The sequence below is a fragment of the Hydra vulgaris genome, chromosome 01 (assembly GCF_038396675.1).
Source record: "Hydra vulgaris chromosome 01, alternate assembly HydraT2T_AEP".
In the NCBI taxonomy this organism is placed as follows: Eukaryota; Metazoa; Cnidaria; class Hydrozoa; order Anthoathecata; family Hydridae; genus Hydra; species Hydra vulgaris.
In genome coordinates, this window is record NC_088920.1 from 37,762,501 (window position 1) to 37,877,500 (window position 115,000).

General features: G+C 27.8%; 4 protein-coding genes across 6 annotated transcripts in view; all 4 read left to right on the forward strand.

Annotated features, from left to right (window-relative positions):
• Positions 1 to 10,342: 10,342 nt before the first annotated feature.
• Positions 10,343 to 24,194, forward strand: LOC100197294 (ankyrin repeat and MYND domain-containing protein 1). Its single transcript, XM_065788086.1, has 12 exons — positions 10,343 to 10,433; positions 14,835 to 15,173; positions 17,082 to 17,228; positions 19,405 to 19,833; positions 20,655 to 21,007; positions 21,960 to 22,128; positions 22,254 to 22,541; positions 22,653 to 22,784; positions 22,928 to 23,035; positions 23,330 to 23,630; positions 23,726 to 23,956; positions 24,037 to 24,194. Exons 1-12 carry the CDS (start codon positions 10,431 to 10,433, stop codon positions 24,150 to 24,152), a joined length of 2,616 nt encoding a protein of 871 aa, XP_065644158.1. The 5' UTR covers positions 10,343 to 10,430; the 3' UTR covers positions 24,153 to 24,194.
• A 7,400-nt stretch (positions 24,195 to 31,594) lies between these two features.
• LOC100204450 (AP-1 complex subunit sigma-2) lies at positions 31,595 to 58,441 on the forward strand. The gene is made up of 6 exons (XM_065788089.1): positions 31,595 to 31,673; positions 31,786 to 31,964; positions 38,795 to 38,903; positions 48,429 to 48,464; positions 57,863 to 57,964; positions 58,116 to 58,441. The coding sequence occupies exons 1-6, from the start codon at positions 31,671 to 31,673 to the stop codon at positions 58,158 to 58,160; spliced, it is 474 nt and encodes a 157-aa protein (XP_065644161.1). The 5' UTR covers positions 31,595 to 31,670; the 3' UTR covers positions 58,161 to 58,441.
• Positions 58,442 to 59,821: 1,380 nt separating this feature from the next.
• Positions 59,822 to 73,045, forward strand: LOC100208012 (ATP-dependent RNA helicase DDX51). Its single transcript, XM_065788088.1, has 7 exons — positions 59,822 to 60,033; positions 60,496 to 61,463; positions 61,535 to 61,726; positions 61,829 to 62,028; positions 62,372 to 62,519; positions 72,479 to 72,729; positions 72,804 to 73,045. Exons 1-7 carry the CDS (start codon positions 59,995 to 59,997, stop codon positions 72,998 to 73,000), a joined length of 1,995 nt encoding a protein of 664 aa, XP_065644160.1. The 5' UTR covers positions 59,822 to 59,994; the 3' UTR covers positions 73,001 to 73,045.
• Positions 73,046 to 98,534: 25,489 nt separating this feature from the next.
• LOC100206897 (rho guanine nucleotide exchange factor 12) overlaps positions 98,535 to 115,000 on the forward strand; it is a 120,411-nt gene continuing 103,945 nt past the window's right edge. For 2 of the 3 annotated variants that reach the window (XM_065788090.1, XM_065788091.1), the window contains exons 1-4: positions 98,535 to 98,626; positions 111,346 to 111,447; positions 111,551 to 111,600; positions 113,593 to 113,650. In XM_065788090.1, coding sequence (XP_065644162.1) covers positions 98,605 to 98,626; positions 111,346 to 111,447; positions 111,551 to 111,600; positions 113,593 to 113,650 — 232 coding nt within the window. In that variant the 5' untranslated portion in view covers positions 98,535 to 98,604. Of the gene's footprint in view, positions 98,627 to 111,345; positions 111,448 to 111,550; positions 111,601 to 113,592; positions 113,651 to 114,331; positions 114,367 to 115,000 lie in introns of those variants that run through there. The other variant, XM_065788092.1, reaches the window with a different exon arrangement.

Below are 115,000 nucleotides of genomic sequence, written 5' to 3' on the forward strand. Positions count from 1 at the left end.
TGATAAATTAATCTTGCCTAGGAATAAATTGTTTTAAAAAATGGCAAGTATCGTTAGCATGTACATCATTAAGAAGATTTCATCCAAGTAATGATGTATTACACTATTTTTTGTTATATATATTTTTTGCAGTTTTTTTTTTTTTTTTTTGGTTTTTCAACTTTTGAAATATGTTTTAAATTAAGTAAATTCTCATGATTTAAAATTTACTTTATTTATCTTAAGTCAAGAGTTAAGAAGTAACTGGAATTCAAAACATTAATTGTCGTAAAAATAATTGTGTTTCCTGGTAACATTACAAAATAAGTTTTTACACATAATTGCTTTGATGTTATTCGATGTTTGAGATTCGCACAGCTAGAAAACTAATCCTGTCATTACCTGTAACAACAACAAAAGCTAAATAGATTTGCAGTGCTTATATGTTATACCTTTACTCCTTTTATATTAACATATAATAATTGCTTTTTTTCATTTTAGATTTATCTCACAATGCTTTTTATAGCATATACATAGAACAAATAAAAGCCCCACATCTTATAAAGTAGATAGGGTGTAGGACCTAAATGGGTATGAAAACTGACCCTCCATTTATGGAGGAGAGGCTCATTTAAAAGGAGAAATAGGCGACAAAACATTTAACTACATCTACAATTAGTATTTTTGTAATTTGTTAATCTACTTATTGTAGATGTCGTTAAATGCTTTTTTATATTTTATGTAATGTTTTATCTTTTTATATTTTGCTTTTGTTTTTTGAATATATATTCTTATTGCAAATAATATAAATTTGTTTGATTTAAAAAAATTGAAGCAAAAAGCGTATCAAGAACAAGTTTAGAAATGGTCCGTTTTGAACAGATTTCCATGACCCATATCATACGGGTCCGGACACTTAGTAAACATATATATATATATATATATATATATATATATATATATATATATATATATATATATATATATATATATATATATATATATATATATATATATATATATATATATATATATATATATATATATATATATATATACATATATATATAATATTTTACCATTGCTTTCTTAAAATCAAAATGAAACTTCTACCTGTGAACTGTTATAAATTTGTTTACAAAAAAGCTTCAGGAAATGTATAATGAACTGATTTAATACTCCAGCATTAGAAGCAATTTATTTATTCCCACTTTAGAAGTTTTATATATATATATATATATATATATATATATATATATATATATATATATATATATATATATATATATATATATATATATTAGATTCTTTGATAAAGAAAGAACTTAAATTCCTTATTAGAAAAATGAGAAATTTTTAGGTATAGAAACTGTGCTCCAAAAAAGAAAGATGCTAATTTAAGTAAAGAGTATAAAATGTTGGATTGTAATATCTAAAGGAAAAAATTCTCGAATGAATTATAAAAAGACTTACTTTAAAAAGCATAGTAAAATCCAAAATTGATATAAAAATATATTAACAATCATTTCGTGGTAAAATATTAAATAAAAGCTTTACAAAAGTATTTCACAAAATCAAGTTGAAATTGCTAACACTTTAAATAAATATTTTCATCAGCGGCTTCAATAACAAAATGCACTTGTTATTGAAGCCGATGATGCTCTACTATCTATCTCCTGATGAAAGCAATTATAGTAATGTTTTCAACAGGCTTCAGAGTCTTAAAGGAAGTAAAACCTTTGGACCTAAAGAACTTAATAAACACTCTACCGTGCTTAAGAGTTCTTCAGAAGCCTTAGCACTTCCTTTAACATTGTTCTTCAGAGAATCATTAGCTTCAAGCGAACTCCTTTAACTTCAACTTCAATTCAGATCTTAAATATAACTATAATTATAATCATAATATAACTTTTTTCAAAAAAGGTGACAAAAAAAAAGTGACAACGCAGTTGCAGCTAGTTATAGACCAGTTTCTCTTACTTCAGTGGTGTGCAAGATACCAGATATAGATAGGTATTATTCTAAACAAAATTGAAACTTATTTTTATAAAAATAATTTGCGTCAGGTATATTCAAACATTTTCTTTTATTTTATCTTAGAAAAAAATGCTTTATAAAATACTATATTTTATTTCATGCTGTATTTTTTTATAAAACAGCAGTGTTTTGCTCCAAATTATGCAAATATATTGCAAATTATGCAAATACCAGGAAAGCTTTTTATACGAACATAAATAATTCATGCAATTAATAAAAAAAAACACATTGCACATAAAATTCAAGAACTTGAGATGATTATAGACAAATATGGAATTTAAATGAAACACCTCGAAAACATAGCTGCAAATTTCAGTTTTACACAAGCAGAAAGAGCAAAGTTTAAGAAATACCATTAGAAATAGAATCACGGACGAATACCTTTTTATAAAGCATAACTTATAGAGGCTTTATCACCAAATAAAGTTTTTTTTATCATCAAAAAAGTTTTAGTCCTAATCTTTTCAACAAAGTTGTTTCACTAGCATTTTCTAGTTTTATTGAATAAATTAGAAAACAATTAGGTCGCTTGTAGAAGAAAAAATTTAACGATTTACTAGCATTAAAATGTTTTCTTGCAAAAGTAACAAACAGCATTGAAAATATTCAATCAAGGATGTTGTGCTTAACGATTTTAAAAACGCACTAACTTTAGTTAAGAACTTGAAATCACAGTTCAAAAATACAGTTCCTGATATATGTGGAATGTTAATCCTAAACACTGTTAGTTGGTTACCAAATAACACCAATTATTTGTTACTTACAATTTTTTATATTATCATCATTTGTTGATGATAATATAAAAAACTGTATAACTTTTATAGTATATCGTTGCGTTATGCTAGCTGCTCTAGGAGTCATCTTACTTACACTGTGACGCCAAATTGTTGAATAAAATGCAATGCCATAAAATCGGATTTTTTCTACGTGATATAAAGAATTAGTCGTCACGCGACTTTTAGATATTAAGTTTAGCGAGACATTTAAAATCATATTTGTCACGCGACATTTAGATATTAGTTATAGAACGACATTTATAATTAATTTAGTCATGCGATTTTTTAAAAAGAGGTATGGTGTTTAAATTTTTTTATTTGTTACGGGGCATCTAAAACCCTATAGTGTCGCATGTCACCAAGATTTTTCACACCACGTTTAAGGAAATTAAATGTAGCTTATTAATTTGTTATGACATGCGACATGATATTGTTTTAGGTGTCTCGTGACAGATAAATGTCACACCAAACTTAAATAAATAAAGAGACCAAAAAAAATTTATTTTATTGTTTTTAAAAAAACCATCACCATATATAAATATAAATAATAAACTTTGAATTGTCTTGGCGTTTTTAGTCTACACGACAAGTTTCATAGTTTCAAAATGTCTGTTGGTAACATTTTTTTACAAGACTTTGAACTTTTTTACCCAAAACTAAATCATATATAGTTAATAGACACCCAGGATGAAAGACTATCCAACTATCACATGCTGTGTTGTATCATAATTTGATTGTCCTAAATATTATGCACTCCAAAAGTTCAGTTAAATGTTATTCGATTATATTGATACGCAAGTTGTTTTATTGTTGTAGAGGCTAGTTGTCAAATAATAAACCTTTTAAAAGTCATAATTAAAAATCTGTTTTTTCAGTTCCACAAATAATTTTATCTTCTAAAACGTTGCTCACAGCTAATTTTATATTTTCTTTACCTATCAGTATTCTTTTCTGAGCACTTCCTCTCGTCTTATGTATTCTGGGCATATTGAATTCTTATAGAAAACAATAATTTTCAAGGAATGAATGTTTATGAAAGACCTATAATAAATTTATTTGTTCAATAATAATATGATACAAATTCTTGGAAACGGTAGATGTCATTAATAAAATGATGCAGAAAGTTTCTTGGAATATCAGTTCATGTGCTGAATCAATTATGGACGTTTTGAAGTTTTTTAAAAGCATTAGAAATGATAAATGTTTCGAAAATTATTTGAATATTTTTAATGAAATTTGTAAAGCAGTTGAAACAGAACCGAATTTCCCTGCTGAAATTATTGTACGTCGCCGACGTCACCGAAAACAATTTAGCTTAAAGGAGAAGAAGATATTCAATTTACTCCAAAAGAAAATTTTCAAATTAATTTTTATTATGTAATACTAGATACAGCTATTTTATCTCTTACCACCCGTTTTGAAACTTAGTCAAGTTTCGAACAATGTTTTGGATTTCTCTACAAATTTATTGATATGGAAGATGAAGAAATAAAAAAAAGTATTTTAAATCTCCATAATGAGTTTAAAGATGGTGAATCCTGTGATATCAATAGTGCAAAAAGAACTCCTATATATACAACTTGGAGACGTCTTTTCCAAATGTCGCCGCGAGTTTAAAACTTTTTCTAACAATTCCAGTTTCTGATGCTTCAGGAGAGCGAAGTTTCTCAAAACCGAAAATAATTAAATATTACTTGAGGACATCCATGACACAAGAGTAATGTTTCAATTATTGCTATAGAAAGTGACATTGCTGATTCGTTAAATATTCAAGAAGCGATTGAACAATTTGTTTCCATAAAATTGCGTCGGGGTAATTTTTAATTCTATTTTACTATGTAAATGTTAATGTTACATGTAATTTTGTAAATATAAATTAAAAATTAAATTTTGATTTTTTTTTCTTTGATATTTGTTATCTTAAAGGGCGGCCTTACATACTAGCCCGCAGCCGGCCAAATGCACATTGCTAAATACCAGGCACGGCCCTGATATTTATCAATATTATATCTTCTTTTTAGCTACTTGTATCAATATATATATATATATATATATATATATATATATATATATATATATATATATATATATATATATATATATATATATATATTTATATATATGTATATACATTATTTTTTATTTTTTCTGACAGATTTGTATTTTAAATATTTTCTTTTTTTGATTATTGGCGACTATTTATATTTATTAATACTATATATTCTTTATTCACTATACATATTTTTACATATTATACCTTCTTTTTTGACTAATTGAGGATATTTGTACTTCTTTTTTTACTTTATTGTCATTTTTAAATATTATATCTTCTTTTTTACTTTTTTTTATTTTTTAATTTCTACTTGATTTATTGATCATATTTCACTATAATTGTTATGATCTGTAGGGGCTCTATGAAAAGCTTAGATTAGTATTTGCCTTACATATCTTCTTTGAGCCCCTGTCTGTTTATTGTTTATACATTTGTAATTATGTTTTATTTTTTGTGAAAGGAAATTGTAGTTTATATAAACAGCAAAATCCATGTTTTTGAATTACATAATCATATAGGAAAATAGCAATAAATCATGGGTTTTGCGGGAAATAAAGCTTTGTATATTGCGGGAAATAAAGCTTTGTATATGGTTCAAGACAAAGTCCTGTAGAGGTTACATGAAACTTTCTCATTTGAAAATATTTCAAACACAATTAGAAGAAGTTAAGCCAAATTTGTTGCTAAAGTATTTTTGTAACAATTTATGGTTATTTTTGTAACACTTTTGTAATTTGTAACAATTTTGTAATATAAATGCTAAAGAAACAATGACATGACTAGCCATGCCTTTGTATTTTTGTTTTTCCATAGCATTTATATTGTATTTTGTGTTTCTGTAGCATTTATATTTAAAATTATTTCAGAGTTATTTTTAGATGCTTTTTGACATATTATTGAATTTTTTTCGATTTTTAGAGAGCATCAAAATATTGCAATTACAAATTAGAATAAAATTTTTTTTTTTCTAAAATTTTATTCTAATTTGTAATTGCAATTACAAATTAGAATAAAATTTTTTTCTTTCATTTTAGCCTGGAAAAATTGAATTTTAAAAAAAAGCCAAAAAGATTTTTTCTTTGTGGCTTTCTTGTAAGTAAAATAATTTTTAAGTTTTTGTTGTCAATTTCTTAAAGAACACAGTACAAGGTACATAGTGACCTAACTCATTTTGGAGTTAATATGACAATTAACCAATCAATATATTTCTGAAATAATTGATGAATTAAAAATCCACCTTGAAATCCTTGAAATGTACAAGGTATTTTTCATAAGGTGTTTACTTAAGGTTAGTAATCTTACAATTAGTAAGATTACTAACATTAAGTAACACCTTATGAAAATGATTAAAATAATAATGGTTATAATAATGAAAATAATATTTATAGTACTAATAGTATTTTATTTTAATAATAGTAATAATTATAATAAAGTAATTATAATAATTTAAATAAATCGGTATTATTTTCCATACAACAAACGTTTATACGTACAAAGTTACAGTTACAAACAGTAAGAATTTGACAAAGCGTAACAACTAACAATGACATAAAAACTAACAAAAACTGCTAAAAAAATTATAAAGATTTAGTAAATATATTAATCATAGTTTTTATAATATAATAACCAAAACATATTGCAAATATTATGACCAAACAAATAAATAAAATATAAACAGAAAAACACTGAGAAAATTAAAACAAAATTAAAGTTACTACAAGCATTACAAATAGAACAAAAAATTTCGTTAAGTACTTATGGCAAAAAAACAACACCATAAGATTAAAAAATAATAATAGATAAATAAAAAACTATAATATACGGTAGAATAAAACATATAATAAATGGGTAAAACGAAAATAAAAACAAATAATATATAACTGTATAAAAATTTATATATCACTATTAAAAAATAAATAATAACTAAAAAATAAAACAATAAATGGCTAACAAAATATAAAACTATATACGCTAAAAAACTGAAGATAAAGAATAAAATCATTGTTACAAGACTGCATAACAGCATAACTAAAAAATAAATCGTAAATAAATAATCCTAAGATACATATGAAAGAAAACTAAAAAAATATATGAGAGAAAACTAAAGAAATATATGAAAAAATAAAAAAATCGTGGTGTGCCGATCTTTTTTCGTTGCTTTTTTCCGATGTTTGAATAGTTTTTTTTTTTTGTCTTTTCCATTCTTTTTATTGACTTCATTAATTAATTTTCTTTTTTAACATCTATTTCCATTACTTTTTTACTATTTTCTTTCAGATATTTCTTCTTCTTTTCTTCTTTTAAACATTTATTTATTCTTTTTTGTTGATATCTTTTGTTTAATTTACAAATTTTTCGTTTCTTTTCCCGTTTTCTTTTTTCCTCTTTAAAAAAGTTATTTTTAATCGTTTGAAAAAAGCGTCCACCCATTTGCAATGCCATTGCAAGAGAAAACAAATATATAGGATATATATATATATATATATATATATATATATATATATATATATATATATATAAATATAGAGAAATATATTTAATAGTTTAAACATCAGGAGAATAAAATCTTCGCTTTGGTGGGATGAAGAATATTGTAATTTCTTGAAATGATCACAATTATAATACTCACAAAATCACAATATAAATACTTTTTGATTTGTTTGCAAAAATTGAACAAAATAGAGTTATAAAAATGTGTATTATTTAATTTTTAAAAGTTAATGTCTTAGATAAGTTTTTATATAATTATATTAAATTAAAACATATGATTGTAGTATATAAACTTATCCTTATGCAATAACAAATGTGCAAATAAATCCGCATTCTTGTCACGATCGAAAAATAATTCATGGTGCATTCAAAGGTTTTATCCAAAGAGTTTTTGCATTATGCAGTAAAGAACATATAAACCATGAATTAAAGTTTTTTACAGAAATGTTCCTAGAAAATAGTCATAATAAAAAAAATACTTCAAAATATTGTCAAAAAAACCAAAAACAATAAGCAAAAAAATCAACAAAACAACAACAATAAAATAACTAGAATTATATTTCTCTACCAAGTTACCAAGAGTACCAAAATTAAGTATTCAATTATTAAATATATTTAAAAATGCAGGGTATAATCCAGTTTTCGAATCTTCAAAAAACCTTCGACAATTAATAACTCAAAAAAACAAGCCTCGACTTCCCAACTACTCTTACCCTGGAGTCTACAAACTGGAGTGTTTGTGGGAAAAATTCTATGTAGGTGAAACAAAACTCAAGGTTTCAACACGTATTTGCCAACATCAAAAACATTCTTTTGAGGGAAAATGGAAAAACTTGGCCGTAGCAGGGCATTCCAGAAATTGACATGGCGCCTGTGGCTGGAATAAAAACAACATGGTTAAAGTAAATGCCGACTATTTTAGGAGAAAAGTGAGAGAGTCTTTGGAAATGCAGTATCACCAGTGTTCTCCAAATGAATGAGGTACGTCACATCGCCGTTTCGGAAACCTTATTTTTCTTATTTAAGACGCAAGAACACATTACAGTAGTCTCTCGTTTAATTACGCACCCAATTCGTTGCGCATCCCAGTTAATTGCGCGTTTAGGCCCAAAATATTTGTGCTTAAATTTTTTACTGAGTTTTTTGTTGAAAGTGTAATTAGATCAGAAAACGTAACTATTATTTTCCTGTGTTAAGTTAAAAACTAGTTTTTATCATAAGTATTTTGAGATAATGATTTTATCAGAATGTAAATAGATGAATAATTCGAATTCGAATCGAAGTAAATGATAAATCTTGTTTTAAACAGATAATAATAAGTTTTAACGATTTATCAGTCAAGTCTCATTGAAAAAACTTTAATAAAAATTAAATATAAAAGAAGGAGAATTTAAATCTTCTTGGCAATGGCTTGCAAACTTTCGTCGTTGTCGAGGCCTAAAATCGATGCATCTCTTTGGAGAAGGAGCTATAGTTGAAAAAGATGATCTTGTTCTTCTTCAGCAACTTGAGGACCTTTACTCAGTTATTAAAATGTACGTACCCGAAAATGTGTATATAATATGGACGAAACTGGACCTTTTTTTTTGCTTGCTGCCTAGATATTCTCTGTTAATGCCTACTGAAAGCTTAGTAACCACAAGAGGTAAAAAAAAATCTAAAGAAAGAGTAACTTTAGTTGTTTGCTCCAAAGCAACAGGATCTCACAAAATACCCTGTTCTATGATTGGAAAAGCTGCACGACCTGCTGTATAGTCGGTAGAACATGGCCTATACCGTATTTTTGTCAGAAAAATACATGGATGGATGACTTTATATGTTGGAAATGGTTCAATGAAGTCTTTTATCCTGAAGTTAAACGCAAAACTGGCTTGCCTGTTCTTTTATTATTAGACTATATTAAATCTTGTAAAAGTTGTTTTCTTCCCTCCAAATTGCACAAGTTGGAAGCAACCATGTAATATGGGGATTATTGCGGCTCTCAAGAAGCAATATAAATATCTATATCTCTCAGACATATTGTCATATTTGAAAGAAAGTCTTTTGTGCAAAAGAAAGTCTTTTGTGCAAAAGAGGTGCAGCATGAGTTGAATACGGGAAGCCCCACATCTTCTTGACGCTGCTAAGTATGTCGATTTAGCTTAGAAATCAATTCAACCTTCATCTCTCAAAAATTGCTTCGACAAGGCAGAATTATTTCAGATTTCCAGTCCCGTTAACACTAAACTATGCTCTGAGGAGGCTGACTTCGCATCTTTTAATATGCTCTTGCTGCTGAACGAAACTGAAGAAATAGGGAGTATGATCAGTTCGGAAGATATCAGCAATTTTGAATCAATTGACTGTGAAGATTCTCCAGTGTAATTTGAAGTAATCAAGGAAGATGTTGAAGATTGTTTGTCTCTTGAAGAAAATAATGATAATGCAGTTGCTATGGATAACAATTCTGATGAAAAAGAAGCTAATAATGATGAGATAGACAATGGTACAGACTTCTTAGGTATTGAATTTATACATTTATCTCTGATCGATATTGGCAAGCAATTAAAATGTCAAAAAGCTAAAGCAATTTTAAAAGACGACAACGTTAAGTTAATGAATAGCTACGAACAACTATCATCAAACATACGGTCAGTAATTGTGAAAATTATTTATTAATTTGTAAATTATTCATGACTTTTTCCGTCATGCATAATATATTTCTTAATAAAGATTTGTTTATATAGTTAATAATTTAGTTTGATAAATTTTTTCTTATCTTTTTCTTATTTGCGCACTCCTGGTTAATTGCGCACCGCAGTGCCTGTTTCGAGAGACTACTGTACATAGAAGTTTTATTATTTGCTTGTTTTTAACGGTCTTTTATATTATTTTAAAACGAGGGTATATATAACCCCTATAAATATTGTATTATATTATAAAGAATTTTATAAGAAAAAGTTTATATACTACAAACATGTTTTAATTTAAGTGTATTATTTAATAAAATCTCCGGCTGCATACAAACACTATCGTCGTTTATTTGCATCGCAACGATGCGATAAAAAAAACAGCACGAGAACTTGTAAACTAAAAATCTGATTTTTGCAGCAGTAATGGTAAATATTCCATAAGTAACAATATAAAAATCTCTTTAAATTTGGAATGGTTACAAAAATTTTATGATGAATGGTTTATAAACTTTTTGATTTATTTTATTTTCTTATATTTTAAAATCAAAAAGCTGTTTTTTTTTACAATCAAGCGCTAGCATCACTGAAAAATATTAGACGATCATTCTGTCATGTTTTATCTCCAATTTTTATAATCCAAATTCTACTACTTAATGTATGTATGTATGTATGTATGTATGTATGTATGTATGTATGTATGTATGTATGTATGTATGTATGTATGTATGTATGTATGTATGTATGTATGTATGTATGTATGTATGTATGTATGTATGTATGTATGTATGTATGTATGTATGTATGTATGTATGCAATGTATGTAATGTATGTAATGTATGTAATGTATGTAATGTATGTAATGTTTGTAATGTTTGTAATGTATGTAATGTATGTAATGTTTGTAATGCTTGTAATGTTTGTAATGTATGTAATGTATGTAATGTAAAATAGTTTTATTTTTCCATTTGATGCGCTCTTATCAATGGAGACTTTTAAAACATAAGGAATATTTATTTGGCACTACTTAACTTTCTCCTACCCCGTTCTTCCTGTTTTTATGATTGATTACGATAGAATTCATTATACTGATTCAGAATCATATAAAAACATAGGTCGGAAAACTTTAGGAAAGTACTCTAATTTGATATTAAAGTATAAAAAACTACATTAAAAAAGCTAATATTTGCCATTTTTTTCATAGTCGGGATGATTAAATTCTTTTTCAATAACAACTGTAAAAAAGCATGGTTTCTATCGACAATTTAATACAAAACGCATTTCTGATTTCAGATCTCCGACCCTAACCCTGACCCAAACCATGTACATTTAATTGCGCCAATTCTTACTTGTCAGTCGATGTATGTACATTTATTTATGCCAATCCTTATTTGTCAGTCAATGTATGTACATCTTAAAAAGTAAATTAAATTTAAATGTTTAAATTTTAATAACAGTAAAAAGTGGGTCGCATAGTTAAAAAAATAATTTGACAACAATGTTAAAATGTTTTTAAAAAAGACGGTAGAATATTAGCATTTTTAGTGTAATTTTATAATCTTTAGTCTCAAATTAAAGTACTTTCCTCAAGTTTTCAGACCTATGTATTTATATGATTCTGAATCAGTATAATGTATTTTATCATAATCAATCATAAAAACAGGAGGAGAAGGGAGTTGAGTAGCGCCTATTTATTTTGTATTGAAAAAAAAAAAAGATTGCTAGCCCATACCAAACCCTCAGTCGATTTAGCAGTGCACTCCCTTCCTATCTGCAAGATAGTTGATGTATGTACTAAAGCCAACAAATATTCCTTATGTTTAAAAAGTCTCCACTGACAAGAGCACAACAATCAAAAAAATAAAATTGTTTTAGGCTGCTTAATTGTAGCTTTACCTATAAGTTATTATATAGTATTATTAATATTATTAACCTTAATAATAACAATAATATTGTAATATAACAATCTTTTGTGTAAAAAATTTCTCATGAATTTTGTCTAGCAAACTATAGCAGTTCTAAAAAAAAATTGTAAATTCAAATAAAATACATCTACTAAAAGTAAAAAAAGTTTAAACATTAAAAAAGAAAACGTTTTTTTGACTATTTGAAAAAATTTTTTTGTGCAAAACAAATTCTTTAAATTTTCAGTTTCGGTCGCATTTTAAATCTTAAAAAAAGAGTGTTGAAAAATTATGACCCTGTAAAGTTTTTACCCTCTCCAAAATGAAGGGGTAATAAACTAAACACAGTTATAACTTTCGAACAATTGATAAAATTTAAAACCTTGATGAATTTAACTAAAGTATAAGATAGTGTAATGAAATAATTTATTAAGTGAAATGAAAAGTGAAGAGTGTTAAATGAAATAAAATATTAAGATTTCCCTCGCATTTGGGGGAGGTGGTTGAGATAAACCTTTTAGGTTATTTTTGTTCCTAGGCTTTAATTACCATGGTTTGTTGATGCAAAATGTTCTCATTCTATACAAGTATAAGTATACTTATATTTTAGGGTTTGTACAAAGCTTAATAATGTCATATCTAATTCTTGATCATGTTATCATGATCAAGTATGACAAAGAATCATTTTAGTAGCGTGTTGGTAAATTATTTTGATTTAGAGTGCTCAAAATTATATTTTCACATAAAAAATCAATTCCCCTCCCCCTAAAATCTTGATGTAAAATGTGTTCATCAAAAGAATTCTTATAGTTTTGTCAACTTTGTTCTGTCCCTTTGAGTTTTTGTTGAGCCCCTTTATTTGCCTCTTTTGCTAACTTTGTTCTGCCTTTTTGAGTTTAAATTAAAGAAACAGATACCCTTGTCATGGTTTTATAATTACATAATGATCATAAGCGTATCTTTCGTTCTTTGTGTTCTTTGTGAAACATTTTAAAACAATTTTAAAAGTATCAAACTCATTAGTTCAAATTTTAATTACAAAACTTTTTTCTTATAATCAGAGGCAATTTTACAGGGGGAATGGGGGTGGCACCCTGCAAAGAAGATTATTTTTTAAGTTATAATATATATTTTTAGTTATTTTTTCAAGGAACATTTCAGGCTGGTGAATTTTGATTTTAAGGCCTTTTTATTTTTTTTTTAAGGAGCCAGCTTAGTACTTTTTGGGGATTCACCCCCCTCATTTTATTTGTAGACTTGCCTCTACTTATAATAACTTTAAATTTAAATTATTTAAATTGGAATTATGTAACACAAAAACAATTTTCAAAGTATCGAACTCATTCATTTAAGTTTTAACTACAAAAGTCTTTTTGTATGACTACTAGCTCTTTCGCTTGGAGCTATTTCAGTGTCATTTTTAAACTTTCCAAATTAGAAAAAATGTTTCACAAAGAAAAAGAATATTTTTTAAATATGAAAATAAGAACAAACAAAACAAAATAATATTTATTAAATTAATAAATTGTTTCAATAAAAAAGTGATCTAAATATAAAGTTTTATAAGAGTTAAAAAAATTTTGTCGAATGTTCTTTTTAAAATTTTTTCTAAAAAAAGTTACGATGCTTGAATAAATAAATATCAAAAAAACAACCGTTGCTGATCACTGTTTTTCTGATATATTTATGTATGATACAAAACATGTATCATACATAGGATCAATCTCTGTGGAAACTATGAGGGTTATACTGCTGGGATTATTCTTTGACCTATGCTCAGTCAGAGTAAACACCATCCAAGACTAGTTAATGTTTTCTCTTTAAAAAAAGTCAGAAATTCAATATATAGTTTTAATATAAAATCCAGATCCATTAATTTTTAAGTTCAGTAATTTGTGGCTACCTCTATTAGCTGCAGAATCAAAATCAAGAAAATTAAAATTAGGACAGTGGTATAGTTAGGTAATATGTAGGTGAATAAAAAGTAAATTGATGTTAGTTAGATGCTCTGCTTTTGTACTTTATCGCAATCTTTCTATGGTCTTATTTACAACTGAAGTTAACAAGATTAGAAGATTACTGATTGGTTTTGAAAAGATTTAATAACTATATAAGATATTGAAAACTCAGGTTTTTATGAGACCTCTAAAGGACAAAAAGATGTAATTAGTTGATTCCAGATGGTTTTGAATTAGTTGATTCCAGGTGGTTTTGAATTTCTGCACAGTAGAGAAAGTAGCCTTTAAGTTTTTAGTTTGAACTCTGGCTTTTAGGTTCTGTTATGGGAGAACTTTTTGGAGTTCTTGGTTTAAACAATGATTAATATCTTTTTTTCTGTGACTTTTTTTATTGTTTAGGATTGTCCTTTGCTTTGAAATATATTTTTCGAACTGTAAAAATTTGATAATTTTCTTACAAGTTTAGATTATTTCGTGAATTGAGCTTTAATTTTATTTTTATAAAATTTAGTTATGATCATATTTTTTAAAAGACATTTTATACCTTAAAGTATTCTTGGTTTGACATTATTTAGTCATCTTTGGGACTGATTTGGATGGTTCAAAGCTGAATAAAGCTTTTATTTCAACAAAATCTAAGTAACAAATTTAGTAAATTAGTTTGTAATATGACTAATAACAACATAGTAATAATTATAAAACAATTAATAATGAAAAGAGTAATGATAATAATAATAATTGTAAAAGTTGCATATTAGTATTTACTAATAATAATTTGATGATTGATAAGGATGACGTCATATAGTTGATCAAATTATTGACATTGTTATATAGACATTATTATATTATATACTACATAGGTATTATTATTGTTAGAAGTATTTTGTAATTTTTTATGTTTCTCTTATAAAATAATTGCATATATATGATATATTGATATCTATTTCAAAATCATGGATTTATTTTAGTGCGAAAGTTTTTTTTTACAAAATGGTATTACAGAACATGATCTTTCTCAAAAAAAAGTATTTTTTGAAAATGATAATTCTATTCATGATAAAAGTTTATCTGATTTAAAGAAGGTATACTGCACTGGTGTTGTTTATTTTGGAAGTTTAAAACAGACAAAGCGTTTTGGTGAAGGTTTACTTAAGTGGCCTGATGGAGGATTTTACCAAGGAAATTATATAAATAATCAAAGACATGGCCCAGGAAAATACTTTTGGAGTGATGGTTCTCTGTATGAAGGTTATTTTGAAAATGATTTAAGACATGGTCATGGTAAACAAGTATGGATTAATGGAGAAGTATGTTTAATATTCATATTAATTTACACAACTGCACATCTAAAATACGTAATTTTTAAATTTGATACACGAGCAAACAGTAAATAATTAAAAACTATTTCTTTAATAATTATTTTTATTTTAATTAACTTTTAGTTATTTTTATTTATTATTTATCTAATTAAATATTTATTATTAACTTTTAAAATATATAAAACAGTATATCCAATATATCTTGCAGTAAAAAAATACATCCTGTTTTTTGTCAAATGAAATTATTTTTCTAAAAAATTATTTATAATGAGCTGTTATGTAAGATATTTTTATTTAGTAACTATTAGGTAAAAGTCTAAATTCTAAGTGTTCTGGTTGTGTTATGTGCTAAGTGTTCTGGTTGTGTTCTGTGCTAAGTGTTCTGGCTGTGTTCTGTGCTAAGTGTTCTGGCTAAGGCTGTGTTCTGCATGATTAGGTAGATTCCTTGAGATTGTTAAAAAAAGTGAAAATGAAGTTGATAATTCGTTTTGAAAAAATATTAGGTGTATAAAATAGTATTCATAAAATAGTAATTTCCTGCATAGCTTGCAGGAAATTACTATTTTATGAATGATTTACTTGAATAAAGTTGTTCAAAATACAGTAATTTCTTGCTTGTATCTTAGTTTTTTATAAATCCAAGTCAGGTTTATGTTAAAGTTTTTATAGCAAAAAAAAATCTTGGTTCAATTTTTTAAAATATTTTTTACTCTAATTTCAAAAAGTAAACATAGCTATCTCTTAGAAATACATATAATTATTATAGTTATTAATTTCATTACTATTTGATTTCCATGTTATGGACATCAAATTAACAGAATTAACAGAATGCATTTATCAATAGTTTTTAATTACTTTTGTAAAAAAGTAATAATATGATAAGCTATAATTAATTGTTGTTTATTTAAAATCAAAACAAATAAAACATCTGAAGTTTTTGATCTTAAAGCTAATTTATTTTAACAACCCTGATAGATTTTCTCCAACTTTTTAAACAAATAAGAATAAATAAATTTAGTTATTATTATTATTTTATTTTTTTTTCCCCAATACCATGAAGGCCACTACAGTGAAGGAGGCTACTTTAGTTGTGGTTACAACTTTCTCTAAACTCTATAGCTCCAAAACACAAATCTTGACAATGAAGGTGGCTGCAAAAACAAGTTTAGTGCAGTAATACCAGAGACTTGGTGGAGATCGAACTCAGAACTTCTAACTTATGAGGCGAGTGCTCTACTATTGCACTACTATGCCATATTAAATTGTTAGAATGTTTTCAAACGAGTTCTTTGATTGTGGCTTTAGTGTTACCTTTTTAAAGAAATTTCTATATAAAACCTCTTTTTGAATATAATATATATCAATGCTAAAACAGAAATAATAAAAAAGCATTTAATTGTGAACATTGCTGTTACTAATTAATCTTGTTGATTTTTAAACAAATCTATGAAGCTATAAGAGTTATAAAACTCTAAAAATAGGAGAATGTTTTCAACAATGTCAATAATTCTTTATTGGAAACTTATGTTCTTTTTTATCTATTATGTTATATTGACATCTTATTCCATGATGCTATGTTTTATTGGCACCTTATTCTTCATTTCTTATTGACAACTTATTTATATATTTTTTATTTCTTTTCATTATCTGGATCATCAAGATAAAAAGAAGTTGATATTGATAAAATTAAAAAAGATCAATATGTTAAAAAAAAATAATAATAATAAAATATCAAACTTAAAAAAAGTTGGAAAATTATATTAATATATTTCCAGTACTAAGAACAAGTTCTTTTTTAAACATAACACTAAATTATAACTATAGGGTTATAAAACTAAATATATTGCAAAATAACTAATATTTTTTGCTGCATTATTATACATATATTATTTTTAGACATATGTTGGACAGTTTTTCAGTGATACTTTTCATGGTCTTGGTGTATATACATGGTTAGATGGAACCTGTTATAATGGTTTATTTCAAAATAATTTAAGAAGTGGTTATGGAGAGTTAAGTCAATCTAATGGCAATAAATTTCAGGTAATTTATTTTATTTTGACACAATATGTCAGTCGAGATAATTCTAAAATTATATTAATTTTTTTTAATATAAGAGTAATTTTATTTTAGAACTTGATGATGATACAGTTGATTCCCAGTAAGTCAAACACCAATTAACTTGAACTTCTGTTATCTCGAACTGTTTTCTATAATCTCTTGAAAGCAAGAACAATTGTTTTACTTTGCTTAAGTTGAACATTTGTTTAGTCGAACTGTTTCCTCAGTCCCTTAGAGATTCAAGTTAAAGGGAATTTACTGTATTAGTTTTTTTTATTGAAAATATCAGTTATTTGTGAAAAAAATAGTGAAAAGCTTAAAATTTAATGAATAAATAATAATAGTCTACTAAGTTTATGTTACTAATTATAATAATCAATCTTTTGTTGTTTAAAAGTTATATAATATTAAATTTATTATAATAATAATATTAATATTATTATAAATAATATTATATAACTTTTAAACTTATTCAACTCCAGTTATTTAAATGGTCAAAACTTTTACACTTGCAAAAGTTTTTTGAATAAAAATTGAAATTTGTTGATAAATTTTGATTTTTGGATAAAACACGTTTTAAAGTTCAAGGGAAATAATAAGAGAAAAAAAAGCATAGTTCTTAGGTCATATCATAAGGCTTAGGTCTTAGGTCTTTAAGTAGCCTCCTTGTCAGTAGTGGCCTTCTCAGCCTTGAGGAGATGAATTAATAAAAATCAAAAAAAAAAAAGAAGGTGAGATATGAGACAAAGAGTCATATCATGAGACATATGAGACTTTGGTCATGTCATGAAGCTTTTTTATGGTTATTGGATTTATCTGACTAACATAGAAAATAGGAGATATGTAATATTGAGAAAAAATTAATGAGAGTTAAATCTTTGAGTGAATCTTGCCCAGGTTGTCAACAGTTTTATTTGTAGCAATTTGTAGCAGTTAAATGATTTCTTGCAATTGTTATAAGTTACAAAAGTTTATATAGCCATAAACATAGTGTTGAATTTTAACTTTGTTTGCACTTGCAGAAGTTAAATTTAATTTTTTTTTTTATATTTAATTTTTATTGATGTAAACGTCAGTAGGTTTGTTGCTAGATTCTAGTTGCTTCTTCTACTGCAATATATTTAACTAAACTTTGACATCATAGAAACTTTAAAATTGCTAGTTATATGTACATAGTTGTACGTGTATAAACTTCGACTGGACTCTTGAATGTGAATTGAATTATTAAATCTGAATTATAATGATTTGATCAAAAAATGTTATTGTTTTTCTAATACAACTTTCTAGTGTTTTAATTTACATTTAATTATGGGTTATGAAAGTTAAGGTTTTAATTCATTACAAAAATATTTATTTATATTAGGTAATTAGTAAACATTTTGTTTGTTGGCCACCAGATTTTATTCTTAGTGGATTTGTAATGGCTTGATAACAATGGCTTTATAACATCAGTATCTGGTAATTTAATGAAGTTTACAAATTTTAAACAGAATTTCACCACAGATTTTTTACATAATTAAAATGATTTTTTAAATAATTAGTATATTAACATATATATAGATATACTTAAAGGTAGCTTTAAATATATCTACATGAAATTTTTTACTGCCCAATGTAAAAATTTTTCGCACCATGTTTGTCTTTACATTGATTCATAATGCAGTCAACAGTCCACAAAATCCAGATTGTCATTTGTCAATGCCAATGCAAAAGCCAGTCTAACTTTGCTTTACTACAGCATAGTACTAAGATGTATTTATTTAGATATTTAGAAATTTTCAACTTTTATTTTTTGTTAGACAACTTGTACTGCATACATTTTTATAATGTAAGGTAAATAAAGAAAAAAATATGAAAATAATTTACATATTTAGTAAATTGATTTATTCTTTTCAATATTATGAGAACAGGGGTCGAAATAAGTGCCAGACATTGTTGCCAGACCTTCTTTGAAACCCATTTAAGGGGGACAACCAACCTTAGTTAATTTTTTCTGACAAAATGAACAATGGTTGGTTGCCCCCTTTCAGTGGGTTTTGGAAATGGTCCAAGGGGCACCAATATTTGACCGCAATAGTTTAGTGATAATGTTAATAAAGTTAAATGTTAACAATAATGTTTTATTATTTTACATTTATATTTTGTATGCTTGTATTAGGGTATTTTTTCAAATGACAAACCATTTGGTCCAGGTATTTACACATACAAACAAAGTGGAAGACAAGACATTGGGATTTGGAGCGGCGGAAAGCTTATTAAGCTGCGTTTTCTTTTGAATGACTTGTTTAATTATGATAAAAAATTTTTCGTCAATAATATATCAAAATATAATAAAGTTCAAACAAGTTTGTGTGAAAATCAAATTGGTTTACGTGAAAAGTTTCAAATTCCAGTTTCATTTCCGTATGAGGAAATTTTGAATGGTGATAAAAAGCTCTGTAAAGGTCCCATGGAAAAGTTGTTGGAAGATTTTTTCCATTGTGCTTTTTTTGGCAATCTTTTAATAATGAAACACATATTTGAGAGTGGGCTTGTTCATCCAGATGCAAGTGATTTTAAAGGTCATACAGCATTAATTGTAGCCTCAGTAAGTTTTTTAAATTTCAAACTTGTTTAATTTGTTTAGTGTTATTCACTTTGTATATTCAATAAAAAATGTATACACTAATTATTTCAAAAATAGAACAGTTTTGATTATAAAAAAAAAAAAATCTATTTAAAAGTTTAAATACTAGTTAAAACTCATTTCAAGATGAACAGAAAAATTCTCTACCACTGTATTGCGATCAATTAGAGTTATATCAAAACCTTAACGCTATTTATATTTACAATTAAAATGTTAACTTTTTTAAAATATTTTTGTTCATGTGTTCATTTTATCTTCATTTTCAGACATTTTATAATGATTATGGTTGTCAACATATGCAATCTTTATTTTAAATAATTCGACTACGAAAATTAGCACTTAGAATTAAGTTTATCTAGAGGTCCGAATAAAAATAGTTATTCATGTATCTGAATCAATGAGTCAATAAGTAGTGTTTAATAAAAATTCTTTATTTATGTATTTTTATTCATTTATGTATTTAATGAGTCAACCAATAGTATTTATCCAATTTAATGTGGCAGTTGTGTAGTGATAGAGATTTTGCTTTGTAAGCAAAAGAGTTCAAACCCCACCTCATCCTGCAACAAACTCCATGACATCCTACAATGCTCAAACAGTACTACCAAACTCGACTTATTTCTTTGTTCAAAAAAGTTCTATTTTATTGAACATGAATAAACATAATTTGTCAGTTAAAACTAAAGTAAATGATATTTTATTAATTATAAATTAATTATAATTAATATATTATAATTAATATATTAACTGTATTATATTAATATTTATTTTATTAATTTTAGATAAATTGCCAGTTAGATGTGCTAAACTACCTGTTAGATGTTGGTGCCAATATTAATAAGTTAACAGATGAAAAAGTTTCTCCATTATCTGCTTGCCTTAATTTGCTGTATTCGCCCCAGAACTTTCTTGATAACATTGCTGAAAACATGCCTAAAGAAAATTTATTCAATGCTGTGTGGGTAGAAAAAAAAAATGGATTTATAGTGTGTCGAAATGAAAAAAAAATGATAATGTCTGTCTATGAATCACAACATGTTTATTTTAAAAATAAGCATAAAAATGTTGATGTGATGCCATTTCTAGTGATCATGCATGAAAGTAAAATAGTTTCAAAATGTATTCTCCAAGAAAGGTTATTCAAATAATTATATAAGTTATAAATTATCTTTTAACTTTAGAATCCAAAAATGTTAAATTATATTAAAATAATTATTTGCAGGGAACTAACATTGAATTTTTTAAAAATTTGAATAAAAAAATACGAGAAAGCCATTAAATGTCAGAGTTTTTCTTGAGGCCAAAAATAGCAAGGCCAAGGCAAAATGTTTCAAGCTTTAGGACAAGTGTTTCAAGACTAAGTCCAAGAAGGCAAATATTTCAAGGCCAAAGTTATTTGATTTTATATATCTTTAAAAATGAAATAAAATTTTTGTGGCCAAATAAACTAGTTTTGAGTTATCACCCAACCATATGGTCTATTCTTGATTTTAGGATCAGAGTTTTTACTTTAGTGTGCAATTACTAATTGAGCAAATAAGTTATTTAATCAATATGTAAAAAAAGGCAAATGAAATTATGAAATAATATTTATGAAACATGCAAAAAAGTTTTGAACTCATTAGAAAAAGGTGGATGGCCAAGGCCTTAATTTTTGGCCTTAAGGCAATATCAAGGCCAAGATTTAACAACTCAGGTAAGTGTTACATGATCATAACTTATGTGATAGGGCTAATATATGTTACATGATCATAACTAAGCTTCAGCGAAGTTCGTTTAACTTCATCTTTTGAAATTAAACAAAGTCGAATAGAGCCAAGCTAAGTTTTAGAAGCATAAACTACATTAAAATTAATTGACAGATTTTTAAAAATCTTGTTATTCAAATTTTATGACCATTTAACATAAAATTTTTTTAACATTTAACATATTTATTGCATATTAGATGTTATCAAATATAAAATATTTTTTTTACGAAAATATTTGGTTTTAATTTTTGTTGGTGTCTAGAGACATTGTACTTTCATCCGTTTTTTAAAATGGTGAAAGTATTCAATTGCATTTTTACACTAAAATATTTTGTTTAGAAAACCATTCCTGGAAAAAACAATAAAACTATTGCTTAAAAGAGGGTCTGATCCTAACATATCAACAGTTCCTATGCCATCTTTATTTTTTGCTGTAAAATCTGCTGACATGTTAGCTGTGGAATCATTATTAGCTAAAAATGTGGATACTTCTACTAAAATTGAGAAGGTTTTAGTAAACTTTTTTTTATAATTGCTCCGTAGTATTAATCGTGTTAATTTAAAATAGCATGAGCTATTTATTAATTTTATTTTCAAAACAAATCATAAATTGTTTGGTAATTTAAAAAAAAGGATTTATGTGTTTTACACATTGCTGTTGCTCTTCCAACAAAAAGTGTTGAAATTACAAGTTTACTGTTGCAACATGGTGCTGATCCTAATGCAAGAGACAATTACTTTGATGAAGAGCATGGTAAAGAAGATGGTCGCACAGCTTTGCACATTGTTTGTTGTCGAGAAGATGATTACAAGACTGCTCAACAAGTTGCGGAGATGCTATTGCAGCATGGAGCTAATCCGAACCTTTTATGTTGTGGAAGTTCACCTTTATCTTTAGCTATCGGAAGTGGCAATGACTTAGTAAGTATATTTTTATATTTGTATTCAAATAATTTGAAGCATTAAATACTTAAAACTCATTAAACGATTTTTTTTTAATATATTGAGCTTCATTGCTAGCATCTATTTTAGATTGTTGAAACCTTACTTAAAAAAAACGCGAACCCAAGTCTCAAACTAGGAAAAATATTGGGCTCTGCGTTGTGTGTTGCTGCCTCATTTCAAGCAGAACGTCGTAGAACGCACCTTCAAAGAATTCACTTGGTATCAATATTTAATACAAAATTTTTATTTACTTTTTTTTTTTTTTTAAATTGTGAAAAAATTGTTCTAAAAAATTGATCTGAAAGCTTTATTAATTGTGTTTGCTTAGAAATAGTTTGTATTTTTTTAGTCTTTTCTTTTAGATAGAAAAATTGATTGCACATGGGGCAGATATGTTAGCTCCAGTTTATGTATCAGATAAACACCTTTATGGAACAGTCATAGATTACGCCTACTGTATCTTTAAACAGGTTTGTACACAATTTTGTGAAGTTAGATATGCTTGTTTCACTTAACTAAAAAACCTTAAAAATTAACCTTATAAAAATTAATTATTAAAAGACCTGAAGTATTCTAAAGAAAAGTATAAATGGTTTTCTCTTTGTTTTGTTAATTTCTGTCCATTTGTTTTATCTTATGTTTAATTTTTTGTACGTTTTTATTGATTTTTGGTCAATTATTCTTTGATTTGTTAGGATCTTTTTTACGTTTATTGATTGTTATGTTTTATGGCTTGTTTTTATTTAATTTTATTGTATGGTTAGGATCGTTGTATTGCTTTTACACCATATCATGCGTTATCTTTGATCGAAAGAGAAATTTGCAAAGCGAGAAAATACGTGTTAGTTTGTCTAAGTAATTTTTTTCGTGAAGCAATCTTAAAGAAAGAAAAAGAATTTAATGAGAGTTTTAAACCGAATATATTAAAAATAGATGCGGAAACAAATAAAGTCTTTTTCCCAATTTTAGTTAAACGGGAAGTTAAAATAAAGGAAGATTTCTTTTCAAATGAATTAATAAAAGAGGTGGAAATAAACGACGAAATAAATATCAGAAAAAAACAATGTAAATTCAAACAATATAAATTATGCTATGTTTAGAATATTGTTTATTTTTCGATTGCTTGCATTTCATGTTTTTTTAAATACATTTATTCACAGGTTGGGATAGCAATAGCATAAATGTTACGGATATAGGCCAACAAAAGTTTTTCCGTGTCTCTAATTTGATGGGTGAAAACAATGAACTCATTGGCTTGCGTTATATTCTTGTTGAATTATGCCTAGCCGATATTAATAACATTAACATGTCAATGTTTTCTACAAAAAATGTAACAATTATTGACCGGAGAAAAAGATTTTATTACTGCTATGAATGTGGAAGATCGACAGGTTTGATATTGTTTTTTACATTTGCTTGATTTATTAAAGTGTTAATAGTTTTTTTTTAATTTTATTTTTTTTAATTTTAGGTATTGAACTGTTCCCTTGCAAGCGTTGCAAGCAAATTTTTTATTGCTCTAGTTTATGTAAAGTTCAAGGTTGGAAAAATAGGCATCAAAAAGAATGTTTGATTAAGTTTTTGTAATATGACAATTTGCGTGTTTTTAGAAAATTATTTTTTTGTTAAGGGGTCTTAAAGTACGTACGCAGGTTTGGGTGGAGGGGATTTTCTCACTCTTGTACGTACAAATACGAACAAGGGTGAATTAAAATAGCGAGTAAGTACGTGGTTTGACTACCTCTTCTTTTTTATCTCTCCTAAAAATGGGTTTCGTTTTTTTTAGCAAAACCATTGAGTTTAAAAATCAATATTATGTTATGTAAAAGTGAAATGCCGACCTAACTAAAAGTTTTTTTTTTTAATGTTTTGAAAAACTATGCGTTGGGGAAGGAAGGGGGTTGATTTAAAAAAAAAAAGCGTACGTACGCAGTGGGGGGGGGGGGGGGGGATGTTGTACAGGTGCGTACAAGGGGGAGGGGGTGTCCAAAAACAATTGTTTTACTGCGTACGTACTTTATGGATGCCTCTAACAGTAGTTGTTTCATTCGATTTATACCATAGTCATAAAATACATAGCCTGGCCAGTCGAAGAGGGCTTTTGTTTATCTTATTGTTAGCGTTTTTTTAGAACCCAGCATACCAATATGTGCATACTTTTTGTAAACAAAGTAAACCATTAAAAAACGCATTTAAAAAAAAAGGCGCATTAAAAAGAACATTTACAAGAAGATTGTTGATTTATCCTTGTTTTTTGCAAATACCTTGTCTGAATTGTAACATTTGGCTCTGGAACTTCGCGAAGAAATATAAATGTTTTTCTATTTGACCTTCTTCCAATGTTGTTTTTAACAAGGAATCGGGAAGAAAAGTTTTACAAATTATAAATAAAGGTATATCTTTTGTTATAATATGTAAAACTACTATATCATATCGTAGCTGATAAAAACCTAAGGTTCCAAATCAAGAAACAAGTTATCGTTTGTTAGCGAAAAGCATTATAAAGCAAAAAAACTTCAACACTGTCCTTCAATAAATCTTCCAATTAAGAGCTTTTCAATGCCAAATCATTTATGCAGACCATAGTAGTTTCTCGTATTCCTAAAGCTCAACTCAAAGAAATCAATTTTTTTTTTCTAAAGCAGATCAATGTTAATATTTAAATATTAATATTTATATAGAATAAAAAGGTGTAATTGGGGTACCAATTACAGGTGCCCTTTTAATCTCTAAAAGTTTCCAGGGAGGCTAAAAAGCGGCCTATTAGGTCGAATTTTGTGAAGGACAAGTATAGAAAAAAAAAGTCGTAATATTTCAAAATTTTTTGAAAAAATAAGATAAACCTCAACAACTTGAAGCAATTCTGCCATCGATTGACAGCTTATTTTTATTTGAACTTGAACGTATCTTATATAAAAGTATAGAATTTACCCAAAATATTCAACTAAATTTTTTTTCTTTTTCTATTTTCTAAACATGATTAGCAAGTTTATATCCTACTAGAAGTAAGGATCTGATAAAAATCCTTTCTGACTTGCAACTTTATAAAATTTTGAATAAAAAAAATTCAGCGTCACTATTAAAGTTTTTCATAACTTTTTTTTATTAACACAAATGATGGCTTCGTATCATCTTTTGAGAACATTTTCTTTGAAAGCTCATCTCTGTCTATATCAGAGATGAGCTTTTAAAGTAGATATTTTCAAAAGATGATACAAAGCCATCATTGTATTATCATCATGTATATCAGTGATATATGAAGGGCAGCAGAGATCGTTTACTGCACTAAGGTTGTTTTTTTAACAAAATTTATGAACTTATCTGTAGAACACTTTTGCTTAACATCAGTTTATGCATTTATTTTCTATGTTAAAAAGTCACTATAATTTAAATATTAATACATAATGTAAATGTTAATAAAGATTCATTAGCGATTATTAATTCCCCAAAATATTCTTTGCAACAACTCGTCTCCTTACCTACTTGTCAAAATCTTATCGTGTATATACGATAAGTTTATGACAATTGTGCTAAACTCTCATTGGAGAAAGACTTGGTAAATATCACTAGCATATAAAGTTGAAAACCTATTTTGGGATGGTTGTAAACATCGTATATTCATAACTTTTGAACGTCAAGTAATTTTTTAATAATATTTGAAATCTGCTAATGAACTTTGAGCTAATTTTAGATAAGTTAAAACAATTATTTACTTAAATAAGTGCATGTTTTTTAAAAAAATATACAAAATAACATTTTAGGTGCAAAACTGTTTTTATTATATTCGTTTTAGATGTCAATAAATGATTTTTTTTTTTTTAACATTATCTTCCCAATACACCTTTTTCCGTTTAATTTAACCAAATTTAACTTTATTTTTTCATTTTTTTAATTTTCCTTTTGCCATTTTATTTTAATTTGGAACACAAGACTTACAACTTCCAAAACAAATTCGTGCCAAATTTAAATGTAAATTGACAAACTAAATTAAAAAGTGCCAAATTGAAATGAAAAAATGACAAATCAAAATGAAAATTGGCCAGGTTAAACGCACAAAGATGTAAAAATAAAACTATAATTTTACTCCACCATTAAAAAACAACCGCGGTTTTTCCGCCATTCGGCTAACACACAAATATGTTATTTTTTCTCATAGACATTTGAAATAAGATACTGCGTATGTCTTTTAAAATATTAAAATCTTAAAAGTTTTTGGAAAAAATTATTGGTTAGTGCATTATTGGTTAGTTTTTGTTTTCATAAAGCTTCGGTACAAATAATTTAAAAGAATCATTTTTATTATTTTTACTTGCAACATCTATATTCTGTGAGATGTCTCCCCTAAAACAGTTCTCAACAGTATTTGCAGATACAGCGTCTGATAATCTAATATACGCATGACAAAAGAATTGATCATTGGGGTTGTTTTACTAGCATCAAAAAAGTCAATTTTACGCCTAACAAACTTTGCGTAATAAAAAGCTAATGATTCCCAAGTCTATTGTTAAGTTTTGGCGGTTGTGTTAAGTGGTAAAAGTACTAGTTCAATGGTTTTGAACATTGTTGTCAACATTTATGTTACCAACATTAGGACTAGCTAAGTAGTTATCTGTGATTGGCTTATTAAAAGTTACTTTTATGAGCAACTTTTCTAATATCAACATGGAAATTTGCGTCACGCCTTCAAAATACCATATATGATTTATTTTGGATATTGTACTGATAAGACCAGCTTTTAAAGTTTGTGAAAAAAAACAAAAGGCACAAAAACTTCGCTGTTTTTTGTCTTTTTAATAACCAACATGGATAGGTTTTAACTAGCGCCATTATCTCCTGTTAGGCTTGTTAAATAAACTTTCCTAAAGATTCTTTTTACACATTGTTTACCTTTTAGATGAAAGTATTTTATTAGAAGTTGTTAAAAAAACTAAACTTATTGGTATTGTAAATATTCCTCTGCTCATACTTTGAAAGGACTGTGGGTCAATGTTTCTGCTCTAACTTGTTGTCAACTCCTTTGTGGACTACCTTTCCTCGCTAAAAATAGTTTAAAAAAGCATCATTGCGTCTGTTTTTCCAACAATCTAGACGTCCTTTTGAAACAGTTATGTTAAGTTCTTTTCCAAAACCTAAAGTTTTCTTTCTGATGATATGTCCACGAACTGGTAAATTTTGTTGACGTGCGTTTATAAATTATTTATACACAGCTTTATCAACGAAATCATGTTTTCCTACATTTAAATTTTGTCTCTTTGTTCCATATTGACCGTACTTGGTAATTTGATACTCCTAATGCTTTATCTAGTAAGTTAGAGTGTTTTTAGGAATACCAAAATTATTTGTACTTTTCTATAAATTGTAAAAAGTGCTATAGAAATACAAAAGGATCCTAATGCTAAACAGAATAAATTTTAAAAAACAAATAGATCTGTTTATGAATAAATGTATAAATATAATTTGATAACAGATCAATTATAGAGTTGAAACTAAATCTAATTTTTAATTTGAAGTTTTATGATGCCTCTTACAAATTTATGCATTTATGCATAAACTAGCAGACAGGACCCGTAAAAAACAGTTTTTTGTAAGTCTGTTCCACACCGACCTTTTTCATATATATATATTTTTACCTTTTTTAGGCACTTTAAAAATTATTTGCCTTTCATTTGTTAAAATATATAATATCTTTATATAAGCAGGGCTGCCGTAGCTTTCATGACGCCCGGCGTATAGCAGCAATTACGCGTCCCAATAAGCATGCCTATTTTTAAATTAAAAGCATGCACAACTATACAAGTTAATGAATGTGTTTTCATTTCTAAAACCATTACTTTACATCCATACTTTTATAAAATGCGCCTGGATTGAATAACACTTAAGTAACACATTCAACATTCACTGATTAGGATTAATAAGCAGATTCTTTGAAATATTGAAAACACTCTTTTCTTGACAAAAATTATTATTATAGTTATTATTATTATCATCATTTTTGCTGTTATTGTTGTTGTTGTTGTTGTTGTTGTTGCTGTTGTTGTTGTTGTGGTTGTTATTGTTGTTGTTGTTATTGTTATTGTTGTTGTTGATGATGATGATGATGATGATGTTGTTGTTGTTGATATTATTGCTGTTGTTGTTGCTGTTGTTGTTGTGGTTGTTATTGTTGTTGTTGTTATTGTTATTGTTATTGTTTTTTTTGATGATGATGATGATGATGATGTTGTTGTTGTTGATATTATTGCTGTTGTTGATATTATTGCTGTTGTTGTTGTTGTTGTTGTTGTTGTTGTTGTTGTTGTTGTTGTTGTTGTTGTTGTTGTTGTTGTTGATGTTTTGGACAAAATATATCATTTTGTCTGAATACTCAAACCTGCACGTGTTTAACTGTTAAAAACAAACAAACAAAAAGTATTTACATAGTAAGGAGTAGATAAATAAAGAACGTATATGACTTATGTATGTTTTATTTTTTATAAAAAAAACATAAATAATATATAAATTTTTAATTTATATTTTTAACTAACTGTTAAAAGTTTTGTACTTGTCTCCATTTTGAAATGACAGGTTCAGTTATAACAAACGGTGCCTCTTATCAGGGCCGGATCACCGACGGGGCAGATAACGCATTTGCACAAGGCCTTCGAAAAAAAGTGGGCCTAAGAAATTCGACCAATAATTATTTAAAATCAAAAGAAATTAAAAAAAATAATAATTAAACTGAATACCTAATTCAACAAAGTAAAATATTTTCTTCTTAATTTTCTTCGAGTATTAAACGATTTTTCGTCTGAATTTCTTTTTTAAACGAAAAAAAAGCTTGGGAAGTCAGACGTGAAAACTTTGGTTTTTTTGCTAAGGTTTTTTCTAAGATTGTTTTATCAAATGCTTTGCAACTAAGAAGTACGGAAAAACAAACATTTAGTTTTATATATTTAACACAAATTAAAAAAAAACTTGTATTAGTTTTTTATAAAGAAAGAATTTGAGGTAGAGACGTCCCTGGTATTAACCTACAATATTTAAAAATTTATTTTGCACCACTTCTATGAAAAAGCTGATCTAGTCCTACGAAATAGCTAATCCGGCGAAATATAAAATCCTTCACTCATCTAATCCAAATTTCAAATAAAATAAGGTATTTGTCGTTTTATACGCTTAACTGTAATCTTGAGGGATTTTTAGATAATCAAATAATTAGCATATACATATATATATATATATATATATATATATATATATATATATATATATATATATATATATATATATATATATATATATATATATATATAAAAGAAATGCCGGTTCGCGGCATTTCTTAGTATGTGCAAAAAAAATTTATCGCTCTTATTCAAAATTATTCTTCAAAAAAGGCCAGAGAAAAACAATTGGCTTAAATGAATGAAATTCTCATCCTATAGTGTTGATTGGACAAATGTTACCCTAACTGCAGTTTATTTTAGTTAATTAATCGTATCAACTATTTAAAATGATCTATTTAACTAAGGTGAATAAGTTGTTATATTTATACAAATTAAAAATAGAAAGTGAAAATATAAAAATACCTTTTTGAATCTCAATAAAGAAACAGTCACTCTAATTAAAGAGCAGATTCTTATTCCATTTTGAAAAATAAAAAGTTAAACTCATATTAACTTCTGGTATTTACAATTAAATTCATCCACTGTTGAATACTTTTTTATACGCATAAGGAATAAAAACTTAATTTAATTTTTAAATTTGAAATAAAAGTATTGAAAATTCGCCACTTTATAGAAACTCAAATTAAACAATTGTTGTTGCTTTTGGAAGTGGCACTCTTCTGACTTTCATTTGAGCAAATTCAAGCCTCAGTTCCCTCATATTTAACAACTTAGTTGTTTTGCTCTCAATAGAAATAATTGAAAGTTCATTTCGTTTTTCTTGACTGATGTTTGATTGTAAATAGTTTTTGATCAACTTTAGTTTGGAAAAGATCTTACACTTTGACAGACAGTGACTGTCAAGGCAAACTGTTAGCAAGATTGTTAATGCGATACAACTATTGGGGAATATTTTTTCGAGATCATGTGTGAATTTAATTTTATTTATGGTAGAATATCTAGTTCAGTCATCAATTCTTCACCAGAACTATTATTTTTGTCTTCGTCGGTTAAAATTTCTGCTTTGGTATTGTCTCATGTTAACCAATCTTGTTGTTTAACTAACTTATATCTGACTAAATTCAAATTTTAAATAATAATTACAAAAAAATTTAATAATAAAAGATTTTCTAAAGACTAAAAACAAATATGTTACAAAATACAAAAATATTTCAACAACCCCTTCTCCCTCGCCATAAATTCCTGGATCCGTCACTGATATATATATATATATATATATATATATATATATATATATATATATATATATATATATATATATATATATATATATATATATATATATATATATATATATATATATATATATATATATATATATATATATATATATATATATATATTCTTGAAAAGCTTTTACTTGCAAAGCAACTAAAAAAAAAATATTTTCCTGGTATAATCAAGTTTTTATTCAGGCCAAAAAATTATTTTTATTATTAAGTAGTCAAATATTTGAATGACGCGGACACGAGGAAGTGGTCATAGGCGAAAAGTACGTAAATGTAAAGCAATGTTCCACCGTTCATATCTACTATTCTTAATAAATTAAAATTCTGTATTAATTAAAAAAAACTTAAACACACTTAAAATCGTTTTTTTATTCTACTTTTGGTTACTATTTTTGATAGGAAAATTTTCCAATTATTTTAACATTTAGATAACCTATAATTTATCACGTGCTACTATTATTCTTGCTATTAATAATAATAATATTAATAATAATAATAGTATTAATAATATTAATATGCTATTATATTAGTAATAGTATTAATATGCTATTAATAATAATAATAGTATTATTGTTTTTATTTTAGTTATTATAATTGTTAATATTAATATCATCTACTTTTTTTCTGAATTTATTATTTATTTTAGCAATTGTTTTTTTTAATATTAAAAACAGAAGTTTTTCTCAAAGAACTACATATAACCAACTTTTAAAATGGTAAGTTAATTAATTAATTTTAACATATTATTACTTTGCTATGTTTTATAACTAACATTTTTTGTCCTTACAATAGCGTCATAAAATATCTATATGTTCATTATTTTTCTAGTGGCAATTTATTTTGCTCTTCAGTAGACAAGGCAAGGTTCGTTTGCAAAAATGGTATAATACTTTTACTGTAAAAGAAAAGAAAAAGATAGTTCGAGATCTTCTCACAACAATTTTAGCTAGAAAGCCTAAGATGTGCAGTTTTTTGGAATACAAGGATATGAAGATTTGCTATAAGCGGTATGAAAAATGTATTAATACTAGTTGTAATTGTAGTAAGATTTATATTTTTTTATTCTTACTTTTTTTTAGTAGTAGTTTTTATTAGTAATTTTTATAGCAAGTACTTAAGTTGTACATATGAAAAAACTATTAGATGCATTGAATCAAGCCATCATAAAGCTAGATGTGCAGGCGATGATTTAATCCAGCTTTAAATAATCCATGGAGAACTGAAAAAATATTTTTTTTGTCTTATGGAAAAGTTCCATTTGCTTGAGTCATTTCTAATTTATGTTGCATTGAATTGTTGTTGAAAATAATGTTTAATTAAAGGTAAATCTTTAAAAGCCCTAAAGTGACAATTTTTACATAAGTTGAATTCTTGGAATGGCTTTGATAGCATAGTAATAAAGTTGAAGAATCTATTACTTTGCTAAGAAAGAACATTAGAAAAACAAGCCCAAATATGACAGCAGTATTCCATACAGGGATAAATAAGAGATTTGTAGGGAATAGAATCAGGTGTAAGATAATGAAGAGCACAATAAAGAAAAGCAAACTTAGCATATGCTAACTTTGCAATTGATTGTATATATTGTTTCTATGAGAATTCAGTATTGAATTATAGTTCAATAACACACAAAGAAGAGAGTTCAGTGTGAGGATTTCCATTCATTCATAAAGGAGTGACAATAATTTTGTGATGTTTTGCAGTAAACAACTGAGTTTTGTTGTTTTTGAGTTAAAATTCACACGCTACTGCAAACCTCAAGTTGTTACTGAAAGTGAAATCGAATTCAAGATGTCTGTTCTAAATGGTCGAAAACAGAACACTGATAAAGTTAAGTTATCAGCAAATATAGCCACTTTAGATTTAAGATTGTCAGGAAGATCATTAATGTAGATAAGAAACAATATAGGACCAAAGACAGAACTTTGAAGTTTCCAAAAAATTGCTGGAAACTTAGAAGAGTGTTAGCATTTGAGGGTGACACTAATACTGTGGTTAGAAAAAAATGATTTGATTGCCTCATAAATTTTTCCAGATATAACATAAGAAGTAAGCTTGTCGAAAAGACAAGCACGCCAAACTTTGTTGAAAGCTTTACATATGTCAAGAGCAATAGCTCTTGACATATGTAAAGTCTTGCCACCTACTTCTAATATAAAATAAAATCTTCTAATCACAGCAGTTAGCAAGTCAGCAAGAACAAGGAGATCAAAATCCATATTCGTTGTCAGAGAGTAAGTTATTACACTCATAATAGGATGTTAGAAATATGTTGATTAAACTCAAAGACCTTGCTATTAACATAGAGAAGACTGATTGGTCGATACTTGGAAAGGTCAGAGTGTTCTCCAGAGCTTTTAAAAATTGCAACCCCAGTCGCCATTTTGCAGGCATAAAAACAAGATTTAGTTGAGTGCTTTTTAATTAAATGTTTTAAAAGAATTGAAAAGAGTTTTAGAAAACACTTTGTAAGACCATGATAGTAATGTTTTCTTTTGACCACAAGCCGTAGAAGTGTTTAATTGGGAAACTGAAAGCAGAAACACATAAAAGAATGGTCCGAGGATTCGAACATGATTTCTTGATAAATAGGTAGATTGATATAAGTATACTCACAAGCTAAATAGGAGTCAAATGATAGTAGGTATCAATACTGAAGTTCAAAGAGGAAACAGTCAAATTTGAATTAGTCTCACAATAAGCAAGCAAGTCTGGTGAGTTTTGCAAGAGATAAGATTTATCTATGGAAAGTTACTTTGAAGACCAAAAATATTTGTGAAAGATATATTGAAACAGCCTGATGGTGGTGATGGTTTTTTATGTTTAATATTGTTGGTTATTTTAGGCATGGTTTAAGTTAAAGAGAACTTGACTCATTCATAAAAAGTACATGAAATTGCAACCAATGGGCTATGCAGTTGTTTCAGTCTTGCTAATTAACCCAAAGTTGTAACTTAAGTCTTTTTACGCAACCTCGACACTGTACACCAGAAGCACTAACAGGGACACCATCAATGCACAACATGGTACTGTTAAAAGACTGATATTTTACAGTTGTTGATGGGATCAGCCTTTCTGAGAGTTACCACAGTTCGGAAAACTTTACTACAAGCTGGCCTTAGAACCATTAAACTGAGTTTTAGTGCTGTACCCTCATTAAGAGATAATAGGAAGACTTGTATAGCCACTATTGATGAAGCACAAGTAAAAATTTATGAATAGAGTCTAGAAGGTCTAGCATTTATCATTCAAGACAAGAAACAATGTAATACAGGTTTAAAATACCAAGAGTATATGATTTTAAAAAGAATGAAGGAATTAGAGTGAAAGTCAGAAGAAGTCGAGTTGGAAAAATAGCATAGAGAAAGCAGACAGATATTGCACTAGATGTTCGAACGTGCAATATTAATTTCAATATGTTAATTTTAACATTATTGAAAGTTTTGAAATTTGTAATAATTTACTGTTTATAGTATGTATATTATAGTAATGTATAGTGCATTGTTATTAAAAATGATGTTTTGGGTGGGCTGGCATAGATGTATTTACAATACATTGCTTCCAGTTTAGAATATTGAATGCTGGATCTTCTTGACTTGAGCATGGGTTTTGCTTATATCTCTGTTTTTATGACAAGGCAACTCATTCTATTATCTCCTAATAATGGTACAGCTCTAAAACTCAATATTATGGTTCTGAAGCTGGCTGGTAGTTAGGTTTCCCGAACTCTGTGGTAGCTCTTAGCAAGACTGATTCCATCAACAGCTGAAAAATATCAAAGTATTAACAGTGCCATGTTGCGCATGAATGGTTTCCCTGTTTATACTTTTAGTGTGCATTGTCGAGGCCATATTTGGAGCCCTTTGTTATGGCCTAAAGTTTATTAATAATAATGAGGTAATTGCTTGGGCTATTAAACAGTGTACTGAGTACTATTTATGCTTTGAGTTAAGTTCTTTAACAAATTTAAAAATGAATAAAGTACCAAAAACTATAAAACACGAAAAACTATCATCACCACCAAGTCTAAATCTATCAGTCACTAATATTCGTGGTCTTTGAAGTAACTTTTTTTCTGTTTTGACTCATCTCTTGCAAAGTTCATCAGACCTACTTGCTCTTTGTGAGACTAATTTGAGTTCAGCTGTCTCATCTTATGATCTTAGTGTCAATGGTTATTTTCCTTTAATTCGTAAAGACTCCAATAGTTGCATGCTTGGCCTGGGCATTTACATTCGTAAAAATTTACCCATTTGTTGGGAAACTAGGTTTGAATTCACAGACTATTCTTTTATGTGCTTTTGTTTAGCACCACTTCACTCTATTGCATTTCTTTTTGTTTTATACCCCACTCCTTCATCTCAAGACACTTTTTTTGATATTATTTTTTATCAAAATGACCAAGCCTTTATCCTCTCTTTATCCTTCAGCCAATATCGTTGTTGTTGGTGATTTTAATGCTCATCACACTAAGTGGCTATAGTGTCAGTGACTTGACAGGCATTAATGTACAAAACTTTTGCCTTTCTCAATCTCTAACTCAACTCTTTCTCAATCTCTAACTCTAGTCAATTTTCTAACTCGCTATCCTTACAATCCAAATTTTCTCTTTTTGTATTATATAAACTGCTAGATTTATTTTGTATTATTTACCTTCTCTACTCAACTTATGTCTTGTTTCTGATCCTAGTCAGTGCTCAGTTTCTCCACATTCACCCTTAGGTGCTTCTGATCACAGTTTGATCTCTCTAAAACTATTATGTCATTCTTCGTCATCATTATCAGACTCTCCGTATCATTGTAACTCTAAAAAACTATCTTGACGCTGACTGGGACTCTATCTGTGATTTTCTTCGTAATGGCCCTTGACTAGAAATCTTTCGTCTTCCTGCTTCCTGCGCTTTTTTTGTAACTTCTTGGACTCAGGCTGGCATATAATCTTTTATGCATTTTCGACAATTCCAAGTCAAGCCTCGTTATTCTCTCATTGTGCTGCTGCAATTTCCAATCAAAACCATACTTCCATATATATCAGCAAAGCAATTCTCCGGAAAACAAATGTTTACTGTTGCTTGAAAAATTGTTAAAAGGTTTTGTTTAATGCCACAGCCCACTATTCTTAGGTCATGAAATCTTGTTTTTCATCTCAAAAATTAGGTTCTCGTAACTTCTGGAGAATCTTTAACATTATAGTAAAGGCAAATCTGTTGTTCCACCTCTCTTGTATGGTTCAGATTTTGTCACCTCACCTGAAGACAAAGCTGAATTGTTTACCAAGAACTTCTCATCAATATTTTTTCTTGATTCCACTAGTCCTGTTCTACCTGGTATAACTGACAAACAGTTTGATCCATTGCTTGACGTTCGTATCACTCCAGCTTCTGTATTTAAATTGATTTTCTGCTTAGACTCTTCTACAGCTTGCTGTCTAAACAACATACCTGTTATAGTCTTGCAGAAGTGTTCTCTGGAGCTGTTGTTTATACTTTCAAAACTATTTAACTAGTGCTTATCAGAGTTTTGTTTTCCAGCCTGCTGGGAAGCAGCATCTGTTATCCCTATTTTCAAAAGTTCTGGAGAGCTATCTGACTCATCTAAATACCATCTCATTAGTCTTCTTCCTATCATAAGCAAGGTTTTTGAGTCTTTAACAAACACTTAATCTCTTATCTTAAATCTAATAACTTACTTTCTGATCGTCAATATGGATTTCAATCTTCTCATTTTACAGCTGATTTGCTAATAGTAGTAACTGATAGGTTTTATCGTGCATTAAATAGATGTGAAGAGGTTGAGGTAGAGATCTCTCTATATTTCTAAAACATTTGATAAAGTTTAACATGTTGATCTTCTCCACAAGCTTTGTTCTTATGGTGTATAAGGTAACATCATAAGGATTATTGAATCCTTCCTTATCAATCGTAGTATAAAAGTTGTCCTTGATGGACAGCACTCTTCTTCATATTCTGTAACTTCAGGGGCTCCTCAAGATTTTATCCTTGGGCCTATACTCTTTTTAATTTACATTAGCCACAGGGTTCATGGCACTCAGGGAAAACCTGGAAAACCAAGGAAAAGTTTTTAAAATTTAGAAAATCAAGGAATACCTGGAAAAGTCAGGGAATTTTTCTTGAAAATCTTTAATATCAAGGAAAACTCAGGGAATATTTTTTATTTTAATATTTAGATTGAAGTTACTTTGCAGTATACAGTTTTTGAATCTTTTTTAATATTGAAAGTTGCTCACTACAGTGGTTTTATAACATTTATAATATATAGAAGCTATATGTTTAGATAAATGGATTACTGTAGTAACTATATGTTTTGGGAACAAGGATTCAGTTGTGAAAGTAATATATCCTTCAAAATAAACAGGGAAAAATTTATACTTTCCACCGCACAAACTCAGGGAAAAAATACTTATAAAATATAGAAAAATCAGGGAATTATCAGGGAAAACTCAGGGAAAATGGATTTTAAAAACTGCCATGAACACTGAGTCATCTTCAAGAAATTCTCACATCTAAGGTGGCATTGTTAGCTGATGATACTACCATTTATTCTTGACAGGGGTCTCACTTCTGCTACAGCATGGGTCTCACAGTGGCTGTTTAACTTTAACTCATATAAAACTCAATTTTTTTCTGCTGACCGTTATCGCAATAATCTAGTTCTTCCTATATTTATGAATGTTAATGTATTCGATGAATCATCTACCCTTTATCTTCTTGGATTTACTCTTACTTCCGATCTTTCTTGGAAATCTTATATCAAATTGATTGAATTTCTCGGAAACCATATATCAAATTGAATGTTAGCATCTGCTAAGGTTACATCTCTTTATCAATGCTTGCCAATTTCTTACTCCGTATTTTTTTCTTTATCTCTGTAAATCTCAAATCTGTTCTTTTATGGAATACTGATGCTATATCTGGGGTGGATCTTCGAATGATGTCTTTTTTCTTTTAGACAAGGTGCAAAAATGCATTGTAAACAAACCTGTTCTTACAGCCAATCTCCAACCATTATCACATTGTTTTAATGTTGCTTCTCTTTTTCTTTTCTATAAATACTATAATGGGCATTGCTCTAAAGAGCTAGCGTCTCTTGTGCCATCTACTAAAATTCATTCTCTTGCTACTCGTCGTTTAATTAAGTCTCATGCTTTTACTGTGACTGTTCCTAAGTGCTCCAAAAATTATTATTCGTCTAGTTTTTTTCCTTGAACATTTGTTATTTTTTCACTTACATTCACATCTTGTTTTCCTGATTCATATAATATGCAATCTTTTAAGGCATCTGTAAATCACTATCTTGCTCTATAAACTTCATCTATTTTCTTTCAGTAACTTCCAACTCTAATAGTGGTTGCTTGCAGCCTTGTTGAATGAAGTGAAGATGTAGAAAGTAAAAAAAAAGCTGTACTAATGTCACTTTTCAGCCATTTGTTACATTGCAAAAAAGTTATATCTCATTTTAAAAGATTACACTACGTTTTACTACACTACATCAAATATCCAGAATCCTATCACTTATTTATAGCTTCAAAAGTTCAAATTTTTCAATGATCTTTCTACTTTTCCAATTCTAAAAAATGCAATTTAAAAAAGGAAAGCTTTATTTAAATATAAATATTTTAATTTAAATATATGTCAAATTTTTATTATTTTGTGTAAATATTCAACTCATGCTCCAGTTATTATAGTATACTTGTGGGAGCATAATGAACTATTTGTAAAATATTTTTATGATATAGTAGGTTGTTAGTTATGCTTGTCCTAAAGTGGTACTGAAATTTGGCAACCTAAAATAATTTTTATTTGTTTTGTTTTTCAAGTTATGCAAGTTTATACTTTGTGGTTGGTATAGAAAGTGGTGATAACGAGCTAATTTCTTTAGAAATGATTCATAGATATGTTGAGCTACTTGATAAATATTTTGGAAATGTAAGCTTTATATATATTTTAATTTTTTTTAATTTTACTTTTTAATTATTTGATTTAATTACTTTTTAATTATTTACCTAATTATGCTTTTTTTTATTTTTTTATTAATTTGATATGACTTTGATTTGACAAGTGTTTTCACTTGTCAAAGAAAATTTGGGAAAAGAAAGCTTAACTAAAAAATTAACTAAATCTGTGCAAACACAAATTACAGAACAATAAAGACCAAGTTACTTATTTTTTATAGCTTTTTGTTTTTTCACATAAGATAGACAACGTAATTAAAAAAAATATTTTTTAAATAAAAATTATATTTGAATTAAATATGCAAATAAAAAACTTGTTTGTTTCTTTTAAGTATTTTAGATCTGTGAAAATTTATTAATAGTCTTTATCCTAACTCAATTGCACAACTGTTTTTGAAAAATAAAAAAAAGGCCAGTTAAAACAAAAGTGTTAAATAATAGTGACAGCTTAAATGTTCTTAAATAGGTTGACTATTAAAAAAAATGTGAAGGAGTTTGATAGTGTAAGTTACTGTTTTACTGATACTATAAAATATTGTAAGATTTAAATAACGGTTCAGAAATAGAATAAATATCGAAAAAATATATTGTTAGAAAAAACCCTGTAAAACAAAGAAAATATCCTCAACAGTAAAAAAAGAGAAAATATAGAATATCATTGACAATTGCACATAAGATTTATATTAGCAATAATAACTTTGAATTTATTGTAAAATAATTTGTAAAATGCCAAAGAGATGTTAACTCAAAAAAATTAACAAGTACTATGTTATTATTTATTTATTATACCAATATAGTAAAATAGTTGAAACTTGATTATTAGTTCAATCATGCATCCCTTTACTAGATGCATGTCCAGATGGACCTACTTTAATTTGCTTAAAAACCTATTCTTTTTGTTTAGGAGCACTTAATTGAAATTAAGTGTTCTAAAACAAAAAGAAATGCAAATTTTAGTATTGTTGAGATAGAAACACTTTATATTGCTTCATTACTTAACAGCGAATACCTGCAGGATAATTATTTCTTTATAACTATTTCTTATTATTGTAAATGTGAATGTAATTTTTTAGATGTTGATAAGATATAAAAAAGTTAAAATGAATTTGAAGAAATATCTTTTTTCATACAACATACACCAATAATAAATATTACATTTTATATATTTTTACTTTTTCATAAAGATTATTTTATAAAAACACTGTTTCATAAAGTTACAAAATTAACAGCTTAGACTCAAAATTTGATTCATGCATAACAAGGGGTATTTCACTTCTTATTGGCTTGTTTTTCCTAATTCTTTGTATGGCATATGATAATTTGACTACTAATATCTTGAAACAGTAAATTTTTTTACTTTAATTTAAATTATATATATTAAATTATATATATTAAATAAAATATTTTGTTACTTTAATTTAAAAGCATAAAGAGTTATTTAATGATTTTTTTTACCTAAGATCATGGGTTATAGTTTATTATCATGGATTATAGTTTAAAATAGGAAAATTTAAATTAGGAAAGGATTCTTCACCTAATTTTTTAGGATTGTGCTCAATATTATTTACATTGAGCTTTTTATCATTCTTTAGGTTTTGCTTTTTGGGTTGAGGAAATAGAAATAGAGCAATATTAGTCTTTTCCATTTCTATTATAAAATTGTTCTATTTATTATTGATTATTTCTAGTTATTATTGGTATTAAATTATATTATATATTATTTATTAAGTTATATTATATAAATATTATTGTAAAATAACCTCCTCTACCTATTTTCATCTCTTTTACTAATGTGTGTATAGCGAAAGTGGGGGCATAACCACATATGGAAGCATAATAGATTTTCAACATTTTTCTTATAGAAAATATTATCTAACAACCATGCATTGGTAAAACAATTTCTGTTATTTCACTACTGTCAAAAAGAGTGTCTGTTGCGTTTCTGAGAAGTTATGCATAAAGTTGTTTAATTTAATATAAGTATTATATATACATATTTTTTCAGGACCTTTTTTTGTGGATTAAGTAATATTTGGCTTTTAGTATTATATTTATGCATTATCAGTGTTATTTCATCAAGTAAAAACCATTTACATAACCTAATAAACAAGCAATAAAACTATATTTTTTCCAAAAAACTTTCCTATGGAGTAAGAACCGCATAGACGCATAGGAGGCACAACCGCTAGGGCACTAAAAACTAAACATGGCTCTAAAAACTTAAAAAAAAAAAAGCCAAAACAGTTGATAAGACTATAGAAACAAAGAATGCTTCAACTGTGCAAAGTTTAATTATTCCGAATGAGAAAACAAAGATTGTAGAAACAAAGAATGTCTGTACAGCATGAAAATTTGCAATAAAATTAGCAGATAGACAGAGCTGTGACACTTGTTAAGAAAATGTACCATACAAATGTTTTTTTTCTCTAGTTGTAACATTAGTCTGATAAAATTTTCAAAAAAATATTTTTTTTTTTTCTTTATTGTAGAAATCGAAAACTTTATATAAAATACATGTTGTTTTTATTTTCATATAACAATAATCCAGCATTACAGGACTGTTATGCCCTCACTTCCCCATCTTTATAGTATACAGCGTTTTCAGAAAAAGAAGAAAAAAAAGCAAAAAAACAAAGAAAAGTTATGCCAAACCCTCAGCCAATAAAGCGGCACTACTTAGCAGCAGCAGGCTATAAGGTAATTGATGTAAGTACAAAAGATTTTCAGTATGACATCAGAGTTGTTATCTAAACACACATTCATAGTTCAATTCAAAGTTTGTTTCAGAGTTATAGAATTGAGAGAGGGTTGTAACCACAACTAAAGTAGCTTCATCGACCGTAGTGGACTTCTGGACCTTGAGGAGGTGAATTAACATAAAAAATATATATACACATATCCTATAATATATAATTATTGAACTTAATTCTGCTACCGTTACTTATTTGTGTGTTTACTTATTTGTGTAATGGCGAGCAAGAGTCGCAGCACTTTTTTAGTAAGAAAATGTGAATGAAAGTGTATGCAAATATCTAACTTATGTAAACTTCAAGTTATGGAATGTTAAAAATTATATCAAGTTTTATAGTTTTACTTTTACTTGAAAATTGCGTTGCGGCAATATTTCCTTAATTTTAATTTATAGCATTTATTTGCTGTTTTATAAAGTTTTATAAAGTCTTTTGTTTATTAAATAGTGTTAAAATTTATAACTAACTTTGCCTTAGTGGTCAAAGAGGTAAATTGCAGTGGTTCAAATTTTTTTTGGCTAGTATGTTTAGTTTTTTTTTTTCAAATCTTTTCCAATTTTTAATTTTCTATAGATATTATATACATAACATATATAAAGATATTATATACTAAAACAAACGAAATGGAGAGAATTTTTAAAAAAACTTCTAAAAATATCAAAATTTCTAAAAATATCAAAACACCAGAACAAATTTCTTGTGCATATGTCATAGAGATACCTTTGTTGTTAATGTGCTTAGGTAAATGTTCAAGCCTTACTTTCTTATAGGAGAAAAGATTTAACATTCAAACTTTTGTTTTTTGCAAAATTAATTATCAAGCCGAGAGTCCTAATAAGCTATGGATAGTCTATGGATTATCTATAATTATCAAGCCAAAAGTCCTAATAAGCTATGAATGGTCTCAAAAATTGAATGAAAACTTAATAGATACTGAATAAAGAAAAATATTTATAAGGTTGGGGTCAAATAAACTTACCAAGACTCCTATTTTAAGGGTCCAGACAGCTAGTGTCTGTAAATATATCAAGCTTGGACAGGAATGGTGTGCGATCGAACGATATTGCTGACGACACAAATTATTTTATTTTTTGACTTCTTGACCATGGCTGTTTAGTTGTTTAGTTGACTTTTAAACATTTTAGAAATGCGCTGAAAAAAAAAACGCTACCTAAACTTAAACTAGGTTTAAAAAAAAAAAATTATTATTAAAAAAAAAACAATTCCTTACGACAAAGAAAAAATATAAACTCTAAAATAAAACTTAAAAAACTCAAACTCAAAGCGAAAAATACTTTTTGTTACGTTTTTAATTGCGTTTAAAATTAATTGCTTTAAAACTTATCCTTCAAAGTGTTTTAAAGTTACGCAAAATTCTAATGATTGTTTAATGAATGAACAAATTTTATTTAAATCATTAAAAAGTGTTTTATATATATATATATATTTTAAAATTGTATAAATATTTATTTTTTCCAAAAAATTGCACAAAAAAAAATTGTTTAAAAAAATATCATATCTACCGTATATACTCGCGTATAATTGGATCCGCGTATAAGTTGAAGTGGGAATTTAGGGTGAAAATTTGGTCCAAAATTGAAAACCCGCGTATAAGTCGAAGTGGGAATTCAGAGTGAAAGTTTTGTCCAAAATTGAAAACTAGCGTATTCAAAATAAAAATTTGCGGTAAAAATATTATTTAAAACATTTATTGTAAATATAAGGACATAAACACAATTAAAGAATTATGTAAATTGAAAACATTTTGTATTAGTACAGACATAGGTAAACATATTAAAATTGAAATTATCTGATCAATCATCGAAAAGTTCATTGTAGATTTCCTCTGAAACATCTCCAATGTGATCATCTGTGTGATCATTATCTTCCGAGTAAGCTTCAACATCTGCCAGATCCTCAGCCTCATCATTGAACAAAGCATCGTCTTCAGTTCCATCCATAGCATTGCTGATGCCACATTTCAGGAATGAATGTTTGATTATTTCTTCGGGGATTGATTTCCAAGCCTCATCAACCCAAGCTGCAACAAGTGTAATGTCTGGTTTTTGCAAGTTGCCTCCTTTTGTTAGAGTTGCTGAACCGGAACTCATCCACTCAGTCCACATCTTGCGAAGTCGATCTTTAAAGGGTTTGTTGAGACAGACATCCAATGGCTGGAGAACAGATGTAAGGCCTCCTAGAATTACAGCAAGCTCAGTCTTAAGAGCGACTGCAGTTTTCTTATAACCATCTGTAAGATGAGCCCTAAACATGTCCCAAACCAACAATGATCTCTTGCTCTGCATGGGTCCAGGTCTTTTGTTCCAGACATTGCTTATCCAGGATTGTGTGCTTTGCTCATCCATCCAACCTTTAGGATGTGCTTGAACAATGACTCCAGATGGGAATCTGGCACCTTTAGGTAGAGTTTTTCCTTTGAAAATGATGACAGGGTTTAATTTTGCTCTATCTGCCATGCAAGCCAACACAACAGTGAAATGAGTTCTTTCATGTCCAGTTGTTTTGATCATAATTGTTTTTGAGCCAATCATGTCCACTGTTTGGTTTCCTGGCAAATCAAATGTCATTGGAGTCTCATCCATATTTCCGATTTGTGAAAGGTCATAGTCATGTTGTTTCCGTAGATTAATGACAAAAGAATTAAATGAATAAACTTTATCTTTTAAAACAGCAAGAGGTTTCTGTGCAATCTTTGTTCTTTGCCTTAGTGTTAATGAGTTTCGATTCATAAATCTACTACACCATCCTGCTGATGCTTTAAATGTGGTAATGTTTGATTTTTTTTGGTATTTTTCACTTTTTTTTAACTTAAGGGCGGGAAAACGAATGGACCCTCTTGTGACTATGTATCCATTTTGTCGCAGGTCCAAAACCCATTCATTAATCTCATTTTCTAATTCAGGAAACGATGGAATATCTCCTCTTTTTGCACGTTTGGTTTTTGGCATTTCAGAAAGATTTTTTTTATTTTTTCGCCAGTCACGCACAAACTTCTCATCAATGTTATTTTCTCTGCCAGCATTTGAGTTATCATTGATCTCAGCAAGTTCAACAACTTTAAGTTTAAATCCAGCTTCGTAGGAATTCCCACTTCGTTTCATTTTTTGATGCACTTCAGTTTATTATTTGATACGAATTAAAAATATTCAAATAAATTAAAACACTATTTGAATATTCTACATGGTTGGGTGGTTGTAAATTAATGATTTTAATTTGAGCATATTTGTAGTGTAATTAATAAAACACATTTTAATTTAATAATTTAATAAAAAACATTCTTCAAAACATTCTAAAAAACATTCTAAAAAACATTCATTCAAAAGTAGAGATGGGCCGATTCCGATTCCAATTCTCCCGATTCCACCAATTCTCAAGGAATCGTAAGAATCACGATTCTCAACTTTTTAACAATTCCGATTCTTTTTTAAAAGACTTTTTAACGACTTCACTTCTTTTATTATTACTCCCTTGATAATTTAAGTTAATATATACACTTGTTGCCGTTGAGATTTTTTGTTTGTTTAATTTACGTTAAATCTTCACAGTCGCATTTAATATCATCGTTGAAGTTAAGTAACTGTGAAGGAAAACCTTAACAACAGTAAACGTTGAAAATAAAAGTAAAAGTTTATACTCTAAATTTCAATTGATTTATTTTTTTCAATTTTAATCAATTTACCGACGGTAAGTATTATCATAAAAATCTTATTTGCTTGTTTTATTATAATAATTATTATTGTTAGTATTATTATTTTGTATTATTATAAATGCTGTTTTAATTTCAGAATATAAACATATATATATATATATATATATAGTGTCATTATCATGCCAAAACGTAAAAAAAGCGAGGTATGGGACTATTTTGTGATCAATTCAAATGACACTAACTTTGCAATATGCAACTTTTGCAAAACTGTTATATCCAGGGGTGGTGGCAGAGTTTGTCAGTCATACACAACATCGAACATGCTAAAGCATTTAAAAACCTTTCATAAATCTGAAATCAAAAATCAGAAACATGATAAAGCTAGTGTTATCGATTTTAATATATGCGAGGATAGCTCTACCGCAGGACCATCTTGTAAATCCAGTCCTAACCCTGCTTTTGAAACTCCTATGCCAAGGGAACCTCGATCTACTACACTCGCATCCGCATTCATAAGTCTCAACTCTAAGTCTGAGGATGCGGAGATCAATACTAGAAGCTCTTTTTCCACAATTAGTTCTATAAAAATGAAGCCTAGATCTTCATCTACTAAAGAACCAACAATTCACCAAGTGTTTGCAAAGATGAGGCCTCTCACATCTACAGATCCGAAGGCAATAAAAATTACAAGGCTTATTGCTGAAATGATATGCACAGATAACCAACCTGTTATAATAGTAGAACATCCCAGTTTCAAGAGGTTACTACAGTTCTTGGAGCCAAGGTATACGATACCAAGCAAAAAATACTTCTCAACTATTGAAATTCCTAGCATTTATCAGAAGGTATCAAATAAAAATTCAGTTCTTGGCAAAAAAAGCTAATCATGTTAGTATAACTACCGACATGTGAAGCTCAACAGCCAATGTTGATTACATGAGCCTAACAGCACATTTCCTCACAGAAGATATGAAACAAATTCACATTTGTCTTGACGTGGTACCTTTTCCTTATGAGTCCCACACCGCAACCAATCTTGTTAACTTTATGAATGAATCACTTGAGTGTTGGGGAATACTTAAAAAACTCAATGTAGTTGTAAGAGATAATGCCAGAAATATTGTTTCTGTTATGCAAGTCGGGAAGTTTACAAATATTCCTTGTTTTGCCCATACACTTCAGTTGGTTGTGAAAGACGGCTGCCTCGACAATGAACGCATATCTTTACTAACTGCTACCTGTAGAAGAATAGTAGGACACTTTAAACATTCGGTTAAGTCATACAAACTTTTGAGACAATCTTAGGAGATTCTGGGACTGCCTAAACACAGCATTATTCAAGATGAGCCAACAAGAGACTGCGAGAACGAACCTATATATGCTTTTGCAACAATACTAGATCCCAGATTTAAAAACAAGATTTTTAGGAGCAGGACGATGGCTGAGAAAGCTGTTACTTTATTAATTGGCGAGTTAAATGCATTGGACATAGACGAGGGTCATGAAATTAAAGCTGCTGAAAATCAAGAACCTACCACACCTGCTCCAGGTGCTGTCTGCGCATTGCACAATGTCAGACGAAGTAGCAGTGTACTTGAAAGAACCTCTACTTGCAAGTCAAGAGGGCGTCTTTGAAAACTGGAGGAAATCCAAATTTTTTAACATGAAAAAACTAGCACAGAAATATTTAGGGACGCCTCTATGTACAGTGTTTTCGGAGCGGTTGTTTAGTACTACGGGTCTTCTCTGCAACCGGAAAAGAAGCCGGTTAACTCCGGAACATGTGCAAATGCTTGTGTTTTTGAACAAGAACCTCCCGTTTCTTAACTATCAGTACTAATGGTACTAATATCATATGTAAAAGCTGATTGAAAAGACAACATTCTGTGTATCTGATCACTTTTACCATTACTTATGATTATATTATTTGTTTCTTAATAATAATAAGTTCCATACAAACATGTTTAATATGTTACTTGTTTAGTTGCTATTATTTCACAGGGCCGACGACACGGTTTTCAAAATAAAGGGGGAACACTCCCTTATTTTGAAAAAAAAAGTCTATAGGTAAATTTTTTTAAAAAGGGGCATGCATGACACCTTGGTGTCTTTGGTCCTGTTTCACCTGTACCAATATAACTAATTTTGGTGTTTTCACTTTTAAAATCTGCATAAGTATTAAATCAACATGATATAACGGTTAAATTATTAATTTAACTACCAGTTTTAATTAAAATAATAAGAATCGCAAAAAAATCGGAATCGGTAAAGAATCGGAATCGCAACAGAGAATCCGAATTTGAATCGGTATTTTTCGGAATCGGCCCAGCTCTATTCAAAAGCATATTTGTAATGTAATTAATAAAATACATTTTAATGTAATAATTTAATAAAAAACATTCTTAATACAAAATCAATATTAAATGAAACATTTTTTAATAAAAAAAAAAGAAATACGAAAGAAAATTTCTTGGAATAAATTTGTTTTTTTTCTGACTCGCATATAAGTCGAATTGCTGTTTTAGAGTAAATATTTCGTCCAAAATTTCTCGACTTATACGCGAGTATATACGGTATTTAAAATAGTAATTTTTAATCATTTTATGCTCTGATTAGTTAGTCAAGTTAAAAAAAAAAGTTTTTAACAACTTTTTGTAAAAAGAAATAAATAAAATAAAAAGAATTAAAGATCAATGATAAAGATTGTTCATAAAGTAATAATTTTTTTATAGCATCTAAATTGTTAAAACATCTAAACCGCCGTGGTCATATTGAAAAGAAAAAAAATTATAAGCGTGGTCAGTTACAGCATGCAACCGCACGCCATTATATAATATATATATGTATATATATATATATATACATATATATATAATATATATATATATATATATATATATATATATATATATATATATATATATATATATATATATATATAAAATATATATAACCACATAATGCAAATTAATAGATTAAAATGTTTTCATTATTTTTTTTTTTTTTAAAAAAACATTTTGAGGTTATATATATTTTAAAATGTTTTGATTTAATAAAAATTTTTTTTTTGCGTTTTTAGGTTTGTGAGTTGGACATTATTTTCAATTTTGAAAAGGTACATTTATATTGTATGTGTATCTATTACTGCATATATAAATATGCCTACTGTTGGAAGTTTTTGTCATCATGTATATTATTTACTAATAATTAATAATATTCACAATAAAATTCAGACATATTTTTAGATGAGCAAGAAATTATAAAATAATTTTTTTTATATATAGATACGGATCTAACTACCTCTATCTCATTGTCACTTTTTAGAATTTTTTTTTTGATGATGGTAAATCTCAAAATGTCTCATACATTAAGATGGTCAATAAATTTCTTTTTCATTTATGTCAATCATTAGCTTAGTTAAAAAAAACCTTATTTTTTTATTAAATTTTTTCATCGCATAGTTTATCATAAATCACAAAAAATTCACATAAATGGCAAAATAACTGTCAGCTGTGCAAAGATTTTCTAATATTGTCAAAAAAATATATGTATAACCAAACATAATGTAATTTTCTATCATGTGTATTCAGTTGATCACAGATCATGATGCAACACCATCAACAATGAATTGAGGTAAGTTGTTAGGAACTACCAATAGGTTATGTCAGAATGTCGTCAGCATATTTTTGGAGAATGATTTTAGGTAGGAGATTAATGTTGGAAGTAAAGAGAATGAACAGGATTGGACCAAGAACATCACCCTGAGGTACGCTGGCTTGAATATATTTCCAGTCAGTGGTGAGATTTGTTTTAGTTCTTTGGCAATGGTTAGATATGTAAGCTGCAATCCAGGAAGTGAGCCAGCTAGGTAGAATATTCATTAACTTTAGCAGTAATTCATGATGACTGACAAGATCAAATGCTTTTGCAATAGTTAATTCATTATTATCTTTAGCATAACTCTAGTCCTCTATAATTTGAATAATAGTATCCATTGTACTATGTCCTGAATTAAAAGCGAACTGCTTGTTTAAGACCCATATGTGCTTGATGTGATGGACAATACTATTAGTAATAAATTGTTCAAATTACCTTGCATAATGCAGATATGATGGCAATTTGACAGTAATCATTAGATGAGAGTGTTAAATATTTTAGGAACTGGTGTTATGTTTGCTGATTTCCATTGGTCAGCTAGGTAACTGTTCTCTATGAGGCTGTTAAATAGTCTACCAAGTGATGGGGCAATTTTAAAATGAGCAGATTCGAGTAAAAACAGAGAAAGATCATTAGGTCCTATCTTTAGTTTGCTGAGTTGGTTGAAAATACTATTGAGAGTAAAAATGGGGATAATAGATGAGAGTTTAGGTTATTTCTTACCAATTCAAATACTTTGTAAATCATTTAATTGGTTTGCTAATGTCTCAGTGATAGAGGTTGTGATTTGTTCTTTATCTGCTAGCCTGATTTCTTGCTTTTCCAGAAAGGAATTACCTGTTATTGATTTGTTTACTTTTGGTAATTAGCTGGGTTGCCACTCAACCTGGGAAACCTGGAAATAGCATGAATCCCAGGGAAATCCTGGAAAACTTAAGGAATTTTTTTTTTTTAATCAGGGAATACTTAAGTAAATTTTTTTCCCCATTCTTGTAAAATAGTTATTTATCAAATTATTTACAATAGTTTAAACTAGTTAAAATTCATAATGTATATTATTAGTAATTTTTTATAAGATGGTACAATTTATTTTAAATTTGGTGTGGTTTAATCTCACAACGATGTTTGAGACTGTTGCCACACTTTTCAAAAATAAAATAAAAAAAATTATCTCAAAATAACTTCATAAGAACATTGAAATAAAAAATCTAGAAAGTGACATATTTTCTGATAACCCCTTCCTTTCCCTTGTGCTTTTTTTCCCTTTTTGTCTTGACCACAACCCTATTTGCGTGATGTCCTTTACGGATGGACCCTAAATAAGATAATATAAAAATGTATTATATTCAATTTTATAATTTGTAATTATTTCATCTATAAATATATAATATGGTTGTAAGAAGAATGCATTTTTTTAGAGTTATAATAATAAATAAAATGAATCAAACATTTTTTTCAAATGATTGGCTTACTCACCCAGAGTATAAAGAATGGCTTGTAAAGAATAATGACAAATTTGATAGATGTAGCAGTTGCTGCAAAACCTTAAACTTGTCAAATATGGGAGTTCAAGCAGTTAAGTGTCATAATGTTACACCAACAATACCCCTGGCAGTAGATCAAAAAACTTTAGAACTTGTTGTTGCTTCTAATGAAACAAGATCTGAAATTAAATGGGCTCTTGCAACTGTTATGTATGGATTGTCAAACAATACTTTTGCTAATATGAGCCAATTATTTACTAGTATGTTTAAAGATAGTAAAGTTGCAAAAAGGACTTACATTAGGAAGAACAAAAATAGGGTATATGATTAATTTTGGGTTAGCACCATATTTTAAATCATTATTTCTTGAAACCATCAAATTTTAATAAAGAAATAAAATATCTGGACTTATTAAAAATGATCTAATTATCTATGGATGGGCCTAATACAAATTGGAAGTTTTTTAAAGAACTTTCTATATACCGAATTGAGTGTGAATTAATTTCTTTATTTGACATTGGGAGTTGTAGTTTGCATTCAATACATGGAGCTTTTAAGATCGGTTCTGAGTCTACATCATGGAATTTAAAAAGTATTGTTAAGGGAGAATATCAAATATTGCATGATACTCCTGCTAGAAGAGATGACTATAGCAGTGTCACTGGGTCAAATCGCTATCCATTAAGTTTCTGTTCAACTAGATGGATTGAAAATTAATTAGATTTTGAGAAAAATTATCAAAGTCCAAACAGCCTTCCTCAAAAAGTTTTTTTAATGTTCAAAAAGCGTAGAATGACTTCTTGACTGTTTCAAAATTATAATTTTTCAGTTATGTTGCCAGCTTGTTCAAAACCTACTTGACGCTCTATCAGACCGATCAACCGATGGTTCCATACATGTACAATGATCTTAGGGAATTGATAACAAATATTTAAACTTTATTCATTAAACCATCAGTAATTCAAAGTTGCCCGGAGAAAAAAATGAACCTTTGAACAAACAGTGTCATCCAAGGCTTTAGGTAAACAAGTGTTATTGTTCTTAGGGGTTTGGAAATTTTTTGTTAAACTCTATTAGACCAGTTTTTGTTAAACTTTGTTGAAGTCTGCTGAAGTTGTTACCTTACAATGGCATCATTTCTGTTCAAATCAAACACGAGAATGAATTTTAGTAGATGGCACAAGATGCGCTAGCTCTTTAGAGCAGTGCCGATTATAGTATTTGTAGAAAAGAGAAAGAGAAGCAACATTATGACAATGTGATCATGGTTGGAGGTTGGCTGCAAGAGCAGGTCCAACTATGTTTACAATGTGTTTTTGCACCATGTCTAAAAGAGAAAGGCCATCACTAGAAGATCCACCCCAGATATGGCAATAGTATTCCATACAAGGCCGGATTTGAGATAAATATATCTATAACTCATTCATTCATTTTTTGCAATTCTTCAGCAAAAACTTATGAGAATAAATAGATTTAAAGAAAAAAATGTTCATTTGTTAAATACAGCAAAACTATTATATATTATTATTAAAATAAGAGATTAAATGTTTTTATAAAACTAAATAAAAATAATTAATTAAATTAATGTAATTAAAAATAAAACTTCAATCATTTACGAAAAAAAGGTTTCACCACCATTAAAATGAAGTAATCTAAATATATATATATATATATATATATATATATATATATATATATATATATATATATATATATATATCAGTGTGGAAAATAATGGCCAGTCTAAATGACTAAATTTGTTATTTAGTCAACTGGTCATGGTTGACCAGTTGAAAAAAAAGTTTTGACAAATAATCAGGTTGTAATTTTGATTAATTTGGAAAATACATAATAATAGTTTTGATAACTAAAATTTCATAAAATCATTTAAGTTTGGAAAAAGCATAAAAAATAGTTTTATGACAAATGATATGCTTCTAGAATTTGCTTTGTTGACAAGTATTATAAATGATGTAAACTGTATTTATTAGTTTTTTGCTTCACTTTTTTAGATTACTTCATTTTAATGGTGGTGAAATCTTTTTTTCGTAAATGATTGAAGTTTTATTTTTAATTACATTAATTTAATTAATTATTTTTATTTAGTTTTATAAAAACATTTAATCTCTTATTTTAATAATAATATATAATAGTTTTGCTGTATTTAACAAATGAACATTTTTTTCTTTAAATCTATTTATTCTCATAAGTTTTTGCTGAAGAATTGCAAAAAATGAATGAATGAGTTATAGATATATTTATAGTTAATAATTTTGCATTTGCACTTTTTTTTCATTGAGATTTATATATAAAATTATTAAAAGAATAATTATGTTTTGTAAAAATCTTGTTTTATATATTATTAGTAATTTTTAAAGTAGTGTTTTATAAAACGATTATCTCCTTAGTATTAAGTATTCAGTTTAAATACCTGAGATATAAATAATGAGAGTTATTTGCATAACTAATATTAGCAGTTTTTAAATGCGCTAGTGGTGTAGTGGTTTTTATGCGGTAGTGGTGTAGTGGTAAAGCGCTCGCTTCATAAGCGAGAGGTTCCGAGTTCAATCCCCACCACGTCCCTGGTAGTACCGCGCTTAACTTGTTTCTCCCCGCAGCGGTCTTGTTCCTCAAGGTTCGTGTTTCGGAGTTATAGAGTTGAGAGAGGGTTATAACCACTATTAAGTAGCCTCCTCATCTGTAGTGGCCTTCTCAGCCTTGAGGAGGTGAATAAGGAAAAAGAAAAAAAAAAAATTTATTTTGATAAGGTTATCACTAAAGATTAACTTTTATAACCTTTATAACTTTAATCTTCAATTAACTTTTGTTGATTCTATTAATTAGCTAACTTTTGTTCATTCTATTAAACAATATGTTCTTAATTTTGTTGTAAAAATTTCAAAAACGTGATGAGCGGAGGTATAAAATGAACATTTTTCTTTTTTAAAGTAGTTAATTTTTAAGTTTGTTTTTATTTTCTTATTTTTTGGCATACTCACCCAGAGTATGAAGAACATTTTTCTTTTTAAAAGTAGTTAATTTTAAAGTTTGTTTTTATTTTATTTTTTTGAAGTTGATGTATGTCACTAAGAACATTTTCTCTTCTAACTTATTTACTTCTACTTTATTTTTTTATTTTATTTTTTACTCAATCTTTTCATTTATTTTTCTTGTAGCTTTTACCACCATTTGCAAAGTCATTGCAATAAATGCACTGCAATAAATGCACTGGGGTGTCTCTGCAATGATGTGGCCAGTCTATTTGAGGCTATTACATATACTGAGGTACTACATTTAACCTGAGTAAATGGAGTCTATTTGTGTCTGAATAGCTCAGTTTGTTAGAGCATCAAACAAAATTTTAAAACCTGGATTGTTGTGCAACATTAGCTCGAATCCAGTCATCGTCAGCTTAGTGCTTGAATAGTTCTTACGCAAAAATGTTGGTCAATGACGGGCACAACTTTGGATTAGTCTTTATGACTATTTCTGTTCCTATTTAAAGCCAATAATATCTTTGGATATAAGAGAATTGTATAGCAAAATATAGAAATTCAAATAAATAAATAAAAGTATATATAGGGATAGTTTAACCCTGGAGCCTCAAGGTTGTGTTGCTTCACAATGGAAACGACTAGTTCTAGGCAAGAGTATAATAAAGTGGAAGCCGCTAATAGAACCTCAGAAATTGCTTATGCTACCACTACACATTAAGTTGTGTCTCATCAATTTGTCATTGCTCTTAACAAAGAGTCAGCAGATATTGCAAACAATGTTATAATGTGCAATTAGACTAATATTTTTGCATTAAACTTTGAAATGTGTATTTTCAAATTAATTACAATAAAAAATACAATCTTTGTAAAGTAAATTTTTTTTGAATTCCTCAACACTAAATATAAATATCTTAGTTTTAGACAACATCTACTACTCATTTAAAACATAAAGAGAAACCTAAATGGTTAAGTCAAAGGAATTCGACGCGCAAAGAAGTTCATTAAAATAATGGCAATTTAAAGTATGTGCGTATTTAAAGTTGGCAAAACATATTGCGAGGCAAAATTTTCACAACTTCCAGGGCAATAATTTTACTATGAGAACAAAGATAAACCTGTCGATGATCAATTTAAATTTTTCAATCAATTTAAATTATTCAATAAAGCTAAGACAAGAATTAATTACACTTTTCTTTTTTTTTTTTTCTTTTGAATTGGACAAGAATTAATTACACTTTTCTTTTTTTTTTTTTCTTTTGAATTGGGTATTCATATCAATCCCTTGACATAGTAAAATGAATACTCAGACGCATCTTGTAATGGGGTAAAATAATTTTTTATACTATTTTGTTTTTATACTCTTTTTAAAAAAAACATTGCAATAAATAATTTTTTAAATAATTTTAAAATATCAATTGGGCATTTGCTTATTGAAGATGGGCTTGAGTTCCAAATGGTTGAAGTGCGGGGAAAAAAATTAGATGAGTAAAAGTTTTTGGAGCATGCAGGGACAGATGCAATAAAAGAATGAGACTTTGCTGAATGATAAGTCAAGCAAGAATGAGTTTTAGTTGATGGAACTAGAGATTATAGCTCCTTTAAACAGTGACCATGATAGTATTTGTAGAAAAGAGAAAGAGATGCAACTTTACAACAATGGGACAATGGAAAAAAGAAGCTCAAGTTTAGCAAACAAAGCGGGTCTAACCCGTCTGTTTACAATGCGTTTTTGGACTTTGTCTGGAAGAGATAAGGCATCATTAGAAGAACCAGCCCAAATATGACAACAGTATTCCATACAGGGACGAATAAGAGATTTTTAGATGTAGAGAATGCAATCAGGAGTAAGAAAAGGGCAAGCTAGATAAAGAGAAGCAACTTAACAGATGCCAGTTTAGTATTTGATTGTATATATGGTTTTCATTAGAGGTCAGTAGTGAATTATAATCCAAGAAGAGGATGCAGTGAGAGGGTTGTCATTTATTAATATAGGAATGTCAACAGTATTGCAATAGTTGTTTGCAGTAAATAGTTGAATTTTGTTGGAGTTAAAATTCACAAGCCATTGAAGCCCCAATCTGTTACAGAAGTGAGATTATTTTTCAAGATTGGCTGCCTGTTCTAAGCGATCGAAAAGAGAAGACTTTTTATCAAGTTACTGGAGGTTTTTGTCAATTTACTTAAAAGTTACTGGAAATGAAGAAGAGTGTTAGTCTTTGAGGATGACTTTAATGAAGCGGCATTTGATTTCTTATATTCCATGCTGATATATATATGTGTGTGTGTGTCTGTATGTAGATATATATATATATATATATATATATATATATATATATATATATATATATATATATATATATATATATAATATATATATATAGTTCTATAGTTTGTTGGCTTTAGGAAGAGCGGAAGGAAAAAAGTGATTCTTACGCCAACACATACGTCACTTTTAATTCCTTTTGACTTTCGTCCAACATTTCCGTGTTGGACGAAAGTAAAAACCATTAATTTAATTACAAATTAATCGTTTTTTAAAAAAACCACAAAAACGCAAATTTAATTGACCAGAATGTTTTTATAACATTTTGAATGTTTTTAACAATATAAACAATGTTTTTATTTTTATTTTTTTTATTAAAATGTTTTTATTTTTATTTTTTTTAATAAAATGTTTTTATTTTTATTTTTTTTACTGTAAATCATGCGCGGAGTGTTGCTACATCGACTATCTTATAGCCTGACTCGCAAGGGAGTGCTGCTACATCGACTGACAAATAGCCTGACTCGCAAGGGAGTGCTGCTACATCGACTGACAAATAGCCTGACTCGCAAGGGAGTGCTGCTACATCGACTGACAAATAGCCTGACTCGCAAGGGAGTGCTGCTACATCGACTGACAAATAGCCTGACCCGCAAGGGAGTGCTGCTACATCGACTGAGGGTTTGGTTAGGGCAGGCAGTCTATCATTATTAAAAAAAAAAAATTCCGGTCTTGCATTTTAATTTTTACTTTTTGTCAACAAAATATCGAAAAAACTTTCGGACAACATCTAAGGGTTCTATATATATACATATATATATATATACATATATATATATAGACATATATATATATATATATATATATATATATATATATATATATATATATATATATATATATATATATATATATATATATATATATATATATGTATATGTATATATATATATATATGTATATATGTATATATATATATATATATATATATGTATATATATATATATATATGTATATATGTATATATATATATATATATATATATATATATATATATATATATATATATATATATATATATACAGTACTGTGAATAAGTTTTAGACCACTTTAATAATTAGACCTATTTACAATTTTTTTCCTACGTAATTCTTTTAAAACGATGTGTCATAACACCTATATCCAAAACAGGATATTCGAAGAATGCTGTTACAGAAATCAGAAAAACTGGCTCCCTTGAAGATAGAAAGAAAAGTGGTAGACCTCCTAAGTTAACAAAAAATGACAATAAATATTTAAAAACCCTATCTTTAAAAAATACAAAAAAAGCATCAACCAAGCTGGCAAAAGACATTAACACAGCAACTGGGGAAAATGGCAGCTCTTTTATTCAACAGCACTTATTTAAATCGGGATTAAGAGGGTGTGTTTCAATTTGAAAACCATTATTACGGTGTGGCAATAAAGAAAAACGACTTAAATATGCAAAACAACACCAAGATTGGGTCTAGGAAATGTTTAATTGGGTTCTGTACACCGATGAGTCCACATTCGAAATTTTTGGAATGAAAGGAGGCTAATATGTTTGAAGAAGAATTGAAGTAGCCTATCAGCCCAAGTGTTTAAACCCTACTATTAAACACAGAGGAGGCTCTTTACATGTTTGGGACTGTTTATCTTTATCTGGAGTAGGTGATTTGATCAAAATAGGGGAGGGTAACTCACCAGGGAGCGTTATGTGGATATCCTAAGGCACCATGCTGTATCATCCGGAATGAGACTAATAGGTCATAATTTCTGTAGCAGGACAATGATCTAAAACATTTTTATATATACATACAGTACTGTGAATAAGTTTTAGACCACTTACATTTTTGAAAAAATGTAAGTGGTTCAAAACTTATTTACAGTACTGTATGTATATATATATATATATATATATATATATATATATATATATATATATATATATATATATATATATATATATATATATATATATATATATATATATTGGAGAGTTATAATTAAATTAATTCAAATCAAATATATTTTTTGATTTGTTATAAATCCAAGAACACATACAAATAGATCATAATGTATAAATCTTTAGGCTTACTACATGCTTGACGAACTTATATTGGGAGGAGAAATACAGGAAACAAGCAAGAAGAGAGTGTTAAGTGCTATTCAATTTCAAGATTCTTTACAAGAGGTTTTACCATTTTTCTTTTTTACAATTCTATAGATCTAATTAAATTTTTACTATATGTTTGTTTTTATTTATACATAAATAAAAATAAAGTTATAGTAAAAATTTAACTTTTTTAAAACATTTCATTACAGTTTTAAATATCTTTTTTCAGGATAGTGAGATTAAGCAAGCACTGGAGCAAATAGGTTTAATGTAGTATGCAAATAATTTAAAGAATGGTTAATAAGTATCTAATCAAATAGCTCATAAGATTTGTTATTTATTAGGATTTACTTAAAATATTATTAGAATGTTCTTATATTAAATAAATTGTACATAAATAAATAGATTAATACAAATGATATAAACTTATAATTGTTCACAAAATTTTATTTTTTTGACATTTAAATTCAACTATTTTGTAGATTGAAGCAAATGTAGTATATTCTTTAATAATTTTTCTCTTTGTAAACTTGTTTCAATAATGATGAAAATTCAGTGTGTTTTTTATTTTGTATTCAAATTAACTTCTTAAACTCTAAGGAGTTTGAACATTTTAAACTCAAAGTTAAGTTTTTTTTAACTGTGGAAGTTCCAGTTTTTCATATTTCTTTTGCACAAAACTTAACACCTCCTTAAATTTGCACATCTTTAGTCATTTTTAATTCTGTTCGCAGTCAAGGGATAAATATCTCAAAATAAGTTATGTGATGCTGTCAATTCTGTTTGCAATCAAGAGATAAATACCTTAAAATAAAATTATGTGATGTTGTCAATTCTGTTTGCAGTCAAGGGGTAAATATCTCAAATCAAAATTATGTTATGCTTAATTAATCAAGTTTTAAGTTTTTTTTAGGTTATTTTTTGTAAACTTTATTGCTTGGTTAAGCGAGAATAAATTGTGAAATAATTGGTTAAGTTAGAATAAAGGGTTATTTAGTTATTTTTAAGTTTTGTTTTTTTTTCTGTTTGTTTTCAATTCAGCACAAAAATTAATATTAGAATACCAACAAAGAAATTTTTATAAAAGTTATGATGATATAAAAAAAAGTTATGCAATCTAATGCAAAAAATAATACTGGAGACCTTAGTGCATAAAAACAAAAAGTTTCATTTTAATTTAAAGTTTTTGTGTTTTTTTAGTATTTATAAAAAAAAAAATCAAGATGTTATTTTTATGTTTCTTTTCAGCAATAAGATAAAAATAAAGATTTATTACTGTGTATGTTATATGTTGTGTCATTTATATCTTCTTTTCTAGTAGATTTATTACTGCGTATGTTATATGTTGTGTATATTATATGTTGTGTAAAGATGAAACATTTGTTTTGAATTATTCTTTTAATTTTTTAAGCTACAGTAGCAACTGCTATAATATTTTTATCATGCGAGTAGTTAAGTTTTTATTATAAAGTCTTTGTTTGGTTCATTATTTTTCATTCGTGTAAGCCACTTTAACATTATTTAATAATTTAGAACTTAATAAAATATGGAATTTACTTTTTTTTTAAAATTTTTTTTTATATTAGTATTCTAAAACAAATTTGCTACCTGTTTGATACTTTTTTAACTTTTAGAATTTTTTAGTTCATATATATAGGTATACCCTCAAATTTTTACCCAATAATATTTTTTTATATTTATTGTATAAAGAATTGTTTTTTGTTTTTTAAAGACTTTTTCCAGATTCTGATTTTCAGTTGTTTTTTTTGTGGATCCTTGTAAATATGGTTAACTTAATCAAAGAGCTGCCATGCAAAATTATTTTATAAGATGATAAACTTATCATTGATAACTTTGGTGTATGAAAAATTCTTTATTGATGATTTTAAAAATGTTATACTCTTAATTTGTTATTTAATTGTCATAACTAAATTTAGCAAAGTCCTTCTCAATCATTAGGATCAATATTTTCAAGAAGATACATTCTGTATTTTAATTTTTTGTCATATTTTGTATTTTAATTTATTCAATTGAAATGAAGTCTATAAATGAAATAAAGCTCGAAATGAAATGAAGCCAACTTGTTAAACTAAAAAAATTTCAATCAAATGGATCTATTTAAGATTAAAAGATATGGTGCAGAAGAGGTATCATTTTTTCCCACTATTTTATTAATGTATTTATATTATCAAGAGTTTTGTATTATTTGAGATAAATTTATAGTTTTAATTAAATTTTTTATTAAGTTTGTCAACGTAAATAAAAATGGCATTTTTTAATTCAATGATCTCAAGAAAAATTTATTTAAACTGTACTTGATCAACCATTAATGTGGCGCAGTGGTTAGAGTTCTGTTGTCTCTAGCCCAATAAGGGTTATTGATAAGGAAAGAGTGTGAACTTAAATTAAGTGCTCCTCTGTGGTGCTCTGTAATAAAATTGATAGATCTTCTTGAAGCACCTTAATAGCTTATTTATTAAAAAAATAATGCTACCTGTAAATACAAGTCTATGTTTTCAGATTTGAATACTTTTTAAGTTTTATTTCATATTGCAATTTCATAATTCATATAAAACACATAATAAAAATATAAAGAATGTAAATTTTAGAACTGCTCTCCTGATGAACAGTTAGCTGCATTGAAAGCAAAAATTGAGGAACGTAGAAAAAGATTATCTAATGTTTGTAACAAACAAGAAAAAATTAAGTTAAAGTATAAAAAAGAAAATATAGAAGAATCGAATGTTCAGAATGCAGAAAACAAAAGTAACAATAATAGTCTTGATAACATCTCCTTAATAAAAAAGAAAAGAAAAAAAAGAAACAGTTTGGAGGAAGAAAAAATCTTAATTTCCCAAAAAAATGATATTTTGAAAGACAATTTTATGTGCGGAGAAGATAATGGGGTGCAAGAAGAAACCACTCTTAACCTAGATTCCATTCAAGTTGATATCTCTTCTATTGAAGAAGATGATTTTGTTCAGTTAAATGAAAAAAATGTTAGTTCTATAGAAGGAAATGATGAAAAAAAAAATCCTGATTCTGAACATATGGGAATATCAGATCAAAGTATCTTTCCAGTACTTGGAAAGCAAAAGCATGTAAAGTTAGTTCCTCTCAAGAGAGCATTACCACGATGGCTTGCAGAACCTGTAAGTATATCTGCTAACATTGATAAAGAAAACAAATCTATAGTCGATTCACTTGATTATATAACAAAAAACACTATAAATAATTTAAAAAGTTCAGGTATTGAACACTTATTTCCAGTACAAACAGCAGTTATTACTTACATGCATTCACAATCTAAAATGCTGAACTTTCCACCAAGAGATATTTGTGTTGAGGCACCTACAGGGAGCGGTAAAACTCTTAGTTATGTTTTGCCAGTGATTGAGAGTCTAACACAATACATAGTAAAAGAATTGTATTGCCTGGTTGTTTTGCCTTCAAAAGATTTAGCCATTCAAGTTAAGCAAGTTTTTTCATCTTACTTAAAGGGAACAAACATTAAAGTTGGGTTGATTTGTGGCGTAAAAACATTAGAAAAAGAACGATCAAAACTTGTCTGTAAAGGGTAATGTGTTTATTTATCTAATAAAATATAAAATAAAGTTTCTCGTTTGAAAAATTGATGTTATTTTTCAGCCCTCAAGGTTATATGAACATGGTTGAAATCCTAGTTGCCACGCCTGGTCGATTAGTTGACCATTTAAAAACTACATCTGGGTTTTCATTGAAACATCTTAGGTTTTTAGTAATTGATGAAGCAGACAGACTACTGAGTCAAGATTACAGTGGATGGTTAGAGCTTGTGCTTGAAAGTGCGCAATCGTTGAGGTTTTTTTTATTATCATTACTTATTACTTGTTATTATTTCATTTTTGTAGCACAGCAACTTATAAAAAGTTGTGAATGTTTTTTACATTTTAAATAATCTAGCTATCGAAAATTTCCCCATCCTTTAACAGTGCGAACATTCCAGAAAAACATTATTCCGCTTCAAAAATTACTTTTTTCTGCAACACTCACTCAAAATCCAGAGAAACTAGCACCTTTACGATTATACAACCCTATATTATTTATTTCAAAATGTGATAATCAAAAGAATAAAAAAGATGGATCTACAGAAAACAAATCAGGTATTTAAATGAATTAATAAGTTAGTATGAATCTATTTTTCATTGACATTATTTTTCTTTAATTATATTATGTTTTTTTATAATTTTTTTTTATTTTGTTTTTTTTGTTTTCGTGTTTATTTAAATGCAATCATTTTTGTTGTAATTGTTTTAGTGTTTTTTTTTCTTATGTATTGTTTTTTCTGCCATTATGTTTTAGTGTCATACTTTTCTAGTGATTATTTTCTAAAATTTTTTGTAATGTTTTTGGTTGCTTTATTTTATTGCAATAAATTTGTTTCTTTATTTTATTGCAATAAACAGCTTTTATAAAGTTTTATAAATTGATTTTGGTAATTAATAGAATTCCGTTTTATTGTACCTGAACAACTTGTTGAAAAAATGGTTATCGTAAAAGAAGAACTAAAGCCTTTAGTGATAGTTCATTTAATGCTGAAATTAAAATATAAGCGTATACTTTGTTTTACAAAGTCTATTGAAGCTACTCACAGGTAGTTATTTATAAATTTATCTTTCATTCTTTTATCATTATTTATCGTTTTCGCCAAGCCAATTTGAATTTAAATAGAATTTATATGAATGACTATATTTTAGAGTGAAGTCAAAGATCTTTTTCAAATATTTTATTTTAACTGTATATTTTTCAACAGGATGTTTGTAGAAAGTAGTTTTAATTTTAAAGGGTAAAAATAATAATAATAATAATAGTAATATTATCAAAGATCTTTATATATATATATATATATATATATATATATATATATATATATATATATATATATATATATATATATATATATATATATATATATATATATATATATATATTGTACTAGAGTCACTTTTTATATTTCGGGAATTGGCGTCTCTGATGTCATGTGAGTCCATCTGATGGTTCCATCGTAAAGTTTGACATTTTTGACAATATACGTACTCAGAACATTTTGTCATACGGATGCTATTTGTTTATTTTATATTTAGTTAAAAATTTCGTCAAAAAATGGAACTGAATCGTGGACATTTTCGTGCGATGATTTTTTATGACTTTTGACGTGGATTATCACAACAAGAGGGTGTCAATCAACTTAATTTGATTTTTGGCAATGAAGCTCCATCAAAAAACACTGTGTATCGCTGGTATAGTGAATTCAATTGTGGTCGTAGTTCGCTGTCTGACAAGTTTCGTGAAGGTCGTCCAAAATCGACTGTAGTGTCAGAAAATATCGATGCTGTGCACGAAATGGTTAAGCAAGATCATCATGTAACCTATTGCGAGATTGTGGCATCCCTAAGCATTAGTTCCACCAGCATATATGCAATTTTACATAAACACTTAGCTGTGCGAAAGTTATGTTCGCGTTGGAACCCACATAATTTGCTCAAAAAAAGGCTTGTGTCGATTGGTGCAAAAATATGCTTAAAAATACAATCGCAGTGCTTCAAAAGACGTTTATAAAATCGTGACAGGTGATGAATCATGGATATATTCGTATGAGCCTAAAAGTAAGCAGCTGTCGACTGTATGGGTGTTCCAAGATGAACCAAATCCAACAAAAGTTGTTCGCGTAGGAAGCACTTTAAAGAAAATGGTGGCTTGTTTCTTTGGAAAAACTGGTCATATTGCAACAGTGCCTCTAGAGGATCGTAGAACAGTAAGTTCTGAGTGGTACACAACCATCAGTTTGCCAGAAATCTTCGGTGAAATAAGGAAAACAAACAAGAGACGTCGGATTGTTCTTTATCATGACAATTCAAGCTCTCACACATCGGCTCAAACAAGAGACTATTTGAGTACTCAAAACATTGAATTGATGGGTCATCCGCCATACAGCCCTGATTTTGCACCCAATGATTACTTTTTGTTCCCATCCGTGAAGAATAAACTGTGTGGTCAGCGATTTTCATTGCCCAAGGAAGCTATTGAAGCGTTCAAAAATCATGTTTTGGAGATTTCGGAATGGAATAAATGCTTTGAAAATTGGTTTAAGCGTATGGAAAAGTGTATCGATCATCGTGGCGAGTACTTTGAAAAACAATAAAAATATATTCGCAGCTTAGCTATTTTTTTTGTTCCTATTCCCGAAAAATTCGTTGGTGGTTTTTTTAACTTCAATTAACACTAGGTACCTTAACTGTAACTTACCTATTTTTTCAGTAGTATGACCTGTAATGGCATCTCCTTCCAATTCACAATCCAAAGGTACAAGGAAGTCCCTTGCAATATTTGGTTTGGGTGAAGCTATTTCGCCTGAAGATGTAGTGATCACTGGTGCCCGCCTTCCATGCAGACATCAAGTACGCCGTTGCATGATGTACCACATAAATGTTCCAAATAAAATCACTAATGTAAACCATTCTCAATGGGAAGCAGCAAGACTAGTATTAAACTAACTAGTGGTATTTTATGGCAAAGCAAATATTCCAATGATTTCAGAACTCAAAGCTTGTGAATGCATCATACAGCTGCTAAACTCAGGACAATACCAATAGAACGCAGGTCAAATGCATCAATTGTAAGAAGGATAAATGCTATGGAAGCTTCACTATGTGAATTTTTTCCACTCTGGCCAGCTGATGTAAAAAAGCATATTGCGAATGCTGAAGATATGGCATTTCTCCACTCCATGAAAACTAACAGAACTGCAACTTTTGGATCAAAAGAGAGCATATTAGATAAAAAGATTCAACGAAGTAATGTGCGAAAGCAATTGGCACAACGAAGAGCTGTTAAAGAGAAGCAAAGAGCAGATGAAGAAGAAGAAATAACAACTCGAAGCCTATTAGATGCAGATATTATCGATGAAGGTGAATGTGACATGAATTTTGAGACTCCGAAGACAAGTAAAATATGCCATTACCGTTCCTCACACACTGGGACATCTGCATTTATTCCTCGTGATATATTGAAACGTCCCAGACTTGTTGCTTTAGCAACACGCTTGAATATGTCTGCAGCTCAACAAGCAACATTTACAGCAGCTTTGATTGAAGAGTCACAAGGCAACAGTTCTAATGTGTCTACTTCTTATGCTACTGCAGACAGATCCCGGAGAAATGTTGTTCAGCAATTGGCAGAAGACTATAAAGAACAATGGGTTGCACCAGGCTTGGCAACTCTTCATTGGGACTCAAAATTGATGACTACTTTAACTGATAAGAACGCGTCTGAAGAACGGCTTTGTGAAGTGGTTGGAAATGCAGAAAATTAGCTACTCTAACAACAAAATAGCTAATCTAACACTTGATCTGTTAAATTCCTGGCATTGTACAGAGTCAATTGTCTACATGACATTTGACACAACCGCCTCAAACACAGGCCACGTTTCTGCAGCATGTGTGACAATGCAACAAAGACTTGGTAAAGCCTTGCCATGGTCTGGCTGTCGCCATTATATTGGGGAAGTTGTGCTTTCACATGTATTTGAAAATCTTAAAATTGAGATTTCCGAATCACCTGATGTAGTTCTTTTTTAAAATTCCGAAAGAACTTTAGTCTTATAGGCAAAACATTTAAGAAATCGTCTCTAACATGCTTGGACTCAACGAAGCCTTACATTCAAGAAGCCAAAACTTTTCTTTCCTCATGCAGCTCTGAAGTCCTGAGGGCTACTCAAGCTGAGCTTAAACTGAGACGTGATGATTACAAGGAGTTTATTTATCTATGCACACTCTTCTTCCTCAGACACAGAGAATACAGAAGACAGTGTTATCACCTTTAACAGATCGGGTGCATTACACAAGGCAAGGTGGATGGCCAAACTAATCTATTCTATCAAAATATGCCTGTTGCAACAGCATATTAACGATCTTTCTCGAGGGAGTATTACAACCGCCCACCAAGTGCAAAAAATATATGATTTTATTGTATTTGTGACACATGTCTACAGCACATGGTGGATGACGTGCTCATCAGCTGCAGATGCTCCTTGGAACAATCTTCAGCTCTTTCGCAAACTTTTGCAATATGAAGCAGTAAATGCTAATATTGCAAAGAGTGCCATACATGCATTTCAGCGCCATTTGTGGTATCTAACTGCAGAAATGGTACCTCCTTCTCTATTTAGCCGTTTTACACCATGTGCTAAGAAACGACTGCTGGCCGACCGGTTGCTTGAAAACCAGCCGCACCTGTTACATACCCAAGAAGACGATATGGGACAGGTTTTGGAAAGCCACAGTTCCCTTCTAAAGAAGATATCATATTATCAACTAAAGTGGCAGATTTTGTTCTATTAGATTCATGGTTTATGTTTTACGCGCTAAAACTGCAGCCAAGCTTCTTAAAAGAAGATGTTTCTCGCGGGCCTGAATCTTAGCTGTGACGTTTTAATAGCTGCCAAGAATGAAGCAGTGTACCAAAACTAGTGTTCGGCACAAATTCAAATAGTTTAATCAAATATGCGTCAAATGTTTGAAATGGCCAAATTCAAATCTTCCTATTTTGAATTTAGATCAAATTCAAATCTTTCCAAGATTTGATGTATATTTGAACTAGTGTTCGGCACAAATTCAAATAGTTTGATCAAATATGCGTCAAATGTTTGAAATGGCCAAATTCAAATCTTCCTATTTTGAATTTAGATCAAATTCAAATCTTTCCAAGATTTGATGTATATTTGAACGTTATTTAACTTATTTCATTTATTAATTTTAGTTATCTGAATCTATAAATTTTATTCATATTGCAGCATTTGTTACTATTTCTCACACATTACAGCTTCTTTTATTCTTTTTAATCCAACCAAGACTTCAAGCACTGGCAAGCTTGAATGGTATCTGCAGAGAGAAGATTTCTTTTGTCAGTAATAAGATTTTTTCCTAATGAGAAGAGCCTTTCTGATGATACAGATGTAGCAGGAATGGCCTGGTAATCTCTGGCCATTCTGGATAGGTTTGGATATTTGTCAGATCGAGATTTCCACCAAAGTAATATGTTGCTATTATTGCCGCCATCTATCTTACTTGTATCATTACAATAGTTTTCAAACTCATTACATGGGTTTGATGAAACACGCGATTTGAACGGGGTATATTTTGAAACGTTTTGAATGCTTGTAGCAGTTGTACCATTGCTTGGGGCATAATTGATTTGATATTCACAATTGACTGTGTCCATAATCTTTGTATACGACTCGCTGTTTGCGCCCTTATCATTTTTGTAATATTCAATACCAAATCTTGGGTCCAGGACAGTGCAGATAGTAAAGCAGTCACTAGTCAAATTATAATATTTTGAAATTTTTGCGAGCGCTGCAACTGTAGAGCGGTGTAGATTATCTTCAGGGTTGATTTTTGTGGTCATCCATTCAGTAATGTGATCCAAAAGAATATTGAAGAGAGGAACCACCAAAGACAATGTGGAATATGAATCACCACTAATGAGCTGGGTAAATTCCTTGAATGGTTCAAGATACAAAACAATTGTTTCAAACCTGTTCCAAACATCTGCTGAAATTGATAGACAACAGTCTGGATTGTTTGCAGTTGAGTCAAAATCGCAAAAATACGCAATGAAACCAACTTTTAATTCCATTGCTCGTTTAAGCATATCAGCTGTTGAGTTCCATCTTGTAGGGACATCAAGTATTGGTTTTAAGGTGCAATTTGATTGCTGGAAACCTTTGAACCTAGAATATGATTGAGGACTGGATCGGATTTTTTTAATTCCTGTTCTAAGTTTTACAAGATCATCTTTCAAAACATCCAAACCTGCTTGCGCGCCCAAATTCAGCACATGAGCAAAACACCGGATATGCTCAAAGGTGGTTTTAATTTCGTACTTGGAATTTAAAATATCCATAAATGAATTATTATTGGAAGCATTATCTAAGGTAATGCCCATTCCTTTGCTTGTAAGACCGAATTCAATCAAAACTGACAAGAATGCATTAGATAAATTTGAACCTGAATGGGAATCAGGCAAGGATTTGAAATCAAGAGTTTTGGCATGTAGGTTCCAGTCTTTGTCAATGTAATGAGCCGTTATGCCCATAAAAGCAATGTTTTGGGTGATGTCCAGCAGTCAGTGGTGAATGAAACCTTTGAGTCAAGATTCAAAAAAAGGGTCTTTAGCAATTGTTTTTTGGTGTTGTAAGTGTCCATTATCTGGCGTTTTAATTGGCGCGCACTCATGATTGACAAATTTGGTTTCAGTAGAGTGAGTAGTTTACGAAAGTGGCTGGACTCTACCTCATTAAATGATTGATCATTCTTGACAATCCAGCTAACTAAGTATTCATTGAATAGATCTGGAGAATAAACGATTGGTGTCATTATCATGTCATCTAAACGTCGTTGCTTTGGTTCTCTGTCCCCAAGTAATTTGCTTTTGTGTTGAGAATTTAAATGGTTCATTAGATTTGTTGTCCCACCTTTATTGTAAGCATACTTGTTCTTGTGCTTTGGACAATGCTGGCATATGGCCTTGGTTTTGTCATGCTCATCAACTGTGAAATGATCCCATACAATTGATTGTGAACGTTTGGTGGTTTTTGTAACGGAAAAAGATTCGGGTTCTGGATTATCCGACATAATTAGGAATGTAATATATATTTCTGAAATAGATACATTTCAAGGTTGTTTACAAATAGTAAATATACTAATATTAAGTAAACACCTAATGAAAATGATTAAAATAATAATGGTTTAAATAATAAAAATAATATTAATAATAATGATAACAATAATAATAATTATATATAAGTCACTTGTCTTTATAAATACAATAGCTACATAAACAAAGTTAGACAGTTACAAACAGTTAAAACTGATAAAACGTAAAAGTAAACAATGACATATAGCAACTATTATAATGAAAAACAAGGAAAAATAATTAATGAAAATAAGAATAACGAATATTAAAATAAATTTGAATTTGAATACACGACGGAAAATACAAACAATAGACAAACATACAAGACAATATACAAAAACGCACAGAAAATTAATAAAATTAAAAAAAAAAATTCTTTGCTTTCAAGCAAGCCATTATTATATTTTTTTATTATTTTCTTTTTTCGAATGATTGTTTCTTTCAATGAATGTTTTTCGATTCGTTATTGTTTTACTTTTTCCATTTTTATTGTGGTTAAATTGTATTTGCAATTTTTTCTTTTGATTTTTACATATATTTTTTCTACGTTTTTTCTTTTAATCTTGTACTTTGTTTACATTTCTTTTCTTTTTTTCTTTCTCTATGCTCTTTACTTTCTCTTTAATATTAACAAACTTTAATTAAAAACTCTTTTTTTTTTTTCCGTTATTGAAAGGCGACCGCCATTCCGGAAACCACTGCAAAGACCCCGGAATAAAGTGATATATATGTTTGCGGGCCTGTAAAATTTGGCGTTTTTTTTTTCAAACGCAAAAATTGAGAACAAAGTGAATATTTGAAAATCAAATCCAAATCCTCCAGATATTTGTCAAATCAAATTCAAATCTATCCCCTCAAAGAACAGTTCAAATTCAAATCTTTAAAGGTTTGACGTATATTTGATTTTGCCGAACACTAACCAAAACAAATTGCAAGTGATCAAAAAGGATTGTCAACGGCAACCAAATTTAAGAAAATCAAGCTAAAGTTTATATAAGCAACTAACTATGCACTGTAAACTGTTACTACTGTATTTTTAACTTTACTGACAGTAAATAAGCACTGAATAACTTAATAAAAATTAATAATATAATGTTTTCCAGCTGTTTTTCTTGTTATAATTGTCGCATAATACATTATTCGCTATGTAAATTTATATTCAAAACTTTGCATCAATGGAGGACCCCATATTGACTTACAAACCTGAAATTTCACACAATAGCTTAAAACAATATTTGGAAAAAAATTAATTTAGGTACAGTCAAAATTTTTAATGTTTACAAAAACATGGGGCGTTTGATGTACCCTAATATATATATATATATATATATATATATATATATATATATATATATATATATATATATATATATGTATGCGTATATATATATATCTATATATATATATATATATATATATATATATATATATATATATATATATATATATATATATATATATATATATATATATATATATAAATTAGTAAAAAACACTTATCTAACTTTTTTCTTCTACTTGAAGTTTTACCATTGCTGGATCATCAGGAAGAGTTACTAAATCTCAAAAAAAATTCAATTTATAGAAAAAAATATTTTACAGGAAGTTATAAATTATTATAAAAAAATTTTTAATTACTATATTTTTTTTTGTTAACGAGAAGTTACAGAAAGTAATTATTAAATAATTTTCTTTGGAATGGAGATAGTTTAATCTGGTCATTTGTTTTTATAATTTTTTAAGAGGTATTTATTTTCGTGCCTACATTTATAAATTAATTCAGATTTTTTATTTAATAAACTTTCTTGATTTAAATGAGTAATTATTTCAAATTTTTCTTGCTAACATAGCATACATTTTTTGGAAATGTTATTATAGGCAGGGGCAGATTTTAGAATAGACCATTGTAAATTAAAATTTGAATGACATCAGAGCTATTAAATAAAAGATTAAATAAAAATAACTACGTAATTTTTACTACTAAAAGTTTTATGCGTTTTGCAAAATATATATATATATATATAATTCCGTAATTCCGTGGGCTGTATATATATTTTTATATGCATATATATATATATAAATTGATTTTGGTAATTAATAGAATTCCGTTTTATTGTACATATATATATATATATATATATATATATATATATATATATATATATATATATATATACATATATATACATAATGCATATATATACATATATGCGTTTTGCAAAATAAATATATATATATAATATATATATATATATATATATATAATTCCGTAATTCCGTGGGCTGTATATATATTTTTATATGCATATATATATATATATGTATATATATATAATATAAAAAAATTGATTTTGGTAATTAATAGAATTCCGTTTTATTGTACATATATATATATATATATATATATATATATATATATATATATATATATATATATATACATATATATACATAATGCATATATATACATATATGCGTTTTGCAAAATATATATATATATATAATATATATATATATAACTCCGTAATTCCGTGGGCTGTATATATATTTTTATATGCATATATATATATATATATATATATGCATATAATATGTATATATATATATATATATATATATAAATTTATTTTGGTAATTAATAGAATTCCGTTTTATTGTACATATATATATATATATATATATATATATATATATATATATATATATATATATATATATATATATATATATATACATATATACATATATATACATAATGCATATATATACATATATGCGTTTTGCAAAATATATATATATATATAATATATATATATATATATATATATATATATATATATATATATATATATATATATATATATATATATATATATATATAATTCCGTAATTCCGTGGGCTGTATATATATTTTTATATGCATATATATATATATATATATATATATATATATATATATATATATATATATAAATTGATTTTGGTAATTAATAGAATTCCGTTTTATTGTACATATATATATATATATATATATATATATATATATATATATATATATATATATATATATATATATATATATATATTCAATTTCAATGTATTAACCCCTTTTATCTTTTTTTTTTTTAGTTTTTTCCTTCTTGTAGTTTTGTTCTTGTAGTTGATACCGTTTTTTAGTGTCTGGGATAGCTTACTTATGAAATAAATTTATTTGAAAGTAGTTAAAAAAATAATGTACCAACTTGTTGCTTTTCACGTAAGGGGGCTAAAATCTTACTGTATTTTTGTTCGCAGGCTTCAATTATTGAAGTATTTTGCAAAGCATCCTTGTTAGATCTCAGTATAAACATAGAACTTTCGCCGTCCCTGCCTGTTTGTGCTTTTCAATTTGGTTTTAATTTCAATTCCTTTTTAATACATATATATTTTTCATCATAAATGTTTACATAAACATTTCTCCACATTGCCAGACATAAAAAGTTTTGACTCGCTTTTTTAGTCTAGTGTGACAAAAATAGGTTCTCGAGGGATTTTTACAATCAAGAAGTGATAAAAATGAAAATTTTTTGAAGTCTAATTTAATAAATGTCTAGTACCTCTTCTACAATTATTATAAATGCCCTTAAAAGTAAAGAATGATTTTTTTTAAATCATAAACTAAAGCAAAATTTATTGACAAATTTTAAATTTTATCCAAAAATCTTGTTACTTTTAAATGCTATGTGTTTCAAATGTGGCATTTACTTTTTTCCTCTGCCTTTCACTTTTCCTTTATTATTTTAAAATAAATAAAAAAATTTATCAGAAATGGATCAATTTTTGTGATATTTTGATAAATATGGTGTTTTTTTTTTGCTAGGCTACACTTACTTTTACAGTCTATTGGCGGATTTACTGTTGCAGAATTTTCTTCAAATCTTACAGAAACTCAACGCAAAGGTATTATTAGAGATTTTAAAAACGGCTCTATAGATGCACTTATTTCGTCTGACGCTATGGCACGTGGTATGGACATAGACAATGTTAACATGGTAGTAAATTATGACTCTCCAGCAAACTCAAAAACATATGTTCATCGGGTTGGGAGAACAGCAAGGGCTGGGAACAGAGGTTCTTATTTTGTGTATAGTTTTTTGATTTTTTTTTTTTGATTTTTTTTTTTAATATTTTTTACTTTTATAAAGGTGAAGCATTGACTATTTTGACTAAAAAAGAGGTTTATCACTTTAAAAAGATGTCGAATGAATTATCGGGTGTGGTTTTGAAAATGAAAATTAAAGATGAAGATTTGCTTATATATGAACATCAATATCAAAAGGCTCTTTCATCGTTGCAAGAAAAAATTTCATCTGAAAAAAGAGTGAATCTTGGACGTTTTTAAAAAAATTAACTTCCTTTTATTAGATATGAAACCTGCTATTTTTCAGTCACCTTTTCTTTTGCTTACTTTCTCTATTAAAAAGTTCCCACCAAGTTCCTGGTAGTAACGCGATCAACTTGTTTCTTCGCGATCTTGTTTGTCAAGGTTTGTGTTTCGAAGTTATAGTTAGTTTTTTAACGAATTTAGTCGGTTAGTCGGGTAAATTTTGGTTTTGATGACCTTTTTATTTTATTTTTAAGAAGCCAGTCGGTCCATTTTTTTTTTTTTTTTGTGACTTTTATTTTTTATTTCTAAGAGGTCTTAGAAATAAAAAATTTGAGGCCTTTTACAACCTCTAATTTCTAAGAGGTCGTTAAAGGCGTCTTATTTCTAAGAGGTCGTAAAAGGCGTCTCTGAGGTGCGGATAGCATTCCATTTCTCCTCAGAGTGCACTTTTTTTTTTAATTTTAATATTTTTTTATTGATAAAAAAATATGTTGGCATTTTATTCAGTTTATATATATTAAAAATCAATATAAAAATAATATTGTAAATTTATGTATATATATATATATATATATATATATATATATATATATATATATATATATATATATATATCTCAAAACGTGGACATTTTATATTGGTGCAATATTGTTAACAACATTTAACTAACGAGGTAAGTATTGTACCAATGTTACACCTATTTTGCTTGCAACTTGAGAACTTGATTAAAACTCTTCCTCTTATTTATAATAATATTGTGACGTAACAATAACAATGCTACATAATAATTCGCTTTGTTAAATACCTTAACTTATTGTAAAGATTAAAAACTAAAAAATAAAAATACTTTTTCATGTAAATTTAATAGTTCAATGAATTTTGTCCAGACCTGTCAATCTTTAATCACTGATCTATTAGATTAAAATTTTATTTTCCACTTTTTAGCACAAAAAAGATTGTTTTTTACCAAATGCTTTTGCTATTTTTACTTTTTGATACTTGAAGCTAATTCGAGACATAAAGCAAATTTCAAAATTAACTTTGCTTATGCTTATATCAAATGAAAATTCTTTGCAAAAACAGCATAAGTTATAATAATAGCATGATTTAAAAACTATGAACAATGTAAAGAGTGATTTTTTTGCTGGTATCTTTTTGGCAACACTGGTTTTGACAAATCACGCGTGCATCGTGTCTTGTGTCATTGTCAAACTTGTTCAGTTTGGTCTATAATTTAACCATGAATTGACTTACGAACGAACAATGCTTGCAAATTATTGGATTTTATTATCAAAATTCATGCTCGGTTAAGAGAGTGCATCGCCCACTTCTTCCAATTTATGGGCAGTTTGGTCGGCCTACTGAGGGAGCTATTCTGAAACTTGCGACTAAATATGGAACCCAGTTTACATTATTAGACATTAAACCATCAACACGCATGCGTACAGTGAGGAAGAAATTATTGCAGCTGTATCCGCCAGTGTTAGTGATGACCGTGAAATGTCGATTCGCCACCATTGGCAGCAATTGGGCCTCTGTTACTCCACTACGTGGAAAATTTTTCGAAAGGATTTGAGTGTAAAATCTTATAAGATGCAGTTGGTACAAGAATTGAAACAGCACAACCTCCCACAACGTTTAACATTTGGTGAATAGGCGCTGGCAAAGTTGGAGGAAGACCCACATTTTTATCGAAAAATTGTATTCAGCGACAAAGCTCATTTCTCGTTAAATGGATACGTTAACAAGCAAAATTGCCGCATCCGTAGTGAAGACCAGCCAGAAGTATTGAAAGAGCTACCAATGCATCCCGAAAAAGTCACTGTTTGGTGTGGATTATGGGTCTGTGGCATTATCGGGCCGTACTTCTTCAAAGACGACAATTGCCGGAACGTTACTGTGAATGGCGAGTGCTACCGCGCGATGACTACAAACTTTGTTTTGCCCAAAATGGAAGAGCTGAACTTGGCTGACATGTGGTTTCAACATGACATTGCCACACAAAATAAAGGTCCAATTGAGAGGCGAGTTCGGTGAACAGTTTATCTCACGTTAGGGGCCCGTCAATTGGCCGCCCAGATTGTGTGATTTAACGCCTTTGGATTATTTCTTGTGGGGCCATGTTAAGGCTAATGTCTACAAGAATAAACCAGCAACGATTGACGCACTGGAAGCAAATATTGAAGCATTTATTCGTGAGATACCGGTCGATATGTTGGAGAGAGTTTGCCAAAATTTGACCTTACGCAAGGGCCATCTAAAGCGGAGCCGTGGCCAACATTAACATAAAATAATCTTTAAACATTAAATCATATCCAGACCGTTCTATCGACTCAAATAAAGATTTCATCAATTTTTTCAAATTTTCTGTTTTTTTTTGAAAATCAAATCTTATACCTCTTAAAAAATCACCCTTTACAATGAAAAATTTAATATCTCAAAAATATATGTATATCAGTAGAAAGAATATGGTTTTGTAACTTTGTTTTAAAAGCGGAAAACGAGATTGACAAAAATAAAAACTAGGTATAACAATTAATTTTCATAGATAAGGTGCTCGATAGTTGATGAAAAAATGATTAAACTTTGTTTGACAAAAGGGTTCAATTATTTCGTAAAGTATATTTAACTATAAATTTTTGAGAAAAGTAACCTTTAAAAACAAATAATAGTGATCATTTTTACTTAGAAACATAATATATTATAGACATTGAGATAGTACTTTCATATCTTTAAATAACTTTTTTGAATGTGAAACCGACTTTCAAAATATTATCGTATTGCGTGTTTCTGGCGATGGTAAAGGTGTTGTAACTTACTTTTAAAGGTACTTACCAGGTAATATGGACATAGTTTATACATGCAGCTGTGTTTATATATGTCGCTATAAATTTTTTGAAGTTTATGTTGATCTATAAAGTTTTTGAAGTTTAGATATGTAGCTATGAATAAATGAGTCATATCATCCATCATTTAAAAAAATAAAAATTTCAACAATCCCGCAAAAGAAAACATGATTGGATTTCACAAGATTGAGAGGAAGGTAAAACGTTTTGCTTGATCTGCATCAAAAGTGTTTTACTGAAAATGCTTTTACAGCGTCAAAAGAAAAAGCATCGTGCATGGATATCAAACTTTAAAGACTTGTACATATATATCAAATTTTTTAATTTGAAAAAAAAGCTTTGCAAGTTTATGCTTTTTAAGAGTGATCTGAACTTCACGGGACATCCGTTAGTAGTATTGCTTCAGCTACATTGGAACCGACAATTATTCAGTAGTTAATAACAAATGAAAGAAATGATAGACGTCGTGATTTAAAATAATAGATTTTTTTTTTTTAATTCGCCTCCCCAAGGCTGATAAGGCCACTACAGTTGAGGAGGCTGCTTGTTGTTATAACCCTCTCTCAACTCTATAACTTCGAAATCCAATGCGCGTTTTAATCTAAAACATTTTTAACTCTTCTTTATTTGGCAGTTCCTCAATTTCAAGTTCAAGAAAAAGTTTTCATTATATAAATTTACTGTACTTGGCTAGCTTCATAAGAAAAGATCTTGATTGATCCATCAAGTTAAAGATAAAAGAAACTAATTTAAATTTTTTACAAAAGATGTCAAAGCAAAATCCATTGCAGATGATGAAGTTTTTTAATATAAAAAATAGCTGATTATTATTCACAAATAAATAATTTAATTTAGAGAAAAATACAAATAATTTTCCTTTATTAGTTAATAAAATATTCAAGTTTTTTTTTGCCCAATAACTTATGCATTGTCCATTACTAAAACAAGGTTTGGTTTAATTGTCCTGAAAAGCAAAACTGTTGCCAATTTCACAAACAAAATCCTCCATCACTTTGCTTTACATAAATTATTAGTAGTGTGAAGGGTTTACATCCTACAGTTTTAAGACCAATGAAATAGTAGATATGTCCGTCAAAGAAAAATTTTAGATTTGCATTCGGCACCTGGGAAGACAGGATGCAAAATTATATCTCGCACCACTGCGTCAAAGCGATTGCACAAACGCATCTGATTGATGAACCTTTGTATATTGCTGGGGAGAAGTCAATTGGTGAAAGACAAAAAAGCAGGTTTTTTAGAATTTCAAGACATGCCCGGGTTTAAGACAACTTCAACGAGTAGAGAATTGAGAGTTTCCAGAGGGATTCAGACCTAACAGGAACCTTCGTAAATGGATGAAGTATTCATTCTTGCAAGGTTGCTATAGAACAGAGAAAAAGAAACTGTTAGTAAGATTCTTGATGGTAATTTCAAGTACACACCACAGGAAGAGATTAGAACAGAGTAGGAGGAAGTACAACGTGTGTATGTTGACCGGCTAGAACTCAGCTTGATACCAGGTAAGAACTCAGCTGGATACCACAAGGATAGTGCAAATGGACGAAAGATTCAACTTAGTAAGCTATGGTTGCATTACAATCAGGGAGGTACAAGACGCAATCAGCGCAAACAAGAAGGATGCCTCAGGGGGTCCGGACGCCTTGCTTCTAAAGGGCGTGAAAAAGACGAGCAAACGCTAATTGTGTATCATCTTTAGTATGTAGTACTTGCATGGAATCCCTGTAGAGGAAAATCGGTGCCATACAATACTCTTGCATAAGGGTGGCGAGAAGCATCTAACGTTGAACTACCGACCTTGACAATTGGCAATATGTTGAATAAGATATACGCTAAGATCTGGGACAGACGGATCAGAAAAAACCTGCAACTTTATGTAAGACAGAAAACATTCGTCCCTCGTCGAAATTCGTCGAAAGATTAGAAGCAACTGGCTGCGGTCTTGATCTAGAGCGCCACGTAATTTCTTCCATGGCTTTTGCTGATGACTACGTGTTATTGGCGAAGGACTCGGTTAAGATGAATGTGTTAATGAACGTGTGTAATACATTCTTTGAGAAGAAGAGTTTAGTTGTAAACCCTGCGAAATTTCAGTTATTTGCGTTTTCTCTGTAAAAGGCAAACAGTCCATAAAAGTTCTTACGAGGACGCATAGATGGTGGTAAATTAATACCCAGGATGTTGAAATCTCATCTATCACATACGAAAGTGTTGGAAAGTATCTTGGGGTAATGGTTGACCCAGCTGCTAAGATTGCTCTTCCGATTAAGTAATGGAAGCTTTGGCTAACCAGACTAAGTGAGTGTAAGCTCAAACCTGATCAAAAAGTAAAAGTGCTGAAAGAGATAGTTTATGCCCGAGCAAACTATGTTCTCCGGATGTCCGGGTGAAGAATCTGTGAGCTCCGTAAGTGGTCAAAATTTGTGAGGGAATGAGTGAAATCCATCATTCACTTTCTCGCCTGGTGCAATAGTGAATAGATGCATTCGAGCAAAGGCCTAGGAATTCCTGATGTAGTGTCAGGAATCTTCATACAACGGATGAGAGCTGCGGAAAAAATGGCTAAGTCAACGGATGGAGTAGTCCAAGTTGTCGGGACCCGCATTGTGCAGTCAAATAGAGTTTTGTGGAAAAGGGCCGGATTAGCAGACATAGAACTAGATGCCGCCAGAAAGTACTGTGAGGTTAAGAGAGTGAAAAAAAATTAGCAATCAAACCAATGGAGGCGCCCTTAAGACTATACCAGAGTCCTCGGTGAACCAGCACTAGTTATTGGAAAAGAATAAAAGACCTGGAAATAAAATTATATTTGGCAATGGTAAAAGTGATTCCAACAAAAATCAATCTGTCAAGAGGCATACCTGACCAAGCTATCGAAAAATGTTGGTACTGTGATTTAACAGTGGAAACTGATGCTCACATCTTGGCTGGATGCAGTAGCGTAGCAACAAACAATAAGCCTCCCCGCAAAATTTTAGTCCGAGCCCCTAAATTACTTTTTTACTCCCCCTTCCCTTCACTTTTCTTGACTAAAATTATACATAAAACAAAAACCTCATTTTTAAATACAATTTTGATTTAATTAAATAGAAACCAGTATGTTACACTATGCAAGTCTAGTAAGTAGAAAATCTAATGAAATTTTTTTTCTTGACTTTATTGCTGAAAATTGGTCTATAACACCCTTTAATTTAATTTAGCTATTTCTGCTTCAGTAGCTATTAGGTCTAGTGCAGACAAAATAATTTGCGCCATTGTTGTCCTTAAATGCGTTTAAATGCTGCTATTATATTATCAAATGAGCAACTTATATCATTACATGTTATAGTGGACACGGGTAAAATGCAATAATGCGGAAATTTTCAATGCGTAAAATACAGGAAAAAGTGCGGAAAATTTCTCTTAACCCTAGGCTCATCGCTGCCCCTACCAAAACAGTTAGTCAATGATAGTAGATTCAATATTTTTAGCCTTTTGCCGTGATGAAGATGACTTTAGCCATTTTGTTGCCTTGCGACGAAATGTCAAGAGCAATGCCCTTACCTCTCCACCTTCATCTAATGCGCGATAAAACCTATCGGTTATTACTGTTTACAAATCAGCTGTAGAAAGAGAAGATCGAAATCCATATTGATGATCAGAAAGTTATTAGATGCAAGATGAGAGATTAAGTGTTTGCTAATTAAAGATTAAAAACCTTTTTTATAATAGAAAGAAGACTAATGGGACGGTAGTTAGACGAATCGGATTGCTCTCCAGAGTTTTTGAAAACAGGGATAACAGATGCTGCTTTCCAGCAGGCTGGAAAACAAGACTCTGATAAGCACTTGTATGGTTTTGAGAGTATAGACGACAGCTCCGGAGGACGCTTCTGCAAGACTATAACAGATATGTTTTCCGGGTCACAAGCTGTATTAAAGTCTAAGCAGGGAATCGCTTTACATATAGAAGCTTGAGTAATACAAATGTCAAGCAATGGATCAAGCTGTTTGACGGCTATATCAGATTGAACGTAACTAGTGGAATCAAGAGATGATATTGATGAAAAGTTCAAACAATTTAGCTTTGTCTTTAGGTGAGGTGATAAAGTCTAAATCATATAAGAGAGGTAGAATTACAGATTTGCTTTTATTATTGGCACTATTAAAGATTCTACAGAAGTCACGAGTGCCTGTTTTTTGTGATGAAATACAAAATTTCATGACCTGAGAATAGCGGGCTTTGACGTTAGACAAAAACATTTTACAATAGCTTCTAGCAATAATAAAAAGACATCTGTTTTCTGGAGAATTGTTTTGCTGATAAATATGGAAGTAACGGTTTCGATTGGCAATTGCAGCAGCACAATGTGAGGAAAACCGTGGAGAAGAGTGAGACTTAACCTGGAATCGTCGAGAGGGAACAAAAGATTCCATTACAGCCTGAATCCACAAAGTTATGTAAGAAGCACATTTTTCAACAGGAAGACGAAAGATTTGTACGTAAGGGCAACCACAAAGAAATTACGGAAAGAGTCCCAGTCAGCTTTAAGGTAGTTGTAAGAGGTACAATAATAGGGGGATTCAGGTGATGAAAAAGAATAAGGTATTAGTTTCAAAAAGATTAAACTGTGATCAGAAGCACCTAAAGGTGAATGTGGAGAAACTGAGCACTGACTAGGATCAGAAACAAGACATAAGTCGAGTAGAGAAAGCAAATGATTTGGGTTGTCTGGAAAGCGAATTGCAAAGTTGACTATTTGAGTTAGGGATTGAGAAAGGCAAAAGTTATGGGCCTTAATGTCTGCAGAATCAATGACACTAGAGCCAAGCCATTCAGTGTGATGAGCATTAAAGTCACCAACTACAACAATATTGGCTGATGGATAAAGAGAGAGGGCTTGGTCAATATCACCAGAAATAACATCAAAAAGAGTGCAGTATTGAGGTGAAGGAGAGCGATATAGAACAAAGAGAAAGGCAATGGAGTGAAGTGGTGCTAAACGAAAGCACATGAAAGAATAGTCTGTGGATTCAAACCTAGTTTCACGATAAATGGGTGAATTCTTACGAATGTAAATGCCCAGGCCAAGCATATGATAATTGGAGTCTTTACAAATTAAAGGAAGATAACCATCAACACTAAGATCACAAGATGAGACAGCTGAACTCAAACTAGTCTCACAAAAAGCAAGTAGGTCTGGTGAACTTTGCAAGAGATAAGACTCAACAGAAGAAAAGTTACTTCAAAGACCACGAATATTAGTCAAAGATAGGTGTAGAGAACTTGGTTATTACAATGGTTTATTGTGTTTTATAGTTTTTGGTACTTTACTCATTTTTAAATTTGATAAAGAACTTGACTCAAAGCATAGATAGTACTCAGTGCACTGTTTAATAGCCCAAGCAATTACCTCCTTACTATTAATAAACTCTAAGCCATAACAAAGGACTCCAAATTTGGCCTTGACAATGCACACCAAAAGTACAAACAGGAACACTACCCATGCGCAACATGGCACTGTTAATACTTTGATATTTTTCAGGTGTTGATGGAATCAGTTTCGCTGAGAGCTTCGGAAGTTCGGGAAACCTAACTACCAGCTGGCATCAGAACCATAATATTGAGTTTTAAGAGCTATACTCTCATTAGGAGATAATAGAATGAGTTGGCTAGTCATAATAAACAAAGACACAAGCAAAACCCATGCATTGAGTCAAGAAGATCCAGCATTCAACATTCTAAACTGGAAACAATGTATTAAAAATGCATCTATGCCAGCGTAATAGATGAAGAAGGGGTGCGGGGCTGGTCAACAGATAGAATCTGTTTACCCCTTAAGTCTTTGCCTCGGAGGCCTTCTACAAGACAGTAGCCGGATGTATTTAACATCTGCCCAAGATGAGTATTTTTATCGAGACACCATCTCTATACTTTACTCAACCAAGAGCCCCAAGGCAGTGGGTGTTTTAAGTCGGAGTTAACATTTCCTAGCCTTTGCCTAAAAAGGCATATCCTGCAAGGCAGCAGGATATGAAGCAGATTGTACTGGGTTACATGTTACCAGTAGCAGGATAACCTGACCTGACATGGCAGCCTTGTTGAAAGCGAAGATGTTAAAAAAAAAAATTTACATAAATTTGCATCAAATATCTAAGAAAGCGATTTCAATGGATCTGTTTTCTAATAAACTAGGTTTTCTAAGTTATGCGTCTTAGGGATGGTCCATAAGTTAAGGCAACGCCAAATTTATTTTTAAAAAAGTGTTTAAAAAAGCGGAGATCTTAAGCGCTTTTTTGGAGCAATTTTCATAAAACTAAGCAATTTTGATTATAAATTTAACTTAAAGCTCTGCGAGGGAAAACTTTTGATCTTTTTTGTTTTGTTTATGAGTGAAATTTTGCTTGCTTATTTATGGGTGATCCTTCAGCATCTTTTAAGTTAGTTCTACAATGGTATTTCATTTTAAAGTATTAACAACAATTTCTTTTTTTTTCTTTTTATTTAAATCATTTTTGTAAATGTGGGCAAAAAAAAAAAAAAAATTAATAATAATAATAATAATAATAATTAATAAAAAAATTAATAATAATAATAATAATAAAAAAAATAATAATTCTCTTATTTGAAATTTCCGATAAATAAACATTGTTTTCTTTTAAAAAAAAGCGTTTAAAAAAGTAAATAGAATTGCGCTTTCCCTTTTTTTTTTGTGCGCTTAAACCTATGTAATTTAGAGACCAGATTTAAAATTTAATTTTATAATAGCTAGTAAAAAAGAAGTTTTGCTTCTTTTTTACAGTCTCCTAGATTTTAAACTAGAAATTATTTTTTTGTTTTTAATTATATGTTATTTTCCACCTTTTTTATGTTTGCAAACACTGGTTAAAAATATAAAATACAACTTGTTTAATGTTTCCATTATTAAATATTTAATCTTCAGAGGGGTGGCACCAAAAGGAATAAAAAGCAAATATGCCAGAACTTTTTTCCTAAAGAACACTTTTTTATAGATATAGAGAACTTTATTTAGTTTGACCTTTCACCTGTTAGTCTAGAGGAAGTGACACCAACCTCAACGATGCCACTGGATACATCAACTATGAAGCTAAATATATACACATTTTTAAATATTTTTTTCAGTTGCCCCAAGAAATCCTTACGGTCTTATCACAGAGCACCGCGGATGAGCATTTGAAAGGAAGTTCACGCCTCATTCCTTACCGATGTTATAAAACTTGCCCAGAGGTGGCGTTGAACAACGAATCTCTGTCAAATCACAAGTTTCTGACGCAAGCGCGCAAACCACTGCGCTACGGCTGCTCAGTTTAAATACAAAAGCTGAACTTAAGTAACTTTTTAATTGAGCTTGATTCTAGATAAATTAAATATTTTTGAATAAAATTGTTACAAACTAAATTTATCAGTATAACCTTATAGAGAAAATTCCGGTTATTCGATCCTTCGCGAGGAATAAAAGTTTATTTCGAATAACTGAAAATCCACTTAAAAGTGACTTATTTTAAATTAAAATCAATTAAGAAAACAAAGTAGACAATTAGAATAAGATTGTGCAGAAGTCTTTATCTTGTAAAATATCAAAATCAAAACAGTATATATGTATATATATATATATATATATATATATATATATATATATATATATATATATATATATATATATATATATATATATATATATATATATATATATATATATATATATATATATATATATATATAGTAATAATTTTCAAACACTTTTCAAAATTTTCAAAATACTTTTCAAAATTTATTACAAAAAAACACATTCAAAGCATCTCTTTGGAACGATTCAAAAAAGAATCTAAGAGTCTCTTATTACAAAATGACTTTGATTTAAAATATCTCTAATAAAATAAATACATAAATAATACAAACTATCTAAAAAAATAGTTATTGACACTACTTCTCTTTTGTTGCAGTTTTATTTTTATTTAATTTTTTTGTTAAAAAATTTTAATACTTTTATATTGTTGTTAATCCTTGATATATTGCGTTATATTTCAACACTAATATTTATATTATATTAATATTTATATTGTATCTAACGTGTGTAAAATTCTTATTATGTACTTAGCTACTTTTTATTTTTGTATATAAACTGACGATTTTTTCAATGTAAATGGGGCTTGATGATAAGACAGTTTATGTCTTCTGCTCGCTCCAGCTCTCTTATTTATTAACACGATTTATTTCATTGTAAATTTCAATATACGGTAAATAATAATAATAACAATAATAACAATAGTAATAACAATGATGTGGTCATTGATCAAATTATGGTAAGTGCAAAATTGGTCATTTTGAGATAAGTATGCAGTTTTGTTATACTTCGTTAGATCTTTCATTTGGTCAAACTATGATTGCTGTTGTTTTAAAAAATGTTCCTGCAAATTGTTCCAAAGCAATTTTCGATTTATTTGTATAATAATAATTACAATAATAGTTATAATAATAATAATAACTATCATTATTATTATTATTATAATTGTATATGATTATAAAAGTAAATCGAAAATTTCTTTTTTTTTTTAATTTCATTTAGGTGCCCCAAGAAGACCTATAAGGTCTTTTATAAGTCCAAGACCTTTTATAGTTGTACTTTTTTATCTTTCTCTGATCTATTTATTTCTTAAATATTTAACGTAGTAGTTTGCATTATTGTAATGAATTTTGTATTGAATTTTTATGACAACAGTTTGCATACCTTTTTGAAATAATTTATTAAAACAATATCTGTGTAAATGTTATAAAAATTAACACAACATCGATAAAATCAACATTAAATATCTTTTATAAGAATTAGTTTGACAACAAATTGAATATCATGTTATCCCAAACAATTAACGTACCCTTTATCATAAATACTTTTAAGTTGAATGAGTTAATTTAAGAAGTAAAGTTTATCTTTGGTAGTTTTCAAAGATACTTTAAATTCCACTGTGTTTAAACCTACATCTTTAACTCGGATACCTCCCTAGTAAACGTTTTTAAAGTTTACTAAGGAGGTATCAGAGGTAATACCAGCCTTGAACGTCCATAACGGTCCTAGGACGTTTATTGCCGACCTTGAACGTTCATAATCGTCCTTTGACGTTGAAAACCTCAGTTTTATTATTTATTTATTTTTTGAAAATGTTGAAATAAACTTTGAATATCTAATATCAAAATGTGTTTTCCTTGTTTTTCCTATTGCTTATCATTGTTATCATTGAAATGACACTTGCTTGGTGCAGCACTTTTTTTTCTTAAGCTTTTTTTATATAACGGAGGTATAAATATTAGATTGTTATATAACGGAGAAGTATTATTATCAGTTATTAGAAGTGGCACTTTTTTAAGTGTTTGTTTTTATGTCGTTGCACTTTTTAAAGTGTTTATTGTCATTTATAACATGATAAATGTGGGCCTTAAAAATAAATTTCAACCTTGACATATGGAAGAAATCGTTTTACAGTATTTGCGTAAAACTCTTTTTAAAACCTTTTTTTCTCTACGATTTATAAAAATATTTAAATCACTTTTGCACAGAGCGCAAATCTCTTTGAAATAGTATCTAACAGTAGCTAGACGTGAACAAACAAAACACTTTATTTGTTAGTTAGAAGTAAATAAAAACATTTACATTATTTGTTTGTAGTCAAAAATGTTCGGCAAATTCTTCCGCTAATTGAATTGAATCGGTGAAAGGAGAACAGTACTAATCCAACATTTTCATTTCGAGATAATCAATGTTTAAGTTTTAAAAAGTTATAGTAAAATAGTACTAGTCCATCTTTCTTTCATGATAAAAAATAATGAAAGAAAGATGGACTAGTCTTACTTTTGTAGTACATAGAGAGATCAACATAAGTTAAATGAAATTATGAAAAAAGTGCAAATCACAAAAAATGGACTAGTACTGTTCTTCTTCTCATCAATTCAATTGTTCTACCATATTTTATTGTTTTTTACATAGAAATTAGAATGGTGAAAGAGGTGGAGGAAATACAACTGCCATGCATCAGTCGAGAACCAGGAGGCCCATTTTTTGTGTTTCCGAGAAAATTGAGTTTTAGATTATAGTATTAAGAATTTCTGCCAGAAAGTCTTACCGATTATTTAAATAATGGTTCATCAATAACTATTTGTGGTTGCTATAGCAAACGAGATTTGCTCTATAAAAGGCTTTATAAAAAAGTAATTGATCTAATCAAACTTTGATTTGTTTTAATCAATGTTATCCAACTTTAACTGATGTTAATAAATGAGTTTGGGTTAAAACAGCCACTTCAAGTAAGTTTTACTCTGGTTTTCAATCTAAAGTGCAATATTTTTGGTTTTTCAATTACTTTTTATTAAGACTGGAGTATGTAGTTGTGTTGTCAGAAAATAAAAACACAGAAATAAGATAATTATTAAAATAGATGAGAAACAACACACGAAACCTTGTGGTACCCAGTGATTACTATAAATAAAGTAGAGAAATGTCTACCAAGAGTGAATTTAACACTGCAATTTTAAATAAATAATCCAATAATTTTAAAATCTCTCTTAGATACCATATGAAAAGAGCCTGATAAACCATATGAAGTAAACTTATGGAGAAGACTAGCGTGCCAAATTTCATTCAAATTCTTTGATATACCAAAAACAATAGCCGTTGTTTCACTGCTTTTGTTCAATGTACAATAGAACTGTTCTGTTATTACTGTCGACAAGTCACCAGTAGAGTGAAAATTGAAAACATTATTGTCAGAGATCAAGTTTATACTCAAGATAAGATAATATAAACTTTTTAGTTAGGCCTTGCTTATAGTAATACGAAGGCTTCTTAGGTTAGAAGGGTCAAAACTCTTCAGAGTTTAAAAAAATTAAAATCACAATGCCATTGATAAAAGGCTCTCTGTCCTCCAGATCATGGCCCGAAATTAAGGCGTAAACCTTCTTTAGTTTATTTGTTTTTCTCCTAACAAGGAAAAAACTATGGGGTAGAATAAGATGTGAGTTAAAATTGAAAAAAAACAACAACAGAATATTTGATTCAATGTATATCCGAATTATTTAGGAGGCACAATTTTCAGCTGTCAACGTGGTAGAAAGTTGGCAATGGAAACTTGGCAGAGAGAAAAAAAGCATTATCACAAAGAAAATCATGAAAGAAATTTTGATAAAAAGTACGATTACGGGGTAAATTGTTTTTGTGAAACTCCGCGGTATACATGGTACCATTGGGCTGGCTAACACCTTGATATATATATATATATATATATATATATATATATATATATATATATATATATATATATATATATATATATATATATATATATATATATATATATATATATATATATATATATATACATATACATATATATATATATACATATATATATATATATATATATATATATATATATATATATATATATATATATATATATATATATATATATATATATATATAACACAGGAGCAGATCCAGCATTTTTGGATGTTTAAGATTGCTGACTTCCAGACATGGAGCTAACATCAAACATTTATATGTTTATACATGTCAAATAAGGATGCTTTGCAAAAAATTGTGATTATTGGAGAAAAGCCCTAAAATTTTGGCCTGCTTCTGCTCCAAACGTGAGAGCAAAAAGTTGATAAAATATTTTATGTACAATTCTTTAATGAATTTATATTCACTGATAAATTTTAAATTTACAGTTTGAATCTAAGAGACTATGACAAAACATGCAATAATCTCTTACATTCAAAAGTTATGATCTTATAAAATTGATCAATTATAAGATCTTATAAAATGATCTTATAAAAGAGCAGCCGTGGCGCAATGGTAGCGCACTTGCCTCAGAAACAAAGTAAACGTGGTTCAAACCTCACTTCTGGGCAAGTATTGCGACAACGGTTAGGAAGGAGGCGTGAACTTCTAATTAAATGCTCATACGCGGTGCTCTGTGAAAAGACCGTACAGCCTTCTTGGCGCACCTAAAGAAAATTAAAAAAAAAAAATTTGTAAACTCCTGAAATTGAGGGGGGTCCAAACTTTATGTAGGTATAATTTGAAAAAAATGCTAGATCCGTCCCTGATATATATATATATATATATATATATATATATATATATATATATATATATATATATATATATATATATATATAAATATATATATATATATATATATATATATATATATAAATATATATATATATAAATATATATATATATATATATATATATATATATATATATATATATGTATATATATATAGATATGTATATATATATACATATATATATATATATATATATATATATATATATATATATATATATATATATATATATATATATATATATATATATATATATATATATATATATATATATGTATATATATATACAAGGCCGTCCCGAAGAGGTCTCTCATAAAGGGGGGGGGGGGTCATATGTGTTTTTTGCCAACCAGAGACCTAAAAAATAAAAAGATTCTCAATATTTAACATTTGACAACTATACTTCAAAACTTGCCAACTGAAATACTAAATGTACAAATGTGCCAACTCAAATACATATATAACTGGTGGGGGTGGGATACCTTAAGTTTTAACTGTATAAATACTTACTAGTATTTTTAAAACATAGTCAAAAAGAATTATGCTAAAGTCAGAAACCAAATTGAGAGTTTTAATTTAGGAGGCTGCGTCATATTGGATGCAATCTGTTGTTTTAGATGATTTCAGAAAATTGCCTCAGAAAATTTCAGAAATTTTTAATTTTCTTGCTTTTTTTCTGTTACTGAGCCATCCTTCATACCTATTATTTGCCATCTTTTGCTTCGCCTAATGGTTTCTGACCAGGGCCGTTTTTGGAGCGTCGTAGGCTCTAGGCACTTTGCATAAAAATGTAGCTGTAGGCCTTTCTTTCAATTTAAATGTCATGTACACGTTATTAAATTTACATTATTTTTTAATTTTTGTACGTAGTCGTTAATGGGCCTACAGTGGCTGTTTGTTTAATTATTCTCTATCTGTATACATGTTATGCCTTAAAGAAATTAAATTGTAACCATTTCATTGATTGTATTTCTCTCACTATCATTACTTTAGTTATGATCATGAAAAGCCATTAAAAATTCAGCAATCCATGGTTTGTTATTTGTTTTAAACGTTTGTTTAAATTTATCAATAGTTTACATTTATTTAAAAATAAAATTCTCAGAATTCCACGTATAATTTTAAAAAGTACGATTTTATTTGGTAGGTATTTTATTTGTTATGATTACGTTTTTGTAAATTATTAATAAGTTTTGTTAAATGTAATGTTTTATGGAATATATTTAAATGTTTTCCCCCTCTTTAAATGGGTTAACATATTTTATTTTATTTTTATGTTTTATGTCTATTCTATACTGAATATTTATTATGATTTTCAGAAATTCAAGTCATGTCCGATGGCGATGGGTACAAGAGAAAGCACGAGTCTGGCTATATTAAACGGCAGAAAAGACAAAGGAAAGAGGATGCATTAAAAAAAATGAAAGGTTCTTTGCTAAAATATGTTAATAAAGTAGATGCTACTTCTGGCAATGACACTTCAATAAACTCTTTCGTTTCTTCAACAAGTTCAAGAAATAGTTATACCAGAGCCAGAACCAATGCTGACTGACACTGTGGAACAATGCGGTTGTGCTATGAGTTTTACAAGTGAACCAGTTATTCAAGCAGATGCGGAACCAACAGTAGCAGATTTAGGATTGGGAATAAGGAATAGTAAGGAATCGATTTCAAATGATCCTGCTGAATGGGAAATAAGTGCTGATCTCATAGCTTATTATGCAGAGAATATCCCATCACAGAATTTGAAATCTGATTTAAGCTTAAAAGGTAGACAATTTGGTGAAAATATTCGATATGTACGCAAGGAATGTTTTATAAGAAAACTGGTAAATGGAGAAAATTTTCAGCAGGGATTGGCTCATATATTCGCGATGAATTCATTAATATATTAGGGGGCAAAGTTTTGAAGCAAATAATTTCCGAAATCAAGGATGCTAAATATTATGGAATTAGCATCGATTCAACCCCTGATATTAGTCATGTAGATCAGCTCACACTTGTTATTCGCTATGTACTCAAAAACAGAAATGTAGTAGAGCGATTTCTTCAATTTATTCCAATTGAACGCCATGATGGAGAACACGTATTTAATCTTGTGGTTGGTATTCTTCAGTTTCATGGAATAGACATCAAAAATTGCCAATCACAATCTTATGATAATGCCAGCAATATGAGTGGAATATATTCTGGTGTGCAAGCTAGATTTAGAGAGATTAATCATTTAGCAGAATGGGTTCCATGTGCTGCCCACAGCCTAAACTTAGTTGGTTTAGCTGCCGTGGAGTGTTGTTCAGCAGCTGTAAATTATTTTGGTGTCATACAGTCAGTTTATAATTTTTTCTCAGCTTCAACGAAGAGATGGTCAACTCTTAAAAACTTCTTAAAGAAACCGTATTTGTTTTACAAAGCTTATCAGAAACTAGGTGGTTCTTTAGAAGTGATGCCACAAGAGCTTTCTATGCAAATTACTTACAAATTCGTCAAGCATTATGTGAAGTCACTAACAGCAAACATCAACCACCAGCAGCTGTTCATGAAGCGAAATCACTGGTCAAACATTTAGACTACTTTGAAACTGCGTTAATGTGTGTGATTTGGAAAGATTTACTTCAAAAGATGAATATTGTCAATAAAGCCTTACAGGAGCCGGGTATTGAGCTGTGCACCATCATTAAACTGTACGATGGTCTCATACAGTATTTTCATGATACACGCAGTAAGTTTGAAACATTCGAAGGCCAGGCAAAAGATCTCACAGAATCTGATTACAAAAAAGCTACACAACGCAAGCGAATACGGAAGCGATTTGATGACGAAGTTATGGATACAAGTAATCCCAGTTTAAATGTTAGTGCCAGAGATAATTTCCGTATTCAACAGTATTACGTTATCATAGACAGACATAATAATGAGATGGAAAAACGCAGAGCAGCTTATAAAGTATTGTACGAAAGGTTTAACTTTCTTCTTGACAACAGATCTTTGTCGAGTGAGGAAGTAGTGGCTAAAACCAAGGCACTAATTCAGTTGTATCCATCAGACCTCGAAGACGAATTTATTTATGCGAGAGATGACATTTGAAGATGTTATAGTTGATTTTGCAAATACCAAAAGTCGAAAAGTTAATGTCATCTAATTATACTGTTTGATTATAAACATTTTTATCAATTATGAATATTATGCTTCATCTCATTAATGAAATGAAAAACACTTTAAAATTTCTTTTTTTTTCATTTCTTTTGTAGGCCCCTGTAGATTCGTAGGCTCTAGGCACAGTGCCTATAGTGCCTAATGGATAAGATGGCCCTGTTTCTGACCCATTTCTGAGTATATTAACTTTTATAGTTTATCATATTTAAAATTATGTAAAAAATAATTAAATGTGACTAAACAAATCAATATAAGAATCTTTATAGAAACTTTTGTAAAAAGTTGTCAAACTAACTTATAAATTAATAAAATAACTATGAATAACAGTTGTAGTTTATTAAAATCCATCAAATACTTTGGTATTTAATAAACTTATTTCTATGCTAAGCAGAAGAGGATTTGGAACAACTACAAAAGAATCAGTTTACAATTTATAAATTAAAAATGAATTCTATATTATAGCTATTGTATAGGATATTGTCAAAAATATATATACACAAATAATCACTTCTACAACAAAGCAATATCATGCCGCAACTATTTAAAGAGTGCTCGCAATGAAACAAATTCAGACAGATACTTTAATACTGGTTTTAGTTTTATGCTTAATATTTGCGTACAAGCTTTCGGTTTATAAAGATACTCTTAATCTGTTATTTAGTAGACTTAGTTTTAAAATTGACGGTTTTCGGTAAAAGGCATAACTTATAGCACTTATATATTATAAAACAATTGTCGGAATAATATGTATTAATTTTCTGGTATTAGATTATTAGTTTATTGAAAAAAACAGGGTTTGTAAAGAATGTTAAATATCAACTTTTTTGTTTTGTTTTTGTCGTGGTATGGTTGTTGGAACACCTATTCCAAAACGCGTATACCGGGATCGGCATAATCATTAAATGGCATCGAAATTCTAAAAAAGTAAAAGCTCTCTTGATAGAGTATAGAGATAAGTATAGAGATAGTGAAAAAAAGTAAAAGCTCTCTTGATAGACATTCTTGGATTTTGAATTTTTTCAAAGATTAGAAGTTGCATTTAAAATCTTGATTAATTGTTATTAGTTTTTTAAGTAAATCCTTTGCTTTAAAATTTATTAATAAGTACATGTTTTTAATTTTTTAATTTATTGTGACTGTTTATATATATATATATATATATATATATATATATATATATATATAATATATATATATATATATATATATATATGCACACACACACACACACACACACACACACACACACACACACACACACACACACACACACACACACACACACACACACACACACACACACGCACACACACATATTTTATATATATTGTTCCTCTAATTCACATATACATTTTCGAAAATATGCAGTCATGATGCTTAGATACCTAGTTTTTCGACCACACATTTCTCAATAAAAAAATAAATACATATTATAGATCTATTTATAACATAGTTATTTCCATTGATTATAATAGTTATATTATAAATTGATATTATGATAGTTATATATGTTATAGATAAGTATAATTTTACTAAATAATTAAAATTTTTTTGTTAAGTCATAAGGATTAATATTATTTCAATTTCCATGCTCACACTTAGTTGTGAAGTTTGTTTAATAAGGTTGGCTTTAGGAATGCACAACATTGTAATTCTGTTTAAAAAAATTTGATGCTTTTTTAACAACTATTGTTTATCATAATTTTATAATATGTATGTATGTATGTATGTATGTATGTATGTATGTATGTATGTATGTATGTATGTATGTATGTATGTATGTATGTATGTATGTATGTATGTATGTATGTATGTATGTATGTATGTATGTATGTATGTATGTATGTATGTATGTATGTATGTATATATGTATGTATGTATATATGTATGTATGTATATATGTATGTATGTATATATTTTTATAATAAAATTGTTTTTTATATTGTAAAAGAGTATTATTTTAAATACTAAAAGTGTCTAATTAAATTAAATAATTTTTTTAATGTCATATATATATATATATATATATATAATATATATATATATATATATATATATATATATATATATATATATATATATATATATATATATATATATATATAAATATACAAACCGTAGATGTTGTCTGAAAGTTTTTTCCATATTTTGTTGACAAAAAGTAAAAATTAAAATGCAAGACCGGAATTTTTTTTTTTTATTAATTGATAGACTGCCTGCCCCAACCAAACCCTCAGTCGATGTAGCAACACTCCCTTGCGGGTCAGGCTAAAAGATAGTAGATGTAGCAGCACTCCCTTGCGGGTCAGGCTATTTGTCAGTCGATGTAGCAGCACTCCCTTGCGAGTCAGGCTATAAGATAGTCGATGTAGCAACACTCCGCGCATGATTTACAGTAAAAAAAATAAAAATAAAAACATTTTATTAAAAAAATTAAAAATAAAAACATTTTATTAAAAAAAATAAAAATAAAAACATTGTTTATATTGTTAAAAACATTCAGAATGTTTTTAAAAATATTCTGGTCAATCAAATTTGCGTTTTTGTGGTTTTTTTAAAAAACGATTTATTTGTAATTAAATTAATGGTTTTTACTTTCGTCCAACACGCAAATGTTGGACGAAAGTCAAAAGTAATTAAAAGTGACGTATGTGTTGGCGTAAGAATCACTTTTTTCCTTCCGCTCTTCCCAAAGACAACAAACTATAGATCTATATATATATATACATATATACATATATATATATATATATATATATATATATATATATATATATATATATATATATATATATATATATATATATATATATATATATATATATATATATATATATATATATATACAGGCCTTGTTACGAGATTTCGCTGCGTAGCGAAAAACGCGTAACGCATTTTTAAGTAACTCAACTCAGCAAATATATTTTGCATCGTTAGAAGTTATATTGCGTCACTAGCGTCTTTACAAGTACCGCATTGTAATTAAAGTTATTTTATTAACGCGTTAAAAATCATACAAAAAGTTTTTTTTTTTCTCACTATAACAAAAGTTACAAATAAAATCAAAGTTCTTATTAAAAAAATCATTTTTATTATTTTTTTCAAATATAAACTAAATTTTATTTTGAAAATAATATTTTTTTCATGAAACGTAAAATATTTGTTTATTTTCTTATGATTTTACATTTGGTTTTTGGTTATTTTATCAATTGTTAATAAATTTTTTCTTATTTAATTTGTGAACTCTTTTTAATAATGTTTTTAAACAATAGAGTTTTTTTTTGTTATTTATCAGTTACCGATAACATATTCGTGATCATAATTTATTTTCATAAATTAAATGAACGTCATTAAAACTTTATGTTATTTATTACAATAAACAAAATATGTTATTAATAAATAAATCGTGTATTTTTTAAACTATTATGACTAAAAATAATTTTAATATTTAAAAGGAATTTATATATTTAATTCCTTAAGATAAAACTTAAACACTTTATTTTTTTTAACTAATTTTTAATAAAAAAAAAAAAAAAATGAAACAAACTGTTTCTTTAACAAAAAAATCTATTAGTTTACAATTGCGGTTAAATGCTTTTACTTACGACTTTATTTCTTCTGAATTAAACGTCACGCTAACGATAATCAAAAGATAATTTAAATATTCTAAAAGATATAAGTTTTTGCGTAGCGCAAAACTGCTGAGCGCGTAGGCAAATCGCCTTTTCGCAAGCAAAATGCGAGCTGCGTAACGCTTCTTAACAAGGCCTGATATATATATATATATATATATATATATATATATATATATATATATATATATATATATATATATATATATATATATATATATATATATATATATATATATATATATATATATATATATATATATATATATATATATATATATATATATATATATATAGTTCTATAGATTGTTGCATTTGGAAGAACGAAAAAATGATTCTTATGCCAACAAATACGTCACTTTTAATTACTTTTGACTTTCGTCCATTGTTTGCGTATTGTCAGAAAGTTAAAACCATTCATTTAATTACAAATTGATTGTTTTTTTGAAAAAACGCAAATTTAATTGACCAGAATGTTTTTAAAAATACTCTGATTGTTTTTAAACATTCTGAATGTTTTTAATAATATAAACAATGTTTTTATTTTTATTTTTTTAATAAAATGTTTTTATTTTTATTTTTTTTAATATAATGTTTTTTATTTTTATTTATTTTAACTGTAAATCATGCACGGAGTGTTGCTACATCGACTATCTTATAGCCTGACTCGCAACAGAGTGCTGCTACATCGACTGAAAAATAGCCTGACTTGCAACGGAATGCTACTACATCTACTATCTTATAGCCAGACTCGCAAGGGAGAGCTGCTACATCGACTGAGGGTTTGGTTGGAGCAGGCAGTCTATCAAGTAATAAAAAAAAAAAAAAAATTCAAGTCTTGCATTTTAATTTTTACTTTTTGTCAACAAAATACAGAAAAACTTTCTGACAACCAGTTAGGGGTTATATATATATATATATATATATATATATATATATATATATATATATATATATATATATATATATATATATATATATATATATATATATATATATATATATATATATATATGTATATATATATATATCTATATATATATATATTATATATATATATATATATATATATATATATATATATATATATATATATATATATATATATATATATATATATATATATATATATATATAGACTTAGCCAGGAAGGGGTGCTATTTCAGGTTTTTATATGACCATGCAAATAATATTTTGTTTTGATGATTTAACCATGGATCTTAAAAAATGCGCTGAAAAAAATGTTTTAATAATAATTATGGATAATTATGTTGAAAATAAATAACTTCAACACATTTATCTTTACTAATGTTTTTATATTAGCAAAACGCTTTTAAATAAAGTAGCTAATAATTTTTATATATTAATATTAAATTATTATTTGAAATTGTATAAAGTTTTACTTATATTATTTAGTTATTTAAAATTTTTTTAAGTAAAATAAGAAGTAAAAATTATAAAAAAAATTAAGTTTTATAAGCGACGATTTTAAAAAACATTTGTCTCTTTAATAAACTTTATATAAGAATAATTGAAGTTAATACATTCAAAAAAAAGTATAGTTTATATATATATATAAATATATATATATATATATATATATATATATATATATATATATATATATATATATATATATATATATATATATATATATATATATATATATATATATATAAGTATATAAATATGTTTATATTAAACACACATAAAATATATTTTATATACATATATACACATACATATATACATATATGTATATATATATATATATATATATATATATATATATATATATATATATATATATATATATATATATATATATATATATATATTCAGGCTTGGACAGGAATGGCATGCAATCAAGCGCTATTGCTGGCCACGCAAATGATTTTATGTTTTGACCATGACTGTTTAGATGTTTAGATGATTTCTAAATATTTTAGAAATGTGTTGAAAAAAAGAAACGCTAGCTAAACTTAAACTAGAAAAATAATTAAAAAAATAAATCATGAAAAAAGAAAACCTTATGAAAAAAAAAAAATAATAAACACTAAAATAAAACTCAAACTCTAAGCGAAAATTATTTTTTGTTACTTTTTTAATTGCGTTTAAAATAAATTATTTAAAAACTTATATGTATTTTTTATTATATACCTTTTGAAACGTTTTATTAAAGTTATGCAAAACGCTTTAACAATTTACCTCTAATAATTGTTTAATGAATGAACAAATTTTATTTAAATTATTAAAAAGTGTTTAATATATTATTTTTAAATTACATAAGCATTTATTTTTTGTGAAAAGTTGCAAAAAAAATTATATTGTTTAAAAAATACCCTAGTCTATTTAAAATAATAATTTTTAATCATTTCATGCTCTGATTAGTTAAGAAAAATTTTTTTACATTACATTGTAAAAATAAAAACAATAAAAATAAAGCAATTAAATCATTCCATTGCAACGGAAGATTTAATTTAACTTATTCATAATTTAAAAAATTATCTTTCAAAAGGTTTTTAGAAAGACATCAAAAAAAAAAAATTTTAACGTTTAAACTTATCATAAAAAGTACATGCCTACATAAAACAATTTAAATATAACATTATTTGTTAATTTACACAAAATGCATTTACTTTAAACAATTACTATAATAAATTTATTTTATTCAAAGCCTTCGTGTAAAATGAAATCTTAAGAAAAGATCAAATAGTTAAAAGTTATTCATAACATAACCATTTTTTTATTAGCTTTTAAGTTGTTAAAATATCAAAACCACTGTGATCAAATTGTAAAGAAAAAAAAAAAAATAAGCGTGGTCAGTAAAACTGTGTGGTTGCATGCCATTCCTGGCCAAGTCTGTATTATATATATATATATATATATATATATATATATATATATATATATATATATATATATATATATATATATATATATATATATATATATATATATATATGTATATATATATGTATATATATATTTATATATATATTATTTATTATATATGTATATATATATATAATATATATATATTTATATATATATATGTATATATATATATATATATATATATATATATATATATATATATATATATATATATATATATATATATATATATATATATATATATATATATTAGGGTGTCCAAAAAAACAACATTTTTGAAAAATATATGCAGAGACCCCCTTAATGTGTTCTATCTAATACAAAAACACTAGATTTAAAATTTTCTTGAATAAAAAATATTTTAAGGGGTCCCTCAAGACCCTCGAATATTTAATGGGTCCCTAATATTTTCAAAAAAAAAGTTTTTTAAAAGTATGTCAAGCTATTTGTCAGTCGATACATGTACTGAAGCCTCCGGCAGCAGGCTTTTTCAGTATGACGCTAGAATGCTCATCTAAACTAGCAATTTAAACTATATATATATATATATATATATATATATATATATATATATATATATATATATATATATATGTATATCTTGTTATAATTATATATATATATATATATATATATATATATATATATATATATATATATATATATGTATATCTTGTTATAATTATATATATATATATATATATATATATATGTATATCTTGTTATAATTATATATATATATATATATATATATATATATATATATATGTATATCTTGTTATAATTATATATATATATATATATATATATATATATATATATATATATATATATATATATATATATATATATAAAATCTTGTTATATTATAAAAAATTGAATTTTTTAGTAAGCTTATTAAATAGTTTTAAAATCAGGACCACTGGAAAATGAGTTTTATGGTAAAATGAATGAAATTCGGAAACCAGGTAAATAATTAAATTAGAAGTTTTTGATGATCTTGATTTCATATGTATATATGATTGAGTTGATTTATATATATATATATATATATATATATAATATATATATATATATATATATATATATATATATATATATATATATATATATATATATATATATATATATATATATATATGTATGTATGTAAATATATTTTGTAAATGTAGTGTCAAAATGAAAAATAATGTTGTAATTTAAAGCTTTTTCTTTTATTTATAATGTTATACTTGATAAAAAATAAATAAAATTAAACATTTTGAATATTTATTGGTTATTACAATAAATTATATAAAATATATATAAAGTAATAATATTTTGTAAAACCTTCTTATTTGCCATAACTGCTTTGATGCGTTGTTGGTCTGGTCTAAAACAATAATACTAGCTTTATGGATAAGCTTAGTCAATACGTTTTGTAGTTTTTTCTGTTTTCCATGCAGATATTTTGGATTATACTGTCCGCTTTTGGTGTTGTCTTGCGTTTAGAAGGTGATCTTCTTGGACCAAACTCTTCCCCTGTATCAATTTTTCAGCTAAAAATGTTTAGTAGTTAACAAGATATGACAATTTTAATGTTGACCTGGTTGTTATATTGACCCGGTTTTCATTAATAAAATAAGGAACAAAGTTACTTAAAAATGTACAAGATTTTTTAATGTAATAAAGATGTAAGTTATTTTGACTGTATTTGTAATAGTTTTTTTTAACAATAAAAATATGTTGATGGACCATTTAGGTAAACTTCAGCAAAAACCTTTTATAAGTTGATTTCAGTTGTGGTGCAAATCTACCACTAATCATCATTACCGCTACATAACCTCCTCAAGTAGTGCCAGTGTGAGAAATTGAACAATAGTCCATTTTTCTGAACAGAGAATTTTCTCTTTTATCAACCTTATAATTTCATCAAAGTTTTTTTTCATGTTATTTACTATTTCATTGATTGAGTATATGCTTTCATGATTTTGAATGAGATTTTAAGATGTATTAAAATTTTGGAGATTTTTTTATTTTTTTCCTGTTTTTTTATTTTGAATAATGATATTACAAAATCCTTATCATCTTGTTTACTCTGACTTAGATAATCTTCTAGAAGATCTTCTGGCAATCTTTTGTTCAAAAGGTTTGCAAAGTTTCTTCCTAGGAGCAATATTCAAGCTATTTCTAATTATGAGTTCAATTATTTTTACAATAATTTTATATTTTAACAATAAAAGAGTCACAACTCTTTTATTGTTAAAATATACGATTATTATAAAAATTTAAAAACTATATACAGCCTTGAAATTTTATATATTTAACTATATAAAATTACGAATTTTATAACTATATATTTCCTCGGAGTTAGGAAAAATGAGGTCAGCAATTTATTGCCAACCTCATTTTTCCTAATTCTGAGAGTTGTATATATAATGATAAAATATTTAAATTTTTCAGCTACTTACTAGTGATTTTCTTTGTATGTAAATTGAATGGGTTACAACAAGCTTTTTGCCATGTAGAATACATTTTCAATTATTTTGTAGTATGTTTTTCGCATGATACTGTTAAGTTTGATAATTATATGTTACAGCATAATAATTTGATTGTTTTTACTTAATTGCTAAAAGTTTCAATAACATCTTGTTGGGATTTGAATGCCTGATATATATGTATATATATATATATATATACATATATATACATATATATATGTATATATATATATACATATATATACATATATATATATATATATGTATATAATATATATATATATATATATATATATATATATATATATATATATATATATATATATATATATATATATATATATATGTATATATGTATCTCTCTCTCTCTCTCTCTCTCTCTCTCTCTCTCTCTCTCTCTCTCTCTCTCTCTCTCTCTTATATATATATATATATATATATATATATATATATATATATATATATATATATATATATATATACATATATATATCAGGCCTTGTTACAAGATTTCGCTGTTTAACGAAAACGTGTAACGCATTTCTAAGTAACTCAAACTCGACAAATATATTTTGTATTGTTAGAAGTTATATTGCGTCACTAGCGTCTTTTCAAGTACTGCATTATAATTAAAGTTATTTTATTAATGTGTTAAAAATCATACAAACAGTTTTATTTTTCTCACTATAACAAAAGTTACAAATAAAATCTAAGTTCCTATTTGAAAAATCATTTTTATTATTTTTTCAAATATGAACTGAATTTTATTTTGAAAAAAATAATTTTTTCATAAAACGTAAAATAATATTTGATTATTTTCTTATAATTTTACAGTTGGTTTTTGGTTATTTTATTAACTGTTAATAAATTTTTTCTTATTTATTTTGTGAACTCTTTTAAATAATGTTTTTAAACAATAAAGAGTTTTTTTTTATTAGTTATCAGTTACCGATAACATATTTGTGATCATAATTTATTTTCATAAATTAAATGAACGCCATTAAAACTTAACGTTATTGAATTAACAATAAACAATATATCTTATTAATAAAATATTTAAATCAAAATAAATCATGCTTTTTTTAAACTGTTATGACAAAAAATAATTTTTTTATTTAAAAGGAATTTATATATTTAATTCCTTAAGATAAAACTTAAAACACTTTATTTTTTTAAGCTAATTTTTAACAACAACAAAAAAAATTATTAAACAAACTGTTTCCTTAACAATAAATCTATTAGTTTACAATTGCGGTTAAATGCTTTTACTTACGACTTTATTTCTTCTGAATAAACGTCACATTAACGACATCAAAAGATAATTTAAAATGTTCTAAAAGATAAAAGTTTTTGCGTTGCGCAAAAACTTTTATCTTTTAGAACATTTTAAATTATCTAAAAGATAAAAGTTAGAACATTTTAAATTATCTAAAAGATAAAAGTTTTTGCAAGCTACTGAACGCGTAGGCAAATCGCCTTTTAGCAGGCAAAATGCAAGCTGCATAACGCTTCTTAACAAGGCCTGATATATATATATATATATATATATATATATATATATATATATATATATATATATATATATATATATATTGGTGTGAGACAAAATTTGTTGTATCAAAAATTTATTTGTCCTCAAGCGGGCCCTTGTTCTCAAAGACAATAGTAGTTATTGGCCAAAATTTGAATCAAATCGGATGATATTTAGGGGTTGCCATGTTATGTCACATTTTGGTATAAGGTTACAAAAAGTAAAAAAAATATTTTTTATTTTTACATTTTTTATATTATATTACTGAATTATTTATTATCAATTTCTTATTGATAATAAATACTAAATACTATTACTAGGCAATAATAAATCAATCATCTTCATCATTCAACAGTCATCTTCATCAGGGTAGACTTTGATGCAACTGGAAATTCCTTCCGGTGAAGATCAACCAATCTAAGAAGAAACTGCTTTTGGTTTTCATCTTTCGTAACGCTTGAGTTAAAGGATGTTATAAGTGCTATGCCTCGTTCCGCGCAATCGTTAACGACTTTCATTTGACGAACCTTGTGCTTCATTTCAAGATATGTTGAATCCATATCCCACTCTGAAGATTCTTTCATTAAAAATGATTCAGCTTTTTCTTTTCCATTTTTCAAAATTAGATCGAAAAGTTCTGCGGTGCGTTGTGTGACGAAGGAAGACAATGGGCTGTGACAATCGAATGTGGCAGCATCAAGTCTTTTGAGAGATTTCTGCCTTGGCTGTTGTTTCAGGTTGTTTGCCATGTCTCTCTTGGTGTTGTTGTCGACACGGGAATCGAAGAAAGCCAATCCTATTAGATGTTCAGAAAAATACCAGAAGTGGCGAAGCAAAACTTTTGCTGCATTAATTGCAATTGTACGATTTGGATATTCTTGAATCCGTTGAAGAAGCTTGGCATCATTGAATGGTGCTCATTCAGCTAACGGAGCTTCATTCCAAAACTGTCCGTATACAAATGCCACAAAAAGACTTATATCTGTTATTCCTTTCTTTTCCTTTGCAGTAATAACAAATTGATCCTGAAACAAATATATCTTTATACAATATATAGCTTTTGCCATCCAACGTGCATTGTGTGTTGCACCTGGAGCCCGAAACTTCACTTTGAACTCCGATGTTGTAGTTGATCCTCCAAGGAAAATAAGGCACAAATTCAAGAGTTCTAAGTAATCATCCCTGGGTTGTTGACCTTTAATTGCTTCACTATAATATACTACCATTTCTTCACGGAGTTTGAGAAAAAAATTGCAGTTGTAAAATTCTTTATTCCCTATAGTGAACACCTCCTTGTTGATTGCTGGCCATTGTTTCTGGAAACGGTTAAAAATTCCAACTTCAGGTCCTCCACTGGTTCCAAATGCAGTCGTGAAAATGGTGGAAAGTATGACTTCAAACATATGGTGCCTGCATGCTATCCATATAAGATTACGGTCAAGATTCTGCTCCATTATTGTGCAGGCACCATTGTTCAACCCAGTGTTAGATGAAGTAGTGTCAAAAACCAGTCCCCGAACAAATTCTTTCAATTTCCAGTCTTTAAGAGCCTTCATGCAAGCATCAGCCTGTTGCTCACCTGTACCTCGATCAATCTTTGGAACGCCCAGCAATTTTTCCACCCCACCACCAGTCACAAGGATGGCAATTCTATCCACTTTTTTTTGACCACCAGTGATATCAGGTAAGAGCTTTCCATCCCAATGCAGAAGAAGTGGATCATCAGGAGAGAAATCAACCTTGTCAGCTGTAGTCACCGCTTCACGAACAGATCGCCTTTTTCTGCGGATTGTGCTGTACGACAATGATAAATCTTTTACCAAGTGACCAAGAGCCTGAGACACTGTTCCAACCACGAAGAGTGCACGGCGATCAGAAATATTAACACGATCAAGAGATGATACAACATTATTTGTTAGAACTTTCATCTTCTTTTTCGTTGAGCCACTTGTGCTCAGTGTGCTGGAAGCGGAAGGAGTCTGATATTCATCATCATCCGAGGAACTAGAGCTACTTTCACTCACAATGTCAACTGCTGATGAAGAAGAAATAAGTTCTGTTTTTTCCATCAGTTCCGCTTGACTTCTTTGACGCCTCAATTCCATTTTAGTTTCTCGGACTCATTTCCGTGCCTCCCTAGCTGTTAAATTCCGATCAATTCCTGCCATACTACAACTTAATGGATCTTCTTGCTGCTGACGTAAAAATGCTTTATCTTCATCGTTTTTCATAACTTCTGATGCATTCTTGGTTGAAATATCAAAAAGTTCTTCAAGGTCAGCGTGGAAAATTCCTTCTTTCATTTGACAGCTGTCCAATTTTGATCCTCGGTGTTTTTTCAGCAGCAGATATTCGTCATAAAGTTTTTTTAACTTTCTTTCCGCATTGTCAATTCTTTGAGTTGGAATTTTTCCTCTCTCCCATATAACAAGAACTGCTTCAATTGTTGCCCGAATACTTTTTTTCACTTCTTGTTTCTCTTCTATATGATGGAAGAGCAACCTCCGAAGAACATCCCCTCTTGAAGGAAGTCTGGCAGTCGACAGAGTTTGTGTAGGTTTACCAACAAGCCACACCTCAGCAGAAGATCTAGTGGTTGCCATATTATCAATTTCTAAATTATAAATAAATAAACAATGAAAAAACAAATTTGCGAAATTTGAGAAAATCACAAAATTTTACCAATGGTTAATTCATCTTATAAAACATGGCAACCCCTAAAATTGCTTCTTTTAGTCTAATTTTTGGTACACATGATCCTAGGTGATAAAGGAACACAGGCAACCTTGAGGAGAATGTTTTTTGTGACATTTTTTTTTTCTATTTCAATCTGAATCACCCTAATGTATATATGTATATATGTATATATGTATATATGTATATGTGTATACATGTATATATGTATATATATATATATATATATATATATATATATATATATATATATATATATATATATATATATATATATATATATATATCAAAGGATCCAAAATCGAGAAAAAACTCTGTTGGAGTCAAGAAAAAATCGGAGTTTCGATAAAACTTTTTTATAAATTAAAAAATTAAATCTAGTTGATAATTAAACATTGTTCTTGTATTTTTTTTTTTAATTTTATATCTTTCGATTTATAATTAATAATAAATTTTTAAAAAGTTTTTATTTTTATATTTCTTAGTACTTAAATATTTTTCTTATCACAATCTTTTAACAAACAAGTTATAATAAATGGCTTTCTAACTGGCATCGGTTAGGAAGAAGGCATAAACTTTCAGTTAAATGCCCTTTTATTGCTCTGTAATAAAGACTTCTTGGGGTACCTATAGTAAAACTAAAAAAAAATTTAAAAAAAGTTTTTATTCTGAAGATCTTTTAAAATAATATTTTTAAAAGATGAAAAGATTTATCATTTCATCAAAAAGCGAACTACGAAACTTTGTGACAAATCTGGAAGACAAGGAGAAAACTCTTTCTGCTTCCGAGGAAGTTGCTTGAATTCTGTGGATGACTTGTTCAAATTTCAAAACTGCTTCTGATTTCACACCAGTTACTTCGTATTCTTTTAACTGATCAGTGAAGGTCTTGACTTTTTTTGGCTTTTTAGCCGTTTAATTGATTTAGATATAAAACTTCTTGAATTTCGACAAAAAAAGATGTCGATTGTGATAGTTCTTCTTGTTTGCTTTTAGCGCAATCATCTGATTTTGTTTGGAGACTATTTTCTTTTGTTGCAAATAATTGATCAAATAATTTTGCAGCATAAACTTGGATATCTTTTTTAGATGGGTAAAAAAATGTGTGGTTTTTATTTTTAAAAAAATCAGGATGGTGCAAACAACTCAATGATACCAACATAATGTTTTTACAATTTTCATATCTGGAGATTAACGCCTCTGCAAAATTAGAACTGATGTTAGTTTCTATAACCTTCAATTTCCTTACTAACATTTCCATAATGATGTCACACTCCAAAATTGTTGTATTTAGTTTTAACAAGCGACTGCAGCGTCAGCAATGACTTCCAATAAGTCAGACAACAATTTAAAAAAATCCAAGTCAATTTCATCTAACATGTTTAAGCAGTTTAGTTCTTCAAGTGTTTTTTTTACTGTTTCTAAGCAATCCAAAAATCTTTTGATCATCTGAAAAACACTGTTCCATCTAGTGCGGTTGTCAAGCAACAGTCCTTTGTCATGCGAAGAACCGTAAATTTTGTGTATTATTCTTTTAAGAACTTCATATTGAAACAATGAATATTTTAAAAACTTAATTAGTATTCGTAGTTTCTGTAGATTTTTTTTGATATTTTCTTTATATTCAATCTCATTCTCTGAATATTCAATAAGAAACTCTCCTTCAGTCTCTCCATCAGTTTCTGTTTCTGTTTCAATATCCGATTCAGTTTCTTTGTTCACAATTTTGCGACAATCTTTTTTAGCGTATATCAAATCACAAACACTCAAATGAATTGAATGATTCTGGCAGATTTGATGTGGAAATTTAAATATGGTACCCAATTTCACCATCCAGCTACAGCCATTCATAATTTTACCATAATTTTTAAATTGTAGTATCATCTACCTCTATTGCTACACCATTCGTCACCTGTTAGTCCAAATTTTTCTCCTTTTGCTTTAAATGTAGCCAATTCAGCGATCATTAAACATTTGGCTTCAGCATGAAACATCTTATTTTTTTCTAAAATTGTGAACGCTGACTTGGGAAACTTTGCCCATAATTTTCAAAAAGCGTTCCAAGTGTTTCAGATTGAGTTATAGACCTAATTGAGTATCCATCAAGAGCTGTCAACTTGGTAAGAAGATAGTTTAACGACATCTTAGTCAAAACTGGTCTGGAACTAGATGGTTTTAAATCTATTTTCGCACAACTTTTGACGTGACAAATTAGGCCGTTTGTGCTGCTTCCTGGACAAGCGATTCTTTTATCAAAGTATTTCCACGCTTCCGAAATCATTTTTCTCAATAAAAGAAAAATTATCAATTTGACTGTGACAGATATTTGTTTTTAATTTTATTTTAATTGTGATAAGTTATCACATTTTAGCTATTAATTAAGTTATTTATTCTAATAGGTAAGTACAATGAAATATTAATTATTATTATTTGTTATCAGTGATAACATTTTATTACACAATTTTGCCACAATGCACAGTAGGCCAAATATTAGATTTATGGTGGACAAAGTTATTTTGATCATACGATATACGGCATTGTTGTAAAAAAAAATGTATTATATGTTTAAAACTTACCTCGTTATTTTAAGACCAGTTTTTGTATATATTATAAATAATGATCTTAACTTAAATTTTTTTTTTGTTATGGTTAACTATTAAATAGTTAAAATACATTAACTAATATCACGCATGCATAATATTTTAAAAATTACTGTTTACAATATCTTTGCTTAAAAATTAAAAAATTCTTGCTTTTTTGACAAAAAAAGATATTTTATTATGCATTACATTTTATTATACCACAACTGATTTTTGTGGATTTAAAAACTTCTATTATTAAAAAGATACTATTATACTCAAAAGAGTTTTGGAAATAGTATAATGGAAAAGTACGAGAATGTTTTATTATATGGTTTTGAATAGAATAAGCTTTTTTTTTGAGGTTTTTTCCACCACCACCACCTGGCCCACTGTGCATTACTAATTGCTTTGTGATGTAAATTAATGTTGATATTGAACAAAGAGAACAATTATATTTTGAAAACAACATGAACTATTGTAAAAGCAGCGTAGAAATAAAATAAGAATTTAATTATTTTACGAGTACAAATTGATATTTTCTAAAAACCTCGTCGAAGTTCCGTCGAGGTTTCTCGATTTCTCTTGAACTCCGAAAAACCGTAAAAATCCTACGAGATGGAGTTATGAATGGATCCATTGATATATATGTTTATATATATATATATATATATATATATATATATATATATATATATATATATACATATATATATATATATATATATATATATATATATATATATATATATATATATATATATATATATATATATATATATATATATATATATATCTTGAACGTCTTAATAGCCTAAAATAAGTAATTTTTTTTTAAAATAACACAATGTTTTTTATTCTTGACATGTTTCGTAAAATTTATCGGTCGCACATTGTCTGGCTAAAACCTCAGATGGATAGATCAATTTAAAAAGTAATAGAACATTTTGATTGACAGGAATTGAGTTCTACAAATTAAATACTTTATTATTGAAATAGCTATAGAATAAACAAAGCAATTCCTTATGAAAAAGAAAATAGTTTATCTTTAAAATTAAACTCAAAAAACTCAAAGTGAAAATTAATTGCACGTTTTTAATTGCGTTTGAAAAAAATTACTTTAAAACTTATCTTTTGAAACGTTTTATTAAAGTTACGTAAAGTGCTTTCACAAATTACTTCTATTGATTGTTTAATAAATGAACAAATTTTATTTAAATTATTGATAAGTGAAATTAAATTATTGAAAAAAAAAAAAAATATTTTTAAGTTGTATAAGCATTTTTTTCAAAAAGTTGCAAAACAAAATTGTTTAGAAAATAACGTAATCTTTTTAAAATAGTATCTTTTAATCATTTCATGCTTTGATTAGTAAAAATAAAATAGTAGTAGTTAAACCTGTAGCTACATAAACAGCAAGTGAGTTAAAAACTCACTTTGATAGCTTTTGATAATATACAACAATTCAATTCAAAAAATTTAAACAAAAATAGATAATTTTTAATGCTAAATATAGGGAATGCAAATTTTGACGAAAATAAAAAAAATTGGAATTCAAAATTAAATTTTTTTATGTCTTATCTGTCTATTTTAATTTAAAAATAACTGAGATAATTCATTGTTATTTATTGCATAAAAAATACTTTCTTTAAAAGTAAAAATGGAACATTATTTGAGATAATTCATTGTTATTTCGTCGCATGAGAATTATAGGATTCTATCTGCATTTTTTTATGTTGTGAGAACTTAACTTTCGATATTTAATTTTAAAATGTTTTAATGCTATTATTCTTTATAGTTATAAATTACAAGTCGTTTATGTTATTATGGTTTCATTATTAAAAATATATTATTATTCATAATATTTTTAAAGTTGTTTGTTTTTATTATTAATTATTAACTATTAATTATAAAACTTTAATTGTTAGATTCTTTTAACATAAAAAAATGCAGATAGAACCTTATAATTCTCATGCGACGATTTATTGCATAAAAAATACTTTCTTTAAAAGTAAAAATGGAACATAAAGTTATACCAAATTCAATTAGTACAGAAACATTCTAATATGGTATATCATTTGATAATAAAAAATATAAAATTATTGTTTTATTTGCCTAAAATATGCCTTGAGGAAGCAGAGATCACTTAAAGCTGCGTCTCCGAGTCTCGTTCGAATTTTTGTACTAAAGTTACAAGCAATTGAGAAGACTTGCTCAGACTCCACGCTCGATGGCAGAATCAAAATCAAATGTGAGTAGACGGATTCTAATATTTTGCCACGAACACCGTTCTTTTCAAAGAATTTTATTTCAGATTTAATTTTTGAAATTAAACTCCTATTTATTATTTGTTGAGTTGAGTTAGACGTTATGTTGGACGATAAATTCAATTGAATTTTGTTCTCCAACTTTTGTATTAATGTTAAGGGCTTAGTTTGTTCTTCCAACATCACTTCTATCACATCATCAGCTTCTTACTGTTCGCCTGAGGAAGTTTCCATGTTAGTGTTAAATATCATGTGCAAAGTTTTCAATAGCTTTGGCTATTGTTTTTTTCAATAGTCTAGTGAAAGATGTGTGAATCTCACTTTTTCTGTCATAGTGTAAATACTAAAGAGTTCCAAACACATTAGTTCGTCTTTGGCTTATTCGGTCTCCTAATTTCTTCTTTAATTTTAATGAAAGTTCATAAGATCCGAAGTTCTCAAACATAAAAGAAAATGCCACATCAGCAGAAAGCAGATTTACATCTTTTCTTGACAAAGGGCTTCAACAGTAAGCTTTGCTGGGAGAAATGCAGAGATAATGTTTTTAATCAACAAAATTTCAGCATCTAGAATAACGATATCAAATGGAATGTTAATTAATGCTTTTCTAACACAGCTTTTTAGCTTGTTAAACCTTTCAAGCATTTTGACTAAGCTGAATCCAAACAGAATTTTGATTTTTACATTGCTTTGTGTATTCCGAATAACTTTCCTTTGAAGACATTTTAGGATATACTGTTGATAATAATTTAACTTGCTAAACAAAACAAAATTAAAATTAAATAGTTATCAAATAATGTTGTTAAATTAAAAAAGTTATTCCTGCTATTATTTGCTTACCTATTTAAAAAATATTGATCCAAATAATTCAATACACACCCACACTCCAATAAGCAAATCTCAACACTATTGAAAATCGTAAAGTATAAGACACAAACAAGAGGTTATACCAAATATAAAAATTATTACATGAAGATATGAAATGAAGACATGAAACCATTAACTGGAATTTAGGAATGTTTTCTCAATGTCTACTTGTATTATGCAGGATAACTGTAATTTACAACTGTTTTCTTTATTTCTTCTCATAGAATTAGAATGTAGGGTATTTATATGTACAGAAACAAAAAGATAACGAAACAGTTTAAATGGGATGTTTTGAGATATTAATTTTTAGGCATGTTTTGTTCATATTTCAGCATTTTAAGTAAATTTATTAAACTCTGCATCAAAAAAGCAATATCAATGTTTATTGTCATAATTTTACCCTTGTTATTTCTCATTTTATGAAAAACGTTTTTTCAAAATGTCATGAAAACCAGATTATTTTTCGAAAACCAGATCAATAATAAAATTGAAATATCTCAGGAACCATTCAACTTTTTAAGCTAAACTTTTTGCACAAACTTTTATTTGTAACATGCAACATCTAAAGAAGTTTGAATAAAATATGAGGACCGATAGTTCTAAATTTCCTAAATTTTAGGTGATTTGATGTTTTAACATCAAATCACCTAAAATTTAAAAATAATAAAATTAATTGTTTTATCCAAAAAAAAACAGTCAGGTATAGTAAGTTTTAAATTAAGTAATTAAAATGAAAACAGCAGAAATTTTTATTTTATTAAGGTATAGTGAAATATAATAATGAAAAATACTCATGTAAAAAAGAATATTGTATAATTTTTTTATAAAAAATATATTGACTTTTACAATGAGCTTTCCTTATGAATTATCTGACTTTATAATAATATAAGTCAAACAAAGTATTGTATAAAAATATATAGTGTAATGCATAAAGAGTTACATATGAAAGATAGGTGAAAATTTAGTGTAAAATTGATTCTTCAAAATATATATATTAAAAAGTAGTCTATATAATCTACTATATAATATAATCTTTTTAATCTATGTTTCAAAATTGTTATTTCAGTTAATTGAGTCGGTTTAGTTGATTATTGTTGATTGGCAACTTTTAAATAATTATTTTAAACACTGTATTGCTAAGGCGTCTGTGAAAAAATTTTCAATTAAAGATTGATGTGCAAAATTTCAATGGAGGTTTACTGTTGTACAATTACTTTGTTTAAGCAAACATATATATAGTTTAGTAAATTTAAAAACTTTTTATTAAAGGTGGTCTGGTTCAAAGATGTGTTGTAATACATAGAGATGAAAATGGATATGGTTTAACAGTTAGTGGTGATAATCCAGTATATGTTCAGTCTATTAAAGAAAGTATGATAAAATTTTCGGCATAATTTTTAATCTTTGTTATGTAGTTTAATGCTATGTATTTATGTCTTTTTTAACATTAAATGTTTTATTTTTCCCCTTTTAGATGGAGCTGCTGCTAATGCTGGGGTGCAAGTGGATGACCAAATAATAAAGGTAACATGTTAACAATTTTTTATTGAAAACCATTCTAAATTTTTATCTTGATCACTGACAATAGGGTAATTTTAACCATAAATATAAGTTATGAGTTATTTTGTAAAATGATAATTTGGTAATTTTTTGTTTATTTTAGCTGAATCCAGACCACAAATAGCAGTTTTTATAATTATTTGTTAAACACATTTCAAAAAAAATAAAACATGAACACATGCAAAATAAGTAAAGTTATAAATAAATGTAAAATTATAAATAAATAATAAATAATGCCTCACAAAAATCCCGATAAAGTGATATGTAAATTAAAAGGAAAAGTCAGAACTACTAACTTTAAGAGATGTTCTATCATATGGTCTCTTTTTTAAAAGGATTTAAAAAACTTTTCAAAAATTGTGATTTTTAGTAATTTATTTATATAAAAAAACTAATTATACACTTTTATTATTATATATGAATTAAAGTACCCATTATTATATATGAATTAATTAAAGTACCCATTATTATATAAGAATTAATTAAAGTACGCATTATCACTGAGAAAAAGGAAAGAGAAAGAATCATTAATGAATTGAAAAAGCCGTGGCATTAGATAGGGAGTACTTTTAAACAAGTAGAAGATCTTTTTAAAAGATCTTAGATGTTTAATGTGTAAATATTTAATAAAGTTATGCAATGAGCCAAACTGTGTTGGCTGCAACCAGAATCTTTGAAAAAATTCACTGGAAAATTTAATTCCTGTTATTGAATCTTAAATCACAGTCTGTAACTTAAAAAATTGAAGTGTTTTTTTGTTTTAATGCTTTGCTTTTATCAACTGAACACTTTTTGCATTATACTTTTAAAAGCAATTAATATTCACATCAGAATAAATCAAAAAGATCTAAACATGGCATGAAGTTAAATTCAGATAGTTTTAACAATGATTATTAAAGAAAATATTTATTCACCAAATGTACAAACTATCTCTAAGCTAAATATCTTAAATGTAAATCATATTGCTTTGTCAGTATTAAGATTTGGTATAAGTAACAAAGCAGCTGCATTAAGAGAAATTTGCTTAACATTAAAAACAGCCAGGGATGCAGGTTTTTTTAAAGATAACATTCATCATACATGTTCTCCCTAGATAATTAGTCAGTGTATGTATACTCCCTGCATGTTCTCCATAAAAAGTCAGTCAATGTATTTACACTCCGCTCTGCTAATCCCTTAAATAATCAGTCAATGAAACAAAAATAAAAAAAAAGCAGTTAAATAAAATTGATAAAATTAATTAATAAGAATAGTAAAAAAATTAATATGAAAATATTTTGTATTAACCCTTTTGTTACCAAACAATATACAGTAAAATGACTGTAAGTGAAATGTTATGATTAATTTAAAAGCTATAAAAAATATTTGTTAGAATTTCACAAATGAGACCTTATTTTGTTTGTCGGAAAAATGGCTGTCAAACTATTTTTTTAAAAGCCTATCTTTTTTAAGCCTTAATTAGATAATTAAATGCCGTCACATTTACTAAAAAGTATCATAGCCCGCATAGCGGATGACTGGTAATGAAAGGGATTTTAAAAAAAAACATTCTGGTCTATAAAGTTGCATTTTTGTAGTTTTTTGAAAAACTATAAAATTTAATTTTCTCAATTATTTAATAGTTTTAAAGCGTAAATATAGATATATATTTGCCAATTTTTTTTGCTTTCTTAAATCCATACAGTTTTTACAAAAAAATTGAAAAAAAAAAAAACAATAATGGAGAAAAAAAAAAGATTACTGCCCCAACCCAAACCCATAGTCGATGTAGCATATTCAATAGTCAATTGATATATGAAACCTCAAAACTGCCTATTTCAGAATGGCGCATTACCTAGCTAAATACGCAATATTATATATATTATATATATATATATAATATTCCAATATTATATATATATATGATTATATATCACACACATAATCCTAGATGAGTTTCTTTCTTTTTTTTTTAAGGTGAATGGTATGGTTGTATCACAGTCAAACCATCTTGAAGTTGTTAGCTTAATTAGAAGTATGTTTGTTGTATTTTTAGTATATACTAATTTTATAAGTTTTTTTTTTCACAAACTATTTAAAACATTTTATGATGTCACAGTCTTATATTAGAATTAAAAAAACATTTATAATTATAAAAAAAAAGTATGTATTCTTTTATTTTCTTAAATTTTTGATAAAATGAAATAAACAAGAAATCTATAAATAATAATCTTAATAAGGATCATCTACACGTTAGATTTTATTTAGTCAATAATATAATTAGTTAGGTAATTCTATTGTAAGAAATTATGCATCAGAAATATGTTTATAAAAAATAACTTTAACAATTTACAACATAAAGATTTTTATTTGAAATTTATATGCTGAAAATATTTTAAATTGAATATACATCAGTATATTCAATTTAAATTATTTGAAAAAATTCAAATATATATATTAAAGCTGTTTTAGTTAATCTGTCAGATTTTTTATTGTTTTAATTTAAAATGGTTTTTAATAAGCTTATTATTATTCTCTTGATATTATTCTATTCATTACAGTTGAAATAGCCATTGTTTTTGTTGCCATGACGTTTTATTTTAAAATACACTGTTATTAAATAATTGTGATTGATATTTTATTAATCTTAATTATTGCAAATAAATAGCAATTAAAAGAGACTTTAGTTTTGACACTCCAGAAACTGTTTTATAATACATATTGTGAGAAAATGCATGAGCTTTTCGAGTGGTAGAGTTTGTTGTTTTTAGTATTTTCAATTTTAATAAAAATTTAACATTTTTTCTTTTAGTTCTTTTTATTTTACTTTATATATCTTAATGCTCATCTTTCAAGACCTTTTGAACATTTATTTCCATTTTAAAATATATTTTAAATAAAGAGAAGTTTTAATGTTTGAAAAAAGTTTTAGGATTTAAACTAATGTTTATAATCTTTTTTGAATGTTTTTAAAATTTCACCTTTCTATTATTTGATGATTTGATGTAGATAAAGAGAGTTATTTACAGATTTTTGATCTAAATTTTTTATATAATCTTAATATCCTAAAACAGTTATAACTGAAAATAATTTCCGTTTTTAAGGATTTTGTTATAAGATTTACAGTTTTAAAAGGTGTAAACCACTTAAGTAATTTGTTATTATTTTACTTAAGTATTATTAATTTACTTATTAAGTATTATCAATTTACTATTTATTTAGTAAAATAATTTTTCATAATTTTTCTGAAAAAAATTATTTAAGCACCATTTAACATTAAAGTCTCAATAATGTTGTACAAAGTTTCTATAATGGTTATATAAAGTCTCTATAATGTTTTATCATTAAACAAAAAGTTAATTTTATAATTTCACTTATGAGACAC

What these genes read in the sequence shown, in the direction of transcription:
- LOC100197294 (XM_065788086.1), top strand. An exon ending in CTAATGGCAATAAATTTCAG is followed by an intron (nt 17,229 to 19,404) that starts GTAATTTATTTT and finishes TGCTTGTATTAG; the next exon opens with GGTATTTTTTCAAATGACAA. An exon ending in TGAATGTGGAAGATCGACAG is followed by an intron (nt 23,957 to 24,036) that starts GTTTGATATTGT and finishes TTTTAATTTTAG; the next exon opens with GTATTGAACTGTTCCCTTGC.
- LOC100204450 (XM_065788089.1), top strand. An exon ending in ATGAAGATTTGCTATAAGCG is followed by an intron (nt 31,965 to 38,794) that starts GTATGAAAAATG and finishes TTGTTTTTCAAG; the next exon opens with TTATGCAAGTTTATACTTTG. An exon ending in TTCAAGATTCTTTACAAGAG is followed by an intron (nt 57,965 to 58,115) that starts GTTTTACCATTT and finishes ATCTTTTTTCAG; the next exon opens with GATAGTGAGATTAAGCAAGC.
- LOC100208012 (XM_065788088.1), top strand. Translation starts at nt 59,995, where the DNA reads ATGGATCTATTTAAGATTAAAAGATATGGTGCAGAAGAG. An exon ending in AAAGATATGGTGCAGAAGAG is followed by an intron (nt 60,034 to 60,495) that starts GTATCATTTTTT and finishes TGTAAATTTTAG; the next exon opens with AACTGCTCTCCTGATGAACA. An exon ending in GAAAGTGCGCAATCGTTGAG is followed by an intron (nt 61,727 to 61,828) that starts GTTTTTTTTATT and finishes TAAATAATCTAG; the next exon opens with CTATCGAAAATTTCCCCATC.